The sequence below is a fragment of the Bufo bufo genome, chromosome 1 (genome assembly GCF_905171765.1).
Source record: "Bufo bufo chromosome 1, aBufBuf1.1, whole genome shotgun sequence".
NCBI classification, from domain to species: Eukaryota; Metazoa; Chordata; class Amphibia; order Anura; family Bufonidae; genus Bufo; species Bufo bufo.
Window position 1 is genome coordinate 804,036,640 of NC_053389.1, and position 105,476 is coordinate 804,142,115.

At 45.0% G+C, this 105,476-nt stretch overlaps 1 protein-coding gene across 1 annotated transcript; it reads right to left on the minus strand.

Annotated features, from left to right (window-relative positions):
- Positions 1-17,799: 17,799 nt before the first annotated feature.
- LOC120988618 (probable N-acetyltransferase 16) lies at positions 17,800-67,904 on the minus strand. Its single transcript, XM_040416203.1, has 3 exons — positions 67,625-67,904; positions 42,860-43,084; positions 17,800-18,411 (listed from the first exon to the last, which is right to left on the minus strand). The coding sequence occupies exons 1-3, from the start codon at positions 67,805-67,807 to the stop codon at positions 17,800-17,802; spliced, it is 1,020 nt and encodes a 339-aa protein (XP_040272137.1). The 5' UTR covers positions 67,808-67,904.
- Between the last annotated feature and the right edge of the window lie 37,572 nt (positions 67,905-105,476).

The following is a 105,476-nucleotide window of genomic DNA, read 5'->3' on the forward strand; positions in this document are numbered from 1 at the left end:
CCTTTAACCTTTCCTGGTAAGTTTTATCCTGCAATCCATGTACTAGTTTAGTAGCTCTTCTCTGAACTCTCTCTAGAGTATCTATATCCTTCTGGTAAGTAGAAATGATAAGTACTACTTCTGATAAGTAGAGATGGTAGCTCGTCAAGCAGAGATGGAAGCTCAAAGGTCAGCTCGTCAAGCATAGATGGAAGCTCAAAGGGCAGCTCAACAAGCAGAGATGGCAGCTCACCAAGCCAAGATGGAAGCTCAAAGCAAAGATCTCCAAGCAGAGGCAGATTAAAAAATAAAGATTCTGCAAATGGAAGGGGAGGAAGCAGCTTCCATAGCAAGGCTGAAAGTCCTTGAACAAGCAATAGGACAAAGTACTAATTCAGACTGCCTTATCCCAGCAGAACTGAAATATCCAGCTGTACCTCCTACTAACAACACTGTTCTGACTCCCAACGCAGAGACCTCTCAGCTCTATATGTCTGAGACTCTTCAAGTCTACAACACAAGTACTTCTAAGCAGCAAACCGGATTAATTCATGGCAACAACAAGGTGACTTCCAGTGATAAGCCACAGCTCAAACCAAAGCCAGCACAAGCCTTAGAGACTACACCACAGTTAAACGCTCATGCAACATCATTTTATCCTGGTAAACCTCACCCTACATCACCAGAGAACGTTCAGACCCAAGGGGTTTCACAAGTTACTTTGACACCAAGGAGTGAGAGACCAGACATGAATGACTTTGCCAGATACATGGTACGCCGTGAGCTCATTAACACCAGCCTCTCAAGGTTTGACGACTGTCCAGAGAGCTACAGGGCCTGGAGATCAACCTTTAAAGCTACTATTGGCGATCTCAACCTTACTGATAAGGAAGAACTTGATTTGCTCATAAAGTGGCAGGGACCAGAATCTGCAGGTCGTGTTAAAAGAATCAGAACATTACATGTTGACCACCCAGATGCAGGTCTTGTTGCTGCCTGGGCAAGACTTGAGCAAGCCTATGGTAGCTCTGAAGCCATAGAAATTGCTCTATTCAAGAGACTGCAAAACTTCCCAAAAATAGGGAACAAAGACTATAGCAAGCTCCAAGATCTAAGTGACCTTCTCATGGAGCTAGAGTTAGCAAAGACTGACCCACGTCTACCTGGACTAAGCTTCCTGGACACCGCTCATGGTGTCAACCCAGTGGTGTCTAAATTGCCATATGGCCTACAAGAGAAATGGGCACAACAGGGGTCAAGATACAAAAGAGACTATAATGTATCCTTTCCTCCATTCTCATATTTCTGCAGGTTCATTAGTGATCAAGCCTGGATGAGAAACGATAAAAGCTTCAGCTTCAGTAAACCCAACCTGCCTGCTTCATCCTCACCATCATTAAGGTATGATAATACAGAAGTTAAACGTAAAGACTTAAATAGAGCAATATCTGTTAAAAGGACAGACATCTCACCCTCCACAACCTCACCTACTGATCAGGGCATTGTGGATGACAGAGATAAAGACCCTAATCGTCAGTGTCCTAGTCACAAGAAGCCTCACCCTCTTAAGAAATGTTGTGGGCTTAGGGCAAAGACTTTACAAGAGCGCAGGGAGATTCTCAGGAAACTTGGCATATGCTACAAGTGCTGTGCTTCTTATAGCTATTTTGCTAAAGACTGTAAAGTTGTCATTAAGTGCACGGAATGCGGTAGCGACAGACATGTTACAGTCATGCATCCTAAGCCACTTCCAGACAACCCACAACATCTTCGAACCTCCACTCCCATCTAAAATCATGGCGGGGAGCAACAAGGTCATGCTCCAACCAAAGATAATGTCTCTTCTTCATGTACAGAAGTCTGTGGAGAAGGCAAGGGCCACAAATGCTGTGCCAAGATATGCGTAGTAAAGATATACCCAAAGAGTCATCCTGAGAAAGCTGCTAGGATATATGCTATAATAGATGAACAGAGCAACAGATCCCTGGTAGGGTTGAACGAACCCGAACTGTAAAGTTCAGGTTCGTACTGAACTTTAGGATTTTTGGACCCCGAACCCGAACTTTTCTGTAAAAGTTCGGGTTCGGTGTTCGGCGATTTCTAAGCGCTTTTTGAAAGGCTGCAGAGCAGCCAATCAACAAGCGTTTAACTGTGTGACCTTAGAAGCCATCACCGCCATGCCTACTAATGGCATGGCTATGATTGGCCAGTGCAGCATATGACCCAGCCTCTATATAAGCTGGAGTCACGTAGCGCTGCACGTCACTCTGCTGTGCTTAGTGAGGGAGAGAGCTGCTGCTGTGAGGGAGAGAATAGGACAGAATCTTTAATCAGAACTTCAATTGAACTCAGTGATCTACATAGATTTAGTTGTGTGGGTGGAATGAACAATCTTTTTACCCTGCCTTGAGCCCAGTGACAGAGAAAAATAACTTTTATCCATCTGTTAGTTAGGTGGGCAGCGGCGGCCATTTTATGCAAGCTCAGTGCACCAGCACTGCATATGTGCTTTTGTGACACTCAAATCCAAGTTGAAATACTGCAATAATGATCTGGTTTTAAAAAACACCCTTTTTTGGCAATATCCTACATCTGGTGCCTTTGCAGCATTAGGCTACTTTGACACTTGCGTTAGGAGCAGATCCGTCTGGTGTCTGTACAGACGGATCCGCTCCTATAATGCAAACGCTTGCATCCGTTCCGGATCCGTCTGCATATCGTGAAAACTCAGATCCGACAGTATATTCTAACACAGAGGCGTTCCCATGGTGATGGGGTCGCTTCAAGTTAGAATATACTAAAAGAACTGTGTACATGACTGCCCCCTGCTGCCTGGCAGGTGCTGCCAGGCAGCAGGGGGCAGACCCCCCCCCCTCCCTCCCTCCCCTGTATTTAACTCATTGGTGGCCAGTGCGGCCCCCTTCCCTCCCCTGTATTTAACTCATTGGTGGCCAGTGCGGCCGGCCCCCCCTCCCTCCCCTATATTTAACTCATTGGTGGCCAGTGCGAAAGGCCCCCCCCTGTTTTTAACTCATTGGTGGCCAGTGCGGCCGGCCCCCCTCCCCCCCCTGTTTTTAACTCATTGGTGGCCAGTGCGGCCGGCCCTCCCTCCCTCGCCCCCCTGTTTTTAACTCATTGGTGGCCAGTGCGACCGCCCCCCCCCCTCCCTCCCCCCCTAATTAAAATCACCGACCCCCCATTATTAGTGGCAGCGGAGAGTTCCGATCGGAGTCCCAGTTTAATCGCTGGGACTCCGATCGGTAACCATGGCAACCAGGACGCTACTGCATTCCTGGCTGCCATGGTTACTTAGCAATTTTAGAAGCATTATACTTACGTGCGATGTCTGTGACCGGCCGGGCGCTCCTCCTACTGGTAAGTGAAAGGTCTGTGCTATAAGCAATGCGCCGCACAGACCTTTCACTTACCAGTAGGAGGAGCGCCCGGCAGGTCACAGACATCGCAGGTAAGTATAATGCTTCTAAAATTGCTAAGTAACCATGGCAGCCAGGAATGCAGTAGCGTCCTGGTTGCCATGGTTACCGATCGGAGTCCCAGCGATTAAACTGGGACTCCGATCGGAACTCTCCGCTGCCACTAATGATGGGGGGTCGGTGATTTTAATTAGGGGGGGAGGGAGGGGGGGCGGCCGCACTAGCCACCAATGAGTAAAATACAGGGGAGGGAGGGGGGGCGCCGCACTGGTCACCAATGAGTTAAATACAGGGAGGGGAAGGAGGGAGGGGGGCCGCACTGGCCACCAATGAGTTAAATACAGGGGAGGGGGGGAGGGTCTGCCCCCTGCTGCCTGGCAGCACCTGCCAGGCAGCAGGGGGCAGTCATGTACACAGTTCTTTTAGTATATTCTAACTTGAAGCGTCCCCATCACCATGGGAATGCCTCTGTGTTAGAATATACTGTCAGATCTGAGTTTCACGATCTAACTCAAATCCGATGGTATATTCTAACATAGAGGCGTTCCCATGGTGATGGGGATGCTTCAAGTTAAAATATACCATCGGATTAGAGAAAACTCCAATCCGATGGTATATTAATAGGGACTCCTGACTTTTTACATTGAAAGTCAATGGGGGACGGATCTGTTTGCAATTGCACCATATTGTGTCAACGTCAAACGGATCCGTCCCCATTGACTTGCATTGTAAGTCTGAACGGATCCGTTTGGCTCCGCACTGCCAGGCGGACACGAAAACGCTGCAAGCTGCGTTCAGGTGTCCGCCTGCTGAGCGGAACAGAGGCCAAACGGTGCCAAACTGATGCATTCTGAGCGGATCCGCATCCACTCAGAATGCATTGGGGCTGTACGGATCCGTTCGGGGCCGCTTGTGAGAGCCTTCAAACAGAACTCACAAGCGGAACCCCGAATGCAAGTGTGAAAGTAGCCTAAGTGTGCAATTTAAGCTAGAAATACAGCTACAATTTTCTGGGTTTTTAAAAACACCCTTTTTGGGCAAAATACACAATTTTACAGCCCTTGCTGCATCTGCATGTGTGAAATTCAAGCGTTATATACAGCTGTCATAATCTGTTAGTAAAAAAAAACACACATTTTTGGCAAAAAAATTAATTTTGCAGCCTCTGCTGCATATGTCATTGTGAGATACACCCTTTAGATACTGTGGTTCTATTCTGCTATTATAAGAACACCCATTTTGGGCAAAAATATTTTTGGGCAAAACCATTTTGGGCAAAATACTTAATATTGCAGCCCTTGCTGCATCTGTAATTGTTCAAAACAAGTTTGAAATACTTCAATAATTTTCTGGCTTTGAAAAAACACCCATTTTTGGCAATAACCTTCATCTTGTGCCTCTGCCGCATTAGTCAGTGTGCAATTTAAGCTAAAAATACAGCTATAATTTTCTATGTTTTAAAAAACACCCATTTGGGGCAAAATACACAATTTTACAGCCCTTGCTGCATCTGCCTGTGTGAAATTCAAGCATTATATACTGTTGTCATATTCTGTTAGTAAAAAAACACACATTTTTGGCAAAAAAATAAATTTTGCAGCCTCTGCTGCATATGTCATTGTGAGATACACCCTTTAGATACTGTGGTTCTATTCTGCTATTATAAGAACACCCATTTTGGGCAAAAATCTTTAATTGTGGCCTAGTCGGCATCTATACGTGTGAGATACACCCTTTACATATTGTGGTTCTAATCTGCTATTAATAAAACACCAATTTTGCGCAAAAATCTTTAATTGCGGCCTAGTCTGCATCTGTACGTATGAGATACACCCTTTAGATACTGTGGTTCTATTCTTCTATTAAGAAAACATCAATTTTGGGCAAAAATCTTTAATTGCGGCCTAGTCTGCATCTGTACATGTGAGATACACCCTTTAGATACGGTGAAAATGGTAATACCTAGGGAGGCCCCCTGAGGAACGCCGGACCCTGCCGGAGGGTGTGACGCCAAGGGGGAGGCCGGGGCCCGAGATTCCAGCACCGACACCCTGGACTGAGCATCTGCCACTGCGCAGACCAAGGAGTCAATAGTGGCTTGTAAATGTGACAGCGACTGCTGAATGGACGTGGTCCCTGGCTGGACACCTGACGGGCCCGGGGTGGTCATCAACAGTTTATATAGTTCTGCTCTGCGAGCAGAGGCCGGGTGAGGGATGCCTCTCCTATTAAGTTCTGCGGTGAGTCTGGGAATCGTCCAGCTTCTCAGGGACACGGTGCCAGACTGGCCCGAGACGGACGTTCCAGGGAGTGACATGGTCTCCTCCGTATCTGAAGCATGCGACATGCTTAACCTGAGGTTGACGAATGATACCTGTGCCGATGTCTTGGGTCACCTGACCTCGGCCCGATGTCAGATAAATGAGACAGGCAAGAAAACGTTCCTGGGAGACAAATCCATAAGAGTCGAAAGGGGGACTAGCTGGGAAGATGACAGCCTGGGCGATGCAGGAGGCAGAGGTAGGTGCGAGCCTGGGCGATCCAGGAGGCAGAGGTAGATGCGAGCCTGGGCAATCCAGGAGGCAGAGGTAGGTGCCAGCGTGGGCGATCCAGGAGGCAGAGGTAGGTGCGAGCCTGGGCGATCCAGGAGGCAGAGGTAGGTGCGAGTCTGGGCGATCCAGGAGGCAGAGGTAGGTGCAAATACATATCTCACAAGGCCCTGCCACCATTACACGTCAGTACAGATAATTGCAGTCCATAATCAGTGAAAGGTGACTGCGCATGGGGTGAGGTAAGGTCCTAACTACGTCTGACAAGACCCCCAACTCTCTTCACCTCAGAAACCATAAATAGCGCGCTCTTGCGTGCCTAACGACAAACATGGGAGTCCCCCCCCCCTACGAGCGGAGACAGAGAACAGCTTTTAATCATATACATAACAATGCGTGGCCCGGCAGAGTGTGCACTTCATAACTGTCTGGTTGTTTGGCAATACCGCAAAGTTTCAACAATACCCGCGAATTATGTATGGGCCATTTACAGTTCATAAATGGTTGCTGCTCAGGGGCTGGACACCCCTACCTACACCATATGTGGGGTAGTGGTTTATCTGACGTGCGTTCCATGCTGGAACGCACGCCGGCCTCCCCCAGAGCAGGGATGGCTTGGGGGGTGATTATGTGGTAGCTGTGACATGAGTCGTGGGCTTTGTAGTAGTTGGTTGCGTTATGGTTGGGGGTGAACTGAGGGACGAGCCGTGTGTGGGTAGCGGGGACCGGGTCTGAGAGCAGATATCGATGTGCATTCCACGCTGGAATGCACGCCGAACCCGCGACCGGAAGCCTGGAAAATGGGGGCCCGGGTCGGAGGGCTCCTGTGGGGGGGTAATAGCTTGCGGAGACAGCGCTTACCTGTCCTGAAGCCGCCTGACCGTGGAGAGACCGCCGGGCCTAGAGTGAATTCCAGCGTGCGCTCCACGCTGGAACGCACGCCAACCTCGTGACCGGAAGCCGGAGCCTGTGCCGCTGCTCGGGGAGCCCAGTGTAGGGAACAAGGAGTGCCTGCATACGATACCTTCCCTGGGGAGAAACCTGCGAAGTACAAGGCGGCAGCAGCTGTGGTACCAGCGGGCGACTTCTTATCCAGCGCGTGAACAGAAGCGCCCTGAGGGGCTGGGGGCCGGCGCTTATGAAGGTCAGACGCCCCTCCCACAAATTCAGGCTGACTTTTCAGCCTTCCAACTTGTACCTATTTTATTTTATGTCATTTCACTAATGTCTAAATTTTCTGGTGAAATTCACCAATTTTTGGGTGTGATATACCTCTGCTATACCTAGTAGACATGTAAGAAAGATTCACTAATTTGTATGTTACATTTTTGGGTGAAATTCACAAATTTTTGGGTGTGATATAACAATGCTATACCTAGTAGACAGGGTAAAAAATTTCACTAATTTTTCTGTTAGATTTTCGGGTGACATTTAACAATTTTGGCTGTGATAGACCCCTGGCTCTACCTATTAGACAGGTTAATAAATTTCACAAATTTTTTTGTTACATTCTTGGGTTGATATTTTACAATTTTTGCCTTGAATAAACCCCTGCTCTACATAGGTGACAGAGACCGAAATTTTTTAAAATAATCTGTTTCATTGGTGGGTGAAATTAACCCATTTCTGGCGATAAAAAAAACCCTGCTCTGCATAGGGACTTAAATTTCTAAATTTCGGCTTTAATTGGCCCTTTCATTCAATGCTTCTGCTTTAAAGGGATTCTGTCAGCAGTTTTTTACCCCCCCCATTTAAAAATATGGTTATGTTCATGGAGCACTAGCGATTCATAATGTGGTCTTATAACCGAAATCTGTAGGCTCATTTTGTCTAAAAAACGTTATAACTAACCTGTCATTCATCTCACAAAGGTGCCCAAGGGGATGCTCATGTCTTCCAGATGCCGCCCGCACCCGCCGCCGTTAGTGCCCAGCTCCTCCTTTGCTGTCATCAGCGCCGCCTCAGAATCCTTGCTACGCCTCTGGCTCTCCCTCACTCCCCCCTCCTTCTTCTCTAACATCCCGCGCGTGCGCACAGGCCTCTGACAAGCTGGCGCCAGTGTTCAGGTCATCGGGAGGTTGAGCGAAGTGCCGGCGCATGCGCACTTCGCTCCATGAAGCCGAACGGAGAAGTCTGCATGGGCGCATCAGGCACAGGCCTGTGCGCACGCGCGGGATGTTAGAGAAGAAGGAGGGGGGAGTGAGGGACAGCCGGAGGCGTAGCAAGGATTCTGAGGCGGCGCTGATGACAGCAAAGGAGGAGCTGGGCACTAACAGCGGCGGGTGCGGGCGGCATCTGGAAGACATGAGCATCCCCTTGGGCACCTTTGTGAGATGAATGACAGGTTAGTTATAACGTTTTTTAGACAAAATGAGCCTATAGATTTCGGTTATAAGACCACATTATGAATCGCTAGTGCTCCATGAACATAACCATATTTTTAAATGGGGGGGGGGTAAAAAACTGGTGACAGAATCCCTTTAATAATTTGTCCCACATTTCCGGTTCTTCCTATTGCAGCCATTGACCTCGATTGGATGAGGTCTCCCTTTCTCACGCTTCCTCTCCGGCGTGGAACCCTGATTCGCCGATAACCGTGATCAACATGGTAGGCTCAGAAAACAACATCGAAAGTTGATAGAGAAGATATCCAAATGGATGGTGGATGTCACAGGGACGTGTGATCAGGCAGAAGTTATCTAGAGTAAACAAAGCGGCAGCAGGGCCTCTCCTGGCTAACATTTCCAAATCCAAAATACCCCAGTGACATTCCTTATAATTTTTTATTAATCATTCCAATAACAGGGCATCTTAAGAGTCCTGTATTGCTATTTATCGTCACTACCTCCACGAGTCGGGAGTGGGTAATTGCCGCGCGCCCTCTCCTTAACTTGGAAGCTTATGCTTTAATACTTTGTCCCACATTTCCGCTCGATTACATTTAATTTCATCTATTGACCTCCATTGGATGTGGTGTCCCTTTTTCAGGCTCCCTCTCCGGCCTGGAACCCTGATTCCCCGCCACCCATGATCACCATGGTAGGCGCATAAAAGAACATCGAAAGTTGATAGAGCAGATAGCAAATTGGATCGTGGACATCATGGGGACATGCGCCTACACGTACTGAATGATGGGTCTGCCCCCTTCAACTTCTGAGTCTCCAATTGGGCACATGGCCTGAGCTTGCCCTTTACGCCTTGGAGGTGCTGGCCTGCCCTGCAGCCAGTGTATTGTCTGAACGTGTGTTTAGCACGACTGGAGAGGGTTATCACAGGTTATATTTCCCAATGTTTTGGGGTGTACCCTAATTTAAAAAAACAAAAATAAATTTGAAAACAAAAATCAGTGTAGGCTACATACTCCTCCTCTACCGCCGCTTCCACCTACACCGCCACATCCACCGCCATATTATTTTTAGTGCTCAAAAGTTTGTGTCACCATTGACTTCAATGGGGTTCGGGTTCGGGGTCAAGTTCGGGTCCCGAACCCGAACTTTTTTATGACGTTCGGCCGAACCCGTCGAATCCGAACATCCAGGTGTCCGCTCAACTCTAATTATGGGAGAAAATTTTTTTCTATAGTTAAAAATTTTCCCTATAAATGGGCCTGACAACCACACAAGGTGTTGAAGCATAGATCACGCAGTTCACGGATTACACCGTTGACAGCAAAAATGTGGATAGATTATGGGAGAAAAATTGTTTTCTGTATTTTGCATTTTTCCCAATATATGGGCCTAACAACCACACAAGGTGTTGAAGCACAGATCACTCAATCCACGGATTACACCGTTGACAGCAAAAATGTGGATAGATTATGAGAGAAAAATTGTTTTCTGTATTTTAAATTTTTCCCTATATATGGGCCTAACCACACAAGGTATTGAAGCGCAGATCACACATTTCACGGATTATACCGTTGACAACAAAAATGTGGATTTTGGGAAAAAATAATAGTTTTCATTAATGTACTTCCTATCTTTGCCCCTGACACACAGAAGGTAATGCTGCACAGATGTCACAAGTCACTGCAGACACCCTCTATATAGCAAAAGAATCGCTATTTCGCAAAGTATATATAAAAAAAAAATCGAGTAGTACTTTGCACAATTAAATTGCTGCCACCACACACAATAGTCCTTAAAAGGACTTTTGGGTCTTTGAAACGTTATTCGCTGAAATATATTGCGATCACAATCTCCCTACACTATCTGTGCCTTCCTATGCGCAGCTCTCCCTGACTCGCAATGAGCCGAACCCTCGTCATCGCAATATAGCAATATAGCACCCGATGATGCGTATCGGCCAGCCAATCACTGTAATCACTGGCATTACAGTAATTGCAGTACTTACCCGCATGTTTTCCGGCTGCTTAGCAGCTGCGAACTGTGTGGGAAGGAGACTCGAGCATGGCGCTCGAGCACATGTGGTACTCGGCCGAGTACCGCGATGTGTCGATCATAGCGATGCTCGAGCCGAGCAGGTATTCGGCCGAGCATGCTCGCTCATCACTACTAAAAACCTTAGCCTTTCTACATCCATGCTGTACCGCTGCTGTTCCCAAATAAAAAAGGGAGAAATGTTTTAGGCTCATTTAGAAGAAGCACCGGCCTCTACATAACTTCGGCAGATCCACCGTTGCATCTAAATCTACGCCAAGTCTTTTGCTGGTATAAATTTAGACCATTTTCTACACCTAAAACAGGTGTAGAAAATGATGAGATGGACCTGCCGGCCCGTTCCCTTTTTTTGACCTGGCATGAGAAAAAGTCGCTGATTGCGGAGCAAATAGCCTTTGCACCGCAATCTGTGCCAGAAATACACCTAATAGACATATTTCTGGTTAGTAAATGACCCAGTGTGTATTTAAACACCATCTGCTCCCAATATAGGAATCTTTTGGGAACGTTTGTGTAAAGGGGTTTTCACAAGAGAATTTAGACTAGAACCTTCAGATTCACAGGTGCATATCCATGAAGCAAACATAATAATAAAAACAAAATGGCTGCACAACATTATACATACAAACAATAGAGCTAAGAAATGGGGGTCATTCTAAATAAAAGTGGTACAATACCGACTATAAATGAGTTCATGGAAGCTCTTAGCGCATATATTTGCTCAAACATGTGTCGGGCCCATCTACCAGGCGTCAAGGTGGCTTCCGCAGATGGGCCCCTAACACTGCCTCTCTTTGGACTTATTTAAGCCTACAATATTCAGGGCAGTGTAGAGACCAGCTACAGTACAGACCAAAAGTTTGGACACACCTTCTCATTCAAAGAGTTTTCTTTATTTTCATGACTATGAAAATTGTAGATTCACACTGAAGGCATCAAATCTATGTCATATTCTAGGTTCTTCAAAGTAGCCACCTTTTGCTTTGAACACTGCTTTGCACACTCTTGGCATTCTCTTGATGAGCTTCAAGAGGTAGTCCCCTGAAATGGTTTTCACTTCACAGGTGTGCCCTGTCAGGTTTAATAAGTGGGATTTCTTGCCTTATAAATGGGGTTGGGACCATCAGTTGTGTTGAGGAGAAGTCAGGTGGATACACAGCTGATAGTCCTACTGAATAGACTGTTAGAATTGGTATTATGGCAAGAAAAAAGCAGCTAAGTAAAGAAAAACGAGTGGCCATCATTACTTTAAGAAATTAAGGTCAATCAGCCGAAAAATTGGGAAAACTTTGAAAGTAAGGGCTATTTGACGATGAAGGAGAGTGATGGGGTGCTGCGCCAGATGACCTGGCCTCCACAGTCACCGGACCTGAACCCAATCAAGATGGTTTGGGGTGAGCTGGACCGCAGAGTGAAGGCAAAAGGGCCAACGAGTGCAAAGCATCTCTGGGAACTCCTTCAAGACTGTTGGAAGACCATTTCAGGGGACTACCTCTTGAAGCTCATCAAGAGAATGCCAAGAGTGTGCAAAGCAGTAATCAAAGCAAAAGGTGGCTACTTTGAAGAACCTAGAATATGACATATTTTCAGTTGTTTCACACTTGTTTGTTATGTATATAATTCCACATGTGTTAATTCATAGTTTTGATGCCTTCATAGTCATGAAAATAAAGAAAACTCTTTGAATGAGAAGGTGTGTCCAAACCTTTGGTCAGTACTGTAGCTGGTCTCTACACTGTCCTGAATATTGTAGGCTTAAATAAGTCCAAAGAGAGGCAGTATATTTAGTGTTAGGGACCCATCTGCGGAAGCCACCTTGACGCCTGGTAGATGGGCCCGACACATGTTTGAGCAAATATATGCGCTAAGAGCTTCCATTAACTCATTTATAGTTGGTATTGTACCACTTTTATTTAGAATGACCCCCATTTCCTAGCTCTATTGTTTGTATGTATAATGGTGTGCAGCCATTTTCTTTTTTTACTATCCCGAGTATAGGTCATCAAATCGAGCGAGTTAATTCATTCCAAAACTTCGTTTTAGTGCTGTACGTCCAAAGTTGTGCACGACTTTGGTGAACAACATCGGCCTTCGATTCTACGACTTTAAAGTCATTTTAAAGCATGAATCCAAAGTCAGAGGTACCAACCTCTCCTTCTCTTCAACCAGCTGATTGATGGAGGTCCCAGGTGTCGGACCCCTACCGATCTGATATTCATGACCTATCTCGAGAATAGGTCATTAATATCAAAATCGTAGAAAACCCCTTTAGTTTAAAAAGCATAACAAATGCGACGGTGCAGTGTGTTTGTTAACATCAACCATACATTTACCCATAGCTATATCTGTCAGTGTCACACTGACATTTACTATTGCCGTCATTGAATTAAAGAGCTTAAAAAGGAGTGAGAAATGAAAATTTAGGGGAAAAATAAACGAGTCCAAGGAGACCTCAGAGTGTGATACCAATCAGGCCAGTCGGAGCACTTTTGATTTGGGTAGAATTCAGACATGAATTAAACTTTTGGACCAATTCAGTCCAATCGGACTCAAAAAAATTCAAAAACTTCGCTCATCTCTACTTGCCAATCATCTTTCCAAAATATATATATTTTTTAAACAGTTTTTATTAGGTTTTAATCAGGATTAGAGTTGAGCGGACACCTGGATGTTTGGGTTCGACGGGTTCGGCCGAACTTCGGAAAAAAGTTCGAGTTGACCCCGAACTTGACCCTGAACCCCATTAAAGTCAATGGGGACCCGAACTTTTGAGCACTAAAATGGATGTAAAAATGTCATGGAAAGGGCTAGAGGGCTGCAAATGGTGTCAAAATGTGGTTAAGAGCATGGCAAGTGCTGTACAAACAAATGTGGATAGGGAAATGACTTAAAATAAAATAACATAAAATACGTAAAAATAAAAAATAATAATCTTGATCTAGGAGGACCAGGTCCATATGGAGTAGGAGGTTGAGGAGGCGGTGGATGTGGCGGTGTAGGTGGAAGTGGCGGTCTAGGAGGAGGAGGAGGTAGCCTACACTGCTTTTTGGTTAAAAAAAAATATATATTTTTTTTAAATTAGGCTACACCCCAAAACATTGGGAAAAATAACCCTCCAGTCGTGCTAAACACACGTTCAGACAATACACCGGCTGCAGGGCAGGCCAGCACCTCCAAGGCGTAAAGAGCAAGCTCAGGCCATGTGCAGCACGCCAGACCAGCAGTGTATTGCGATTGTGAGGTCACGGTTAATGGGCAAGCGAGGGTTACTCACAGTTCTGTAGGAAAACCCTGGGCAGGCGTACAGCAGTGAAGGAGAGGCTGGCACAGTAGACCTCTGGGGCACACTCTGCATTTAGGGACCAGGCCTGATGGTGGATGAGGTGCCCTGGATGTTGCAGGTGTTTTATGTGCCTGGGGCAAGGTCCCTTTAAGAAACGTGACGCCAGTGCTTGTAACGGTGGCACACCGATTTATAGTTGTAGTAAATGAGGAACACAGTGTTATGGTGAACCAAACTTTTCCTTTACTAGCAACAGTTCAACTTTGTACAGTAAGATGTAAATTCAGTTCCACATATCAGATGCACTTCACAAGCAGGCTTTCACAATTATGGCAGGTATACTGTTCCTTGCAAGATACTCAGAGGGTAAACAACAACACACACAGATCAGGCTGTACCTTCTCCTCAGAAATAGTGTACACTGTTCCTTAGAACTCCTGTCTGGTTTTTATCCCAAGGCCCGGATGCCCCAATGCTGGCTTTTATCCTTGGTAACAATCTTCCTCAGGTATTTATCCTTGCTTTACATTAATACTCCTTCTGCCCTTCAGCTTACTTGATTAGCTGGATACACTGGCTCTGCTTGGCTTGTGGGAACTGCAGGTTTCTCCCAGGAGGCAAACTCTTCTCTTGGGGTGAATCTTCTGAGCTAACAGAGGCTCAGGAAACTTCAGGCAGGCTATGACTGTACTACTAGCCACCTGGAATGCACTAATCTCCCCTGTCTGGGCCTAGCTATATATACTAAGGGCTCTGTAATGTCTAGGAGGCTAAACTGCACCCTAACAGGCCTGACACCCAGATAACACAGGGAAATGATCATAACACATCACATTAATGCAATAGACATATTAACCTTTGTGTAATGCCCACCTTTACCTAGTGGGACACTACACATGTGCCCAATTTTAGGACCCAGAAGTTGCAGGGGCTGACCCCTGTCAGTCAGTTCGTGTAGGCGTGTGCACACTTACTGCCTCACCATGTCGCACGTCCCCGTGATGTTCAAGATCCAATTTTGTATCTGCTCTATCAAATTTCGATGTTCTTTTATGCGCCTACCATGGTGATCACGGGTGGCGGGGAATCAGGGTTCCAGGCCGGAGAGGGAGCGTGAGAAAGAGAGACCACATCCAAGGGAGGATTCATTCTTTCAAATTTAAAATTTAGTGTTGAAATATGGGAGAAATTATTAAAGCATAAAAGTGTGACAACTTTTCAAAGTTTAAACATTGAATGAAAGGATGTGGCGCGCATTAATTACTGAATAATTTATTAAATTGTATTCCCTGTCACCTGTGCATAGCGGGTGTTTATTCACGTCTAAAAATGTATAATGTCAACCCAAGAATGTAACAGAAAAATTATTGAAATTTATTAAGCTGTCAACTAGGTAGAGGAGGGGTATATTACACCCAAATATTTGTGAATGTCACCAAAAAAAGTAACTGACAATTTTTTTTTTTTTTCCGGTCTACTAGGTATAGGAGTGGTAAATCACACCCAAAAATTGGTGAATTTCACCATAACATGTAACTGACAATTTATTTTTATTTTTTTACTGGTACACTAGGTATAGAAGTGGTACTATACACACCAAAATTGGTGAATTTCACCCTAAAATGTAAATGACAATTTTTTTTTTGTTTAACCTGTCTACTAGGTATAGCAGTGTTACTATACACACCAAAATTTGTTATTTTTACCATAAAATGTAACTGACAATTTTATTTTTATTTTTTACCGGTCTACTAGGTATAGGAGTGGTACTATACACCCAAAAATTGGTGAATTTCACCCGAAAATGTAAATGACAAAGTAGTGAAATGATATAAAATAAAACACGTACAAAAAAAATAATGGATTTATGAGGTGGAGTTCCATATGGAGTAGGAGTTTGAGGAGGCGGTGGATGTAGCGGAGTAGGTGGAAGCGGTGGTGGAGGAGGACAAGATAGCCAACACAGGTTTTTGGTTTTAATTTAATTTTGTAAAATTAGGGTACACTCCAAAAGAGTGTGAAATATCCAAAATACAAACATGAGCAATTGCGCTGCAGTATAACAATGGCTGGTTAGTGCCGGTATACATGTCTGTTCTGCACAAGGTACGGACAAGTCCTGAGGGATCCATGCATGGTTCATTTTTATGAACGTCAGCTTGTCCACATTGGCTGTGGACAGGCGGCTGCGCTTGTCTGTGATGACGCCCCCTGCCGTGCTAAACACACGTTCAGACAATACACCGGCTGCAGGGCAGGCCAGCACCTCCAAGGCGTAAAGGGCAAGCTCAGGCCATGTGCCCAATTTGGAGACCCAGAAGTTGCAGGGGGCAGACCCGTCATTCAGTACGTGTAGGCGTGTGCATACATACTGCTCCACCATGTTGGTGAAATGCTGCCTCCTGCTAAGACGTTCCATATCAGCTGGTGGTGCTGGTTGTTGTGGCGTGCTGACAAAGCTTTTCCACATTTCGGCCATGCTAACCCTGCCTTCTGAGGTGCTGGTGGTGCCCCAGCTGCGTTGGCGACCTCTTTCTCGTCCTCTGCCTTCGCCTTTTGCTTCCACTGTGCCCCCGCTCTCAGTTGGGAATGCCACCAGCAGCGCGTCTACCAGCGTGCGCTTGTACTCGGCGCATCTTACGATCACGCTCCATATTAACATCTCTTATTCTTATATCTACAGAGCTGTGTAAGGAATCATTTTTTGCAGGACAATCGTAAAATTACAACTGTAGTTTTTATTGAAGGTGAAGTAAAAAAAGAAAACAAATCAGAAATTTATATTTTTTTTCCAAGGTCTTCATGGGAACATATCTGGCTTCTCTTCCTTGTTATGGACAACAGCACAATGGAGATTAAACACCGATTCTCCTAATCTGTAGGATTCTTTTTGGTTGAAGGAATGGAAGACAGATTCATAGGAATCAATGTTTTGAAAAGCATGTAGCACTGCATTTTAACATCAAACCTATAGGCGCCTTTCACACGAACGATACAGATTGGCTCAGGATGCGTTCAGTAAAACTCGCACCATTTTGCAAGCAATTCAGTTGGTTTTGTCTGCGATTGCGTTCAGTTTTTTCTGCGCGGGTGCAATGCATTTTGATGCATTTTTCACGAGTGTGATAAAACAACTGAAGGTTTACAAACATATCTTAGCAACCATCAGTGAAAAACGCATTCCATCCGGACTTGCTTGCGGATGCAATACGTTTTTCACTGAAGCCCCATTCACTTCTATGGGACCAGGGCTGCTTGAAAAACGCAGAATATAGAACATGCTGCGTTTTTCACGCCACGCAGAACTGATGCGTAAAAAAAAAGAAAAAAAAAAGCTCATGTACACAGACCCATTGAAATAAATGGGTCAGGATTCAGTGTGGGTGCTATGTGTTCGCATTACACCCACGTAGAAAACCCACTCGTGTGAAAGAGGCCATAGAAATGCGGTCTTTGGACAGATTCTTAAAGGGTTTCTACCACCAGAAATACACTTTTATTATATGCTAATGAGCCTCTAGGTGCTTTGTGGGTGTAAAATCAGCACCTAGAGGCTCCATCTACTCACCCATTATGCCGCCCAGGTCCAGTGTTGTGCCCGCCCAGCTCCTCTTGATTGATGGCACGGTCCGCTGCATCGCTGCCGAAATCCCACGCCTGTGCCGTTCACTTCTGTCTTCGGCGCAGGCGCAGTGAGTGAAGGCCGCTCTCCTGATGCTGGCTTCCTCACTGTGACGTAGTCGGCGCAGGCGCAGTGAGGAATCCGGCACCAGGATCGCATCATTCACTCACTGCGCCGAAGACAGAAGTGAACGGCGCAGGCACGGGATTTCGGCAGCGATGCGGCGGACCGTGACATCAATCAAGAGGAGCTGGGCAGGCACAACACTGGACCTGGGCGGGATAAAGCGTGAGTAGACAGAGCCTCTAGGTGCTGATTTTACACCCACATAGCACCTAGAGGCTCATTAGCATATTATAAAAGTGCTTTTTTAACAAAAACGGCTGCAGGGACTAACGTTAGAAACATACTGATATGTAGTGCTGACATTGGTGCATCGCTAATGTCAGTCAGCTACATAACAGTATTTCTGGTGGTAGAAACCCTTTAAATGCAAAATAAGAGCTTGCCGAGACTGGGAAGTGGAATTCAATCAGACCAGGCTTTCAAAAATAAACTGCTCAATAATACAACAGTATATATTCAACCCTTCACACAGTTGGACAAGCTCAGTCTGGAGACTCTTCTCTGCATATAGGACTAATATTATACCACTCCCTGCTGGCAATCCTTTTACTCCGATTTTCAAGTGCTCTAGAACATGGACCTTAGCACAAGATGGATCATTTCCAAACAGGTCGATATCTATATAGCATAATCTGTCTGCAAAAGGCATTGGATATGGTTGAGAACCAAGGCTAAGAAACCCTTCTGGAGAGGCTTGGGGGCCATTACTGCCAGGTGTGACCTTGGAAGAAGATGCAGAGTCACTAGAATCCTCAGGATGTGAATAAATCCAGACAAGCTCTCGTTTCAGTAGAAGATCTAGGTTGGACTTCTGAGCGGCAATAGGAGACCAACTTTGAACAAGCAATCCACCAGGAAGCAATTGCTCTCTTGTCTTTGACTCCTCAAGGAATCTGAGAACTTCCTCTGGTCCCAGAACAGATAGCTTTTTGGATCTGTCTTCATTATTGACTCGAGACTCCAGTAACCTGAGTTTTGCTTCCAACTGGTCAGCAGAAACAAGTACAGGTATCACTGCCTAATGGGGAACACAATGAACATAGGAGAGAGGTTCAGATTCAAAAGATTCAATGCAATACATAGATGAATTGTTATAAAAGTAGAAGAGGAACAAATGGAAAACAACAAAACTAGTTCTGAGTAAGGCTTCTTTCACACGACAGTATGGCTTTTTCAGTGTTTTGCGGTCCGTTTTAAACGGATCCGTTGTTCCGTTTTTTGTTTCCGTTGTGTTTCCTTTCCGTTTTTCCGTTCCGTTTTTCCGTATGGCAAATACAGTATACAGTAATTTCATAGAAAAAATTGGGCTGGGCATAACATTTTCAATAGATGGTTCCGCAAAAAACGGAACGGATACGGAAGACATACGGATGCATTTCCGTATGCATTCCGTTTTTTGCGGACCCATAGACTTTAATGGAGCCACGGAACGTGATTTGCGGCCAAATATAGGACATGTTCTATCTTTCAACGGAACGGAAAAACGGAAATACGGAAACGGAATGCATACTGAGTACATTCCGTTTTTTTTGCGAAAACCATTGAAATGAATGGTTCCATATACATACCGTATACGGAACGCAAAAAACGGTCCGCAAAACGGAAAAAAAAAACAGTTGTGTGAAAGAGGCCTAAATCAAAGTAATCAAAGTGGACTTCAATCCAAATTTCAGGGAATATTCAATTTGCTAGGAAGCCAAATTTCCTCGTGCTTCATGGTAACAAAACTATTTTCTCTGAAATGGCATTAAAAATAAAATCATACTTAACTCATCTATTTGAGCGCGAAGAGGCTGCTGCAGCCATCTTGCTTGAAGTTCCAGTGCAAAATCTTGTGCGCGGGGACCCATGACATCCCCCGCCGTATGAGATTTTGTGCTGGATCTTCAAGCAAGATGGCCACGATGGCCTCTTTGTGCTCAAATGGATAAGGCAAGTACAATTTATTATTTTATTTTTTAACTGATCAACCCCTGTAAGACCTTAATAATAATCTCAGATGCCACGATCAGCAATGAACCTGGCATCTGAGAGGGTTGAATGACAGGTGGTGGAACAATTGCGCCAGTAGTCATTGCGCCCGGTGCTTACAAAGAAATGCACTGCATGACGAAACAAGTCTTCAAGCAAATTTATTTTATTTTATTCGGCAATGCAGCCGAATCGAATCTCTAAACGAAAAAAAAAAAAAACAACAACATAGGAAACATAAAAAATAAACAGATTACAAAAATAGATAAGTTATTCCAACCAATAGTCTAATAATTAAAGTTTGTAAATTGAAGAAGATTGAACATTTAAACACATGTATTACCTGTTTGCCAATGAAGCTGTAATACTTTTCCTCTAATCATACCATTATAATGACTAAAATAATAGATAGCGGAGGTGCAATAGACATCGCTTATCTAGACTTTAGTAAGGCTTTTGATACTGTCCCACATAGAAGGCTTATCAATAAATTGCAGTCTTTGGGCTTGGACTCCCATATTGTTGAATGGATTAGGCAGTGGCTGAGGGACAGGCAACAGAGGGTTGTAGTCAATGGAGTATATTCAGACCATGGTCTTGTTACCAGTGGGGTACCTCAGGGATCTGTTCTGGGACCCATATTGTTTAATATCTTTATCAGCGAAATTGCAGAAGGCCTCGATGGTAAGGTGTGTCTTTTTGCTGATGACACAAAGATTTGTAACAGGGTTGATGTTCCTGGAGGGATACACCGAATGGAAAAGGATTTAGGAAAACTAGAGGAATGGTCAAAAATCTGGCAACTAAAATTTAATGTCGATAAGTGCAAGATAATGCACCTGGGGCGTAAAAACCCAAGAGCAGAATATAAAATCAGTGATACAGTCCTAACCTCAGTATCTGAGGAAAGGGATTTAGGGGTCATTATTTCAGAAGACTTAAAGGTAGGCAGACAATGTCATAGAGCAGCAGGAAATGCTAGCAGAATGCTTGGGTGTATAGGGAGAGGCATTACCAGTAGAAAGAGGGAGGTGCTCATGCCGCTCTACAGAGCACTAGGGAGACCTCATTTGGAGTATTGTGCTCAGTACTGGAGACCATATCTCCAGAAGGATATTGATACTTTGGAGAGAGTTCAGAGAAGAGCTACCAAACTAGTACATGGATTGCAGGATAAAACTTACCAGGAAAGATTAAAGGACCTTAACATGTATAGCTTGGAAGAAAGACGAGACAGAGGGGATATGATAGAAACTGCTAAATACATAAAGGGAATAAACAAGGTAAAAGAGGAGAGAAAATTTAAAAGAAGAAAAACTTCTACAAGAGGACATAGTTTTAATTTAGACGGGCAAAGGTTTAAAAGTAATATCAGGAAGTATTACTTTACTGAGAGAGTAGTGGATGCATGGAATAGCCTTCCTGCAGAAGTGGTAGCTGCAAATACAGTGAAGGGGTTTAAGCATGCATGGGATAGGCATAAGGCCATCCTTCATATAAGATAGGGACAGGGGCTATCCATAGTACTCAGTATATTGGGCAGACTAGATGGGCCAAATAGTTCTTATCTGCCGACACATTCTATGTTTCTGTGTTTCTATATATTATTGATGATCCCAGTTTGATACAGTATGATACACTGGACATTTAATGACAAGGTGCAGAACTTTATTACAACATTGGTTTGTTAGTCTAGTTAAATTGCTAGTTAAAAATTAACGTTGATAAGATATGGTGGGGGAGGGTTTATTTTGCTATACTTGACTAAGGGACCTGTTAATTGGTTTTGGGGTGAGATTGGATTCTCCACAAGCAAAGAGATGCATGGTTTTCTTCCTTTTTCTTCCCTGTGCAGACAGGCTGAAGGTGCCATTGTGGAATACTAAGGGGCTAAAAGGTAGGCTTAAGCTTATAGGAGTGTTTAAAAATAGACCAGATACAGTTGTGGTAGCAGAAACTCATCTGACTAAATATGATGTAAGGAAATACTATGGTCACAGTTCAGAACTTCAGTCAGCAAAATTAGAAATGACCACAAGTCTTCCTTATACACTCCTGTTAATAGGAAGCTAAGGTTAACACTAGCTTCTTCCCCAGAACTTGCTGCAAGGCTAGTTGGACTGGAGAGAAATCACATTATGTCTGGAGTAAGGTAGCAGAAAATTGGTGCAAGTTCACTGGAAGCAGACATTCTAGAAAGACCAGAAAGGGTGCAAAGAGTTGTAGAACCAGGAGAGACAGATTGTGCCTAAACAGCAGATTGGTTAATGCAGAAACTTGACACGGTCAGAATAGCAGGAAAATCAGAAGCCATATCAAGAAACAAGGGGTTAAATCAAGAAAACAAGCCAAGGTAGGTACACAGTGTTGACAAGCAGATCTTCAGTTCAGACATAAAGCATATGACTTAATAGGATGGAAGAATTTCCTCCGGCTCCTACTACCTAACCCCTTCCCCTTAAATAATCCTACCGACACCAACTTGCTTTGGTGAAAATGACCATGACGGCCAGATTTTATTATTCCATACATTATAAGCAACATCTTACACCATATAACATGAATAGTAATAATAACAGGCACTTTAACACATCTGTCAACGTTATCACCTACTGCACCGTGACCAAGGATTCTGGAGGGCAACCCAAACAAGCTGTATTCTCCTTAACCGTCTCCCCTTATGCTTCAAACTTACCCTTGGCCGCACTCACCGACCCCAGGGCACCAAATGCTTGAAGTATACAAGTATCTCCCCCTGTAGGCCTTTTAGCCCAAACAGGAGCCCCATCCTTGGCATTAACAAACCACATGAGATGCAGACTCTAACATGTCATGCATCTCTTAACCATTGTATTGCTCCCCAGGATCTCATATCAAGCAGCCCTTTATAAGCTGCCATCAAGTACCTAACCACTACCAGGGTGGGAGAGTGGGAAACTGACGCGCTCTCAACTGGCAACTGCCCAAAACCCCTCCCTCTACACTTTATATACAGCCCGCCAACCTTGCTAACTCCACCCTTCTTTAGTCTAAACCAGCCCTTCCAATACCATTCCCAACCACATTAACCCTAGCCTAGCCTACAGTCTTCCCCCCAAGTCAATCCGCACTACGCTATGTCTGCACCTCGCTCCGTTGCTATTCGAAGCACAAAAAGAGCCACTTTACACAATCACAGGCAACTGGCAATGATTAACTGACTTAAATACTCCACCTAGCTATGGGTTTGTATGCTGAGCCAGGAACCATGCACATCATGGCTTGCTAAACTAGTCCCGACAGAAACTACATCTTTTGTATTAGCCATGGAAAACCACCTCTTCTTGCTTGAACTCTTCAATGTTGTAGGAGTGTAATTTATGATGCAGGCATCTCTTCTCAGCATCCTCCCAATGAACCTTCCAGTTCCCAGTACTTTGTGGAACATGCTCAGTCCCTTTTTCATGGTGCAGTATGGGCACTTCCTACTCTAGTACTGTGCATTTCTGCACCCTATTAGCCTCCTGGACTATATATCAGATACACCAGAGAAGGAAATGGTCTTCTCCCAGCTTCTCCATTTTCAGGCCTGTGCCCCAGTAGCAGTAATCATTTGGTGACATGGCACCTGCTATGCTCAGTAGGACCCACACTGGCCTGGGGATGATGTACTCTGTTCACCAGGGAAGCGAGGCTAGGCAATATATTTTTTTAACCAATTAAACTAAACTAACTAACTAACTAACTTAAAACTACAGGGGCAGCACAACTGTAAGGAGCAGCATTAACCACCTCCGGACCGCCTAACGCAGATTCGCGTTCCGGAGGTGGCAGCGCTGCGCACAGTCACGCATATACGCGTCATCTCGCGAGACGCGAGATTTCCTGTGAACGTGCGCACACAGGCGCGCGCGTTCACAGGATCGGAAGGTAAGCGAGTGGATCTCCAGCCTGCCAGCGGCGATCGTTCGCTGGCAGGCTGGAGATGTGATTTTTTTAACCCCTAACAGGTATATTAGACGCTGTTTTGATAACAGCGTCTAATATACCTGCTACCTGGTCCTCTGGTGGTCCCCTTTGTTTGGATCGACCACCAGAGGACACAGGTAGCTCAGTAATATGTTGCACCAAGCACCACTACATTACACCCCCCCCCTGTCACTTATTAACCCCTTATTCACCCTTGATCACCCCTGATCACCCCATATAGACTCCCTGATCACCCCCCTGTAATTGATTACCCCCCTGTCATTGATCACCCCCCTGTAAAGCTCTATTCAGACGTCCGCATGATTTTTACGTTTCACTGATAGATGGATCGGATCCGCAAAACGCATACAGACGTCTGAATGGAGCCTTACAGGGGCGTGATCAATGACTGTGGTGATCACCCCATATAGACTCCCTGATCACCCCCCTGTCATTGATTACCCCCCTGTAAAGCTCCATTCAGACGTCCGCATGATTTTTACGGATCCACTGATAGATGGATCGGATCCGCAAAACGCATACGGACGTCTGAATGGAGCCTTACAGGGGCGTGATCAATGACTGTGGTGATCACCCCATATAGACTCCCTGATCACCCCCCTGTCATTGATCACCCCCCTGTAAAGCTCCATTCAGACGTCCGCATGATTTTTACGGATCCACTGATAGATGGATCGGATCCGCAAAACGCATATGGACGTCTGAATGGAGCCTTACAGGGGCGTGATCAATGACTGTGGTGATCACCCCATATAGACTCCCTGATCACTCCCCTGTCATTGATCACCCCCCTGTAAAGCTCCATTCAGATGTCCGCATGATTTTTACGGATCCACTGATAGATGGATCGGATCCGCAAAACGCATACGGACGTCTGAATGGAGCCTTACAGGGGCGTGATCAATGACTGTGGTGATCACCCCATATAGACTCCCTGATCACCCCCCTGTCATTGATTACCCCCCTGTAAAGCTCCATTCAGATGTCCGCATGATTTTTACGAATCCACTGATAGATGGATCGGATCCGCAAAACGCATACGGAAGTCTGAATGGAGCCTTACAGGGGCGTGATCAATGACTGTGGTGATCACCCCATATAGACTCCCTGATCACCCCCCTGTCATTGATTACCCCCCTGTCATTGATCACCCCCCTGTAAAGCTCCATTCAGACGTCAGCATGATTTTTACGGATCCACTGATAGATGGATCGGATCCGCAAAACACATACAGGCGTCTCCCTGGAGCCTTCCAGGGGGGGTGATCACCCCATATAGACTCCCTGATCACCCCCCTGTCATTGATCACCCCCCCTGTCATTGATCACCCCCCCTGTCATTGATCACCCCCCCTGTAAGGCTGCATTCAGATGTCCGTATGATTTTTACGGATCCACGGATCTGATCCGCAAAACACATACGGACATCTGAATGGAGCCTTATAGGGGGGTGATCAATGACAGGGGGGTGATCACCCCATATAGACTCCCTGATCACCCCCCTGTCATTGATCACCCCCCTGTCATTGATCACCCCCCTGTAAGGCTCCATTCAGACATTTTTTTGGCCCAAGTTAGCGGAAATTATTATTTTTTTCTTACAAAGTCTCATATTCCACTAACTTGTGTCAAAAAATAAAATCTCACATGAACTCACCATACCCCTCACGGAATCCAAATGCGTAAAATTTTTTAGAGATTTATATTCCAGACTTCTTCTCACGCTTTAGGGCCCCTAGAATGCCAGGGCAGTATAAATACCCCACATGTGACCCCATTTCGGAAAGAAGACACACCAAGGTATTCCGTGAGGGGCATATTGAGTCCATAAAAGATTGAAATTTTTGTCCCAATTTAGCGGAAAGGGAGACTTTGTGAGAAAAAAATATATAAAATCAATTTCCGCTAACTTGTGCCAAAAAAAAAAATATTCTATGAACTCGCCATGCCCCTCATTGAATACCTTGGGGTGTCTTCTTTCCAAAATGGGGTCACATGTGGGGTATTTATACTGCCCTGGCATTCTAGGGGCCCTAAAGCGTGAGAAGAAGTCTGGGATCCAAATGTCTAAAAATGCCCTTATAAAAGGAATGTGGGCCCCTTTGCGCATCTAGGCTGCAAAAAAGTGTCACACATCTGGTATCGCCGTACTCAGGAGAAGTTGGGCAATGTGTTTTGGGGTGTCATTTTACATATACCCATGCTGGGTGAGATAAATATCTTGGTCAAATGCCAACTTTGTATAAAAAAATGGGAAAAGTTGTCTTTTGCCGAGATATTTCTCTCACCCAGCATGAGTATATGTAAAAAGACACCCCAAAACACATTGCCCTACTTCTCCTGAATACGGCGATACCACATGTGTGACACTTTTTTGCAGCCTAGGTGGGTAAAGGGGCCCACATTCCAAAGAGCACCTTTCGGATTTCACAGGTCATTTACCTACTTACCACACATTAGGGCCCCTGGAAAATGCCAGGGCAGTATAACTACCCCACAAATGACCCCATTTTGGAAAGAAGACACCCCAAGGTATTCCATGAGGGGCATGGCGAGTTCCTAGAATTTTATATTTTTTGTCACAAGTTACCGGAAAATGATGATTTTTTATTTATTTTTTTCCTTACAAAGTCTCATATTCCACTAACTTGTGACAAAAAATAAAAACTTCCATGAACTCACTATGCCCATCACGAAATACCTGGGGGTGTCTTCTTTCCAAAATGGGGTCACTTGTGGGGTAGTTATACTGCCCTGGCATTCTAGGGGCCCAAATGTGTGGTAAGAAGTTTGAAATCAAAATGTGTAAAAAATGACCAGTGAAATCCGAGAGGTGCTCTTTGGAATATGGGCCCCTTTGCCCACCTAGGCTGCAAAAAAGTGTCACACATATCTCCGTACTCAGGAGAAGTTGGGGAATGTGTTTTGGGGTGTCATTTTACATATACCCATGCTGGGTGAGAGAAATATCTTGGCAAAATACAACTTTTCCCATTTTTTTATACAAAGTTGGCATTTGACCAAGATATTTATCTCACCCAGCATGGGTATATGTAAAATGACACCCCAAAACACATTCCCCAACTTCTCCTGAGTACGGCGATACCACATGTGTGGCACTTTTTTGCAGCCTAGGTGGGCAAAGGGGCCCATATTCCAAAGAGCACCTTTCGGATTTCACTGGTCATTTTTTACAGAATTTGATTTCAAACTCCTTACCACACATTTGGGCCCCTAGAATGCCAGGGCAGTATAACTACCCCACAAGTGACCCCATTTTGGAAAGAAGACACCCCAAGGTATTCGCTGATGGGCATAGTGAGTTCATGGAAGTTTTTATTTTTTGTCACAAGTTAGTGGAATATGAGACTTTGTAAGAAAAAAAAGATAATAAAAAATCATCATTTTCCACTAACTTGTGACAAAAAATAAAAAATTCTAGAAACTCGACATGCCCCTCACGGAATACCTTGGGGTGTCTTCTTTCCAAAATGGGGTCACTTGTGGGGTAGTTATACTGCCCTGGCATTCTAGGGGCCCAAATGTGTGGTAAGGAGTTTGAAATCAAATTCTGTAAAAAATGACCAGTGAAATCCGAAAGGTGCTCTTTGGAATATGGGCTCCTTTGCCCACCTAGGCTGAAAAAAAGTGTCACACATCTGGTATCTCCGTTTTCAGGAGAAGTTGGGGAATGTGTTTTGGGGTGTCATTTTACATATACCCATGCTGGGTGAGAGAAATATCCAAAGAGCACCTTTCGGATTTCACTGGTCATTTTTTACAGAATTTGATTTCAAACTCCTTACCACACATTTGGGCCCCTAGAATGCCAGGGCAGTATAACTACCCCACAAGTGACCCCATTTTGGAAAGAAGACACCCCAAGGTATTCGCTGATGGGAATAGTGAGTTCATGGAAGTTTTTATTTTTTGTCACAAGTTAGTGGAATATGAGACTTTGTAAGAAAAGAAAATAAAAAATCATCATTTTCCGCTAACTTGTGACAAAAAATAAAAAGTTCTATGAACTCACTATGCCCATCAGCGAATACCTTAGGGTGTCTACTTTCCGAAATGGGGTCATTTGTGGGGTGTTTGTACTGTCTGGGCATTGTAGAACCTCAGGAAACATGACAGGTGCTCAGAAAGTCAGAGCTGCTTCAAAAAGCGGAAATTCACATTTTTGTACCATAGTTTGTAAACGCTATAACTTTTACCCAAACCATTTTTTTTTTTTTACCCAAACATTTTTTTTTATCAAAGACATGTAGAACAATAAATTTAGAGCAAAATGTATATATGGATCTCGTTTTTGTTGCAAAATTTTACAACTGAAAGTGAAAAATGTCATTTTTTTGCAAAAAAATCGTTAAATTTCGATTAATAACAAAAAAAGTAAAAATATCAGCAGCAATGAAATACCACCAAATGAAAGCTCTATTAGTGAGAAGAAAAGGAGGTAAAATTCATTTGGGTGGTAAGTTGCATGACCGAGCAATAAACAGTGAAAGTAGCGTAGGTCAGAAGTGTAAAAAGTGGCCTGGTCTTTCAGGGTGTTTAAGCCATGGGGGCTGAGGTGGTTAATAAGAGAGAACTACTGTTAGGGGGTCACTTCAGGGACAGCACAGTTTTAGGCTATACACTGATTGCCAGCATTACTGTAAAGGCGGAACTAAGGTGGCAAAACAACTGTGTGAAGACAGTAAGGGGGAATTCTACTATATAGGGCACTGAGGGGGCATTTTATAAGGGGGAAAAACTACTTTGTGGAATTAGCTATCACGGGGCGCCAAAGGCACACTCGGTCTCCCATCAACCGCAGACCAGGGAGGCTTTGCTAGCTGGGAGGCTCCCTGCTCCTAGGTCTGCCTTGGGCGCTGAGCTGATCACTCGGTGCTCGACTTGTCTGTCTGTCGGTCATGTGACGCTGGCCACGTACATGACCCTCACTCCCCACTATAAATACAGGCTGCCTGCTGGCCACAGGTTGCCTGTTAATTCTAGGTTCCAGGCTATTTGTTGGACTACTGAATACTCACCTGATCCTGTTCCCTGACGATCCTTTGCCTCCTGTACTGTGCATTTCTCCTTCCATCTGACGATTCTTTGCGGACTCCTGTTGTACTTTGTTTCTCTCCTGCTATTTGACCTCGGCTTTTCCTGACTATCCTCTGCTCATTCCTTAGTACTGCGTAGCTCTCTAGGTATTGACCCGATCCGTTCATGTTCCTTTATTTGTCTTGTCTGTCTTCCCAGCACGTATCCTAAGTTAGGGACTGCCGTCTAGTTGTCCCCTGTCATTAGGACTTGCGAGGCAAGTAGGCAGAGCCATGGGTGAGGGTGGAACGCAGTGGTCACTATCCTCCCCCCTGTGTGTAGTGTACGTGACCGTCACAGATTAACAGGCCATAACCTAACCACTGTATCATGAATACTCTGGTGTCCTTGACTGACCATGTCTCTAACCTGACACAAATGGTGCAGGAGCTAGGGGACAAACTCTGTTCTTTTGAGCTAGGACAAGGTACATCCATCCCTCAGGCCTCCAGTCTACATTTAGAGCCCCAGATTAAGCTTCCTGAGCCCTTTTCTGGAGATCGGAAGAAGTTTATTTCCTTTAAAGAAAATTGTAAACTTTTTTCCGTTTGCGCCCCCTTATCCTCTGGGCCCGAGAGTCAACGCATGGGCATTGTCATTTCCCGGTTACAGGGTGATCCCCAGTACTGGGCATTTTCTTTACCTGCTGTCGCAAGTTGTTTAACATCAGTGGAGGTTTTTTTCAGGCCCTGGGTACCCTGTATGATGAACCAGACAGGACACTGGTAGCCGAGACTGCTCTAAAGGTTCTGGTTCAGGGCGATCTACTTGCGGAGGAGTATTGCACCCAATTCAGAAGGTGGTGTGTTCTCTCAGGATGGAATGAACCAGCACTTAAGAGTCAGTTCAGGTCAGGTCTGTCTGATAACTTAAAGGATCTTCTAGTGAGTTATCCGCTTCCAGAGACTCTAGAGGAGATGATGACCCTTGTAGTCCGACTTGACCGATGGGTTAGAGAGAGACGACAGGAATGACAGTTCTCTCCTCAGGTGGTGGTCCAGCCTGAGGTCTATCCTAGAAACAATGCTGAGGTCTCTACCGAAGAACCTATGCAGGTCGGCATGACTCAAGGGAATCTGCGCTGCAGACGTGGAGTGTGTTTTTACTGCGGAGATCCTGACCATTGGATCAACCTGTGTCCTAAGAAGGCCCTCTCTGTTAAGTCTCCCAAGGCAACCTAAAGACCAGGTACACCCTGATATTACGAAATGTAAGCTTTTGGTACATATAACAATATCTCTGGGGGTTAATAAATGGCCGGGTAAGGCCTTTATTGACTCTGGTTCAGCGGCCAGCTTTATTGACTGAGTACGCCATTAGACTGGGTATTCCAATTTTTTCTCTTCCTACACCTATCCATGTCATGGCTATTGACGCCATTCCCCTGGTAAGTGGTATGGTGAGGTCATGTACCTCAGAGATTTCTTTAATCGTGGGGGTGTGCCACTCTGAGAAATGTTCCCTCTTAGTCCTGGAGAACTTACCGGTCGAGGTGGTACTAGGGTTGCTTTGGCTCCGATTACACAACCCCACTATTAATTGGTCCAGGGGGGAGTTGGTGAAATGGGGACCTAAGTGTGACTCGTGCTTGTCTGTGGTACAAGCTGGGCTCTCAGTAGAATCTGATATATTACCCACGGTCATTAGGGAATATTCTGATGTGTTCTCATCACCTACCCCGGAGGTTCTACCACCCCATAGACCTTATGATTGCACCATAGAGTTAGTAGAAGGTGCCAGGTTTCCTAAGGGGCGTATTTATAATCTCTCTAAGCCCGAACGCAAGGCCATGGAGCATTATATTAAGGAAAGCCTCGGTAAGGGGCACATTAGACCTTCTGTCTCTCCTATGGGAGCGGGGTTTTTCTTTGTTAAGAAGAAGGATGGTGGTCTTAGGCCTTGTATCGATTACCGGAAATTGAATAAGATCACTATCCAGAATAGATAGATACTCTCTCCCATTGATTCCGGATTTATTTAACCAGGTTCTGGGGGCAACGTGGTTTTCTAAGATTAACCTGAAAGGGGCATATAATCTAATCCGAATCAAGGAGGGAGACGAATGGAAGACGGCGTTCAATACTCAGGCAGGGCACTATGAATATCAGGTTATGCCTTTTGGACTCAGCAATGCCCCAGCTGTGTTCCAAAACTTTATGAATGATATTCTTAGAGAGTTTTTAGGTAAATTTGTCATTGTCTATCTTGACGACATTTTGATATTTTCTCCTGATTTCAAATCTCATGTGTCTCATGTTAGACAAGTATTAGAGGTGTTGAGGGAGAATCAGTTGTCCGCTAAACAAGAGAAATGTGTCTTTGGTGTACAGGAGATACTGTTTCTAGGGCATGTCCTGACCCCTCACGCCTTCAAGATGGATCCTGGTAAGGTACTAGCTATTAAGGAATGGGTAAGGCCTTCATCCGTAAAATAACTTATTACGGATTTTAACGCTGGAATAAAGGTCAACTATAATTTCACCTGAATTGAGCTGGATACTTTTTTTTATATATTTTTTTTCTAATCTTCTGGACTTTACCGGATCCAGGTGTGGCATCCATGCACAAAGGGTGTTTGAAATCAACGCAGGTGAGAGCTGCCTTACTATATTATCTACAACGGTTCTTAGGTTTTGCCAATTACTACCGTAAATTTATTAAGAATTTTTCAGTAATTGCTAAACCGTTGACCGACCTTACTAAGAAAGGGGTGGATTTGGAGAACTGGTCTACTGAGGCCATTACTTCGTTTGAAACACTAAAAAAGGCATTCAGTAGCGCTCCCATTCTGATCCAGCCAGATCAGGAGAGACCTTTTATTGTGGAGGTGGATGCGTCTGAGGACGGCGCAGGAGCAGTCCTTTCACAAGGTCCTGCTAGTCTAACTAACCTGAGGCCGTGTGCATTCTTTTCCAGAAAATTTTCTTCCACCAAGAGAAACTACGACATAGGGAATCGGGACTTGCTGGCCATTAAGTGACATTTGAGGAGTGGAGGCATTTTCTGGAGGGGGCAAGGCATTGTGTAACTGTTGTCACTGACCATAAGAACCTTATGTTTCTCGAATCTGCTAAGAGGTTGAATCTCCATCAGGCTAGATGGGCACTGTTTTTTACTAGTTTTGAATTCTCCATTACTTTCAGGCCTGGAAGTAAAAACGTGAAGGCTGATTATCTCGGAGCTTCCATGCTTTTCAGCCTACAGAGGCACCGCCTGAATCCATCCTACCAGCAAATATCTTCGTAGCAGCCTTAACCCAAGATATCTCGGCTCTCATTAAGGCTGAACAACATCTGGCACAGGCAACCACCCCAACAGATAAGTTGTTTGTCCAGATACAATTTCGTCTCCAGCTTTTGGGTGAGTGTCATGATTCTGCCTTTTGTGGACATCTGGTTTTCAGTAGTGTTGATCACAAATATTCGAATTGCGAATTTTAATCGCGAATACCTGCACTTCGAAAATTCGAGAATATTTAGAATATCACAAAATATATTCGTAATCGCGAATATTTGAGTTTTTTTTAAATACCAGTTCATGCGAATTTTCGCAATCAAGAAAATAATGTTTAGATCATGAATTCGCGAATTCTCAAATATATGGCAAATATATGCCCAAATATTTGCGAAATATCGCGAATTCGAATATTGCCCTTGTCGCTCATCACTAGTTTTGAGGGCACTAGAGAGCTGGTTTCTAGATCTTATTGGTGGCCCACTCTATTTAGGAATGTCAAGTCCTACGTGTCAGCCTGTGAGGTTTGTGCTAGGTCTAAGACACCTAGGACTCGCCCTGCTGGTAACCTACGACCCCTACTCATTCCCAGTAGACCCTGGTCCCATATCTCGATGGACTTTATTACTGACCTGCCGCCAGTGGAGGGTAAGACTGTGGTTTGGGTAGTGGTCAATAGGTTTAGCAAGATGGTTCATTTCATTCCCCTGTCTAAACTCCCGAATGCCAAGACCCTGGCGTCTATTTTTGTGAAAGAAATTGTACGGTTACATGGTATCCCGGAAAATATTGTATCTGACAGGGGTGTGCAGTTTGTGTCCAAATTTTGGAGGGCTTTCTGTCCTCAGCCTACCACCCTGAGAGTAATGGGCAGACTGAACGCATTAATCAGTCTGTGGAACAATTCCTGAGGTCGTATGTTGCTGATGACCAGCAATTATGGGTTAAATACCTTCCGTTGGCTGAATTTGCTTTGAATAACCGTGTTAATTCTTCTGCTGGGGTCTCCCCTTTCTTTTGTAACCATGATTTTCATCCCCGTTTTCATTCTGGGTCGTCAGTCTGCTCCTCTAACCCTGAAGCGGATAAACTCTCCTCCGAACTGTGCACAGTTTGGACCCGGGTTCAATCGAACCTAGAAAAGGCTCAAAGTTCTCAAAAACTCCGGCCGATAGGAGACGTTCCAAGGGAGTGAACTTTCAGGTTGGGGATAAAGTATGGTTGTCCTCCAAGAATCTATCTCTCAAGGTAGCTTCTAGAAAATTTGCTCCTCGTTTTATTGGACCGTATAAGTTCACGGAGGTGATTAATCTGGTATCGTTTAAGTTGGAGCTGCCCGAGTCATTCCACATTCATAATGTATTTCATAAATCTCTACTTAAAAAGTATTTTGAACCTTTTATACCATTGAAAACCTCGCCTCCGGAGGTTCTTGTTAGTGAGGCTGTCGAGTATGTGGTGTCTAAGATAGTGGATGTCAGGAGAGTGCGTAATTCCTTACAGTGCCTGATTCACTGGAAGGGGTATGGACCCGAAGAGAGATCTTGGGTACCCGCCATGGAGGTTCATGCTCCTAGACTTGTTCCAAAATGTAATTTAGAACACCATGAAAGGCCATCGCCTAAAGTCTTGGATTCGGTGGCCCCTCGTAAAAGGGGGGGTACTGTCACGGGGCGCCAAAGGCGCACTCAGTCTCCTATCAGCCGCAGACCTGCTGCTTAGCTTCGGCAGCGAGGATCTGTGTTTGGCCTCATTCCCAGGGTGGCTTTGCTAGCTGGGAGGCTCCCTGCTCCTAGGTCTGCCTTGAGCGCCGAACTGATCACTCGGTGCTCAACTTGTCTGTCTGTCGGTCATGTGACGCTGGCCACGTCACATGACCCTCAGACCCCACTATAAATACAGGCTGCGTGCTGGCCGCAGGTTGCCTGTTAATTCTAGGTTCCTGGCTATTTGTTGGACTACTGAATACTCACCTGATCCTGTTCCCTGACGATCCTTTGCCTGCTCCTCCTGTACTGCGCATCTCTCCTGGTATCCTGACCCCGGCTTCCACCTGACGATTCTTTGCGGACTCCTGTTGTACTTTGTTTCTCTCCTGGTATTTGACCTCGGCTTTTCCTGACTATTCTCTGCTCATTCCTTAGTACTGCGTAGCTCTCTAGGTATTGACCCGGTCCGTTCACGTTCCGTTATTTGTCTTGTCTGTCTTCCCAGAACTAAGTTAGGGACTGCCGTCTAGTTGTCCCCTGTCATTAGGACTTACGAGGCCAGTAGGCAGGGCCAGGGGTGAGGGTGGAGCGCAGTGGTCACTATCCTCCCCCCTGTGTGTAGTGTATGTGACCGTCACAATAGCTGAATTTTGGTGCAGACGCAGAATCAACACTCCAACAGCAGCCGCCGCATGGTGTCTGCCTCACATTGTTTTTAATAGAAGCACTGCATTTCATGACCAGCAGTTTAAGGTTGTGACTGGGCAAAGATGGGGGTTTCCCACTTGGCACTGTGTCCAGATGGATGCCGCTTAAAGCAGTGACAGGTGTCCGCTTGAGGTTTAGCTCAATTCAGTGGAGCTAAACCACGAGTGGGTCCGCGGCCTTCAAAGTGAATAACCGCAGTGGTTTCTGCATCAGATTTTGACAGCATCAAAGTCCGACATGTGAACACACCATAAGGGGGAATAAATGGGATTGGGTCGGATTGTGCAGATAAAGATTGGATGGAGTTAGTGCTGTACCAATAGAGTTACATTTATCTGGGTCTGTCTCTCTAGAGATAGAAATGGGGGTTGGGGTGTTAATGTCAGCCCAAGGGTAGAAAAACACCGCTGGCCGACACTAACACCTAGTGATAGTAATGCAGGTGTCCGTCAGATGCCTCCATTATAAACACCACACTTAAAAACCCCACAAAAAAAAATATATATATATTACTTAAATAACCACTCTTCGACTCCAGCCCTTTAACTCCTTAAGGACACAGCCATATTTCGCCTTAAGGACCAGGCCATTTTTTGCAAATCTAACCAGTGTCTGTTATGCTGGACAGGATACAAGATACACAGAATACCACCAAACAAGTGTCTAGGCAAGAACCTGGGGATAAAGGTCACCTCCTGACAAATCCCTACCAGCTCTCCCTAAACTTCTATGCCCACGTTCAGACCCTGAAGGTGGGAATGAACGTGTCCCCGTGCCTAGGCTGAAGATTCCCTAAAATCCCTAAGATGGTGAAAGGGGGAAAGAGGCAGCCTGCTCCCTCAGGACCTGGAGGGGGCAGGCGTCTCTCTAACAGCCTAGACAGACAACCACAAGAAAAACAAAACCAACTTATCTTGTTACTGAGCAGGAACAGAAAATCCTTCCTTCCACTGAGCAAGACAGAAGCTATAACCCACACAGGACACTGGGAGTGGGCGTAATTTAAACTCATACCAACGACCCCACCCAGTGCACCTGAAGGGAGGCAGATACAGCTCAACTCCAAAATAAAAACAAAAGGCTACACACGTGCTGCTCACCTGGCAGACCTCCGCACATAACATGAGCAGGGCATGACAGTACCCCCCTTCTACAGGTGACCTCCGGACACCCCGGCCCAACTTTATCCGGGTGGGATCTGTGAAAAGCCCTCACCAGTCGGCTGGCCTTAACATCCACAGCCGGAACCCACATCCTCTCCTCAGGGCCGTATCCCCTCCAGTGTACCAGGTACTGAAGGGAATCCCGAAGAACTCTTGAGTCGAGAACCCTAGAGATCTCGAACTCTAAATTTCCATCAACCAGAACAGGGGGAATAGGCAATGGCGATGGTTCCACCGGTTTCACATATTTCTTCAGTAAAGACCTGTGGAACACATCAAGGATACTCCAAGTCTGCGGAAGATCCAGACGAAACGCTACTGGATTGACCACCGCAGATATTTTGTAAGGTCCAATAAATCTTCGACCCAGTTTCCAAGATGGTACTCTCAGTTTAATATTTTTAGTAGATAACCACACCAAATCACCCACACACAGGTCCGGACCGGTCATACGTCTCTTGTCAGCCATTCGCTTATACCTCTCACCCATCTTCTCCAAATTCACTTGGATCCTCCGCCAGATAGAAGACAAGGCAGAAGAAAATCTCTCCTTCTTTGGCATCCCAGAGGAACTAGTCCCAGAAAAGGTACCAAACTGAGGATGAAAACCATATGCGTCAAAAAATGGCGACTTACCCGTGAACTCCTGCCTACGGTTATTCAAAGCAAACTCTGCTAGGGATAAGAATGAGGACCATTCCTCCTTATTCTCAGCCACAAAGCACCTCAAGTAGGTCTCCAGGTTTTGATTAGTACGCTCTGTCTGCCCATTCGACTGCGGATGAAAAGCAGAAGAGAACGAAAGTTGAATGCCAAGCAGAGAGCAGAACGCCCTCCAAAACCTGGAGACAAACTGCGTGCCCCTATCAGAAACCACATCTGAGGGAATGCCATGTAATTTCACGATATTATCCACAAAAATCTGAGCAAGAGTCTTGGCATTGGGCAGACTAGCTAACGATACAAAGTGAGCCATTTTACTAAAACGGTCAACAACCACCAAAATTACTGTTTTACTCGGCAAATCCGTAATAAAGTCCATAGACAAGTGCGTCCAAGGACGTGACGGAATAGACAAAGGAAGAAGTGAACCAGAAGGTTGAGTGTGAGCAACCTTTGACCGTGCACAGGTTTCACAAGCTGCTACGTAATGGTCAACACTCTTCCGTAACCCGGGCCACCAGAACCTCCGGGACACAAGATCAAAGGTGGACTTACCACCAGGATGTCCAGCAAGGACAGTATCGTGATGTTCCTTGAATACCTTGTATCGCAGTCCATCAGGAACAAACAACCTCCCTGGGGGACAAGAACCAGAAGCCCCCTCCTGGGCTCCCAACACCTCCAACTCCAATTCGGGGTACAGAGCAGAGACCACCACCCCATCAGCCAAAATCAGAGCAGGATCCTCTGAATCACATCCCCCAGGAAAACTGCGAGACAACGCATCTGCCTTGACATTTTTAACCCCCGGGTGAAAAGTAACCACAAAATTGAACCTGGTAAAGAACAGTGACCATCTAGCCTGTCTAGGATTCAGACGCTTGGCAGATTGCAGGTAAGCTAAATTCTTATGATCAGTATATACCGTAACGGGATGAGACGCCCCCTCCAACCAGTGACGCCATTCCTCAAAGGCCAATTTGATGGCCAGCAATTCCCTATCTCCTACATCATAATTCCTCTCGGCGACCGAGAGCTTCTTGGAAAAAAAAAGCACACGGAACCCATTTGCCAGGAGATGAACCCTGCGACAGCACTGCTCCAACCCCCACTTCTGATGCATCAACCTCGACCACGAATGGCTGAGACACATCGGGCTGCACCAGAATGGGAGCAGAGGCAAAACATTCCTTAATAACCGAAAAGGACTGCAATGCCTCATCCCACCAGACGTCGACGCCCTTCTTAGTCATATCGGTCAGAGGTTTTACAATGGTAGAATAGTTCAAGATAAATTTTCTATAATAATTAGTAAACCCCAAAAACCGCATCAAAGCTTTCTGATTCTCCGGTCGGTCCCATTCCAGAACCGCCCGGACCTTTTCGGGGTCCATACGAAAACCAGAGTCAGAAAGCAGATATCCCAGAAACGGAAGCTCCTGCACAGAAAACACACATTTCTCCAATTTGGCATATAATTTATTCTCCCGAAGGATCGACAAAACCTGTCTAACGTGATCCTGATGGGTCTTCAGATCAGGAGAGTAAATTAGAATGTCATCCAAGTAAACTACCACAAACCTCCCCACAAAATGCCAAGAGTGTGCAAAGCAGTAATCAAAGCAAAAGGTGGCTACTTTAAAGAACCTAAAATATGACATATTTTCAGTTATTTCACACTTGTTTGTTATGTATATAATTCCACATGTGTTAATTCATAGTTTTGATGCCTTCAGTGTGAATCTACAATTTTCATAGTCGTGAAAATAAAGAAAACTCTTTGAATGAGAAGGTGTGTCCAAACTTTTGGTCTGTACTGTATGTTTACTTACAGTTTCACCAATTGCAACCCTACAATTGCAAATACTAAATGCAAGCTACAAATTGCAAGCATACAATTGCAAGCCTTCAGATTCCATATTGCAATCCAAATTGCATATAACCATACCAGATCATACTCAAAACCAATCTGCAAAAAGTCACTGCTAACTACATACTGCAAGTGAACTATTAGTTACTAGACCTCAGATATACCTCTCATAAAGTGCTTAAATAACTTAAAGTGACAGTACAGATACTGAAGAGAGAAATATATATAACATTTTATGTTGAATGACAAGATTAAACAGTTGAACCACCATCCTAATCATACCGCCATTTTGTGATATCTTTTCAACACGTGTTATGTACATGGACTATCTGCTGCGGAGGCGGCAGTGTTATATGAAGAAACGTTGAAGTTAATAAAGAAGTTATTTGAAGCATTTGGTGTGCTCTTTAAAGGGAGTCTGTCACTACATTTGGCATATACGGTACCTTTGTTGTATCTAATGGAGTTTTCTTTCAGCCAAAAATGAACTTAAGATTCTGTAAATGCGCCCTCTCAAGTGCCCAGGGCAGCGTCTCAATCGTCCGAGCCCCAGGCAGCACCTCCTCAATGGCTCATAACCCCGCCCTCCGTGTGCCTCTGCCCGCCCGTTTACTCTCCTCCTCTCTCCTTTTCCACTGCGCTACGAATTTGACCACGCAGCCGCAGTGGAAAAGGAGAGAGGAGGAGAGTAAACGGGCGGGCAGAGGCACACGGAGGGCGGGGTTATGAGCCGTTGAGGAGGTGCTGTCTGGGGCTCGGACGATTGAGATGCCGCTCTGGGCACTTGAGAGGGCGCATTTACAGAATCTTAAAAGTTCCCTTTAAACCTACTGTTTCCATAGAACGGCGCTAGAGAAAGTACAGAGTAATAGACAGTCTGGTTAGACTAAAAGTCAGAGATATCAAAATTCTTCTAATGCCAAAGCCTCATGTTCGCAGTGCGAGAGGTACCCCAGGCCTCTACTGGATTCTCGCCCTTCGAACTGCAATATGGCAAACACCCTCGCGGTCTCTTGGATGTGGCTAAAGGGGCATGGGAACAACAACCCACTCCACATAAATTTTTTATTGAGTATTACCCAGATGCAAGATCGAATAGAGACAGTGTTGCCTCTTGTTAGGGAGCATATAGAGGCAGCTCAGCAAGCCCAGAGTCGGGTCTATAATCGGCAGGCTCGGGTCCGGATCTTTAACCCGGGTGATTGGGTTTTTGTTCTGGTGCCGACCGTGGTCAGTAAGTTCCTGGCTAGGCAGCTAATCGAGAAGTTAGGACAAGCACGGTACTTTTCTGTTTTGGACCTTACGAAAGGGTACTGGTAGGTGCCCTTAATGGAGGCTGGCAAAGAGAAAACTGCATTTGTCACACCTGAGGGGCTGTATCAGTATAAGGTGTCACCATTTGGTCTGCATGGCACCACCGCCACTTTTCAGCGACTTATGGACATTGTGCTTTGTCCACATTGTCGGTATGCTTCGGCTTACCTGGACGATATTGTCATCCACAGTAGCGACTGGGAAAGTCACCTACCCAAAGGGCAGGCTGTAGTGGACTCCCTTCGAAAGGCTGGACTAACCGCTAACCCGAAAAAAAATGTGTAATAGGGTTAGTGGAGACTAAGTACCTGGGGTATGTCATTGGGCGTGGAGTCATCAAACCCCAAGTAAACAAAATAGAGGCGATAAGAAATTGGCCCCGACCTGTCACCACTAGGCAAGTAAAGTCATTCCTGGGAATGGTGGGCTATTAAATGAGGTTTGATCCCCACCTTACTACGGTGGCCACTCTATTAACAGGGCTCTTGAAGGGACACAAGTGAGTACTGGTTCACTTGGATGATCGGGCGGAAGAGGCTTTCTCCGCTTTGAAGTCTTTGCTTTCTCCGGGTCCCCGGGTTTGGTGACGCCTGACTTCAAAAGGGAGTTTATAGTACAGACTGATACCTTCGAAGTAGGCCTCGGTGATGTACTGTCTCAGGAAGTCAATGGGGAGGAGCATCCCCTTGTCTTTCTCAGCCGTAAGCTCACTTCAGCCGAGACCCGGTACAGTATAGTGGAGAGAGAGTGCCTGCCTATCAAGTGGGCACTAGAAAGTTCCGCATGGTGACTAACCACTCCCTATCAAGTGGATGAGCCAGGCTAAAGACAGAAATGCCCGGATCACCCCATGGTTTCTGTCCTTACAAAACTTTAAGTTTTCGGTGGAACACAGGGCAGGCCGGTTACAGAGAAACATGGATGCCCTGTCCCAGGTACACTGTCTGGCGTGTGTTCACCCCCTCAGGGTTGTGACACAGTGAGGGGTTTTGTCTGGGAAGGCAGGTATTTTCCTCCCAGCATTAGTGTTGAGCACAAATATTCGAATACCGAATTGCTTGTGGGCCAATGAGAAGGAATCAATGTCAAGTTCACAACAATACTTAGTGCACCAATCAGTAAACTGTAGTCAGACCTGCCAAAATGTGAAGTTGCACGTAGTGCGATAAAATATTCTAATCACTGCCGATTAGCGTAATCGCGAATATATTGGAGCACTTGACTCTATCTGCATATAAAGTTATTCTTTTTTTTAACAAATCTTTATTTATCACAACAAGCATGGTAAAAAAGACAAGAACAATAAGCGGGCGACAGCCCAACAGTCGAGGAGGACATATATGATACAATGATGTAAAATGTAGGTACAGCAGCGTAAAGATACAACAATATGTTAAGATAGGCTTGTTAGGCAGACATGACATGAATAGTAAATATGGCATGCAAGAAGAATCAGGTTCCTGTGAGGGTATGACCAGCTTTAGTCAAAAAAGACAGGAGGAGAGCAAGCTAGCACAATAAAATATCAGACAGATGTTGGAAGAGACATAACCACTGGCATGATTAAATAAGCATGGCATACAATAGAGGATGTGCAACTCAAAGTGGACATTTAATGAAGAGGAGATGTGACTGCCGAATCACCTGGAGGAAGACACGTGTTCCTCGACTCCGTCTCCAGCCATTTTAGCCACGGTCCCCAGAGGCTAATAAATTTGTCGTGCGAGAGGGTCTCCCAACTGGTTAATTCCTCGAACCTGCAGATCTCATGAACCTTTTGGGTCCATTCTTCAATTGAAGGTACTTGTGTCGAGAGCCAATGTAAAGGGATCAAAAGTTTGGCAGCCGACAACATGTGTGCTAATAGAGAGTATTTGTGCAAGGGGAAGTCTTTTGAAGGAGCATTGAGAAGTACCAAAGTCGGAGAGAGGGGAGGGGCCGAAGGGCAAATTTGTTGTAATATTTTATTAAGCACAGTCCAGAACTGAGAGACCCCCCGACACGACCACCATATATGTGAGAGTGTACCAATTTCTTCGTGACATCTCCAGCAGGCTGGGGAAGTGAGAGGGTCTAACCTATGCAACACCTCCGGAGAACGGTACCATCTCGTCAGCAGTTTAAAGGAATTCTCCTGGATTCTAATGCATCTGTAGAACCTGTGAGAATTCCTCAGTAGTGAAGAGACCAACTCATCCGACAGGGTTATACCTAAATCCTGCTCCCATCTCTCAATGAAGGCCGGTCTGCTAGGTGCGCCTTCTAATAGCAGCTTGTTATAAATTAGCGAGATAATCTTTCTCGTCGGTTTGGGCGAGGCCACAAGAGTGTCGAACCAAGAGGGTATAAAATTCTTGTTAGCTTTAACAAGGTACTGTTGACATATAAATGAAAAATGCGAGTAGTGCAAAGGGGTCCAACTCAAAGCCATCCGCGATGCCCGGAGGTCCTGCAAGGATGGGATCCGCCTATCTCCCAAGAAATCCCCCACAACAAACGCATTAAAGGCAGGCCAGATTCCCAGGACATATGAATAATTTGAAGACAAGCAGTACGGCAGCAGGTGCATGGGGAGAAGGGGCGAGGGACCGGGGTGAAAACCAAACCTCCTAGCTGCAGTGTTCCGAGAGACTAAAAGTCCTTTAAGTAGGAGTAGTGCATCTAGATAATGCGCAGGACCATGTCCAGCAGTCCAGAGGTAGGCAAGTACATCCGGAGATATTAATTGGCGGGCGATTTGGCAGCCCAATTTTTTAATGTTCATGTTTAGTAATTCACTCAGTAAACGGAGTTGAATAGCCCCATAGTATAGTTTGATGTCTGGCAAGCCAAAGTCGCCTCTGTGTTTGGGAAGGGTTAACAAAGCATACGCCAACCTCGGACGTGGCCGCCTCCAAATGAAGCCCGAAACGATCCTGCGCAAGTAACATAAAGTTATTCTAATGTTCTGCCGTGCCAACCATTTTCTCCAGTCTCAGAAAACTTATAACAGCTTGAAAAATTTTAAATATCGTGAATTTGAATACAGCCCCTGCCGCTCATCACTACCCAGTATCTGCTGCTGGGCTGATTTACAGCCATGTGAGGTCAAATACAGGACCGGAGTTTAAGTGCCGGTCCGGGTTTTGGCAGCACCTGGCTGTCTTTAAATAGGCAGCTGGGCTAAGCAGCTGAGTCTCTGTGTTGGGATCTGAGATTTTGTGCCGGACTGGAGGGCTGAGAGCCATGTGCAGGGGGAACAGGCCCCCTAAAACCTGCTGTGGACTACTGGAGGCAGAACTGCTAGCAAGGTGACTTGTGCAATATGAACTTTCCATAGTGTGCGAATTAACACCAAAGACTGTGACATATTGTTCTGTGCAAATTGAACTGCCCATTTGTGTGTGAATTAACACCAAAGACTACAAAGTGACGTGTTGTTTTGTGCAACTGCCGCAAGTGTGAATAAACACTGAAGTTGGAGTTAAGAACTTGTATTTTGCCTCTGCGTCCACTTACCCTATCTACCAGAGCGAAACCCCACACTATTTATGATTTTATAATTTTTTAACTAATTATGAGGAATTTATTGACTCTTGGACGTGGTTGAATCAGAAAAAAGTGTATGATCTAGATAAGTTTTTATCTCTCTGCTCAAGGGGATTATGGGGAGGAACACTTACACTGTGGGTTCTGCATTTTTTTTTTCTTATTGCTGAAATGCCATTAAATAAAGAGTAAAAAAATTATAAATTATAATAAAGAAATATAAAAGAAAGATTGAACCTACCTTACAGGTGATCATTTTGCATGTTTTCACCATAATAGCTGATGGATTCCCAGCTACAGCGGATCGAACTCTTTTAACCTCCGGGTGGTCAGAACATATAACATCCCAGCAAAACCTCTGAATCACTCCACCCACTCCACGTCTTCTCATCTCAGCAGCTACACGAATATCTTCCACCACAGCAGTAGTTCCATCATCAACCACTATGAATGACTCAAAGCCCACCTGACGATCCATAAGGAGAAGAACAAGATGAGCATAGAGTAGGTCATGGAGTTTCTGCTCTAAGATCTGACCATACAGAAGGACATACAAGCAGTACTTTGTCATATTTTATGAACACATCTTCAACTTTCTAGTATACTTTGTGTTTGAATTCCTTTTGACAGTGAATGGAAACATTTTTTTATATTATCAGTAGTGTTGATCGAGCACCCGAGCACAATAAAAGTCTATGGGAGAACCCGAGCATTAAACCAGGCTCCCCCTGCTCTGAAGAGGGGAGGGTGCCGGGTCCTACTGAGGTCTATGCAGAAGATCGCTGTACAGTGGGGGAATCCTCCAGTGTGAGTCAGCGCTTAGGAGTACCTGCTCTGACTCCATATATAGCTATGTCCATATATGGAGTCAGTGCTTGGGGACACCAGTGTATTTAAATCTAATTTAGCCTTTACTTCTGAAATGTTTCTGCCAGGATTTGAGCTCACAACATTCTACATTAGAGGCAAGAATCTTAACCACTCAGCTATAAAGCTAAATGATAAACTGTGTCAGAAAAACCAAATAGTAATTTCTCATGTAGTAAGTATTCCTTTACAGCAGAAGTATCATTTTATATTTAACCGCAGGTTACCATGTAGCTGTATAGCGGAGTGGTTAAGGTTCTTGGCTCTAATGTAGAAGGTTGCGAGTTCAAATCCTGGCAGAAACGTATGAGATATAGAGGCTAAATTTAATTTATATATATATATATATATATATATATATATATATTTTTGTAATTGTAAAAAATGTATGGCACAAAATAAATGTGTAATTACTAACAAAAATAATAAAATATATATATACCAAATTTAGTTAAACATTTTCTTCTGAATACAAACACCTCATGTATGGTTGTAAACTGTTTGGGCACACAGCAGGGGTCAGAAGGGAATGAGCTCCATATGATTTTTGGAGGGTACATTTTTTTTTTTGGAAATGTTTTTGGGCACCATTTCACATTTGATGAGATGCTGAGGTCTCCAGAGAGTGGAACCCCCCCGCCCAAAAAAAAAAAAAAAAAAAATGGCTATTTTGACACTTGAAACCAATTTTTTCTATTATAAAAAAAGTTTTCACTTTTATTTTTGTCCCACTGTTTCAATACAGTACAATATATGCTGAACTGTTTTATGCCTCATTCACACATGAGTGTTTGGTCAGTGATTTTGAGCCAAAATCAGGAGAGGAGGCTCCACAGAGATAAGGTATAAGAGAAATATCTGTCGTAACAGCCAGGCCCCTGCTGCTGATCGGGCGAGTGCAGGAGCTGCGCCTGCTCAATCAAGGCAAGTACATTAACGTGGGAATACAGCAAAAGACCACATTCCCCCACGTCGATGTACATGAAAATGCGTGAAGGGTTAAGGCCTGCAAATTATTTCAGCATTTTGTTAGATTTATTGTACAGTGCAGATATTAGACGTAATGTTAAAAAGCAGCAGGCAGATAAGGTCACGGAGCTTCGGGTCAGATCTTGGTAATCTCTCATTGTGTGTACATGCAGTGGCCAGGATACTTGTTGTTAATGTTCTGTATTTGTCGTGACGCCAATTGCAGCGTGCGCAGGGTACTATCTCAGGGCCCTTCCAAGGTGTTATAACGCAAGTCCCAGATTAGGAATGTGATGTAATGGCCTGTAATGTCTCTGTAGGATCTCATACATTTGTACGGCTGGGCTCTTGGCTCACTTGCAATAGATTTGAGTGTAGTGATAGTAGGAGTAATAGAGGAACTTGGCAGAATAAATGATGTCCAGACCTTTAGATGAAGTTCAAACGTTGCTTTACTTGACATAACTTTCATCCAAGCAGTATACAGCTTTGGTCTCTTGGTCCCAGCAGGTTTCAGGAATCATTGGCAGGAATGAATACTTCTGCTTTAAATATGGAGCTTGCAGGATAAAAACGTCTGCTTGGTAGCTCTGTAACTATGGCAGGGTTAGCTTCTGCACTTATCTGATAGCTTCTTCTTTGTGGGGACAGACTAGCTGAGGAGGAATTGGCTGATCCTAGGTCTTTGGATTTATCTCACAGATGGATTCTCAGTGGATGCTTTCTTCCTGGAACTTTGGAGGTGATCTGTAGTTTTCTGCTGTTCTCATCCAGCAGAGCTGAAGGTGCTCAGACTGGGTATATGACTAAGTCTCAGCAGAGACTAGGTCCTTGCTGTCTTCCCTATGCAGGGGGACTCCTGGACGCTATCACACACCCTACCCCTAGCAGGGGGGAGGCTACACTGACTCTAACTTCCTTCTCCACCCATGCTGCTGGATGTGGGAACTGCCCACTCTCTCACAGAGGGGGAGCTAAACTGGAATAATCCATTCCAGCTTAGATTCACTAAACTGTACTTGCCAATGAGTTGCTGCCACCTACTGGTAACCAGGCAAACTACAGGAACAATTACTTTTAACATGGATTTATATGCACATTTGTGGAAGACATAATGTAAATTATATCAGATGACATTATAAAGGCTCTTAGGAAATAGTAGTGGGGAAGAGGTGTGTAGTAACACAACTCTGGGGTGTTACACACACAAGATGGTGGATAATAGAGACAGGTGGTGTGGTCAGAAGATGTGGATGGCACTGTGTGTTTATACCCTTAGTGCACACACTTGGACGAGCACAGAATCTTCTTGCAACAGGTTTTTGTATGTAGTGTGAATGTGCGATATTAGCCAATACCCTCTGGATCGTGTCCTTGAATCTATCTTGAAGGAATATAATGGCAGGTCATCCAATTTGCAAGGAACCATCCTGCCAACCATGGCACAACCACACATATAGAAGCAGCCGATTAGAGATATTTGTGATGAATATTATACTGGGGTCGGCCTTAAATTGACGCCCAATTAAATACGCCCATCATTTTCTGGGGTTTTAAAAACACACTTTTTTTTGTCAAAAAACAGTATTTTCCTGATCTGCAAGTGTTAAATTCAAGTTTAATATATCCAGCTTTCATATTCTGTTACAAAAAAAACACTTTTTTGGCTATCTACAACATCTGGATTAGTCAGTGTGCAATTTAAGCTAGAAATACACCCATCATTTTCTGGGGTTTTAAAAACACAGTTTTTTTTACATAAAAACACTATTTTCAGGCCTTGCAGCATCAGCACGTGTGAAATTACAGGCTTAAATACTGCTGTCAAATTCAGTTGTTAAACAAACAAAGAAAATTTAGTTGGCAGCCTTTGATGCAGATGTCATTGTGAGATACACCCTTAATACATTTGGGTTAGATTCAGAGATTTGAAATACCGCTATTTGGTGCACCAATATTGAATTCAGGTCTACACTGCTTCAGGCCGTGTGAGATACACCCTCTACATACCGGGATTTGATTCAGGGATTTGAAATACAGCCATTTGAAATACAGCCATTTTGGGCAAAGAAATATTTAATTCAGGCCTACACTGGTTCAGACTGTGTGAGATACACCCTCTACATACAGGGGTTTGATTCAGGCATTTGAAATACAGCCATTTGGTGCACCAATATTGAATTCAGGCCTACACTGGTTCAGGCCGTGTGAGATACACCCTCTACATACAGGGTTTGATTCAGGCATTTGAAATACAGCCATTTAAAATACAGCCATTTTGGGCAAAGAAATCCTTAATTTAGGCCAACACTGGTTCAGGCCCTGTGAGATACACCCTCTACATACAGGGTTTTGATTCAGGCATTTGAAATACAGCCATTTGAAATACAGCCATTTTGGGCAAAGAAAGATTTAATTCAGGCCTACACTGGTTCAGACAGTGTGAGATTGTCACCACCAGACATCTGAGAAGCTCTGACAGACTTCCTTCAGAACCTCCTCCTTGAGGTTCCTTTTGTTTTGCTTTCATTTTCTCATCTCGTTAGCCTCTCTCAGCTGTCATGTAGTTGCACTGATTGCATCCCTTTAAATCCCTTCCCATACTGCATCACTTTGCGGTTTATACAACTTCCTGGAGTATATGCATGCTGGATGCTACTACTGAGTCTTCTACAGATAAGTTTTGTTTATTCATTTGTATTTTCCTGTTTGCTGGATCCCAGGAGACCCTGACTCCCTCCGTATCAAGTTTAGGGAGCCGGTGGTCGTGTCCCCTCACTATTATAGAGTGTTCGGGGGTTATTCAGTCAAGGTACGAGGATATGCGATCTTCTACCATTGAGAATTTTACATAGGCTGAGCAGTTTAGGGAGAGAGCCAGGTCTGTTGCAGGGCTATCCCTTTGGTTCCTTAGTTTTGGATCTAGTCAGCCGGATCTTCATTTTGTGTCTTCTAGTTTGCTGTACACCTTCCGTGACAGAGATACACCCTCTACATACAGAGGTTTGATTCAGGCATTTGAAATACAGCCATTTTGGGCAAAGAAATATATAATTTAGGCTTACACTGGTTCAGGCCCTGCGAGGTACACCCTCTACATACAGGGGTTTGAATCAGGCATTTGTAATACAGCCATTTGAAATACAGCCATTTTGGGCAAATAAATCTTTAATTCAGGCCTACACTGATAGTAATAGATAATATATCCAGCTTTCATATTCTGTTACAAAAAAAACACTTTTTTGGCTATCTACAACATCTGGATTAGTCAGTGTGCAATTTAAGCTAGAAATACACCCATCATTTTCTGGGGTTTTAAAAACACAGTTTTTTTTACATAAAAACACTATTTTCAGGCCTTGCAGCATCAGCACGTGTGAAATTACAGGCTTAAATACTGCTGTCAAATTCAGTTGTTAAACAAACAAAGAAAATTTAGTTGGCAGCCTTTGATGCAGATGTCATTGTGAGATACACCCTTAATACATTTGGGTTAGATTCAGAGATTTGAAATACCGCTATTTGGTGCACCAATATTGAATTCAGGTCTACACTGCTTCAGGCCGTGTGAGATACACCCTCTAAAAACAGGGGTTTGATTCAGGCATTTAAAATACCGCCATTTGGTGCACCAATATTGAATTCAGGCCTACACTGGTTCAGACCGTGTGAGATACACCCTCTACATACAGGGGTTTAATTCAGGCATTTGAAATACCGCCATTTGGTGCACCAATATTTAATTCAGGCCTACATTGGTTCAGATCGTGTGAGATACACCCTCTACATACAGGGGTTTGATTCAGGCATTTGAAATACAGACATTTGAAATACATCCATTTTGGGCAAAAAAATCTTTAATTGAGGCCTAGTCTGGATCGGGCCGTGTGAGATACACCCTTTACATACTTTCGTTCTATTCTACTATTAATTAAACACCCATTTAGGGCAAGATCCTAAATTCGAAAAATATGAGGATAGCGTCAAATAAGGGACGTGGCCCAGGTCGTGGTGCTGCTGGTGGAGCTCCTGTTGCAGGGAGAGGACGTGGTCGATCTGTGCCAGCTACACGCACAAGTGAAACTCCTTCCTCAGGTGCGAGTAGGCGACAAAACCTGCAGCGGTATTTGGTCGGGCCTAATGCTGCTCTACAAATGGTGATGTCCCGACGGGGAGTGGGGGAACACCCCATCGCACAATGCTCTGGCTACCAGGCCGCAATGCAGGGAAAAGGGAGCTGGTCACCTCCTAACGCTTCCCTCAACAGGCCCTAGTCTCCTAACTGTATGAGCCCCCTTCAGTGGTAAGAGGACTCATACCCACATGCCTAGAGACCTAGGAATCCCTGCATTGCCCTACAGATGATAACAGGGCAGAGAATACCTGTGCATCCACGACACGGATGACAGGCATCTCCAGAGGCCCAGTAGCTGACAGGATGCAAGACTATGGGTAAAACAGTACGGCAGGTAAGTCACACAGCAACATAACAATGCTATAAACACTTACCTGCCGCAGCCGAGATGGACGGAGGCTCCAGGCTGGGAAACCCACAGTCTTGCCTTCGCTTAAACCCCTCCGGGAAAGCAAGCCCCTTCCGGAGCAATCACACCACCATGCGAACCTCCAAACAGGGACCACACCAAAACTACAACAAAACCAGAGAGGAAGGGTACAGGAAACAGACACAAATAATTGCAACTAAGGGTGGCTCACACAGCATGACACATTCAGCCAGGGAGCAGAGCTCCAACACAGACTGACAACAATCAAACCCAAACTGACCTCAGGCTCCACCACACCAACATATAAGGAGGCCTGAGGTCACACCCACCACACTCCAACAAGTTTAACTCCGTGCACACCAAATCAGGGAAAACACCATTAAATGTTGCCGCAGGCAACTAAATAAAGCCACGACCTTAACACAAGGTTGTGACAGGTGAGGCCTGAACATGTACAGGCGATAGTAGATTAGGTTGCTGACAGTGGATCCAGTTTCTTCACATTGTCTCCCACCCAGTCTCTTGCTGAAAGACCACAGTTGACACCTGCAGCCAATGTCCATCAGTCTTTCACATCACCCCCTTGCAAATCAGCCAAGCAGTCTGAGCCACAAGTCATGCAGCAGTCTCTTCTGCTTTTTGATGATGTTAGCAGGGTTTCCCAGGGCCATCCACCTAGCCCTGCCCCAGAAGTGGAAAAGATTGAGTGCACCGATGCCCAACCACTTATCTTTCAAGATGAGTACATGGGAGGACCATCGCAGCACGTCTCGGATGATGACAAAACATAGGTGCCAACTGCTGGGGCTTTTGAAAGTGTGCAGACCGACAAGGAAGGCAGGGATGAAGACTGGGTGGAAGATGATGTGGAGGACGATGAGGTCATGCGAACCAAGGTCATGCGAGTGACCTATGTAGTTCGGAGGAAGAGGAGGTGGTCGCACAGAGCCACCGGCACAGCAGAAGAGGGAGCAGGGTGCAAAAGCGGAGCAGCCGTCCTCTAGACAGTACGCCTGCTACTGCCCACCTCAGCAAGGGACCAAGCACACCAAAGCCAGCTCCAAGGAGTTCCCTGGCGTGGCAGTTCTTCAGACAATGTGCTGACGACAAGACACGAGTGGTTTGCGCGCTGTGCAATCAGAGCCTGAAGCGAGGCATAAACGTTCTGAACCTGAGCACAACCTGCATGACCAGGCATTTAAGTGCAAAGCATGAGCTGCAGGGGAGTAGACACCTCAAAAACTAAGAAAGGTCTGACTCCTCCTGCTTCCTCTTCTGCTGCAGTCTCGGCCTCTTCATCCACCTCTGGTGTGACAGTGCCACCTGCCACCCCGCAAACAGAGGATCTACCAGCAACACCAACACCTGGGTCACCAAGCATCTCCACAATGTCCCACGGAAGCGTTCAGCTCTCCATCTCCCAAACGCTGGAGAGGAAGAGGAAGTACCCCCCTACCCACCCGCGATCCCTAGCCCTGAATGCCAGCATTTCTAAATTACTATCCTTTGAAATGCTTTCATTCCATCTGGTGGAGACGGATAGTTTTAAAGGCCTTATGGCGGTGGCTGTCCCACAGTACATCGTGCCCAGCCGCCACTACTTTTCAAGGCGAGCCATCCCTTCCTTGAACAACCAAGTAGGGGACAAAATCAGGTGTGCACTGCTCAATGCCATCTGTGGCAATGTGCACCTGACTACGGATACGTGGACCAGTAAGCACGGTCAGGGCAGTTATATCTCCATAACAGCACACTGGGTAAATGCAGTGGTGGCTGGGCCTGAGGCGGATAGCAGTTTGGCGCATGTCCTTCCACCACCGAGGATTGCAGGGCGCTTCAGTTTGCCTCCTGTTGCTTCCTCCTCCTACTCTGCTTCCTCATCCTCTACCAGCTCCTCATCCGGTCAGCGTAACACCTTCACCACCAACTTCAGCACAGCCAGGGGTAAATGACAGCAGGCAGTTTTAAACTTATCTGTTTGGGGGACAAACCCCACACAGCGCAGGAGCTGTGGACAGGCCTTGAACAACAGACCGATGAGTGGTTTGTGCCAGTCAGCCTCAAGCCCGGCCTGGTGGTGTGCGATAATGGGTGAAATCTCGTAGCAGCTCTGGGACTAGCCGATATGCACATCCCTTGCCTGGCGCATGTGCTGAATTTGGTGGTGCAGAGATTCCTTAAAACTTACCCTGATATGTCAGAGCTGCTGCATAAAGTGCGGGCCGTCTGTGCGCGCTTTCGGTGTTCTCACCCTGCTGCTGCTCGCCTGTCAGCGCTGCAGCGTAACTTCGGCCTTCCCGCTCACCACCTCATATGTGACGTGCCCACAAGGTGGAACTCCACCTTGCACATGCTGGCCAGACTGTGCGAGCAGCAGCAGGCGATAGTGGAGTTTCAGTCGCAGCACGCACGGGTGAGTCGCTCGGCGGAACAGCACCACTTCACCACCAATGACTGGGCCTCCATGCGAGACCTGTGTTCCTTGTTGCGCTGTTTCGAGTACTCCACCAACATGGCCAGTGCCGATAACGCCGTTCTCAGCGTTACTATCCCACTTCTATGCCTCGTTGAAAAAACGCTCCTGGCAATGATGGAGGATGTGGCACAGGAGGAGGAGGAGGAAGAGGGATCATTTTGTAGGGTTTCCGGCCAGTCATTCCCAAGTGGCTCCGAGGGTGGGTTCCTGCACCCACAAACCCAAGGTACACAATTGTCCAGCCAGGGCACAGTTCTGGAGGATGACAAGGTGGAGGATGAGGAGGAGGTGTCATGGCGGGGAGTGGTGGAAACCCCCCACCGTGCAGTGTCAAAGGGTAAAGGGGATCAGCCTGTTCAAAATGAGTGATAAGGGAGCAGGTCACCTCCTACCACGTCCCTAATCCTCTCCCTGACTCCTCACCATATGAGTGGACCCCGATGGTGGGACGGCTCATACACTGGATAACTAATATCCTGAGTCGCCCTGGAAATCCCTCACTTAGGAGCAGGGGAGAGACTACCTGTTCATCCACAACACGGAGGAACAGGAGTCTCTAACTAAGGCCAGGCTGCAAGGAGGGGAAACACATACAGCAAAAGGAGATGGCAGGTAAGTGAAACCAGTAACACACTTACCTGCCACAGACACACTGACTGGAACCCGTGCACAAGTGCTAGTGTCCACACCAACATGGCAAGCGCCCGACTGTATAGGGAGGGTGCTTAGGGACTGATGGTCCTCCTCCCCCCATTCCCCCCTTCAGGACATTCTGGGAGCTGGCCCCGTCATGTAAGGTTTAAGTAGTGTTGGATTAGGACGGCCGTTAAGGGGTTAATTCACTGGTGGAACCTCCTTAGACTGGATGGGGGCGGTGCAGGAATCCTGAAGGTACATATACCCCTCCCCCTGTTCCAGCACTTCCTCTTGCAAGTGGAAGCAGAAATTGGAGAGGTATGTCTCCCTCCCTGCTCTGTCCACTCCAAGCTTCCGCGGGATTGCGGCCTCGTGGTCCTCCTGGCGTGTATGTATGTGGAGGGTGAGGGTTTGCTGGCTCATTTTGAGTGTTCCGGCTCTCCCTGGCACCCTTCCCTCCCCCCTGCTCCTATTTACAGAACTGGCCGGGAGCTGCCGCTTCATGCGGGCAGCCCCGGCACTTAAGCAACAGGGTCGGCGGTAACTCTCACTCTCCCCCCCCCTCCGCCTCCCTCCCCCTCCACGCTCTCCGCTCCATTTACAGGTCAGGAGCTGCCGCACCATGCGAGCAGCCTCACCGCCTGAGAGAGGGACCTGCGATCCGCACGGCAGTCCCCTCCCCCCTCTCCATTACAACCCCTTATCTTACCTGCGTCCCTCTATTGAATGGCCCTCAGGGACTTGCAGCGTCGCACCGTGCCCCTGCTTTTTTCCCTTATAGCCCCTACATGGCACCTGTGTGTCTAGCAATTATATTCAGTGGTGTGGGCATGTTAAAAGTTTTTCACCCCAGCGACAGAGCTTCCCCTACTGCACCCCCCCTTCCTTTTTCCCTCCTACTAGCAGTACCCATGGGGTCCTGTGTTCAAGCTGATTTTATGTGTCCCCCCCCCACCCTTCCCGGGCACCAGGGACCGGCTCCAGCACCACTGTGGCCCTAGCACCACCCTCTTATTGTATTTCTTTGGGTTTTTACTGTGCAGCTTCTCTCCCCGCACTTTCCACGTAAAATACATATAAGCCCCTGCTGCCACCTACTGTGCCTCACATATAATATTGCCCGTACAGCGGATTACTGGTGCTTCGTTTATTAATCCGTCCCCTCCTAACCATGGGGCACTATGGGTCTCAGTTTTTTTTCCTGTTTTCATCTGCCCCCCCCCCTCCCGTTTTTGGAGCAGGGGTGGCTTAGTGTTTTTCCTCCTTCTCGCAGGTGCCAGACGGCAAGGCCAAAGTGGGTCCCGCAAGCGCCGGGCCCGTCGCCGCTTCTGGTGGAAGTAGGCGCCCCAGTTCCTCCAGGCGGCGCTCACCATAGTCTTTTGATGGTATGTCGGGTGCGTCTGAGGAGTCTGGTCTGATGTTGCAATCAAAACCGTAAGAGGCAGGTGCCTACCATCCATTCAGCCTGGTCACTGTAGTGGCCCCTTGGGTTGCAGTTCCTGTACCTGCTACTTCAGTGGCGCCGTCCCTGATTACGCTACGCCTGGTGAGTACCAATGCACTGGGGCTGGGGAAATTTCTTGTATAGTGATATATTAATTATGGCACTCTTGGATGCGTGCACCCTTAAAAAAAATATATATATATATATAAAAATAAAAATAAAAAAAAAATTCTAACATTTTTGGGTCTAACTATTAAATTTCTTTTAGCTTGTTGCTTTATGAAGGTAAATGCTTGCCTCTCATGTGTGTTCGGATCTCTGGAGGAACTTTCTATACAGTAAAAAAAAAAAACATAATAATAATTTTAAATTACATATTGTAAAAATTTAGTTCATTGCCTAAGGGACGAGGTCGTATATCCCTGTTGGAACTTTAGTGCTACCGCCGTATGCTGTACTCCAGGCAGCCCTTTTGGCTGTGTTGATGCTTAAGGCAAGCTGGTAGCTCAAACGTCCAGTCTTTCTGAGTTCAAACCCCTTTCAGCCTTTTTAAAAAATAAAAAAAAAATATATATATATAAAAGAAAAACAAACAAACAAACAATGTTTTCTTGGTTTTCACGTAAGTTCACCAAATATACAGCTTTCATAGCTCTGTGGGTAATTGCCTTGATTCTGATTTGTAAGGTTGTGAGTTCAAGTCCCAGGGGAAACTTTTATCTCAAAAAAAAAAAAAAATCTAAGGGTTTTATTTTGCAGTAGCGAGTTACAGATTTAGCTATTGGTATAGTGACCCTCTTTGAGTATATCATATGTAAGTATTAAAAAAATAAATAAATAAAGAATAATAATAATCATGTGTATATATATATATATATATATATATATATATATATATATATATATAAAATAGAGTATGTTATATATATACAAGTAAGGACATAATATGCCGGGGTTATTTTCTCATATTCCGTAATAATATAATAAAATTGTAAAGTATGGGTAGTGTTACATTCGGGTTCTTTCCTGTGTAAAGTAGTACTGCCTGTTTGGCTCCTACCTTTGGCACTATGCTGTGTGTATTTAATAAAATAAAAAGTGATAATAATCATTAATGCGTTCTATTTGTGCTTTCAATACTATCATATATTGCGGGTTTTTATTCATCATAGTCAGCAATAAAATAGATTAAAAAAAAAAAGAAAAAAAAAATGGTTAAAGTACTGATCTACGATGCAGTGAGTTCAAATCCCATCACAAACTTTTACCAAAAAAAAAAAAAAAAAGGGAAAAGCAACATGAAGAGATATGCTTCTTGTAGTGGTTGCCTTACTTGCTTCTAGTATTCTAGGTTTAGTTTGAATCCTGGCAGAAACATTCGGTAATAGAGATAACTTTGTATATTTACTTTTCCCAAACCCCTGGGCTATGATACAGTAGCTGTGAGTTCAGACTCCCTCACAAATTTTTCTTGTTTATATTTCATTTGCTCATGTCCAGTGTTACAAGAGTCGCAGTTAGGTGGGTTTCAGTAGGGACGAATCCAAGGGGTATACCCGCGATGTGTTTGGCACAAGAGGCCTTACCCTAGCGCTGCTGGGTTGTTTGGCTCGGTGGTATTGGCGCAGCGGTTAAAAAAAAAAAAAAAAAAGGGGTTTGTACGTGCTCCGCTGCCTCTATTTGGGTGCATATGTTAGGATCCATGTCTCAGGTATTTCGGAAGTTTAGACGGTAGCGGACATCCGGGTCCGTTCAGTTGTCACTCAGGATAGAGCCTTAAAAAGATGCTTGCACAATTCATGTAATTTCATTTTAACCTGCAGCCTTTCAATCCCCGTTCTTATCAGTTTTGGAGTGGATCAGACACGATGATTGGTCCTCTTATGCCTTCAGGCCGTCATTTGACCCTCCAAAATATAATTTTCATGCATCATTTCATTGTACGGTAGGCGATGCGGCTGTAATAAGTGAGTATTTTCTTTGGCAAGTTATGTTTTGTCTCCTTCAGCCTTCTGTTTTGGCTTATTTATATTTCATTAAAGTGTTTGTCTCTTCATTCCAGGCCGCACTGCGTTTGGGGTTTTATCCCAGGTTTTGTATGGGGTAATGGTTCTATTGGGCTTAGTGCCCGCCTATACATTATGGTCCAGTGAATCTAAGTGGTGTGTACCTCCTCTTCCGCCCGGTTTCGATTCTGCGGTTATTTGGGTATTCGGTTATGACTTTACTATGATGGGCCTTCAATTCCTTTTTCTCATCATGGTTTTTCCCCTGTGTTTTTGCATTTCACCAAAAGAATGAAAAAATAAATGAATAAATAAAATTGGAATATGTAACTAATCCAATACATAATTAAAAGATAAGAATAACATTTGTAAAATGTCATGTGTATGGAATAGAGGCATTCTATGGCTTGTTATATGATCGATCCTCCATGTGTTCTGCTCGGGCTAATTGTTTTTTCTTTCAGGTCGTGGCGTTCGGCGGTTTGCTGGTTGGCCTTTCGGATATCTTCCGTGGGTTCGGAGAGAGGACCACGGCCCGGTGGGCGTTTTCGGTTGTCGAGAGGTGGAAGTTTTTGGAACGGGATGCGGGATTCCAGGTGGTTGGTATAGAGTTGTGCCAGGGGCACGATGATGCTGGAGACCCAGCTGGGATAATTCCCTGGCCTAGTCCGTATCTTTGTACCTCATGGTTCTTACGTATGTTTATTCCGGTCATTTTTAGGAGGTTGGTGATAATCTCCCAAGTGGGTTGTTTCTGGGCTGTATTTGGGAATGCGTTAGGGATACAATACAAATGCGTTAGGGATACATTACAAAGGTATAGTTCAAGGGTATATAGTGTAGTGGTTACAGCTGGATCAACGACCTCTCTAACCTTCTTTCTCCGGACGCAGGAGATTTCCTCTGTTCGTGGCTCGGTCCTGGGGGTAGATTTATGGGAGTTGTGTTGCTTTCTTCTGAACCCTCTCTAGCTCCGGTATGCCTGCTTGTTTACGGGGCACCAGAACTGTACACTGTCCTTCAGGGTGGTTTGACTAGTATTTTAAATGGGGGTTGGGCTATGTTCTCCTCATGGGTTTCTATTCCCCATTTTCATTAACCGGTTTTCTGATTGGCATTGGTTTTGATGATACATGTTTTGCGTTTTGTACGCTAGTTAGTTTTCCTTTTCCGGCTATGAGTTGCTGCTATGGCTGATTGGTATCTACTTTGCCTTATAAGTGAAGGTTTTTGTAAGAAGGTTTTTAAATAGACCCTGTTCCGCTGGGTGGTGGTCGGAGCCCCGTTTGGAGAGCGGTTCTCCTCCGTGGCGGCATTTGAGTACAGCGGAGATATGGTGGGAGCAGATGGCGTGCTTGCCCGCTGGGAGTCCAGCTGGGGGCATACTGCTCTGATGATTATGGTTTAACTTGCCTGCTGGGAGTCCAGCGGTGGGCATACCGCTCTGATGATTACGGTTTAACTTGCCCGCTGGGAGTCCAGCGTTTGGCATACTGCTCTGATATTATGGTTTATTAAGGTTTGCCGCTTTAATAAAGAAGCTGTGGCCGATCACCATCCAGCAATAAAATGATACAGTTGTCTGTGTTGTTTGTTATGGGTCAAGGTTGGGTAAAGGGGCCAGAGGTGATTAAAGGTGTTTTCCCCCTTCCCATGTTTCCCTGAATACCGGCAGTCTGGCAAGCGCCCGACTGTATAGGGAGGGTGCTTAGGGACTGATGGTCCTCCTCCCCCCATTCCCCCCTTCAGGACATTCTGGGAGCTGGCCCCGTCATGTAAGGTTTAAGTAGTGTTGGATTAGGACGGCCGTTAAGGGGTTAATTCACTGGTGGAACCTCCTTAGACTGGATGGGGGCGGTGCAGGAATCCTGAAGGTACATATACCCCTCCCCCTGTTCCAGCACTTCCTCTTGCAAGTGGAAGCAGAAATTGGCCCTCCCTCCCTTTTTGCGGTTATCATTGAGAGGCGGGCGAGGTGCGCGGTTGTGATCAGTTATGTATACTTGGTTATTCTGTGTTGTTTTTTCTATTTCTTCAGATCCCTCGCTGGGAGTCCAGCAGTTTGGATATCGCTCCGATGATTTCGGTTTTGGAGAGCTGCAAATTCTGGTTGAGTTTATGAAGTCACAGCTGGCGGCATTTGAGTACAGCGGAGATATGGTGGGAGCAGATGGCGTGCTTGCCCGCTGGGAGTCCAGCTGGGGGCATACTGCTCTGATGATTATGGTTTAACTTGCCTGCTGGGAGTCCAGCGGTGGGCATACCGCTCTGATGATTACGGTTTAACTTGCCCGCTGGGAGTCCAGCGTTTGGCATACTGCTCTGATATTATGGTTTATTAAGGTTTGCCGCTTTAATAAAGAAGCTGTGGCCGATCACCATCCAGCAATAAAATGATACAGTTGTCTGTGTTGTTTGTTATGGGTCAAGGTTGGGTAAAGGGGCCAGAGGTGATTAAAGGTGTTTTCCCCCTTCCCATGTTTCCCTGAATACCGGCAGTCTTAAAGGACACAGCACACACCACGAACCACACAGGAACCCAGGACACCCATAGCTGCAATAAACGTGAGACACCATAGGAACATCTATGACCAAAAGGGTGGCCCTCACTGGACAGATGGAATAACCAGACAAGGAGCTTAACTCCAGCACACACCAAGGCTGGAGTAGAACTGACTCCTGACCTGAAGCCACAGGTATAAGAAGCCCAAGTAACCACACCCACACACCCACACCCACATAAACCCAGTGTTCACAAAACACTAGGAAGGGAGTTAACCCTTCCAACACCAGACAAGGGAAGGAAGCCACTTAAAGGGGAAGTGCACACACAAGGATACTAATCCACATGTTACCACCGGCAACAGCATGCGTGTGCAACCATGTACCGGCAATCAACTAGAAGGCCGAGACACTGCCACCGCATGCTCTCACAGCAACACGTTGCCGCGGGCAACCGCAAGTTTAACAACAGTGTCACAGCGCAAACCAAAGGCCCTGACAGGAGCAGATGGAGGAGGAACCATGTTCACAGCAGGGTGGCACCCAGACTAGCTCATGGCCATCACTGGTGCGTGAAATGGGGGGATACCGAGGACACAGGCGATACACCTCCCACAGAAGACAAATTTTCGTTGCCTCTGGGTAGCCTGGCACACATGAGCGATTACATGCTGCAGTGTCTCCGCAACGACCGCTGAGTTGCCCACATTCTAACTTGTGCTGATTACTGGGTGGCCACGCTGCTGGATCCCCGTTACAAGGACAACGTACCGTCCTTAATTCCGTCACTGGAGCGTGAACGTAAGATGCGCGAGTACAAGCGCACGCTGGTAGACGCGCTGCCACGTCCTCAAACTCCTACTCCATATGGAACTCCACCTCATAAATCCATTTTTTTTTTTTTTGTACGTGTCTTATTTTATATAATTTCACTACTTTGTCATTTACATTTTCTGGTTAAATTCACCAATTTTTGGGTGTATAATACCACTGCTATACCTAGTAGGCCGGTTAAAAAAATATAAATAAATTGTCATTAACATTTTCGGGGGAAATTCACCAATTTTTGGGTGTATAGTACCACTGCTATACCTAGTAGGCCGGTAAAAAAAAAAAAAATAAAAAAAAAAAAAATTCTCATTAACATTTTCTGGTGAAATTAACCAATTTTTTGGTGTATAGTACCACTGCTATACCTAGTAGGCCGGTTAACAAAAAAATAATAATTGTCAGTTGCATTTTCTGGTCAAATTCACCAATTTTTTGGTGTGATGTACCACTGCTATACCTAGTTGACAGCTTAATAAATTTCAATAATTTTTATTTTACATTTAGGGTGACAATAAACAATTGTTTTCTGTCATAGACCCCTGCTCTACCAATTAGTACAAAAGTAAGTTACAAAGGAATGGCGTAAAAAAAAAAAAAACTGTAAAACCTCTGACTGGAGCTTAACTCAGAAGATAACTAGATAACCTATAAAGAGACACTGAGAACTACTAAGCTAAAAAATATTATTTTATTGAGTATATAGTTAAAAGCATATACAAAGAGATGACAGACAAATGCAAAAAGTGCAGTACAATCTGGGAGAGTTTATCAAGTACAACAGTGTGATAAGGTAAGTGACCTAAATGTAAGAGCCTATAAGTAAAGAAGCTACTATATAAAGTATACATTGAAAAGAGTATCCACTATTAATGAGAGTGCAAGTAATGGCATCAAATATAAAGTGCAAGTGCATGCTATATAGTATAAGCAAAAAAATAAATAGCAACACTCCAATGTGGATCTCTTGAATGTATAAGTATATCTATTCAGCCAGATACAGCAAACAGTAAAGTGCATGTGCAAGCTGCAAGAAGTAAAAGGCAAGAAACATAACCAAGGTTGGTTCAAGAGGCAAAGAGCCGGAGCAAGTTACATCAACCATGCGGTCCAAAAAGGCAAGGTCACATACCGTGTATAAGAGGTAACAAATCCACAGGAAGACTGCACACCCCGACGCGCGTTTCGATTTGAAACCTTCCTCTGGGGGGTACAGTCTTCCCACTGGAGAGCTCGTATTTAAATGCATATACCACCAATCGAAGTGCGCTGGTCAGTCATGTGATACCCGGGAGGCTGATTATTCTAAGGCACAGGTGAACCGCGCGGTGGCCAATTGCGCGAGTGCAGCTGTGCCTTTTGATCAAGGACCTTCCATGACGTCAATCGCGTCATGATCCCACGAGATATTCAGAGGCCGCGTAATGGCCAGTCACGCAGGCGACGAAGTCAGGGGGATGGGTCATATGATCATAGATCCCGATCACATGATCTCCTATAGTTCAACCCCCGGATAGGAGGTAAACGTCACAGATCATGAACAAGTGAGTGCATTAACATCAATAGTGCAGTTATATGTTCAATGAAAGTGCAATGTGCATGTTACATGGATGACAATGAATTAATAAGTAAACAATGGGAATAGTGAGATCAAGTGAATCGCGGTCACAGGATCTCCTAATGATGCGGCAGCCAGTAATGGACACCCAACAGAGGGAGATCGCATGACAAAGGGTCATAAATTAATAATTAAAGTACCAAGTAGACAGGTTAATTAATTTCTGTAATTTTTCTGTTACATTCTTGGGTTCACATTATACAATTTTAGTTGTGAATAAACCCCTGCTCTGCATAGGTGACAGGGAATAAAATTTCTGAAATGCTTCTTTAATTGATGCGCGCCACCTCCTTTGATTCAATGCTTAAACTTAAACAAGTTGTACCACATTTAAGCTTCAATACTTTGTCCCACATTTCCGCTATAATCTTTTGGCCAACATTTACGCCTCAATAGCTTTTCCCACAATTCCGCTTGACTGTTTTGGCCCACATTTGGGCTTCTGTAATTTGTCCCACATTTGCGCCTCAATAGCTTTTCCCACATTTCTTCTCGATCCCAATTTTTTTTTAGAAATTTATCTCCCTTAAATTTGGTCTCTTTTTCTCACGCTCCCTCTCCGGCCTGGAACCCTGATTCCCCGCCACCCGTAATCACCATGGTAGGCGCATAAAAAAGCATTGAAAGTGGATCATGAACATCACGGGGACGTGCGACATGGTGGGGTGGGGCAGTAAGTATGCACACGCCTACACGAACTAACTGACAGGGGTCAGCCCCTGCAACGTCTGGATCTCCAAATTGGGCACAAGGCCTGAGCTTGCCCTTTACCCCTTGGAGGTGCTGGCCTGCCCTGCAGCCAGGGTATTGTCTGAACGTGTGTTTAGCACGACTGGAGGGTTATATTTCCCAATGTTTTGGTGTGTACCCTAAATTAAAAAAATAAAAATAAATTTTAAAACAAAAAGCAGTGTAGGCTACCTCCTCCTCCACCGCCACTTCCACCTACACCGCCACATCCACCGCCTCCTCAACCTCCTTCTGCATATGGACCTGGTCCTCTTAGAGCAAGATTATTATTTTTAAATTTTACGTATTCTATGTTGTTTAAAGTCATTTCCCTATCCACATTGGTTTGCAGAGCACTTGCCATGCTCTTAACCACATGTTGATGACATTTGCAGCCCTCTAGCCCTTTCCATGACATTTTTACAGCCATTTTAGTGCTCGAACTTTTTTCCGAAGTTCGGCCGAACCCGTCGAACCCGAACATCCAGGTGTCCGCTCAATTCTAAACGTAACCACAGGCCTATGTGTTTGATCCATCTGTGGGGCTGTGGGGGCCTTTTTACAAGAACGGGGTATGCACTTGTGGCGGCACAATGAGTTTGTACTGGAGTTATTACGGTTTATTCTGGAACATAAAGTGTTTTTGTTTAATGGCCGCCTGTTCCAACAGCTCAGGGGAGTGGCAATGGGTAGCCCATGTGCACCGACCTTTGCCAATCTCTACCTGGGCTGGTGGGTACGGAAAGCGTTTTTTACTGAGGAGGAAAACAGATGGATCAAACACATAGGCCTGTGGTTACTTTATATCGACGACGTGCTGATCCTATGGTCTGGGAGTGTGAGTGACTTTAAAGACTTTGTCACTGACTTGAATAAGAATGACCTGGGACTATATTTCACGTCGGAAATCCATCAAAACCACATCACCTTTTTAGATCTTAACATCTTTAAGGATCCTGAAGGGAATATAGGCACACGTCTGTTCCGGAAGGACACAGCCACTAATAGCCTCCTACGTTGGGACAGTTGCCATCTTGTAGCTCTGAAAAAAGGTATTCCCAAAGGGCAGTACTTAAGATTACGCAGAAACTGCTCTATCAGTTCAGATAGCATGTAACCAGACACCTAACAACTACAAGGCCGGGATCTAGTTGAATTCAGTGGGTAATATAATGTTAGCTATCTGAACTGATAGAGAAATTTCAATTTCTCTGCTTTTAAAACAGAAAGTGATACCTCATAAAATATTTATTACTTAACATTCCCAATATGTCTACTTTATGTTTGCATCATTTTGGAAATGTCATTTTATTTTTTGGGGACGTTAGAAGGGCGAGAAGTTTAGAAGCAATTCTTAAAGTTTTTAAGAAAATTGCCAAAACCCACTTTTTAAGGACCAGTTCAGGTCTGAAGTCACTTTGTGGGGCCTACATAGTGGATACCCCCATAAATGACCCCATTGTAGAAATGACACCCCTTAAGTTACTTAAAACCGATTTTACAAACTTTGTTAACCCTTTAGGCGTTCCACAAGAATTAAAGGAAAATGGAGATCAAATTTTTAAATTTAACTTTTTTAGCAGATTTTCCATTTTAATCAATTTTTTTCTTTAACACATTGATGGTTAACAGCCAAACAAAACGCAATATTTATTACCCAGATTCTGCAGTTTACAGAAACACCCCACATGTGGTCATATACTGCTGTATGGGCACACGGCAGGGCACAGAAGGAAAGGAGTGCCACATGGTTTTTAGATGCCATGTCCCATATGAAGTCCCCCTGATGCCCCCTTACAGTTGAAACTCCCAAGAAGTGACCACATTTTGGAAACTAGGGGATAAGTTGCCAGTTTTATTTGTACTATTTTTGGGTACATATGATTTTTTGATCATTCATTATAACACCTTATGCGGCAAGGTGACCAAAAAATGTGTTGTTTTAGCACCGTTTTTATTCATTCATTTTTACAGTGTTCATCTGAGGGGTTAGGTCAAGTTACATTTTTATAGAGCAGATCGTTATGGACGTGGCGATACCTTATATGTATACTTTTTCTTATTTATTTAAGTTTTACACAATAATAGCATTTTTGAAACAAAAAAAATGTTTTAATGTGTCCATGTTCTGAGAGCTATAGTTTTTTTATTTTTTGAGCGATTTTCTTACGTAGGGGCTCATTTTTTCTGGTATGAGGTGACGGTTTTATTGGTACTATTTTGTGGGACATACACCTTTTTGATCACTTGGTGTTGCACTTTTTGTGATGTAAGGTGACAAAAATAGATTTTTTTTTTACACAGTTTATATTTATTTTTTTACGGTGTTCACCCGAGGGGTTAGGTCATGTGATATTTTTATAGAGCTGGTTGTTACGGACGTGGTGATACCTAATATGTATACTTTTATTCATTTATTTCACTTTAACACAATAATAGCATTTTTGAAACCAAAAAAATTTTGTTTTTGTGTCTCCATGTTCTGAGAGCTATAGTTTTTACATTTTTTCAGTGATTTTCTTATGTAGGGGCCCATTTTTTGTGGCACAAGGTGACGGTTTTATTGGTACCATTTTGTGGGACATACGCCTTTTTGATTACTTGGTGTTGCACTTTTTGTGATGTAAGGTGACAAAAATTGCTTTTTTTACACAGTTTTTTTTTTAATGGTGTTTATCGAACTGGGTTGATCATGTGATATATTTATAGAGCCGACCGTCACGGATGCGGCAATACCAAATATGTCTATTTTATTTTATTTTTTCTATTTTTTTTTTTTTAAATTGCATTCCTTACATTTTTTTAACACTTTATTTTTTATTTTTTTATTTTACACTTTGCATCCCCCATAAGGTCATACAAGACCTCACACAGCTCCTGCACTCTTCGGTCCCAGCGATCACATGAGCGCTGTGTATACAGGGAGTGCAGAATTATTGGGCAAGTTGTATTTTTGAGGATTAATTTTATTATTGAACAACAACCATGTTCTCAATGAACCCAAAAAACTCATTAATATCAAAGCTGAATATTTTTGGAAGTAGTTTTTTTTTATTTTTTATTTTTAGCTATTTTAGGGGGATATCTGTGTGTGCAGGTCACTATTACTGTGCATAATGATTAGGCAACTTAACAAAAAACAAATATATACCCATTTCAATTATTTATTTTTACCAGTGAAACCAATATAACATCTCAACATTCACAAATATACATTTCTGACATTCAAAAACAAAACAAAAACAAATCAGTGACCAATATAGCCACCTTTCTTTGCAAGGACACTCAAAAGCCTGCCATCCATGGATTCTGTCAGTGTTTTGATCTGTTCACCATCAACATTGCGTGCAGCAGCAACCACAGCCTCCCAGACACTGTTCAGAGAGGTGTACTGTTTTCCCTCCTTGTAAATCTCACATTTGATGATGGACCACAGGTTCTCAATGGGGTTCAGATCAGGTGAACAAGGAGGCCATGTCATTAGATTTTCTTCTTTTATACTCTTTCTTGCCAGCCACGCTGTGGAGTACTTGGACGCGTGTGATGGAGCATTGTCCTGCATGAAAATCATGTTTTTCTTGAAGGATGCAGACTTCTTCCTGTACCACTGCTTGAAGAAGGTGTCTTCCAGAAACTGGCAGTAGGACTGGGAGTTGAGCTTGACTCCATCCTCAACCCGAAAAGGCCCCACAAGCTCATCTTTGATGATACCAGCCCAAACCAGTACTCCACCTCCACCTTGCTGGCGTCTGAGTCGGACTGGAGCTCTCTGCCCTTTACCAATCCAGCCACGGGCCCATCCATCTGGCCCATCAAGACTCACTCTCATTTCATCAGTCCATAAAACCTTAGAAAAATCAGTCTTGAGATATTTCTTGGCCCAGTCTTGACGTTTCAGCTTGTGTGTCTTGTTCAGTGGTGGTCGTCTTTCAGCCTTTCTTACCTTGGCCATGTCTCTGAGTATTGCACACCTTGTGCTTTTGGGCACTCCAGTGATGTTGCAGCTCTGAAATATGGCCAAACTGGTGGCAAGTGGCATCTTGGCACCTGCACGCTTGACTTTTCTCAGTTCATGGGCAGTTATTTTGCGCCTTGGTTTTTCCACACGCTTCTTGCGACCCTGTTGACTATTTTGAATGAAATGCTTGATTGTTCGATGATCACGCTTCAGAAGCTTTGCAATTTTAAGAGTGCTGCATCCCTCTTCAAGATATCTCACTATTTTTGACTTTTCTGAGCCTGTCAAGTCCTTCTTTTGACCCATTTTGCCAAAGGAAAGGAAGTTGCCTAATAATTATGCACACCTAATATAGGGTGTTGATGTCATTAGACCACACCCCTTCTCATTACAGAGATGCACATCACCTAATATGCTTAATTGGTAGTAGGCTTTCGAGCCTATACAGCTTGGAGTAAGACAACATGCATAAAGAGGATGATGTGGTCAAAATACTAATTTGCCTAATAATTCTGCACTCCCTGTACAGCGATCTAGAAGGCAGGGACAACTGGGCACTGTCCCTGCCTTCTCTAAGGGTTGCCCTGCTGTCACTGCACGATTAGCGTGCAGCTGCGATCTCTGAATGGACGTTTTAAAACGTCCATTCAGAGATAGAGAACCACCTCCCGGACGTTTATATTCAATGGGCGGATGGGAGGTGGTTAATAAATGTGGAGAGGGGGTGGTTAGGAAGATAAAGAGGGTGGGATTTAGGTTTTAAAAGGAGGTGGCCGTGGGCGAGCGGGTGCCATTTTGGAGGTAAAAGAACTCCCACCCTACCAACCTAAGGTTTATAAAAAAATTTTTTTTAAAAAGAGAGAGGTCAGGGGGTGATGTAATGAGGCTGGCATGGTAGTGAATTGGGGGATGGGGTGGATTACGGGCATGTGTGGCTGTCGCGGCAGTCGTGGTGATGGGAGATCCTAGAAGCTGGTGGTATATGACAGTATTGGAAAATGGGAGGGCCTCAATGGTGGGGCTGGACTCTCATAGTTTGAGGCACTTGGTTGGTTCGGAGAGGCGTCCATCAGTTGGTGTCTCCGAGCTGGTGTTTTACATCTGGAGGCAAGATGGAATTGCCATGTTGGCTTCTTACGGATGGTAAAGTTTTGGGGCTTCTACGATCTCCCTCGTCAGGGGTTAATGTTATTGTTATTTATGTATGTATTTATTTTATTAATAAAAACGGCTGCTGTGGCCAATTTAATCCAAGCAGAGTGTGTGCGTGCTTATTGGAAAGGTCTTGGGGGAGGAGAAAATTTTGAGGATTATGGGTGAGGCCCTGAGTAATTAACCAATAACCTATTCAAGAGAGGTCGGACTAGGACGTGAGGTAGGTGGAGGCTGACATGAGAGGTTTTGGTAGGAAGGGCCGGGCAGGAGTGAGTTAATAAATGTGGAGAGGGGGTGGTTAGGGAGATAGAGAAGGTGGGATTTAGGATTTAAAAGGAGGTGGCTGGGGGCGAGCGGGTGCCATTTTGGAGGAAAAAGAACTCCCGCCCTCCCACCCTAAGGTTTATAAAAAATAAAATAAAATAAAAAGAGAGATCTGGGGGTGATGTAATGAGGCTGACACGGTAGTCAATTGGGGGATGGGGTGGATTACGGGCATGTGTGGCTGTCGCGGCAGTCGTGGCGGTGGGAGATCCTAGAAGCTGGTGGTATATGACAGTATTGGAAAATACTCAATGGTGGGGCTGGACTCTCATAGTTTGAGGCACTTGGTTGGTTCGGAGAGGCGTTAACCAATAACCTATTCATGTTGAAGACACACTTCATCAATAGATACCAGTTATTATATACTGCAGAGTGCAGCGCGTTAGTCAGCTGCGTACACTCTGCGTTATATCCCTTGAGACAGCCAACAATCCCACTGTTGTTACGTAAGGGAACTCTGAGGAGATACTTTGTGGTCCACATTTACAGTTCAGAGTATCGACTAGTTTACCGTCGATATTTTGTTTGCTTGTTTGTACACATTGAGGAAGGGCTCGCATACCCTCCCCCTTTATTTTAACGTATACCTAATAAACTTTGTAGTAAATCTGTTCCTCTAATCCTGAAAAATACTTTAATTTTAAGCAAATTAGGTTTTTGGTGCACTGTGGGTGGGGCCACTCTGTGCAGTAGACCTGGCGCCTCCTGTGTCACAGCTACCAGCTATAAATTCTCAGGGACTGTCCATCAAACAAGAGGGGTATGAGCCGTGCCGCATCACTGGCCAAGTTGCATGAAATGGAGCGACCCCACCCACAGGGGCTAAAAAAATGATTGGACATGCTGGATTTCAACATGTCTGATCCTATGGTCCTGCAGGAGATAAGACTCTACCAGAGGTGTCTAGCAGTGGCTTATTTCCCTCTCCCTATTAATAATCTTAATAAATGTGACCATCAGACATCAATCATTTACTCTTTTCTACTCACCACTTTCCCTTCACACCTGGCCACGAACATTCTTCTCAGGGGTTCCTTCAGCCATTTATGGTACATCCCCGGCACATGGTCCAGTCCGTTGTATAACCCACTAGAGATAGACATCAGTTCTTCATAGTCTTCTGCCGTTGCAGGCGAAAAATCTATTTTTGGAACTGAAGTCGGAACAGACATGGTGTCACTGCGCGATATAGACCAGAGTCTCAGCTGAAAGGAGAAGAGAAGAAGTTTAATCAGGCAAAGTCTACCATCATTCTTGAGATTGATAGGGTTCCCAGCAGTCAGACATTATCCGATACTTGTCCCTTATACTGGGGATACGTTTTAATCTTGGTACAAATCCTTTCACCATTAACAACCGAGATTTTTTTGGAGGTTGGATAGTAAAAAACAAAACAAAAAACATGTCGTTATGAAAGACTCTTTGAAGCCTCTCACACCCTCTGAGCTAAAAAAAACAACAACACGTAATAAATGGTATACAACCCCCTGATATACATACTGTACATGAGACACTGGTACACGTTTTTATCAGAGTGTATAAGCCCACTCACCACGCCAAGGTTGCCTCCTTGAGTGGGACCTACACTAATGTGGCACGGCACCACATGATGCCCACCAGCGCTGCACCAGTAGGAGGTGGGACCCAGCAGTAAAACAGCACCCCTACTACTAGACAAAGCCACCCTGGCTGAGTGGGACCTATTCTAATGTGGCACAGTACCACGTGGCAACTACTTACGCTGCAGCACTGCATCAGCGGGTGGCAGAACCCAGCAATAAAACAGCAACCCTGCTGCTAGACAAAGCCACCCTGTCAAATTGCGGAACGCACATGGGCCTGTATTCATTTGCGCAGTTTGCGGATTTGTAAAACACTACAGTGGTGGAATGCGCCCTTATGCCGAGAAGCAATTTTAGATCAAAGCACAGCATGGGGATGTGCGATCAAAGATGTGGACCCATTGACTTGAATGGGTCCGCAAATACGGAGATGTGGAATGGTGGGGAACAGAAGTACGGAACGGAACCCCACAAAAGCACAACTTGCTCTATCTTTTTGCGGAACGGACGGATCGCGGACCTATTCAAGTGAATGGGTCTGCGAAGCGCTTGTGGCTGCCCCGCGGTCGGTGCCCGTGCATTGCGGACCGCAATTTGCGGTCCATGGCACGGGCAGCACATGGTTGTGTGAACAAGCCCTTACTCCGTGTGCATTCTGTATGTCTGTATGTCTTCAAAAAAAAAAAAACATTTCCTATTATTGTCTGCATTACGGACAAGGATAGTCCTGTTCTATTAGGGGCCGGCTGTTCCGTTCTGCAAAATAGGGAATGCACATGGACGTCATCAGTATTTTTTGCGGATACGTTTATTGCGGACCATAAAATACATACGGTCGTGTGCATGAGCCTGTATGTAAGTATGATTTTACTTATTTATTTTTATTACACTGTGCTATTAATGTCAGATGCCGCGATCAGCTATTAACACGGCATCTGAGGGGTACAATGATGGGGGCAGCGCAATCACCCTTCCCACTATTTAGAAATAAATGTGCTTTGTGATGAAGTAATTCGTCACAAAGCAAATTTGTTTGTAAAATTCGTGTTTCTCTCCGTGCCTTCGCACCACAAAAAAAATAGAACATGTTATTTTTATGGGGTGTGAACGGATCACGGACCCATTCTGCATGTTGCCGTATTGCGGACCGCATTTGCAGATGACATTAGGGACAAGGGGAGGTGCACTTTGGTGCATGATATAGGAGTATTTTATACTGGCACAAATTATAGGGCACTATGGGGACTTTGGCTCAATTGGGGGCACTAAGAGAGTTTTCTGAGCACACAGTAGGGGTCATTGGCACACATTATGAGGGTACTATAGGGACATTGGCTCTACGGGGCACTAAGAGGAGGTATTTTTTATACTGCCACACAACAGGGCACTTTTATGTACTGGCGCACATTATAAGGGGGCATTTTTCTACTGTTACACAAAGGCCTCTTTCACATGGGTGTTGCGGGAAAATGTGCGGGTGTGTTGCGGGAACACCCATGATTTTTGCACTCGCGTGAGAAAAATCGTGCATGTTTGGTACCCAAACCCGAACTTCTTCACAGAAGTTCGGGCTTGGGATCGGTGTTCTGTAGATTGTATTATTTTCCCTCATAACATAGTGAGCATTATTTACAGGAACAGGACCTTTGATGACGTCACTCCGGTCATCACATGGTACGTCACACGATCTTTTACCATGGTGATTCACCATGGTAAAAGATCATGTGACGTACCATGTGATGACCGAAGTGACGTCATCAAAGGTCCTGTTCCTGTAATTAATGCTCACCACAGGTCCTATTCAACAAAGGAGACAGAAGGAGATGCCGGGCTACGCGATCAAGTGGACTAAGGTGAGTTAATTATTTATTTTTTAACCCCTCCAGCGCTGTTTTACTATGCATTCTGTATTCAGAATGCTATTATTTTCCCTTATAACCATGTTATAAGGGAAAATAATAATGATCGGGTCTCCATCCCGATCATCTCCTAGCAACCATGGGTGAAAATCGCACCGCATCCGCACTTGCTTGTGGATGCTTGCGATTTTCACGCAACCCCATTCACTTCTATGGGGCCTGCGTTGCGTGAAAAACGCAGAATATACAGGGAGTGCAGAATTATTAGGCAAATGAGTATTTTGACCACATCATCCTCTTTATGCATGTTGTCTTACTCCAAGCTGTATAGGCTCGAAAGCCTACTACCAATTAAGCATATTAGGTGATGTGCATCTCTGAAATGAGAAGGGGTGTGGTCTAATGACATCAACACCCTATATTAGGTGTGCATAATTATTAGGCAACTTCCTTTCCTTTGGCAAAATGGGTCAAAAGAAGGACTTGACAGGCTCAGAAAAGTAAAAAATAGTGAGATATCTTGCAGAGGGATGCAGCACTCTTAAAATTGCAATGCTTCTGAAGCGTGATCATCGAACAATCAAGCGTTTCATTCAAAATAGTCAACAGGGTCGCAAGAAGCGTGTGGAAAAACCAAGGCGCAAAATAACTGCCCATGAACTGAGAAAAGTCAAGCGTGCAGCTGCCAAGATGCCACTTGCCACCAGTTTGGCCATATTTCAGAGCTGCAACATCACTGGAGTGCCCAAAAGCACAAGGTGTGCAATACTCAGAGACATGACCAAGGTAAGAAAGGCTGAAAGACGACCACCACTTAACAAGACACACAAGCTGAAACGTCAAGACTGGGCCAAGAAATATCTCAAAACTGATTTTTCTAAGGTTTTATGGACTGATGAAATGAGAGTGAGTCTTGATGGGCCAGATGGATGGGCCCGTGGCTGGATTGGTAAAGGGCAGAGAGCTCCAGTCCAACTCAGACGCCAGCAAGGTGGAGGTGGAGTACTGGTTTGGGCTGGTATCATCAAAGATGAGCTTGTGGGGCCTTTTCGGGTTGAGGATGGAGTCAAGCTCAACTCCCAGTCCTACTGCCAGTTTCTGGAAGACACCTTCTTCAAGCAGTGGTACAGGAAGAAGTCTGCATCCTTCAAGAAAAACATTATTTTAATACAGGACAATGCTCCATCACACGCGTCCAAGTACTCCACAGCGTGGCTGGCAAGAAAGGGTATAAAAGAAGAAAATCTAATGACATGGCCTCCTTGTTCACCTGATCTGAACCCCATTGAGAACCTGTGGTCCATCATCAAATGTGAGATTTACAAGGAGGGAAAACAGTACACCTCTCTGAACAGTGTCTGGGAGGCTGTGGTTGCTGCTGGACGCAATGTTGATGGTGAACAGATCAAAACACTGACAGAATCCATGGATGGCAGGCTTTTGAGTGTCCTTGTAAAGAAAGGTGGCTATATTGGTCACTGATTTGTTTTTGTTTTGTTTTTGAATGTCAGAAATGTATATTTGTGAATGTTGAGATGTTATATTGGTTTCACTGGTAAAAAATAAATAATTGAAATGGGTATATATTTGTTTTTTGTTAAGTTGCCTAATCATTATGCACAGTAATAGTCACCTGCACACACAGATATCCCCCTAAAATAGCTAAAACTAAAAACAAACTAAAAACTACTTCCAAAAATATTCAGCTTTGATATTAATGAGTTTTTTGGGTTCATTGAGAACATGGTTGTTGTTCAATAATAAAATTAATCCTCAAAAATACAACTTGCCTAATAATTCTGCACTCCCTGTAATGTCATGGATGAGATTTGCAGATAGCTGGAACTTATAAATAAACGAGCGACTGGCTTGATCCCAAACTAAGGAGCTTATAGGTGAGCCCTATAAAACCCTAAGAGCTCTCCCTGACTGCTATGCACATACAAGGGTCTCGATGGTAGACGATTGCATGTCCACGTACCTAAGCCTGTGTGACACCTGAAAACCCTATAATAGTGAGGGGACACGACCACCGGCTCCCTGCACTTAATGCGGAGGGAGTCTGGGTCACCTAGAATCAAGCCGGCAAGCAAACACAATAAAGTAAAGGACGTATCTGAGCTAACAGAATACACAGCCTCCAGCAGTGAACACTTCACCCAGGAAGTAGTATAAACCGCAAAGTGAGGCAGTATGGGAGGGAATATAAAGGAAGACGATTATGTCTAAATAAGTGACACCTGGCAGAAGGAAAGGAGATGAGAAAGTGAAACCAAAACAAAGAACATCATACAAGAGGTAGAGAATAGTGTTGAGCGAACAGTTCGAGCATAGTTCGGGTCCGTACCGAATTTTGGGGTGTTCGTGACACGGACCCGAACCCGAACTTTTTCGTAAAAGTTCGGGTTCGTCGTTCGGCATGTATTTTGGCGCATTTTGAAAGGCTGCAAAGCAGCCAATCAACATGCATCATACTACTTGCCCTAAGATGCCATCGCAGCCATGCCTACTATTGGCAAGGCTGTGATTGGCCAAGTGCAGCATGTGACTCAGCCTCTTATAAGCTTGTGCGCACGTCGGGACGTGCTCACTCCCGATGTGAATAGAACAGGGATAGACGCAGCTGATGCTAGGGCGAGAATAGGCAGGGATAATTGAATAACTGGAAGCAAATTTCTCTCCTCCACCTGTGATTCATCTGAACAACTGCAGCTGAGCTGCTTTTTTGATAGGGATTGGCTATTTTTAGAGTGGCCAGAGTGATTTTTCCATCCACATGTACCCGGGCTGACCGCCGGCCGCCATTTTGCGACTTGTAGTGCTGCAGCAGAAGCTGCCACAGTGTGCATTCCAAAGCTCCAAACAAGTCAGACATCTACACCTGGGATTCAGACCAATAGCGATTTAGCAGCACAGTCCAAGGCTATTTTTTTTAAAGGTTGTGCAGACCATTTTGTGGCACATGTTACTGGGCTGATAGGCGGCGGCTATCTTGGGACTAGTGCTGCAGCACAATCTCTCCCAACGTCCATTAATCACTTGTAATAGTGGCCTGTGCCATAGAAATCCTACATCAGGGACTTGGGTGTGCTTGTGTCACCCCTACTAATACCAGTCCACCTGTAATCCATACAGTGAAAAGCCATAAAGTATTCCAGTGAGGGAATTTTTTTTTTATTTAAAAAAGGCCAAGTTAGTTTATCTGGCGTTCAATATACTAGATACAGTTAGGCCTGCGTTTCATACATCTGGAATTAGCAAACTAATGTGCTGGGGTTGGGAAAACATATATGTACCCATACTAGAATCTGTCAAAGAAAGCGGTACTCACATATAACAGTCATTCCATCTGTAATCCATACAGTCAAAAGACTGAAAGTATTCCAGTGAGGGAATTTTTTTTATTTAAAAAAGGCCAAGTTAGTTTATCTGGCGTTCAATATACTAGATACAGTTAGGCCTGCGTTTCATACATCTGGAATTAGCAAACTAATGTGCTGGGGTTGGGAAAACATATATGTACCCATACTAGAATCTGTCAAAGAAAGCGGTACTCACATATAACAGTCATTCCATCTGTAATCCATACAGTCAAAAGACTGAAAGTATTCCAGTGAGGGAATTTTTTTTATTTAAAAAAGGCCAAGTTAGTTTATCTGGCGTTCAATATACTAGATACAGTTAGGCCTGCGTTTCATACATCTGGAATTAGCAAACTAATGTGCTGGGGTTGGGAAAACATATATGTACCCATACTAGAATCTGTCAAAGAAAGCGGTACTCACATATAACAGTCATTCCATCTGTAATCCATACAGTCAAAAGACTGAAAGTATTCCAGTGAGGGAATTTATTTTATTTAAAAAAGTCCAAGTTAGTTTATCTGGCGTTCAATATACTAGATACAGTTAGGCCTGCGTTTCATACATCTGGAATTAGCAAACTAATGTGCTGGGGTTGGGAAAACATATATGTACCCATACTAGAATCTGTCAAAGAAAGCGGTACTCACATATAACAGTCATTCCATCTGTAATCCATACAGTCAAAAGACTGAAAGTATTCCAGTGAGGGAATTTTTTTTTTATTTAAAAAAGGCCAAGTTAGTTTATCTGGCGTTCAATATACTAGATACAGTTAGGCCTGCGTTTCATACATCTGGAATTAGCAAACTAATGTGCTGGGGTTGGGAAAACATATATGTACCCATACTAGAATCTGTCAAAGTAAGCGGTACTCACATATAACAGTCATTCCATCTGTAATCCATACAGTCAAAAGACTGAAAGTATTCCAGTGAGGGAATTTTTTTTATTTAAAAAAGGCCAAGTTAGTTTATCTGGCGTTCAATATACTAGATACAGTTAGGCCTGCGTTTCATACATCTGGAATTAGCAAACTAATGTGCTGGGGTTGGGAAAACATATATGTACCCATACTAGAATCTGTCAAAGAAATCGGTACTCACATATAACAGTCATTCCATCTGTAATCCATACAGTCAAAAGACTGAAAGTATTCCAGTGAGGGGATTTTGCTTATAAAAAATAATATATTTCATTGTGGTGCGAGTTGAATCGCAACAATGAAGAAAAATACTATTAAGGGACGAGGACGCGGTCGTGGTGGTGTCCGTGGAGCCTCTGTTGCTGGTAGAGGACGTGGCCGTTCGGCCCCAGGCGCACACAGTAGGGAACGAACTCCCTCAACTAGCCGGCAGAATGTACCGCAATATCTCGTGGGGCACAATGCCGCTCTTAGGATGGTAAGGCCTGAGCAGGTACAGGCATTAACGATTGGGTGGCCGACAGTGCTTCCAGCACGTTCACCACATGGTCTTCCACCCAGTCTTCTGCGGAAAGCGCACAGGTGGCACCTGAAAACCAAGCCCATCAGTCTGTCACATCACCCCAAGCATATCAGGGAAACGGTCTGAGCCACAAGTTATGCAGCAGTCTCTTCTTCTGTTTGAAGACTCTGCTTCCAGGGTTTCCCAGGGGCGTCCACCTAGCCCTTCCCCAATGGAGGAAGACATACCATGCACTGACGCACAACCACTTATGTCTCCAGATGAAGAGGACATGGGAATACCACCACAGCAGAGTCACCGACTCTCTGATGATGACGAAACACAGGTGCCCACTGCCGCGTCTTTTTGCAGTGTGCAGACTGAACAGGAGGAGGTCAGGGAGGGAGACTGGGTGGAAGACGATGCAGAGGACGATGAGGTCTTAGACCCCACATGGACTGAAGGTCGTGGCGATGACTTTCACAGTTCAGAGGAAGAGGTAGTGGTGAGACCGAGACAACAGCGAAGCCAAAGAGGGAGCAGGGGGCCAAAGCAGACGAGCCGCCGCCCCCAGAGTTCGCCTGCTACTGGACATCGCCAACAGGGACCCAGCCCCACAAAGGCAGCTTCACAGAGTTCCCTGGCATGGCACTTCTTTAAACAATGTCCTACCGACAAGACCCGAGTGACTTGCACGCTCTGCCATCAGAGCCTGAGGCGAGGCATTAACGTTCTGAACCTCAGCACAACCTGCATGACCAGGCATCTACATGCAAAGCATGAACTGCAGTGGGGTACACACCTTAAAAACCAGGCACTCGCTGAGGCTCCCCCTGCTCCCTCTACCGCTGCTGCCTCGGCTTCCGCCTCGAGAGGAATGTTGCCACCTGCCGAGCAGCAAACAGAGGATGTGCCACCGACACCACCACCACCGCCACCGTCAACTAGCGTCTCCACTATATCACACAGCAGCGTTCAGCTCTCAATATCTCAAACCTTAGAGAGGAAGCGCAAATTCCCCCCGAGTCACCCTCGAGCCCTTGGCCTGAACGCCAGCATTTCTAAACTGCTGGCCTTTGAAATGCTGTCATTCCGGCTGGTGGACACAGACAGCTTCAAAAAGCTGATGGCCATGGCTGTCCCGCAGTATGTGGTTCCCAGCCGCCACTACTTCTCCAAGACAGCCGTGCCTTCCCTGCACATGCAAGTGTCCGATAAAATCAAGTGTGCACTGCGCAACGCCATTTGTGGCAAGGTCCACCTAACCACAGATACGTGGACCAGTAAGCACGGCCAGGGACGCTATATCTCACTAACTGCACACTGGATGAATGTAGTGGCGGCTGGGCCCCCGGCGGACAGTTCCTTGGCGCACGTCCTTCCGCCCCCTAGGATTGCAGGGCATCATTCTCTGCCTCCTGTAGCCTCCTCCTCCTACTCGGCTTCCTCCTCCACTGCTTCCACCAGCTCATCCGGTCAGCCACACACCTTCACCACCAACTTCAGCACAGCCCGGGGTAAACGTCAGCAGGCCATTCTGAAACTCATATGTTTGGGGGACAGGCCCCACACCGCACAGGAGTTGTGGCGGGGTATTGAACAACAGACCGACGAGTGGTTTCTGCCGGTGGGCCTCAAGCCAGGCCTGGTGGTATGCGATAATGGGCGAAATCTCGTGGCAGCTCTGGGACTAGCCGGTTTGACGCACATCCCTTGCCTGGCGCATGTGCTGAACTTGGTGGTGCAGAGGTTCATTCACCACTACCCCAACATGTCAGAGCTGCTGCATAAAGTGCGGGCCGTCTGTGCACGCTTCCGCCGTTCACATCCTGCCGCTGCTCGCCTGTCTGCGCTACAGCGGAACTTCGGCCTTCCCGCTCACCGCCTCATATGCGACGTGTCCACCCGGTGGAACTCCACCTTGCACATGCTGGAGAGACTGTGCGAGCAGCAGCAGGCCATAGTGGAGTTTCAGCTGCAGCACGCTCGCGTCAGTCGTACTGCCGAACAGCACCACTTCACCACCAATGATTGGGCCTCCATGCGAGACCTGTGTGCCCTGCTGCGCTGTTTCGAGTACTCCACCAACATGGCCAGTGGCGATGACACTGTTATCAGCGTTACAATACCACTTCTATGTCTCCTTGAGAAAACACTTAGGGCAATGATGTTAGAGGAGGTGGCCCAGGTGGAGGAGGATGAGGGCTCGTTTCTAACACTTTCGGGCCAGTCTGTTCGAAGTGGCTCAGAGGGAGGTTTGTTTAAGCAGCAGAGGACAGGTTCACAAGTCGCCAGCCAAGGCACTGTACTGGAGGACGAGGAGGATGAGGAGGAGGAGGTGGAGGGGGACGAGGATGACGCAAGTTCACAGTGGGGTGGCAGCCCAGGCCCATCACTGGTGCGTGGCTGGGGGGATACGGTGGACGATGACGATACGCCTCCCACAGAGGACAGCTTGTCCTTACCCATGGGTAGCCTGGCCCACATGAGCGAATATATGCTCCAATGCCTGCGCAACGACAGCAGAGTTGCCCACGTTTTAACGTGTGCAGACTACTGGGTGGCCACCCTGCTGGATCCCCGGTATAAAGACAATGTGCCCACTTTAATTCCTGAACTGGAGCGCGACCGTAAGATGCGCGAGTACAAGCGCACGCTGATAGAGGCGCTCTTGAGAGCATTCCCACATGTCACAGGGGAACAGGTGGAAGGTGAAGGCAGAGGAGTGGCAAGAGGTCGCCAACGCAGCTGTGTCACGGCCAGCTCATCTGAGGGCAGGGTTAGCATGGCAGAAATGTGGAAAAGTTTTGTCTCCACGCCACAGCTATCTGCACCGACACCTGATACGGAACGTGTTAGCAGGAGGCAGCATTTCACTAACATGGTTGAACAGTATGTCTGCACACCCCTCCACATCCTGACGGATGGTTCGGCCCCATTCAACTACTGGGTTTCGAAATTGTCCACGTGGCCAGAGTTAGCATGTTATGCCTTGGAGGTGCTTTCCTGCCCGGCGGCCAGCGTTTTATCTGAACGCGTATTCAGCACGGCAGGGGGCGTCATTACTGACAAGCGCAGCCGCCTGTCCACAGCCAACGTGGACAAGCTGACCTTCATAAAGATGAACCAGGCATGGATCCCACAGGACCTGTCCCTCCCTTGTGCAGAGTAGTCCTTATTAACTGCCTAAAACATGTCTTGTTGTGCTACGGGCCACTTCTTTATTTGATACAAATTTTATGAAACCCACAGTTGAATGAAACTCTTCTCTGTCTGGGCGCCGGGGCCTAACCAGATGAAAGTGGCCGGTTAAACTAACGGGTGACATGAAGCCATAACCTCTGCCATGCTACCTCTGTCTTCTGTCTGGGTGCTGAGGCCTAAGTCAAATAAAGCGGTCTTCTGCTGTGCTGGGGGATATGAAGCTAATCTCTGACCTCTCTCCTCTGTCTGGGTCCAAAGGCCTAAATCACTGAAAGAGGCCTTCTCCTGTGGTGTGTGATATGATGCCAGAATATGTGCTGTGGGGCCTCTCTCCTCTTCCTGGGTGCAGGGGTCAAAGTAACTCAATGGTGGCTTCTCCTGTGGTGGCTGATATGATGCCAGAATATGTGCTGTGGTGCCTCTCTCCTCTTCCTGGGTGCAGGGGTCAAAGTAACTAAATGGTGGCTTCTCCTGTGGTGGCTGATATGATGCCAGAATATGTGCTGTGGGGCCTCTCTCCTCTTCCTGGGTGCAGGGGTCAAAGTAACTCAATGGTGGCTTCTCCTGTGGTGGCTGATATGATGCCAGAATATGTGCTGTGGTGCCTCTCTCCTCTGTCTGGGTCCAAAGGCCTAAATCACTGAAAGAGGCCTTCTCCTGTGGTGTGTGATATGATGCCTGAATATGTGCTGTGGTGCCTCTCTCCTCTTCCTGGGTGCGGGGGTCAAAGTAACTCAATGGTGGCTTCTCCTGTGGTGGCTGATATGATGCCAGAATATGTGCTGTGGGGCCTCTCTCCTCTTCCTGGGTGCAGGGGTCAAAGTAACTCAATGGTGGCTTCTCCTGTGGTGGCTGATATGATGCCAGAATATGTGCTGTGGTGCCTCTCTCCTCTTCCTGGGTGCAGGGGTCAAAGTAACTAAATGGTGGCTTCTCCTGTGGTGGCTGATATGATGCCAGAATATGTGCTGTGGGGCCTCTCTCCTCTTCCTGGGTGCAGGGGTCAAAGTAACTCAATGGTGGCTTCTCCTGTGGTGGCTGATATGATGCCAGAATATGTGCTGTGGTGCCTCTCTCCTCTTCCTGGGTGCGGGGGTCAAAGTAACTCAATGGTGGCTTCTCCTGTGGTGGCTGATATGATGCCAGAATATGTGCTGTGGTGCCTCTCTCCTCTTCCTGGGTGCGGGGGTCAAAGTAAATCAATGGTGGCTTCTCCTGTGGTGGCTGATATGATGCCAGAATATGTGCTGTGGTGCCTCTCTCCTCTTCCTGGGTGCAGGGGTCAAAGTAACTAAATGGTGGCTTCTCCTGTGGTGGTTGATATGATGCCTGATTCTCTGCTGTGAAACCTCTCTCCTCCATCTGGGTGTAGGGGTCAAAGTCTTTCAAAGTCACCTTCTCCTGTGCTGATTGATATAAAGCTGATGGTTGTGCCATCTGACATGGTTGCCAGGGTCTGATTCAATGGGGGCCTACTCCTGTGGTGGGTGATCTAAATGCCTGATTCTCTGCTGTGAAACCTCTCTCCTCCGTCTGGGTGTAGGGGTCAAAGTCTTTCAAAGTCGCCTTCTCCTGTGCTGATTGATATGAAGCTGATGGTTGTGCCATCTGACATGGTTGCCGGTGTCCCATTAAATTGGGGCCTACTCCTGTGGTGGTTGATATGATGCCTGATTCTCTGATGTGGAACCTCTCTCCTCTGTTTGGGTGAAGGGGTCAAAGTAACTAAATGGTGGCTTCTCCTGTGGTGGCTGATATGATGCCAGAATATGTGCTGTGGGGCCTCTCTCCTCTTCCTGGGTGCAGGGGTCAAAGTAACTCAATGGTGGCTTCTCCTGTGGTGGCTGATATGATGCCAGAATATGTGCTGTGGTGCCTCTCTCCTCTTCCTGGGTGCGGGGGTCAAAGTAACTCAATGGTGGCTTCTCCTGTGGTGGCTGATATGATGCCAGAATATGTGCTGTGGTGCCTCTCTCCTCTTCCTGGGTGCGGGGGTCAAAGTAACTCAATGGTGGCTTCTCCTGTGGTGGCTGATATGATGCCAGAATATGTGCTGTGGTGTCTCTCTCCTCTTCCTGGGTGCAGGGGTCAAAGTAACTAAATGGTGGCTTCTCCTGTGGTGGTTGATATGATGCCTGATTCTCTGCTGTGAAACCTCTCTCCTCCATCTGGGTGTAGGGGTCAAAGTCTTTCAAAGTCGCCTTCTCCTGTGCTGATTGATATAAAGCTGATGGTTGTGCCATCTGACATGGTTGCCAGGGTCTGATTCAATGGGGGCCTACTCCTGTGGTGGGTGATCTAAATGCCTGATTCTCTGCTGTGAAACCTCTCTCCTCCGTCTGGGTGTAGGGGTCAAAGTCTTTCAAAGTCGCCTTCTCCTGTGCTGATTGATATGAAGCTGATGGTTGTGCCATCTGACATGGTTGCCGGGGTCCCATTAAATTGGGGCCTACTCCTGTGGTGGGTGATCTAAATGCCTGATTCTCTGCTTTGAAACCTCTCTCCTCCGTCCGGGTGTAGGGGTCAAAGTCTGTCAAAGTCGCCTTCTCCTGTGCTGATTGATATAAAGCTTATGCTTGTGCCATCTGACATGGTTGCCGGGGTCTGATTCAATGGTGGCCTACTCCTGTGGTGGGTGATCTAAATGCCTGATTCTCTGCTGTGTAACCTCTCTCCTCCGTCTGGGTGTAGGGGTCAAAGTAACTAAATGGTGGCCTACTCCTGTGGTGGGTGATATGATGCCTGGTTCTCTGCTGTGGGACCTCTCTCCTTTGTCTGGGTGCTGTGGTCAAAATAATAGTAAGTGACCTTCTCCATTGGTGGGTGACTTGAAGCCTGATTCTGTGCTATGGGACCTCACTCCAATTAATATTGTTTAATTTTTATTTATTTTATGTTAACTCATCATTTCCCTATCTACATTTGTTTGCAGGGGATTTAACTACATTTTGCTGCCTTTTGCAGCCCTCTAGCCCTTTCCGGGTGTGTTTTACAGCCTTTTTAGTGCCCAAAAGTTCGGGTCCCCATTGACTTCTATGGGGTTCGGGTTCGGGATGAAGTTCGGGTCGAGTTCGGATCCCGAACCCGAACATTTTTCGAAAGTTCGGCCGAACTCGTCGAACCCGAAAATCCAGGTGTTCGCTCAACTCTAGTAGAGAAGAACGTCTGCTAGACCTTCTCACAGAACTGGCGGTGACAGACATATGCAGCAAAGGCTGCAAAATGAACTTTTTTGCCCAAAATGGGTGTTTGTTTAATAACTGAATATGACAGCAGTATATAACCCTTGAATTTCACACGTGCTGATGTTGCAAGGCCTGAAAAATTTTATATTTTGCCCAAAAAAGGGTGTTTTATTAATAGAAGAATATAACCCCAGTATATTAATCGTGTATCTCACACGCCCCCTGACCCACACTAGGCCACAATTAAAGATTTGTGCCCAAAATGGCTCTATTTCAAATAACTTTGGCAAACTGATTTTAAAAACCAAGAAAATGATGGCTGTATTTCTAGCTTAAATTACACACTGACTAATACAGATGTTGTATATTGCCAAAAAGTGTGTTTTTTTACTAACAGAATATGAAAGCTGTATATAACGTTTGAATTTCACACGTCCAGATGCAGCTAGGGATGTAAAATAGTGTATTTTGCACAAAAAGGGTGTTTTAAAAAAACAAACAGTTAATTATGGCTGTATTTCTAGCTTAAATTGCACTGACTAATCCTGCAAATGCACCAGATGTTGTATATTGCCAAAAAAGGGTGATTTTTTACAACCAGATTATTAGTGCAGTTTTTCAAGTTCGGATTTCAATGTCACAAAAGCTCAGATGCAGTGCTGGTGCACTGAGCTTGCATAAAATATTATTTTTCGGTCACTGGGCTCAGGGCAGGGTAAAAAGATTGTGCCCTGCACCCACACAACACAATCTATGTAGATCGCTGAGTTAGATTCACATTCTGAATAAAGATTCTTTCCTATTCTCTCCCTGAAATCACCTGCAGCATCCTCTCCCAACACTAAGCACAGCAGAGTGACGTGCAGCGCTACGTGACTCCAGCTTATATAGAGCCTGGGTCACATGCTGCACTGGCCAATCACAGCAATGCCATTAGTAGCCATGGCTGTGATGGCTTCTAAGGTCAGACAGTTAACCGCTTGTTGATTGGCTGCTCTGCAGCCTTTCAAAAAGCGACAAGAAAGCGCCGAACACCGAACCTGAACCCAAACTTTTACTAAAATGTTCGGGTTCGAGTCCTGGGTCCAAAAATCCTAAAGTTCGGTACGAACCCAATCTTTACAGTTCGGGTTCGCCCAACCCTAAAATATATGTATAAACTATAAATATAATAGGTGTAAGTAGATTGGTATAGATATCTCTATAATCTGTTTATTTATTTGTACACAATTTTAACATGTTTTTTACATCTATTAGTATATTTATTGAAGGCATAACCAGAACAATGTGAGGATCCATTCCACTTTTTAACAGAATCCCAGAGAGTAATCTACTCCACCCATGTTTTTGGGTATACATAGTAGCGATATATGGATTACTGATCGAAGCCATTGAGGAAGGAGCTGGTTTCTCTGAAACCCGTATGGAAAGACTACAGTAATCCAGAGAGACCCCGGTACTGTCATAACCTGATGCAGCAACATAATCCCTGATATAAAGAGCCAAGGCATACCGAATGACAGCGCTATATATATATATATATATATATATATATATATATATATATATATATATAGTAAAGGAGATTGGATCCAGGAGTGGAATTTGGCTTATATAGAAGACCAACTCCTGAGAAAGTCTACAATGCCGTAACATATAAACGTTTTGCAAAATAAGAAACATATACATAATGTATTGACAACTAACCAAGTTATTTACTGAACCATCATTCATATTCATTAAAGGACATAATATATATATATCACAAATTACGATTACCAACATCTGAATCAAGTTATCTTTTTTGGGCTGAGTTCTCGGAACTGCCTGCTCCCGGTGACCGCATGTGATTTCAGACCGGCTCCCGGCACAGGCACAGGTAAGGGCTTACCTGTGCAGAGCCATCTTTAACAAGGGGCAGCTTCCCCGGGCTCAGTTGCTCCTGGGTGGCCCAAGGCAGCTGCCTCTTGAGCCCTGCTGGCCACTGCCCTGGGTGTCAGGCTGTAAGCTACACAGGGGGTTGCTGCCATGCCATGCCTGCCTGCCGGCACTCCAGGCAGCGAACTGTAAGAGCTGTGATTCTCTTAAGGACCTTAGATGACATCATCACTATGTGAACAGTAACCTAGCAATATTACTGGTCACATGGCTATGAGGTCATCAAAGGTCCTCTCTACCAGGAGTGTTGCTGCAGGAAAAGTTTGCCAGACTTGTAGAGCTTTTTTGTGTGAAGATTACATCTGGAAAAGGTGACAGGGGCTGTTATACTAATATACTGTAAGCTACTTTATACTGTCAGGGGCTGTATACTGTGGGGTATACTGGGTGTTATACTGCTCTACTGTATACTATGGGGTGCTGTATACTGTGGGGTGCTATACTGCTCTACTGTGGGGTGTTGTATACTGTGGGGTGCTATACTGCTCTACTGTATACTGTGGGGCTGTATACTGTGGTATGCTATACTGCTCTACTGTATACTATGGGGTGCTGTATACTGTGGGGTGCTATACTGTTCTACTGTATACTGTAGGGTGCTGTATACTGTGGGGTGCTATACTGCTCTACTGTATACTATGGGGTGTTGTATACTGTGGGGTGCTATACTGCTCTACTGTATACTATGGGGTGCTGTATACTGTGGGATGCTATACTGCTCTACTGTACACTGTGGGGTGCTATAGTGCTCTACTGTATACTATGGGGTGCTGTATACTGTGGGGGCTGTATAATGTGGGGTGCTGTATACTGTGAGGTGCTGTATATTTTATACTGTGAGGTGCTGTATACCGTGAGATGCTGTATACTGTATTCCCCCCCTTGTCTTTATGTTCAGCAGTAGATCTCTTTGTGAGATCAGTATCAAACGAGCTCTCACAACTTCCAGTAGGGAGGACCGCTGACAATTTGACGTTTGATCAACGTAAAAGTTTGAAAAATTTACGATCCTGGAAAGATGTCGTATTCAAACCGGCAGACAAGGGGGGGAATATCGTCATTTGGCCCCGTAAAATGTACGAGGCAGAGGCCTATCGCCAACTGAGGGACACAACATGTTATAAAAAATTAACTTTTAATCCCCTCTCCTTTTACAGTCTACTACTGTTAGATCTTTTGGAAACAGCCGCAACCAATGGAACCATATCTCGACAACTATGTGAATCACTGACTGTACGACATCCTTCAATACCTACCCTATACCTCTTGCCTAAAATTCACAAGAGTCCTACAAAACCAACAGGTAGGCCGATAATATCGGGATGTGGGGGCCTTCTGGAGAATGTGTGCAAATTTCTGGATCATAATTTGAAAACTATGGTGGAAAATTTACCATCATACACACGAGACACTGCCGATTTTCTTCAAAGAATTGATGGTATTCACCTTGATCCTGACATGATGCTGGTGACATGTCGAATCGCTTTATTCCAGCATCAACCACAAGGATGGGATACGTGCTACTTCATTTTTTCTATCCATGACAAATAGCGATAAAGATTTTTCTGCCTGCCTGATTAATTTATTACAATTTGCCCTCACGCACAATTTTTTTTACCTTTAACGGCTCCTTCTACCTGCAGCTCCGGGGGACGGCGATTGGGGCGGCTTGCGCGCCCTCATACGCCAACCTCTTCCTGGGGCTGTGGGAGAGGGAGCTGTTTATGTCTGATGGGCACACGTCGATGGACCGGGTCATTTTCTGGGCCCGGTACATCGACGATGTCTTTTTTATTTGGCAAGGCACCTCTGAAGCTTTGGGATCCTTTATGGAAAATCTCAACGAGAACAAGTATAACATCCACTTGACCTACAAATACAACACGAAACAAATTGAGTTTTTGGATGTTTTAATTAAATGTGACTCATCAGGCTATTTACAAACCAACATCTATAGAAAGGAAACTGCTGTTAACGCACTTTTACATGCGTCATCTTCCCATTCTCCACAGACAATTGAAGCTATACCAACTGGCCAGTTTATCAGGATCAGGAGAGTTTGTTCCACCAATGAGGATTTTGAGATCCAGTCGGATATTTTGTGAGAACGTTTCCTGGAAAGAGGCTACAGTAAAATATCAGTAAAGAGAGCGTATAATCGGGCCAAACACTCGGCAAGACAAGATCTCATTTATCCTAAAACAAAGAAAGAAACATCTGACATGGTAAGATATATTACTCCTTATCATTCACAATGGCAACACATGCGAGGAATTTTGGAGAGATTTTGGCCTATTCTGAGGGCGGATCCAATTCTAGAAAAAATATTACCCCCACATCCATCTGTTGTACCTAGGAGGGCGAAAACCTTAGGAGACCATTTGGTGAGATCCTATTATGCCCCTCAGGCACAGGGCATAATTTTTGGGTCAAAAGGACCCAAATGGGGCTGTTTTCCTTGCGGGAAATGTGTGGCCTGTGATAACATTCTGAGGACCACTGAGTTTATGAACTCTATGCAGACCAAGACATATAAGATCACACACCACATCTCATGTGCAACTAAAGGGATAATTTACCATGCCACCTGTCCATGCCCAAAAATTTACGTGGGATTGACCAGCAGGGAATTGAAGGTACGAGTCCGCGAACATGTTCGGGACATCTTGAAATCAAAAGACTCCACCGATGTGGACGATTTAAAACCTATCGCGAGACACTTTAAGAACTTCCATGACAGTGATCCCTCCCTTTTGAAAGTTTGTGGGATAGATCATATTGATTTGGGCATGCGTGGCAGTAACTTGATGAAACGCCTCGCCCAATTAGAAACAAAGTGGATCTGGACCCTGGACACGACACAACCAAAAGGCCTCAATGATGTCCTGTCTTATGCCCCTTTCCTACAGTGAATATGTAGACATTTTTTAGCATTATCTTTTTAGGTTTTTTATCTTTCATGTCTATATAGTGTTCTTTTGCATCTTCCCATTGGAGAGTCTCGATACTAATGCTGTCCTTTCCACATTTAGGCTAATACATTAGTTTCCCTTTTCCTATAAGACACTTTGGACACGGATCATTTGCATCATTGAAGATTCAATCTGAAGACGGAAACATCATCTTATGTCTCCTACTTCCTTTATGGGCTTGTCTATATATTTTTGTTCATTCAATCATGAAAAATATGTATTGATGTTCTCTCTTTTTTTCATCAAGTATTTCCAATTCACTTTTCATAATAATTCATCACTAATATGTCACTTCATTTTGATGTATCATTTTATAATTGCATCAATCATGTTCCTTCACTCACGCGGTTGTGACCCTCTGCCACACGATCCCCCTCTGTTGGATGCCCACTTTTTGGCTACCGCATGATTTTTTTGGGAGATCCTGTGGCCGCGACTCACTGTACCCGATTATCTAACTTAGTCACTTGTTTAGATGTATCGTAATTGATGCATTATTTTATAATTGCATCAGTCATGTTTCTCTATTCACTTGGCTGTGACTCTCTGCCCCACGACCTACCTGTGTTGGATGCCCATTTGTTGGCCAACGCAGGATTTGGGAGATCTTGTGGTCGCGACTCACTTTACCTCATTATTTAACTTGTCACTTCATCTGGATACATCATGATTTGATGTATCACTCTATATTCACATCAATTATGTCGTCATATTTCTTGGTTGTGCCTCTCTGCCACATGACCTCCCTCTGGTGGATGGCCATTTTTTGGCTACCGCATGTTTTGGGAGACCCTATGGCCGCAATTCACTTAACCTTATTTCTTAAATACTTCCTCATCACTTTTTTATTCTCTGTCATGCGATCCCCCTCTGTTGGGTGGCCTCTTTTGGCCGCCGCACCATCGGGAGACCCCATGACCGTGATTCACTTCACTCTCCTCCTTTTTGGTGGTCGTGACTCTCTGTCACATGATCTCCCTCTGTTGGAGGTCCATTTTTGGCCTCCGCATGTTTGGGAGATCCTGTGGCCGCGACTCAATCTACCCCACTTTTTATTATTGCTTAATCACCTATAATACTTAGTCATGCGATCCCTCTCTGGTGGGTGTCCTTTTTTGGCCGCCGCATCATTTGGTGATCCTGTGACTTTGTTTGTCATTTCACCACCTTCAGTTTACTTATTCATTTATTATTGCCCATGTAGTATGCACAATGCACTTTTTATTGTATACATTATTGTATCATTAATACTTATGTATTCATTTGTTTATGACCCCCGGGGGTCATTTCACCACCTCCAGTCTATTTATTAATTTATTACTGCCCATGTAGTATGCACAATGCACTTTCATTGTATACATAATTGTACCATTAATGCCTATATATTCATTTGTTTATGATCTGTGGTATTTACCTCCGATTTTTTGGGGGTTGAACCATAGGAGATCATGTGATCGGGACTCACGATCATATGACCCATCCCCCTGACTTCGCCGCTTGCGTGACTGGCCATTACGCGGCCTTTGAACATCTCGTGGGATCATGACGCGTTTGACGTCATGGAAGGTCCTTTGGTCAAAGGGCGCAGCTGCACTAGCGCAACTGGCCTCTGCGCAGTTCACCTGTGCCTTTGAACAATTAGCCTTCCGGATATCACATGACTGATTAACATGTTCTGGATAGGTGGCACGGGTATTTAAATATCAGCTCTCCAGTGGGAAGATTGTACCCACAGAGAAAGGTTTCAAATCGAAACGCGTGTCGGGGTGTGCAGTCTTCCTGTGGACCTGTTACCTTCATATACGGTATGTGACTTTGTTTTGTTTGGACCGCATGTCTGACTATTTCTGTTGCGGTTCTCTGCCTTTTGAACCATGTTTGGTTATGTTACTTATCTATCATCTCCTACAGCTTGCACATGCACTTAACTGTTTGTTATACTTAGCTGTATAGATACAACTATACATTTGGAAAGAGCCACATTTGAGGGCTGATATTTTTGCCCTTTACTCATAATAGATAATATGCACTTGCACTTTTATATTTGATGCATTTATTTGCATTGTGGATACTCTATTTAAGTGTATATTTTGTATAGGAGCTTCTCTATATACAGGCGTTTATACCTTTGGTCACTTACCTTATTACTCTGTCATACTGGATAAACTCTCCTAGGATTGTACTGCACTTTTTTGCACTTGTTCGTCATCTCTTTGTATATGTTTTTAACTATATACTCAATAAAATAATATTTTTTAGCTTAATAGTTCTCAGTGTTTATTTATAGGTTATCTAAGGGCTTACCTGTGCAGGGCCATCTTTAACAAGGGGCAAAAGGGGCAGCTGCCCCGGGCTCAGTTGCTCCTGGGTGGCCCAAGGCAGCTGCCTCTTGAGCCCTGCTGGCCACTGCCCTGGGTGTCAGGCTGTAAGCTACACAGGGGGTTGCTGCCATGCCATGCCTGCCTGCCGGCACTCCAGGCAGCGAACTGTAAGAGCTGTGATTCTCTTAAGGACCTTAGATGACATCATCACTATGTGAACAGTAACCTAGCAATATTACTGGTCACATGGCTATGAGGTCATCAAAGGTCCTGTCTACCAGGAGTGTTGCTGCAGGAGAAGTTTGCCAGACTTGTAGAGCTTTTTTGTGTGAAGATTACATCAGGAAAAGGTGACAGGGGCTGTTATACTAATATACTGTAAGCTACTTTATACTGTCAGGGGCTGTATACTGTGGGGTATACTGGGTGTTATACTGCTCTACTGTATACTATGGGGTGCTGTATACTGTGGAGTGCTATACTGCTATACTGTATACTATGGTGTGCTGTATACTGTGGGGTGCTATACTGCTCTACTGTATACTGTGGGGCTGTATACTGTGGTATGCTATACTGCTCTACTGTATACTATGGGGTGCTGTATACTGTGGGGTGCTATACTGTTCTACTGTATACTGTAGGGTGCTGTATACTGTGGGGTGCTATACTGCTCTACTGTATACTATGGGGTGCTGTATACTGTGGGGTGCTATACTGCTCTACTGTATACTATGGGGTGCTGTATACTGTGGGATGCTATACTGCTCTACTGTACACTGTGGGGTGCTATATTGCTCTACTGTATACTATGGGGTGCTGTATACTGTGGGGGCTGTATACTGTGGGGTGCTGTATACTGTGAGGTGCTGTATATTGTATACTGTGAGGTGCTGTATACCGTGAGGTGCTGTATACTGTGGGGAGCTGTATATTGTGGAGTGCTATACTGCTCTACTGCCTACTGTGGGGTGCTGTATACTATAGGGTGCTATACTGCATACTGTGTTGTGCTGTAAACTTTGGGATGATATACTGCTCTACTGTACACTGTGGGGTGCTATATTGCTCTACTGTATACTATGGGGTGCTGCATACTGTGGGGGCTGTATACTCTGGGGTGCTGTATACTGTGAGGTGCTGTATACTCTATACTGTGAGGTGCTGTATACTGTGGAGAACTGTATATTGTGGAGTGCTATACTGCTCTACTGTATACGGTGGGGTGCTGTATACCGTTGGGTTGCTGTATACTGTGGGGTGCTATACTGCTTTACTGTATACTGTGGGGAGCTGTATATTGTGGAGTGCTATACTGCTCTACTGTATACTATGGGGTGCTGTATACTGTCGGATGCTATACTGCTCTACTGTACACTGTGGGGTGCTATATTGCTCTACTGTATACTATGGGGTGCTGTATACTGTAGGGGCTGTATACTGTGGGGTGCTGTATACTGTGAAGTGCTGTATACTGTATACTGTGAGGTGCTGTATACCGTGAGGTGCTGTATACTGTGGGGAGCTGTATATTGTGGAGTGCTATACTGCTCTACTGTATACTGTGGGGTGCTGTATACCTTTGGGTTGCTGTATACTGTGGGGTGCTATACTGCTTTACTGAATACTGTGGGGAGCTGTATATTGTGGAGTGCTATACTGCTCTACTGTATACTGTGGGGTGCTGTATACTATAGGGTGCAATACTGCATACTGTGTGGTGCTGTATACTATAGGGTGCAATACTGCATACTGTGGGGTGCTGTATACTATAGGGTGCTATACTGCATACTGTAGGGTGCTGTATACTATAGGGTGCTATACTGCCTGCCTACTGTGGGGTGCTGTATACTATAGGGTGCTATACTGCATACTTTGGGGTGCGGTAAACTTTGGGATGATATACTGCTCTACTGTACACTGTGGGGTGCTATATTGCTCTACTGTATACTATGGGGTGCTGCATACTGTGGGGGCTGTATACTCTGGGGTGCTGTATACTGTGAGGTGCTGTATACTCTATACTGTGAGGTGCTGTATACTGTGGAGAACTGTATATTGTGTAGTGCTATACTGCTCTACTGTATAGGGTGCTATACTGCATACTGTGGGGTGCTGTATACGATAGGGTGCTATACTGCATACTGTGGGGTGCTGTATACTATAGGGTGCTATACGGCATACTGTGGGGTGCTGGGGTGCACTGTAACACTAGGGTGAGCCGAGCCCCGGTCTCCTTCCTGCAGAGCGGTGCCCACTTTCAGCCTGAGCCCAGCTGCCCTAAGCACTGATCCTGAGCCGCTGGAGTCGTCAGAATTGGAAGTATTTACAGTCATTCACTGGACTCTACCAGGTATATGGATTTTTTTTGTGTGTGTTGTGGTGGAGGGCGTGATTGCATGCTAGGGTGTGGGAAGGAAGGATCCAGGGGGCCCAAGTAAATTTTGCCCAGGGTTGAATCAATATTAAAGACGGCCCTGTACTTGTGCATCGCCGGACGGGTGAGTCAAGATGGCAGCCCGAATGAGTTCGCTGGCGAACACTGCGAAGTGGTCATCACTGGTGACAGACACATTGCTAGCAACACACTGTTTGTCTCTTGGTTGGACAGGCAAACACATAACTGATCTCTGTATAAGGCCTCATGCACACGGCCGTTGGGCGGCCGTGGCCGTATTGCTGTCCGCAAATGGTGGGTCGGCAATCTACGGCCACTGGCCGTGTGCACCCCGCATCACGGATGCGGACCCATTCAAGTGAGATGCGGAACTGAGTCACGGAATGGAACACCGGAAGCACAACGGAGTGTTTCTGGGGTGTTTCTTTCCGTGGTTCCGCACCGCCAAAAAAATATGACATATTTTTTTGCGGTGCTGACATACCACAGACCCTTTCAAGTTGAATGGGTCCGGCCCGCTGCACGGATGTTGCCCGTGCATAAGGCCTAATATACCTTTTTTCTTACTAATTTTAATATTTTTATTTTATAATTTTTGGATGTTTGTGCTGATATTGATTCATTTTTATTTGATATAATAAATATTTTTTTGGTACAATTCCTGATGATCGAGTGCCTGTTAATATTTAAAATTTAATACTATACAGGTGAAACTCGAAAAATTTTAATATTCATTTATTTCGGTAATGCAACTTAAAAGGCAGGGGCGTACCTAGGGGCTCATGGGCCCTGGTGCAAGAGTTCAGCGTGGGCCCCCCTTCCCTCACTGCTTTGTGGCCAGAGGCAGGGACGCACAAAGCCTTCCTGCTGCCTGAGGCAAAAATCTAAATGCCCCCCCCATGCCAAATTCTTGACTTAACCCCTTCCCTCCAGCCAGAGGTGTAACTTGACCGACATGCACTTTCTATAATACTGGTGTCTTCTTATTTGGTACAAGGGTCTTTGGGCCCCCTCAGGCTCTTGGGACCTCTGCACCCCCTATAGCTATGCCCCTGTTAAAAGGTGAAACTAACATATGAGATAGACTCATTACATGCAAAGCGAGATATTTCAAGCATTTATTTGTTATAATTTGGATGATTATGGCTTAAAGCTTATAAAACCCCAAAGTCACAATTTTGAGGTACCCTTTGCTCAGGGGGTATGGAATAATTACACTTTGGATTAGTGACACTTTGAGCCTAGAATATTGAACCTTTTCACAAAATTCAAATTTTGAGCTGCATTAATGCAATTCCTTTTAAGTTGCATTACTGAAATAAATGGACTTTTGCACGATATTCTAGTTTTTTGAGTTTCACCTGTATATTTTACAGACTGTGTGGTAGTCTGAGAACAGAGCACCTACATCCAGAAACCAAAACGGGAGAGCCACTATAATTCTTTCATCTTACAAATACATTGATCAACAGTAGCCAGAAAGTGGCCAACCCCTTTAATATCAGCCTGGACATGCTGGGAGATGTAGTTCTGTCCTCATATCTCCTCTCTGTAATGTACTCGGATATCACATAATATCAGCCTGGACATGCTGGGAGTTGTAGTTCTGTCCTCTTATACCTCCTCCCTGTAATGTCCAGTAGCAATCTCTTGGAGACAGTGAGGAAAGGCGTTAAATATCACAGGAGACGCCGAGTCTGGTGAGAAAAGCGAAGATTGTTGTAGATTTCTAGTGTAATATAGAGGATCGCCCCCCACTGTCCCGGTGAGATGTCCTCCTTTTAGGAGTGTGAACTCCTTCTTATAGGAGTGTGATGTCCATTGTCTTTTAGGAGTTTGATGTCCTCCTTTTAGGGGTGAAATGTCCTCCTTTTAGGGGTGAAATGTCCTCCTTTTAGGGGTGTGATGTCCTCCTATTAGGGGTGTGATGTCCTTCCTATGACCCTTATTGGGGACACCCTGATGCTAATGTCTGTAAAGCACTGCGGAATATAGTAGCGCTATATCAGTGCATAAAATAAATTTGCCAACATCATAATTTTATACCATACAGTGAATGCTTTAAAAATAAATCACACAAAATTATGTTAAAATTGCTGTTTTTTTTTATCTTACCCACTAAAAATAAAATAGTAAAAGTTATTTACTACACCATATATACCCTAAAATAGTTCCTAGAAAAAAACACAACTCGTCCTGCAAAATTCAAGGTCTCATACAGCTAAACTGAAGAAGACTAAAGGCTAAAATCAGTTATGTCACTAAGGGGTTAACATCTTTACAATAAAAAGGTGACATTTTTTAGAGGGTTTTTCTACTTTTGATGTGACAGTTGGACGGTGGCTCGCTATGGATAAAGGAAATGTGACTTGGAAATGGGAGATTTCTATCTGCGTTTTCCGTCACTTACCTTGTGTGTCATATACACTCCCTCCAGTCCTAAGAACACTTCACGGGCAACCTACAACCCTGGCAGATACTTATCTCTAAAAATACTTATAGAGGTGACAAAGCAATGGACATGACATTAAGATACAATCACAACACATTACACAGAAGACACCAGCACACAGCGGCCTCCTGTCCTGCCCTCCCTGGATACTCAGAAAATGTGGTCAGTAACAGGCTGAAAATATCTATAAAGCCTCCTGAGATATTATACTAGACATACACAGAAAGTAGATGTAATCCAACCTGTTCTTGAAGTAAGAGCTGTTCGAAGGAGAAAGCAAGAAGGAGACTCCTCATGCTCTACATGAAATACAAGTTCCCATGTCTCAGCCCCCTCCATGGACTCCACCCATTAAATCTGAATCCCGCAGGGCAAAGGCATTTTCTGGAGTTCCGGTGACGAACCGGGCTCTCCTTGGGGCTGCCAGGTGGAGGCCAGGTGGAGGCTGGCCTGCAGTGAGCCCGGTGATGTCACCAGCACTGATGGGCAGGCTTTAGCGCTGCCTTAGCCTGTAAAACGGCTGGGGCAGCGCTAAAGCTGGCCCATCAGAGCCAGTGACGTCACCAAACCAACTGCTGGGCGGAAGCCTCCGCCCGGCAGTGTTATTGTAAAAAAAAGAGCCTTTGCATGCTCCGATGCTCTTGTGAGGGGAACTGCCTGGGTGAAATTATGGGTATGTCCAGGTTCAGCTCTGAACCCGGACAACCCCTTTAACTGCAATCTGTTGGCCAAGGGAATTTTGTCTATTTGCCTTTTTACCAGTTTTACTCTGAGCCCTTCCTATACTGAGGATCTTTGAAAAGCTAACAAGTAGCACAATGACCAGATGTCCTCTGGGCCTACTAATAGCTCACAGAATAATAGCAGTATAGACTACATCCATTTTCAGCTATGTGGTTGTAGGACTGGGGGTCTGGCTGAGAACTGTGATGTCCGGTAACATTTCCTCCTGTTGTCAGATGCTCACTCTACAGTATGTGGGAGGTGGTGGGGCTGTCACATTTCAGACATACAAACAACATAAAACCAGTAACTGTGAGAGAGACCAGAAGGATCTTCCCTCTACCACTATAGAGGGGGTGGAAAAAAAACTTCTGTAGTTGGTGCACCAGAGGGAAAAAAGCATACCAGAAAAATGCTTTACATGAGCATGAGAAACATAGAGGGAAAAAAAGACAGTCCCTCAGAACCTTTACATCAGACTACAACACTTGGCACTTAGTAGGTGCATTATAAACCAAGTCTATATATCACAGCCCAGAAGGAGTTTCCTCTTCCCCCAGCTGCACGAATGTCATTATTCCTGCAGTGCCCACTCCATCGCAGAATTCCCAATAAGAGCTATGCCCCACAATCTGCTGGCTGCACCACAGACTTTGTAAGCTCGTACCCAAATACATTGTACGGTATGCATCCATGAGCGCACCTTCTACATGTTATGGGATATTGATGTCACTTATGGCCAGCAAAACAAAACGCTACAAATAGGCCCTAACTATTTAAAGTGCATTTACATTGTGCTGATGAGCAGACGATTGTCGTAAAGGAAGTGGCTGCTCGTTAGTGGAGGTGAAAAGCTGCATTTACATGCAGAGATCACCTCCGCTGTATGAGGACGAGCGATGGCTGCTGCTACCACTCATCCTCATACATATATATTGTTACTTGGCAGGAGATCGCTGTTTGGACAGCATGATCTGCTGCCCAAAAATGGTGATTTAGGTGTCTGCACCAACAGTCACTTCACCTAATGAATGAAAATTTTGCTCCGTCCTCGGATGATCTGCGGCACCTTTAGACAGGTAGATTATCAGGAAGGAGCATTTGTAGGGACGTTCATTCCCGATAATCTGCACAACAATTGGGCACCAAAGGGTGTATTAGACACCCCAATGCTGCAAGCGATTGTCAGGAGGGAAGCATTCCCTCACGGCAGTGGCCAGATAGCTATCAGAGGACACTGCTGCTATTATATGCAGAGATGTCCTCAGCAGCATGGGGAAGAGTGATCGTTACGCCATCACTCATCCCCATGCAGGAGAGCAGTATGCCGGCGGCAGATCATGATTACACAGCATGGTCTGCCACTAGCAAATACAGATCTGTCAGCATGCCAAAAGATATGATTTGTCCAATGGACAAGCAATCGGAGGCAGTATTAGACTGCCAGATGATCGCTAACAAGCATTCATAGGAACACTCGTCAACGATTATTGGGCAGAAAGTCTGCCCGTCTAATATATATGATATTACAGCAGATTGTCGGGAAGGAAGCATTCCTTTCTGATAATCTGCTTATCACTAGCGGAGGAGACCTGTGCATTTACATGCAGCGATCTTCTCCAAAGCATGGGGAACAGCGATCACTAATGTCATCGCTCTTCCCCATAAGGACTCGTTTGCTGTACAGGAGATCATGTTTACATGGCACAATCTGCTACTGGGCAATGATGGTTTTGGTGTGTACAAACGACCGGATTTCCCGATGAACGAGAGTTTTGCGAGACTGGTCTGGCTGTGGAAGTTGCGTCATGGGCTGTACAATTATCTGAGGAGTCTAACTGCTCACATCCGGATAGTGCTATGGATACTTTTCTACAAAGTGCTTTAAAATTTCTTGGCCCAGTGGATCTGGATGCAAAGCTAAAGCTTATACAACAATATCAGCAGAGAGACGCTGCAGAACGCCAAGCTGCAGAATTCAGCTTGCTAAAATGTCCAGGCAACCAGAGACCAGAGAGACTAGTTTTCACAGGCCACTGTTTTGGAAAATGATGGACAGTTTCTTGCAAGGATTTGAGAAAACCTACAGACAGTACCAGCTGCCCGCAGTCATTGGGCGTGGTACTTAACATCTGGACTGAAAGGAAAGACTTTGAAACCTTTGTAGATCTTCCCCCTGAACTGGATCAGGAATATGAGGCAAACAAAAGTGCCCTGCTGCAACATTTTAACATTTCCACAGAGGCTCAAAGACAAAAGTTCAGAAGTTGAAAGCACAATGCTTCTGACACCTACTGTGGACTTGTGGCCAAGTTATCTACTATTTTCCAACAATGGGTTGGAGGGGATGAAAATGACCAGCTTTGATGGACTAAAGGATGTTATGATTCAAGAGCAGTTCCTTACACTGAGCCCAGCAGATGTGAAAGAATGGGTGATGGATCGGGAACCTGATTCATTGGAGGAAGCCGCCCAGTTGGCGGATCAATATACTGCTATTTTGCTAAGCACTTATAGTAGTCTTTTTTGTTCTTTTTAGAGAGTTGACAGTACTATTATCTGAGTATCAAAATATAAAAGTGGTGGCTGTGTTATATAAATCACACCATCGCTACCAAGTGTCAGATTAGCAACTGTAAATAATTTACTTCTTAACTGCAACTTTCATGTGTTGGATTGTTCTTATATACAATTTACTTTGTTGCAAAAAATCTCTTCAGTTTTAGCTTATCCTAAATGATCCTCTCCTGCTCTATTAGAGCTACTCTACTATTCATAGTTCTTTTCTCAGCATTTTTTGGTCCTCTTTACATTTCTATATGCATCTAACACTGCTGGGAACGCCTTCAGGTCGATCCCCTAGTTATAACAAAAACTATAGTTATTTTATTTTAAAATAACAGAGCTCCCCCAACATGTTTCACCACAATGTGACGTCTTCAGGGGTTTAGAGCTCCTAATGTAAAGAGGACCAGTACATAGCTGAGAAAAGAACTATGAATAGTAGATTAGCTCTAATACAGCAGGAGAGGATCATTTAAGGTAAGCTAAAACTGAAGAGATTTTTTGCAACAAAGTAAATTGTATGTAAAAATAACCCAACACATGATAGTTGCAGTTAAGAAGTAAATTATTTACAGTTGCTAATCTGACACTTGGTAGCGATGGTGTGATTTAAATAACACAGCCACCACTTTTATATTTTGATACTCAGCTATTAGTACTGTAAACTCTCTAAAAAGATCAAAAATAGCAAAAAAACACTAAAGATAAAAATACAACATTAAAGACAATATATTTATTTCTGTGTTGATTTTTAAATAGAAATAATAAAGGTTTACATTTTTATTTATGTAAAAAGGAAAAAGAAAGAATGTAGGCCTAAAACAGAATTAATTAGCCTTATGGCTATTGTTTTGAGTGCAGTGTACCCAATCTGTACATAATCGATCATAAGGAGCTCTAGGGGCGATGAGGTCCAGATGGCCTGGACAGGAGCTCGCTGTTCAGTACTTTTATTCAGCCCACAGGGCCGACACTTAAGACATGCCTCGGCCACCATGTCTGCCAGATCTGGACAGTATACCAGTCGGTTGAGCCACTTGAACGTTTTGTCGCTCCCAAAATGGGCGCCCCTCTCATGGGTTTTCCAGGTAGCCTCCGGTCCCAATGACATGGGCATGATAATCTGTCACCGATACTGCAACTCTGATTGCAAGTATATGGTCCCATACAGGAGGCCCTGGGTAACAGTCAGCTTATTCCACTGTCTCAACAACTTTTGGCCCTCTGAAGTCACACGGGCCTGCTCTTCTGGCCGAGGCCAGATCTTGGTCCGGCCCCATTCTTTCACATTCCACAGGTGCTGACAGCTATTCTGGACTCCCTCCGAATCAGCCAACCTGTTTCCCAACACCATTGACATCCCGGACGCCACCCCACTTGAATGTGCCACGTCCTGGAGCCTGGGTAATCAGTGTCCTCCAGCTCTTCACTGGCATTCTGAGTCGACAACCCTACAGGGACTCGGGAGAGTGCATCTGCGTTGCCGTTCTCCCTACCTGACCGTAACTTGATGCAGTAACAGTACGTAGAAAGGCGAGGCAACCACCTGTGCTCAAGCGCACCGTTCTTGGCATTCTCCAGCTGTTCTAACAGGTTGTTGTCCGTCATCACGGTCACCTCTGCACCTGTCAGATACTCCGTGAACCTTTCGGTCATGGTCCACACCAGTGCCAGTAATTCCAGTTTAAAGAAGCTATAGTTGTCATGGTTGCACTCTGACTCCCCCAGAGACCGGTGGCCATTGGCAATGACTCTCTCACGTCTATCCTGGACTTGGTATAACACCGGCAGCGAAAAGCCCCAAGACTGAGCATTATCCCTGAGCAGCGAGATGATGATTTCCACCCTCTGCCCCTCATCACCAGAGGAATGGGGAAGTAGGCGAACATGGAGTTTGCAAGCCTCTCTAAAGCGAACAAAATTCTCACTACCCCCGGAGAACGTATCCAGGAGCGAGATCTGAGGCTCGGAACAAACTCCATGAACGCCAGCAAAACCAGTCACCTGAAACTGAGACACAGTTTTAAGGAGATCTGCTACCTCCAGCGAAAGACCTTGCAGATAGAGATTTGCAGATAGCTGGAACTTATAAATAAACGAGCGACTGGCTTGATCCCAAACTAAGGAGATTATAAGTGAGCCCTATAAAACCCTAAGAGCTCTCCCTGACTGCAATCCACATACAAGGGTCTCGATGGTAGACGATTGCATGCCCACGTACCTAAGCCTGTGTGACACCTGAAAACCCTATAATAGTGAGGGGACACGACCACTGGCTCCCTGCACTTAATATGGAGGGAGTCAGTGTCACCTAAAATCAAGCCAGCAAGCAAACACAATAAAGTAAAGGACTTATCTGAGCTAACAGCAGACACAGCCTCCAGCAGTGAACACTTCACACAGGAAGTAGTATAAACCGCAAAGTGAGGCAGTATGGGAAGGAATATAAAGGAAGACGATTATGTCTAAATAAGTGACACCTGGCAGAAGGAAAGGAGATGAGAAAGTGAAAACAAAACAAAGAACATCATACAAGAGGTAGAGAAGAACATCTGCTAGACCTTCTCACAGAACAGACATATGACAGACATATGCAGCAAAGGCTGCAAAATCAACTTTTTTGCCCAAAATGGGTGTTTGTTTAATAACTGAATATGACAGCAGTATATAACCCTTGAATTTCACACATGCTGATGCTGCAAGGCCTGAAAAGTTGTGTATTTTGCCCAAAAAAAGGGTGTTTTATTAATAGAAGAATATAACCCCAGTATATTAAGGGTGTATCTCACACACCCCCTGACCCACACTAGGCCACAATTAAAGATTTGTGCCCAAAATGGCTGTATTTCAAATAACAGATATAACCCCTGTATATAAAGGGTGTATCTCACACGCCCTGACCCACAATAGGTCGCAATTAAATATTTGTGCTCAAAATGGCTGTATTTCATATAACTGAATAGAACCACACTATGTAAAGGCTGTATCTCACAATGACATATGCAGCAAAGGCTGCAAAATCAACTTTTTTGCCCAAAATGGGTGTTTGTTTAATAACTGAATATGACAGCAGTATATAACCCTTGAATTTCACACTTGCTGATGCTGCAAGGCCAGAAAAATTATGTATTTTGGCAAAAAAGTGTTTTTAAAAACCAAGAAAATTATGGCTGTATTTCTAGCTTAAATTACACACTGACTAATAGAGATGTTGTATATTGCCAAAAAGTGTGTTTTTTTTACTAACAGAATATGAAAGCTGTATATAATGTTTGAATTTCACACGTCCAGATGCAGCTAGGGATGTAAAATAGTGTATTTTGCACAAAAAGGGTGTTTTAAAAAAAAACTGTAAATTATGGCTGTATTTCTAGCTTAAATTGCACTGACTAATCCTGCGAATGCACCAGATGTTGTATATTGCCAAAAAAGGGTGATTTTTTACAACCAGATTATTAGTGCAGTTTTTCAAGTTCGGATTTCAATGTCACAAAAGCTCAGATGCAGTGCTGGTGCACTGAGCTTGCATAAAATATTATTTTTCGGTCACTGGGCTCAGGGCAGGGTAAAAAGATTGTGCCCTGCACCCACACAACACAATCTATGTAGATCGCTGAGTTAGATTCACATTCTAAACAAAGATTCTCTCCTATTCTCTCCCTGAAATCACCTGCAGCATCCTCTTCCTACACTAAGCACAGCAGAGTGACGTGCAGCGCTACGTGACTCCAGCTTATATAGAGGCTGGGTCACATGCTGCACTGGCCAATCACAGCCATGCCATTAGTAGGCATGGCTGTGATGGCTTCTAAGATCAGACAGTTAACCGCTTGTTGATTGGCTGCTCTGCAGCCTTTCAAAAAGTGCCAAGAAAGCGCCGAACACCGAACCTGAACCCAAACTTTTACTAAAATGTTTGGGTTCGAGTCCGGGGTCCAAAAATCCTAAAGTTCGGTACGAACCCAAACTTTACAGTTCGGGTTCGCCCAACCCTAAAATATATGTATAAACTATAAATATAATAGGTGTAAGTAGATTGGTATAGATATCTCTATAATCTGTTCATTTATTTGTACACAATTTGAACATGTTTTTTACATCTATTAGTATATTTACTGAAGGCATAACCAGAACAATGTGAGGATCCATTCCACTTTTTAACAGAATCCCAGAGAGTAATCTACTCCACCCATGTTTTTGGGTATACATAGTAGCGATATATGGATTACTGATCGGAGCCACTGAGGAAGCAGCTGGTTTCTCTGAACGCGTATGGCAAGAATACAGTAATCCAGAGAGACCCCGGTACTGTCATAACCTGATGCAGCAACATAATCCCTGATATAAAGAGCCAAGGCATACCGAATGACAGCGCTATATATATATATATATATATATATATATATATATAGTAAAGGAGAATGGATCCAGGAGTGGAATTTGGCTAATATAGAAGACCAACTCCTGAGAAAGTCTACAATGCCGTAACATATAAACCTTTTGTAAAATAAGAAACATATACAACTAACCAAGTTATTTACTGAACCATCATTCATATTCATCAAAGGACATAATATATATATACCACAAATTACAATTACCAACATCTGAATCAAGTTATCTTTTTTGGGCTGAGGGGGACTTCATCGGGCAGTTCTCGGAACTGCCTGCTCCCGGTGACCGCATGTGATTTCAGACCGGCTCCCGGCACAGGCACAGGTAAGGGCTTACCTGTGCAGGGCCATCTTTAACAAGGGGCAAAAGGGGCAGCTGCCCCGGGCTCAGTTGCTCCTGGGGGGCCCAAGGCAGTTGCCTCTTGAGCCCTGCTGGCCACTGCCCTGGGTGTCAGGCTGTCAGCTACACAGGGGGTTGCTGCCATGCCTGCCTGCCGGCACTCCAGGCAGCGAACTGTGAGAGCTGTGATTCTCTTAAGGACCTTAGATGACATCATCACCATGTAAACAGTAACCCAGCAATATTACTGGTCACATGGCTATGAGGTCATCAAAGATCCTGTCCACCAGGAGTGTTGCTGCAGGAGAAGTTTGCCAGACTTGTAGAGCTTTTTTGTGTGAAGATTACATCAGGAAAAGGTGACAGGGGCTGTTATACTAATATACTGTAAGCTACTTTATACTGTCGGGGGCTGTATATTGTGGGGTATACTGGGTGTTATACTGCTCTACTGCATACTATGGGGTGCTGTATACTGTGGAGTGCTATACTGCTATACTGTATACTATGGTGTGCTGTATACTGTGGGGTGCTATACTGCTCTACTGTGGGGTGCTGTATACTGTGGGGTGCTATACTGCTCTACTGTATACTGTGGGGGCTGTATACTGTGGTGTGCTATACTGCTCTACTGTATACTATGGGGTGCTGTATACTGTGGGGTGCTATACTGTTCTACTGTATACTATAGGGTGCTGTATACTGTGGGGTTCTATACTGCTCTACTGTATACTATGGGGTGCTGTATACTGTAGGGTGCTATACTGCTCTACTGTATACTATGGGGTGCTGTATACTGTGGGGTGCTATTCTGCTCTACTGTATACTATGGGGTGCTGTATACTGTGAGGTGCTATACTGCTCTACTGTATACTATGGGGTGCTGTATACTGTTGGATGCTATACTGCTCTACTGTACACTGTGGGGTGCTATATTGCTCTACTGTATACTATGGGGTGCTGTATACTGTGGGGTGCTGTATACTGTGAGGTACTGTATACTGTATACTGTGAGGTGCTGTATACCGTGAGGTGCTGTATACTGTGGGGAGCTGTATATTGTGGAGTGCTATACTGCTCTACTGTATACTGTGGGGTGCTATATACCATTTAGTTTCTGTATACTGTGGGGTGCTATACTGCTTTACTGTATACTGTGGGGAGCTTTATATTGTGGAGTGCTATACTGCTCTACTGTATACTGTGGGGTGCTGTATACTATAGGGTGCAATACTGCATACTGTGGGGTGTTGTATACTATAGGGTGCTATACTGCATACTGTGGGGTACTCTATACTATAGGGTGCTATACTGCATACTGTGGGGTGCTGTATACTATAGGGTGCTATACTGCATACTGTGGTGTGCTATATACTATAGGGTGCTATACTGCATACCGTGGGGTGCTGGGGTTCACTGTAACACTAGGGTGAGCCAAGCCCCGGTCTCCTTCCTGCAGAGCGGTGCCCACTTTCAGCCTGAGCCCAGCTGCCCCGAGCACTGATCCTGAGCCGCTGGAGTCGTCAGAACTGGAAGTATTTACAGTCATTCACTGGACTCTACCAGGTATATGGATTTTTTTTGTGTGTGTTGTGGTGGAGGGCATGATTGCATGCTAGGGTGTGGGAAGGCAGGATCCAGGGGGCCCAAGTAAATTTTGCCCAGGGTCCAATCAATATTAAAGACGGCCCTGTACTTGTGCATCGCTGGACGGGTGAGTCAAGATGGCAGCCCGCATGTGTTCGCTGGCCATCACTGGTGACAGACACATTGCCAGCAACACACTGTTTGTCTCTTGGTTGGACAGGTGATGAAACCGCCCTAAATTAGGGCATTTAAGATACACTCTGGTGTTCCTAATCAATGTACCCTCAGGGGGTTAATATCCACGCGTGGTTGAGAGACTGGATACTGACACAGAAGTTGGTCAAAGCAATCTCTAACTTTTATTACATGGGGTAAGCCGTATTATACATCTTCAGAAGAGGGCAGTCCTCTCTGAGGCTTAAACATTGTTTCATTGGTCAAAAAGGAAAAAGTGATAAGAGAAACAGAGATAACACTTCAACATCTGCGCAGTGAGTACCACTTTGGAATGTGAACTAATGTAAACATCTAGGTGATCGCCATTTTGTAATGGCGGACAATCTAACAATAAAACTGCATACGTCATATGTGACACTTCAAAGAGGTGCTTCTCTATAGGCAGTGTATAATATATATATCATCAAGCCATATGATTGGCTTATGCATCTCCACCACACTCTATGGGACACCTGTATAAAGATGAGAAATCAGACACTGCCCACAGCACGGCACTTTGCCCCCCTCTCTCTACTCTCCAGTCTTGAAACAAAGAGAGGGGTGGGAGGAAGGCACTTTGAAAAGAAAAAGTTAACTCATTACAGTCCTAGTTATACATAAAATATAGAATAAAATTCACACATCTTTAACAGTCCCCCCTTGAATTTCATTCTCTCCCTAAACCTAACCATCTGTCCCAATGCTCCCACTCCTCTTCACCAGCTTCCACGACAAGTCATTCCTAGCGAACAACCTCCCGTGACACTGGATTTGAGCAAGGGGAAGTCAGATGATCTTTCCCTAACCGGCGTTGACATTATATGGGGGGACTGGAGGTCATCAGTGCTCTTGATTTTCTGGATCGAAGTCTTCATACACTTCTCCCATCATCATCTCTGGTGTGGCCTCATCAACTGCCTTGTTGAACAATTTCTTTACACAGGGAATAATACAGCAGATAATTACAACAAGCAAAATCAAAACAACGATGATGATGATACCAATTTGCAACAACATCTGCTTCCAATTTTTGAACCAATTCTCTAGCCCTTCTGCCCATGAACTGTCTATTCCTGAATTCCTTTTTAATTCTTCTGATAATGAGGTCAATCCCTTTAAAGCACTCATGACCTGCCCATTGGGCCCTAGATTATCGGGTATGACAGTACAGCAGGTTTCTCCTATCATTTTGCAAACTCCTCCTTTCTCTGCCAGCAACATGTCCAAAGCCATTCTGTTCTGGAATGCCATAGTACTGGTGGGACCCAATTGTTCTATTATACCTTTTAGGGCATCCCGAGTGTAATTCACAAAGCGTTGCCGGTTATAGTAGATATAATTTATCCAATCCACATTTTTTTTTACCACAATTATTGGGAATATAGATTCAAATCCTGCTGCAACTTGATTCTGTGCCTTAAATTCATCAGGGACCCCCCTTGGGACTCCAATAGCATCTATATATACATGGGCGTCCAAACTACCACCTGGAATAGTCTCCCGTTTTTCACTTGTCACTATGTGCCCCTGGGATCTTGGAGACTGCTGTATCTGACTTACAACCTTCCTCCAATCAGGGATATCGAAAATATGGAAGGGCATCAATACCATGGCTAATGCACACTGACCATGCCATTGTACTTCGATTTTTGTTCTCAATTTCATGTCTGCACATATCCATACTATATCTCCTAGAGCCTGGGTTTGATTCACCAAATGGATTTTATACTCCTGTCCAGTGGTATTTACTATCTCACCACAATATCCTTCTGGGAATTTTACCATCTCCTTTCCTTCCTTGCCCTCTATCTCAAAACAAGTGTAGTTGCCCTTGTATATAGTAATACCAACTATCTTGGGGCCTTCATTAAGAAGAGGTTACTGGTTTTTCCATCGTTCACAAGCTATCTCTTTAGATGTGGAGTTGGTGTATAGGCCAAGGAAACAGGTGAACTGATCTCGAGGGAGATGCAGAGGAACGGTACCTAGGTGGGGCCGGGCTGCAGCACAAGTTATACACGCACTCCTATTGGCCTGGGCTGTAGTATATCTCACCCAATCAAGCCACACATTACGATCTGCCAAGCCAGTTTCTGTGACTAAGGTTTCTTTCACTGTGTAGGGTTTCCTTCCCTCCTGACTGCGAGCAGGGGGGCAATATGAGGTTTCCAGGGGTTGGAGGGGGGCCAATGAACCTACTTGCCAAATCCTTTAGGTAGAACTGCCCCCAAGGTGCATAGTTTCTATAATTTGACAGGTATCTTCTGAGTACGTACATGCCCAGATCTGTCCTTTGTGGGTTCTGCAATGTTAGGGTCAGGGGGTAACATTTTTGGGGA

Coding starts and splice junctions, on each gene's coding strand:
- LOC120988618 (XM_040416203.1), bottom strand. CDS start 67,807: ATGTCTGTTCCGACTTCAGTTCCAAAAATAGATTTTTCGCCTGCAACG. Junction 43,085..67,624: donor CCAGGTGTGAAGGGAAAGTG/GTGAGTAGAAAA, acceptor ATGGATCGTCAG/GTGGGCTTTGAGTCATTCAT. Junction 18,412..42,859: donor GCAAAATGATCACCTGTAAG/GTAGGTTCAATC, acceptor GTTCCCCATTAG/GCAGTGATACCTGTACTTGT.